Raw genomic sequence first — 135,383 nt, forward strand, 5'->3', positions numbered from 1 at the left:
GCTTGATGTCAAGGGGGTAATCAGAGATAATTATGACTAAAATTCAATACACTACTGTCCTAGAATATTTGTGTAGCAGTCTATTCACATTCACAAATGGCTATTTCAAACTCTCTAGCGTATCTCAAAGTAGCATTTATGTAAAAATATAACTTAAGGCATGAATCCCTTTAAGAAATAGATGAGCACAGTATCATTTTATGTTTAAAATATGGCAGCAAGTTTCTCAGAACCAGTTGTTAATAGAAAGGCTATTACCTGGTAAACAATGAGCATTCTTTACTCAGATGTAATAGTTCATAAAATTTTACAAATTCTACAAACTTGGAAATAAGAACCATTAACCAATTAATTCTTTTTTTTGTTGTTGCAGATATGAAAACTGAAGCTCTGCTAGGTAAATTGTGGAGAAAAGACTCGAGCCCCCCCCATGTCTGTCTGAATCTGTGACATTCTGCTGTCAGGAGACCTTGGTTAGAATCCTAGTTTGACATCAACTAATTGTAGAAGATTTTATGACACTTCTCTCAACCTTAATTTTCCTTATCGGGTAAAACAGAATTAAATTTATTATTTAAAATCCCCGAGCAGTACTAAGATTCTACAACTTTGACTTTCACTATTTGTCTACCTTCTAAAATTATAAATGTCACTAAAATCAAGTTATTTAGTTGCTCCTGATTCCTAACCTGCATGGAGCATTGTTCAATCATTTTTGTTATAACACTTAAGATCATAATGCAGCTTATATTTTACATAGTACAAAGTAGAAATTCTGGTGTTCTTATTTACTTAAAATAATTTGCCATTGCTTTCAAAATTGAAAGAAAAGTCCATTCAATTAGAAGTATTTCCCATTTTGAGTTTTCCTAGGTTATATGAGTTATTTAGAATTGTGTCTCTAATTTGCATACATACGGAGACTTTATTTCTTATTGTTTTTGACTTCTAATTTAATTGCATTGTAAACAGTGAGTACTTTATAAGAAATTTCTTTGGAATAATTGAGACCTGTTTGGTAGAGTTAGTAGAACTTTAATTCATTTGTTTTATCTTTGCTTAAGAAGACAGTATCAGTTGGATGCTGACCTATATTTCTAGATTCAATCAGGCTTATTAATAGTGTTGTCCAAATCATTTATATTTTTACTAATTTTACCTATTAGTAATAGGAGATTGTGTCTAAATCTCCCACTGTGTTATTGAATTTTGTCTCAATCTTTCTTTAGATATTGTGAGGATAATTCATTTGTGTACAAATTTGGAACACATATTCTGATGAGTTGAACCTTTTATCTTTATGCAGTGACTCTCTCCATCTCTAATGGCATCCTAACGATATTTTATTCTGTCTTAAAGTCAATTTTGTCTGCTATAGAAGCTCTCTTTGGTTAATATTTGCCTAATATCTATATATCAATATATGTATTTCTTTATATTCTTAAATGTGTTTCTTATAAAAGGCATGTACCTCCAGGTACATAGCTATTGCTGTTTTTCATATAGCCTACCAGAAGTATTTTACGTAAAATTTTACATATAACTAGATATAACGTCTAGTTTAGATATAACTTCTTAATTTTTGACTATATTTTTATAATTTTAATTTTCTTGTCTTGCTTTTCCCATTTACCTCTGTACCTTAGAGAGCTTTCTGTTGCTGTACAGAGAGCACCTCCTTGTTATTCACTATCTGCATCATATCCCTATTGAACCAGTGTCCTACTGATCTACACTTAGGTTATTACCAATATATTTCTTATAAGGACTAACCTTGAATTTCATTTCACACATGTGAAAATACTTCTATTGGATAGATTTACAGATGTGTAATTCTTGGCTCAAAGTGTCTATGTATTTGTAATTTTTGAAACATATTGCCAAATTACCCTACAAAAGATTGGACAAATTTAAACTCCCAAGAGCAATGTATGAGAATGTTCATGGACTCAAAGAGAGGGCATTATCACACCTTTAGATATTTAACAATCTGATTGCAAATGTAGTTTTAAATCACCTTTCCCTTACTATCATTAACATTAGGAATATTTTAATGAGTTTTAGGGACATCTGTAGTTCCTTTTCTGTTAACTGTTCATATTTTTTGCCTATTTTTCTATTGCAATGATGGTCTTTTTTTACCCCTAACAAGCATTTTATGTATTAGATCAGCCCTTGGTCTATGAATTGCAAACGATTTTTCTCAGCTTGTCATTTATTTTGAGTTTATTTTCATATTTTTTTCCGTTTTCACCATGTAGAAATTTATTATTTTATGTGGTTAAATATAACAAACTTTTCTATTACAATTAATAACCCATTCTGAGTTTATAAAAGAATCATCTCGGGGCTTCCCTGGTGGCGCAGTGGTTGAGAATCTGCCTGCCAGTGCAGGGGACACGGGTTCGAGCCCTGGTCTGGGAGGATCCCACGTGCCGCGGAGCAACTGGGCCCGTGAGCCACAATTACTGAGCCTGCGCGTCTGGAGCCTGTGCTCCGCAACAGGAGAGGCCGCGATAGTGAGAGGTCCGCGCACTGCGATGAGGAGTGGCCCCCGCTTGCCACAACTAGAGAAGGCCCTCGCACAGAAACGAAGACCCAACACAGCCACAAAATAAAAATTAAAAAATAATAATAAAAAAAGAATCATCTCTAGTTTTTTTCAAGTACTTTTATGATTTTAGTTTTTATATGTAAATCTTTTGATCTATTTTAATTTTTTGATGATGAGGTATAGTTCCAACTTCAGTATATTATTTTTAGAAGGCTATAAATTTGTTTCATTTATTCATTTATTAACTGTCCATAATTTCCACACTATTTTGAAATGCCATCTTTATCACATACTATTCCCATATGTATTTAGGTCTGTTTCTGGACTTTATATTCTATACCATGGGTTTATCGCTATTACAAACAGCAAGAACACATTGTTTCATTATTGAGGCATTTTAATACGTATTAATGTAGGTATTTCCATTTTCCAGGAGATTTTTCTCAGGAAGACCCAGAAAGTACTCCTGATGATCTGATTTGTCTCCCCAAAGCTGCTGCATGTGTCTTAGTAGGACATCTAGTAAGGTTCAGTCAGCATGATGTCATCAATACATTGGGCCAGCTAGTTGTCCTGTGGGATAGCAAGGTGAGGAAAGAAAATGAAAATACGTTCCACTGTCTTCCAGCTCCCTTTATTTGCATCAAGAAATCTGCTGTCATATCTTTTGTTGGTTATTTTAGTTTTCACTTTGATTTCCTTTTGAGTACTTAATCTTTAGTGTTCTACAGCTATTAATATAATGTTTCTTGGCAGACTTTTTGGGTTCATCCTGCTTCAGATACGTTGGAGTTTGTGGACCACGGTGATGCTGTAAAATATTGACATGGAACAGCTCAATCTTTCCAATTTCTTCTGTGTTCACAGTTTCAAGCTCTGGATTCAGCTCATTTTTTTCTTTTTTTCAGAGAGAGAGGAAATCTTCAGAATTTTTTAAAATTTTCTGAGAATCCAAAATGCAATTAAAAGTTTATTATATTCAGTATCTAGTTATGTTTTAGTGGGAGAGGCCTTCAAGGTGCTTCCCATTGAAAATATTTGGTCCAGATTATCTACCATAAATTCCATGTCTGAAATATCCACATTGTTAAAATAATGAGATGGTGTAAAATAATTTTAAAGATTATAAAAACACTTGGTATTTTAAAAATAGAAGCTCTCTAGCTATGTCAAAAAAGAGTTTATAGATATTAAAAGTGTTTTCTTCCTTTAGTCGCTATCCTGGAGTCTCATTCTGAGTCTTTCTGCCCAGCTTCCTCATGCTGGAAACATTCTGAAGGATTTACTTTTGCTTAATATTTATATATTCTAGATTTCATGCTCTTTTTCTGAAGGCAATATATATATATATATATATTGAGAGTGAATTATTTACCATCAGTCATGGGTAACCTTGATGTTGCTCTTTTAATCTTTTGAATCAAGAAATGATGTTCCTATAGGTATACAATGAAACATGGTTTTGAGAGTCTTTAAAAGAACAGTTTATTAATATCTTTTGAAAATCTAAGTGAAATGGTTTGTTTCCCACCATTAACAGTAATGTAATGAGATCTTTATTTCTGAAGTGGCCAATATCTACAGTAATAGAAGTTTTAGAAAAGACTCACTCTTCAATCCTCTTTGCCAATTTTCTCAAACATTATGAAAAAGACAGTGTATTGTGGTTTTCTTTTTGAGAGTAATAGAGACAACAATCTCTCTTGTTTCTAAAAAAAATAGGGGGGACTCATTTTTTATAAAATTTTGTAAAATGTATTATCAATAAATGATACACAATCTAGAATTCTTACTACACATTCTGTCTCAGGTGCTAGATGTTTCATGTATCACCTTTACCCACACATCATCTTCATGGAGAAAGCAGATGCAGATATTATTAATTCCCATTTTCCAGATGGCAAACACAGAGCACAGAGTGATCAACTGTTCTATTCAAGGAAGTTAGCTGCAAAGCCAGAGTAAAAACCTAAGAAGATTCTATTTTCACCCAAGGGTTTGTTTTCTAAAGTCCCTTAAAATAAAACAAAGCCTGAGAAGTCAAAGTAGTTTAAAGACTATGTTATATTTCCTGCCTCCAAGAAATTAAGGATCCATATCACAATCTATGTTTTATAAACTCATTGTCATAATTTCACGCTGTAATTTTTCTCGACCTTTGAAGGAGATTTTTGCCAGTTTCATACCAAGGGAATTGACCAGTGAAAATAAAAATATACACAACTGCTTTTTTACCACAAGGGTCTAGGAATGGCTGCAAACTCATACAGGGAGCTGTCATTCCACCAAGTCCTTCTTGTGTGCTTTCGCTCCCGTCTCTATTCTCCACTGGCCCAGACCCTGCTATTACTTGGGCTTCATATCACTGCCACACTGGACTGCTTGCCTTCAGCTGCCCCTTTGGCCCTGCCTCTGCCCCACTTCTCCAGCCTGCGGACGCCTGCTTCACTGCAGTCCACACTCTGCCACACTTCTCCATTCCTTCTCTACTCCAGAGGTTTTAGTCGTATCCTTACAAAACGATCCTACTCCAGAGGTTTTAGTCATATGCTTACAAAATTTCATGTGGTACACATTGTTATTTTTATTATTTCCATTTTATAGATGAGGAAACTGAAGCTTAGGGATATGAAGTTACTTGGTCAAAGCCACTCAGCTTGTAAATAACAGAGCCAGAATTTGAACCAGATTTGTTTGATTTCAAAGGCTCATTTCTCAACTGCAAGGCCATACACATAAATGTTGAGACTCCTCGCCTGTCCTCCGTGCATGGCATTGGAACACTGTCCTGAGAAGGACCACCAATGTCCCCTGTGGTGCTTCGCTGCCCAGCTCCTCTCATCCTGAGGCAGGGCTGGCTTTCCTCTGACTCTGTTAAACTATTACTTCTTCTAGGCTATGTTCCCCTAGAGTGCCAGTGTTTTCTCTTCCCAAGGATGGTTTGACCCTGGTGAATATATGCATGTGTGTGGGGTGCAGTTGTATATGTACCTCCCTGACTGTTATTTTGCCTGCTCTTTATAGGATGAAACTAGGCCAAGTCTTTTTCATGAACGTTTCTCTGAAAGACTTGATAGTCTTTGCAGAAGGTACATCCACAAAAGGTACTTAAAAGGCTCTATCTGGACAACATGGGGAATATAGCCAATATTTTATAATAACTGTAAATTGAGTATACACTTTAAAAATTGTGAATCACTATCTTGTACACCTGTAACTTATATAATATTGTACAGCAACTATACTTCAATAAAAAAATAAGAAATATTAAAAATTAAGTAAATAAAAAAATGTAAGAAGAGTCTATCTAGGACTTTCAAGTACTCAGTAAATCAAACACTGAAAGTGCCTCTGGCTTTCACATGACATTACCCATAGATTGGAAGCTTCTTTAGGACAGGATGCAAGTCTAATTGTTGCACGTTCGCCATGTATTCTATGCACCATAAAAAGCTTTTCTCTGCCATGTGCCTGCAGTGTAGATGTTTCAGCCATTTGTTTACTGTTCCCATGTTGACCTTTAACCCCCCCTTAGGTACCTGTCTCTTCTCTACTCCAGGCAGTTTCAGACATAACAAATTTAGGGCCCAGGGTCTGAGAAATCTGTACATCGTATTTGGTTTTTTCTTGAGTAAATGGTCACTAAATAAAATTAGGAGCTTTCACCAAAAAATCCAGATTTCAGACACGTCTTACAATGTCAGGAGGCCTGACAGCACTGGGCTGGACTGAGAAACAATCATCCCGGAGGGAGGACGTGAGCTTCCTCTGCCTCCACCCTCTCCCTGTGAAATCCCAATCGCTGAGGCCAAGAGGCACCGCCTGCAGCTGTCCCACGGCACTGTTTTTCTTATAGCAGAGTTAAAAGGCAAGTAAAACCATTCATACTGTGTTTCCTCTATCCTAAGTGGGGAAATGAAAGAGTCTGTTTCGAGAGAAAATTATGTGAACATATTTTGTTGCTCAAGTGAAGACTAGAACTATGAGTTTCATATAAAGAATGTTTGTGATAAAAGAAAAAAACCTGAGATACCATGAACAATAATCTTAAAAACTACAAAAACATATGGGAAAGATGCATGATTAAAAAAATGAAAAAAGGGCAATATTTAAAATATTTTGCTTTACAAAATGATCTTGCTATGAAATGCAGCTATGATTTAAGAGAGCTAGTTTGTTTTTCAATTTGAGATCACTGGTCTGGAAGGCTGGACTTTGCTAGCCTGCTTGGGAAATTTATTACTAATTACTTAATTTTATTATGATAATTATGTCTGTTATAGGAAAAAAATTCTTTTAGGAGATACAGTTTGTGATACAAAGATGTATAGGATAGAGACCCTGACTTCAAGGAAGTATCTAAATGTTGTCATTCATTATTTCAACATTTGCTGAGTTCCCTTGAGGGTCAAGCACTGTGCTGGACCGGTGATGCCAAGATGAATAATGGTCTCATCCTATTAGAAGTTTATAGTCAAATGGGAGACGCACATAACTGAGCAAGCGGGTACAATGCAGCGTGATCAGTGGGGTGAGGGAGTGGGTACAGGGCACAGTGGGAGCGTAATGTGGCAGACAGTGAAGAGGGGGCAGGGCGCATGAGGATGGTAGTGAGAAACAGAGCTGAGTAATCTGTAGGGAGATGCTTCTCCATGGAGTTTCATGTGTCTCTTGCAAGTAGAGGCACTGGGTATCTTTATTCTAGACCTCTTTTCCAGGATGTCTGTATAGTAAACAGCCTTGAAAGACAGAGACATCTCCCTCCAGAACCACAGGCAAGCACGCTTACAGTCCTGTATAATAAAGATAAGGTCTCCCTCTGAAGACTTCCCATTATAAAACATCGGGGTTCCTTAAGCTCAGGGTTCCTCTGCAGTAACGCATCCACCAAGTAGGCAGGTGTCAAATGGGCCCATCCACATTGTCCCCCACCCGCTAGGACTTGAGAACAAGGGGAACTAATGCAAATATGCCAATCTTCCTGCTGCTTGCTGTGCCATGAGCAATAACGTCCTGTCTATGCTTCTGCCTGCATCCATGAAACTAGCAAACTAACTTGTCAGCTTATAAGTACAGTAAAATCTCAGACGCTTCACATTTCTTGGTATAGCCTTCTGGCAGAATTTTGTACTCTACCTTGTTCATCTGAAAGCTCACGTTTTGTTGGCATCTATTTTGGAAGAGGGATGTGTTTGTTTAGTGGAATTAAACAAAATAGAATAGGGGAAAAACGCTTTGAGAAAATAGAGTCAAAGACCCTGCTTATCGCTGCTCACATTTTTGTGCAGGTGAAATGCAGATAAAGTAGACATCAACAATAATCTTTAGGGAGGTAGAAGTAGGGGAAGGGGATTCCCTAAAACAGCAGCATGTAGCCTGTGTGGAACATTGGAGATGTGATTATTACTACTCACCATCTAGGACCTGGGTCATTAAATATAAACTTCAAACTCCTATCACAATCTATGTATGTATGTATGTATCCAGTTGTATCAGTTGGTGAAGGTACATTAGCTGTCTGGTTCCCACAGTCTTTTCTCACCCTCCTCACATCTGCATTCGTCTTCCAGCCAGATTGAGCAGCAGCTCCTGTTCTGCTGTTTCCTCTAAATGGTTCTCTACAAGGTCGCTTACCCGTCATGCTTACCTTTGGGCCTGGATGTGCTCCTCGCCACATTATATGGTCACGTCCAGGTGTTTCCCAATCTGTTAGCTTCTTTAGGACCAGACATGTTAGCATCCTTGAAAATGTAAACGAACCAAAAATGGCCCCATCTCTTGAGAAGTTACATTCTGAAGCTGGTTTAGATTTGTTGCAACTCTGCTCTTTCCTCCTTAAAGTCCTAAGCCCTTAAATGTGTCTATTTCTGCCTCAAACTTTTCCTGTTCATAAAAGAATAGTTATTTTGATTGGATTTACATGTGTTCTTTCTGTCACACAGAGGCACATCACCTTCCCTGGGCTGTGATGTTGGATTCCTGGTCAGACGAGCACACACTTCTCCCTCTCCCTAGAGGTTCATCTCTGTAAGTAAATGACCAGGCAGTAGAATATTAGCATAGTTAGGCTAGCCATACACAACACACAAGTGTTTTAAAATAGGCAAACTAAAATAAATCAGGAGAAGGTTGTGATCAAGTTGATTAGGAAAAGGTCACTTCCCAACGAACAAGGGAGAATGTCAGAATCTCGCCGTGGGGCTTGGCATGGATGAGCACCACAGAACAGGTGACAGTGACAACTGAAACCTGGGGGTATATTCCACAACTTTCTTGTTTCTGCTCAAATATGCACCGCTCAGTCAACTGTCCATAAAACAGGCTGTGTTTTTTCTATTTGTGCTTTCTGGGGTGTGTGTGGATGTGGTAGTGGAAGCGGGGGAGTGGATTTGTTACGGAAAGGAGACCAGAGGGGTGAGAGGGTGACATTGATTGAATATGGCAAAAGCAAACAAAGTCCAAAGCGAAGAGTTTTGTTTAACTGAAGCTACCAGTGAAAGAGGGAAAGGCGATTTGTCCCTCAGACACCACGCTGAGTTTGGAAGCCCAGCCCAGGCAGGGTGATGTTGGATGTCAGCCCTTCCACAAGAGCCCCTTTTAAACTTCTTCTTCTCTCTATTTATGCAGGACCAGGTATTGTTCTACCGTGGCAAGGCTTTAAAACCCCCCTTGGCTGCAGGTCCTTTTCTATTTTTCTCCTCTCTGGTTGCTAAATTTATACCAAGCTCACAGGCACAGATTATCTTTGCCTAAAGGAAGGCGGCACTTGTGTGCTCTGTAAGATGACAGTTTATCAGCCCAGCTGAAATGCAGTCTTTTAGGATTTGTGCTGTTTCTCTCCAGCTCCGTGCTAATCCTCCTGTGATCATCTCTGTCAGATTTGTTGACTACAATCAGTGTGTCACCTGAGGTAGGCATATCTGAAGACAAATAACTAAGCCTGCATCTCACAGTGAGTTCTTTTGTTTGCAAAGGGCTAAACCTAATAAAGTTTTAAACTGTGAGTCCCCTTTTATTTAATAAAGACAAAAGCCTTCTATTGCCTTCCATCTATGTATTTGCCAATTCGTATGCATGATCAATTGATATACTCCATTAGTTTCATGAAAAAGAAAATGCAAGTCAAGGATTCCTGGTGATTTGTTTACTCTGTCAGTGATGCAGCCAGGATTAGACTCAAGTACTCAGTGAAATGTCTACAGGCAGAGAGGCTAAGCAATGAGATATCTCTTCCCCTCAGAGTTTACCCACAGGTATGTGTCTACACACACACACACACACACACACACACACACACACACACTTTTATTCCACTAATCTTTAATTTGTGACAGGAGTAATCTAGATGAAGAAGATTTTAGGCAGTAATGTAACAAATTTACATTTAATTACTTCTATGGGGAGCTGTTTGGAAGAAACACTTTGATAGATAAATGAAGGTAAAGAATGGGATTCTGAAGTCTGCTCAGGCTTCAGATGATGATTTATAAATGTTGTGCATTAAAAAAACAGAGGACTTTATACTGCTTGGAAACGGAAAAGAGAGGAAAGGGGGAAAAAGGGGGAGATTTTAGCCAGTGACATGTAGATGGTCACTGGAAGTGACTCTTTCCTCTGACTTTCAGCTGCTTGGTAATTTTAGCCAAACTCAAAATTCTCTGTGTGGAAAGAATTTGGTTAAAACCAGTGAGAGTTTAATTTTTTTTGTCCAGGCTGATCTGTAGTGAAGGTTGCTGCTCTTACTGAGCTTATATCCAAGAGGGGATAGAGACAAATTAACACATATGTAAAAAAATATAATTTAATAGAGAGATACGTGTTATAAAGAAAATAAACCATGATAACAAAAAACAGTTGACTGGGGTTGGCCTGGCTACAGATGATGAGGAAAGGGCTTAAAAATGAGGTGACATTTATGTTGAGAGTGCAGAGCAAAAGGATGCCCCTTTTTCTTCTGAAATAATTCATATTCAAATGTTTTGCTAGTTGATTGTAGGGAATACAAGATGAAAATAGCAGTTTTGATCTACAAGGAGCTTACTATCTGAGGATTCAACAAAAGTACAAGGCATTTAATAAAGTTCTATACATTCATTCAGAAACACCCTCTTGACTTACATCAGCTGGAATTAATCTCTCTGTGAAACAAGAGAATGACCAGCTAGCTCCACATCAAAGAGGTCTTCCTGGACAAGGAAGAGGACAGTCAAGTCTCTTGGTTGCAAACTTCAGAATCTAACTCAGGCTGATTTAATAAAAATGGGTAATTATAGAGTGAGCATAGAGAGGATCATAGAAGTGGTGGAAAAATGGAAGAACAGTCTTGGAAGACAGGAAACAAGATGGTGCCTAAAAGTATACAGCAGGAAAAATCTGACCACGATGCTACCGTGTCATCGTTTCTCTAAGCCCCAGTTGCTGCTGGGACCATTGCTTCCATGACGGAACCCAAGCCTGGCAGAACCACTCATAGACTGCACCACATTAAATGAATTCTGATTGTTCTGTGCTCTTGAATCATTCCCACAAGGTTCAAAATCCCAGGCAAATATATTCAATCTTCTGAGCCAATATACTATTCCCTTTCCAGGCTCAGGGAGCAGAGAAAGAGCAGATCTGACTGAATGGTGTTTAGGCTCTACATTAGACACTATGGAAGTGGGATTGTGACAGATCCCACTTTGGCTTCCACAATGAGAGATAAAGCTTTGCATTTTACTAAGATTCACACAATAGGGATTTCCCTGGAAAAGAAACAAGGATTAGATTCTGAGCAGGAAAAATGACAAATATCCAATATTCTTCACCATGTTTGTCTGCCTAACATCCATGTACACATTTATCCTCATACTAATATTCCAAAATAGAAAGCTCTTGCCTAATGTAACTAATAATTGTTTTGTCGAAAGCTGCACTCACTCTACTCCAAGACCAGAATCTCTTTCATCTCTTCCATGTAAATTAAACTCTTCCATCTTCAGATCTGTCACAATCCCACTTCCACAGTGACTAATGTAGCGCCTAAACACTACTCTCCCTGTACCCAAAGCATCATCACCACCTAGGAACTTGTTAGAAATGCAAATTATTTGGTCACACCCCATACGTATTAAATAAGAACCTCTGGGCATAGCGCTCAGCAATCTGAATTTTAACAAGCTCTCCAGGTGATTCTAAGAGCCATTTGTTCATAGAACTTTTTGCGATGATGGAATTATTCTAAATCTTCACCATCCAATACAGTAGCGAATACTTCTGTGTGGCTATTGAGCAAATGCTAGTACAGCTGAGGAGCCGAATTTTAAATTATATTAAATTTAATTTAAACTTAAATAGCCACAGATAGCTAGTGATTATCATATTGTACAGTGCAGGGTTATACTATTAGCCACTGCTGACATGCAGTAGTAGGAAAAAAGGAGAGACATGATGTAAGGAGTTAAAATATATATATTATACATGACATGAAAAGGAGAAAAATATTGATAGGAGGTTTAGTCGAATTTAAGAGGCACTTTAGCCTAGTAACTAATCTGTTACTTGTTACAAGCACGGGGATTGGTTATAAAAGTGTAGCTTGTATCAATATTGATAACTCCCACACATTTTATTGGGTTGGCCAAAAAGTTCGTTCGGGTTTTGCCTAAAACCCGAACGAACTTTTTGGCCAACCCAATATATTGCCTTTGTTTTCAGTCATTACCTCTACTCCTCAAAGCCCTTTAAGTGGTTTGATGACCCAAAGTTTTATTCTGGAGGGATCTTGGTCCTTGTTGGTCCTGGCAGTTTTGTGTAACTAGTAGTCTCCCATTAGCTTTTACGACTGGACATAATAGTAGAAGGAAGTACCTCAGGCGCTTCCTCAGTTCCATTAATCCTCCTTCCTCCCCTCTTGGTGAAATAGCTATCTTTGACTACCTTAATAGGTTAATTCTTAGCCTATCCAACATTATAACTTTATCTTTCACTATTTTCCCAGTAGTATGAACAAGTGGGAAGCAAACTGCCTGTGGTGGACTCTTTGATGCACCACACTGATCTCTCTATTCCCCTTCTGGAATGAAGGACCTAATCCTCTAAATGCTAAGAGGGCTGCTGGCAGACAGCCCTCAGCTGTCATCCCCCTTTGGGGTTGCCTCAGCTGAAGAGAGCCATTTCACTGAAGTTCACACCCTCTTTTGGGGTAACCCATTTCCAGTGACTGATAGACTCAGGAGTATAACGGCTTGGGTCTCTTACCCAATTCAGAAGAGTTCTAAAGGATCAACCCACGTTAGCTACCCATAGGGCCAGCTGAAATTCCTTGAGATCACAACACAGCTTGACTTCACCCTCTACCAAGTCCTGCTTCCACACCTCTTTCCTTCCACAGGTGCAGAACACTAGAGCACTCTGATAAATCTGTTTGCTAATCTACATCTCCGAGTCCACTTCCTGAAGAAAGCCCCTGCAAAACTGTCTCATTTCAATTCTGAGGAACAATTGTATCCACTGTGAGAAGCTATCCTTCCTCCGGCATTTAAAACCCCAAAACCCCAGACTTGCAAATTAAGGCTTACAGGAATGGGAAGCAAACATTTTGTGAGTAGATCTTTTTTTTGTCTGAATGCATGTGTTCTGACATGAAAGTAACTAGCCATGATTGTTTGCTGGTTCAGGTCACCTATCGTATCCTACAGTTCTGCCCCACAGTCTCTCCTGGCATTGCCGCCAACCTGGCAGGCACCATAACTAAGTTGTCAGTCATCCTTTCTCTCATTTTTCTAAGGCCAGCTGCTTCTGGGCACAGGATAAAACCATTGACTCTCTTTGGCATCATGTTGGGAAGCAGGACATTTCTTTCCACCAAGATTCACATCAAGAAGGAGTCCCCTCAAATAGGAAGGTGGTTTGAATACACACAACTAAACTGTTGACATATTGCTATGGTGACTTTAAACTGGATGGCAAGGAATTATGTAGGATGGGATATCTGGTTTTTCACAAAATTGAAGGCAAATGTTCATACTTTAAACATCATAAATACTGTCAATAATTAGACATGTCCATTAATATACAAATAAATATTTGATATTCCAGTTAATTATTCATATATATATATATATATATATATATATATATATATATATATATATATATATATATATATATTTGGCTGTGTTGGGTCTTCGTTTCTGTGCGAGGGCTTTCTCCAGTTGCGGCGAGCGGGTGCCATTCTTCATCGCGGTGCGTGGGCCTCTCACTATCGCGGTCTCTCTTGTTGCGGAGCACAGGCTCCAGACGCGCAGGCTCAGCAGTTGTGGCTCACGGGCCCAGCTGCTCCGCGTCATGTGGGATCCTCCCAGACCAGGGCTCGAACCCGTGTCCCCTGCATTGGCAGGCAGATTCTCAACCACTGCGCCACCAGGGAAGCCCTCATATATTTTTTTTAATGGAGCCTTGGGCATTAAATCTCTGATGAGTATAATTTGAATTGATTTACATGCCCTAAAGTAAAAGAAAATAATTTCGTTTGAAATATGAGATAAGTCTGACTTTTGTAACTGAGATGAATCTTCTCTCTATTCAGTCTGACAAATGAATTTTCTGTACATGTTACATTCCATAGGATATGAGTGACCATCTGGACTTTATCCAGTGTAAGATGTTCAGGGTCATTCAAAATTACTTTGTCAACTGAATTTTCAAAATGTGCATAAGAATGCAAATGTCAACTTACATTTGGCAGCTTAATAGAATCATTTGAACTATTTGAATAGTTGTGAAAATTTCATTTTGAAAATTTTGAAAGTTAGCAATAGTTGGGTAAAATAATTGCCAATATAGACAGAATGTAATTGGTTTGGCTTGTTGACTTGCCTTAAATATGAACTAAAAGTATTCTTAAAATTTTTTCATATATATGTGAATTTTATATATTTATACATATACAATCATAAAAGTAAATGAGGGGGGGCTTCCCTGGTGGCGCAGTGGTTGAGAATCTGCCTGCCAATGCAGGGGACACGGGTTCGAGCCCTGGTCTGGGAAGATCCCACATGCCACGGAGAAACTGGGCCCATGAGCCACAACTACTGAGCCTGCGCGTCTGGAGCCTGTGCTCCGCAACAAGAGAGGCCGCAACAGTGAGAGGCCCGCGCACCGCAATGAAGAGTGGCCCCCGCTCGCCGCAACTAGAGAAAGCCCTTGCACAAGAAACGAAGACCCAACACAGCCAAAAAAAAAAAAAAAAAAGTAAATGAGGGAAGTCTTCCCAGAGTACCTGATATTAAGCTTTGTTATGAAGGTAAGATTTCTCCCTATGGAGAACACCATATTAATCAGTTGAAACACTGTATTATTTATAGTGTATGGAGGTAAGAAAAAGCATCATGTATTATAAAACTACAAGAGATTTAGTGTGGCTGAAAAATGGCATATATATGAGAAAGACAAGAAATAGGGTTAGAAATAAGTGAGAATCAAGTCACAAATGGTATTGTATGTCATCCCAACAAGTTTGGATTGTATTCTGTACTTCAACACCATAAGCTCACAGACATTATTTCCAAGCTGGCACCATATCTAAATATTCAATCATCATTCCTCTAATTCTCCTAGGGCCAACTGCTTCTGGGTACAAGATAAAAATCTAGTATCTAGATTTAGCAAAAATAAGTAGGCATTTCACAGAAAAGTACACCATATGGAAATTATACATTGTGAAATAATTTTATATACATCTGTCCCTGGTTCCTGGCATGGAGCTCCTAAGACCCATGTAATTTCTTAAGTGATAAGAGCACTAGGAACATCTTTTGTTCTAACATTTGTTCCTTGACTCTAGTTCCTGACACAAGAACTCCTAAGTCCCTTGGAATTTCCTGGGTGATAGGAGTGTCTTCTGTTCTAAAAGACAACTCTTGGTGGGCTCCTAGAAGGGAAATGGTCACCAGAAAGACCAACCCATGATTAGAAGCTTGGAATTTTCAGCTCCACCACCATCCTCCAGAAAAGGAAGAGGGAATAAAAGATTGAGTTAATAATCAGTCATGCCTATGTGATGAAGCCTTTAAAGAATCCCCAAAATAGGAGGTTTGAAGAGCTTCAGAGTTTGTGAACACATCTTCATGCTGGGAGGGTGGTGCCCCTCAACTCCAAGGGACTAGAACCTCTTGCACTCAAGACCCGGACAGACCCCACCTTACGTATCTGGTTGTTCATCTGCATCCTTTAGCATATCCTTTATTATATAATAAACTGGTAAATGTGTTTCCTTAGTTCTGTGAGCTGTTCTAGCAAATAATTGAATCCAAAAAAGGGAGTCATGGGAACCTCTGAGTTGTAATCAAATAGGATAGAAGTTGTGGGTAACTTGGGGGACCCGTCACTTGTGAGTGATGTCTGAAGTGGGAGAGTCTTGGGAGACTGAGCCCTTAACCTATGGAGTCTGCTGCTAACTCCAGGCAGTTAGTTTCAGAATTGCTTGGTGTGAAAAATCCAAAACTTTGTGTCAAAAACGTTGTGAAGGGCTTCCCTGGTGGCGCAGTGGTTGAGAATCTGCCTGCCAATGCAGGGGACACGGGTTCGAGCCCTGGTCTGGGAAGATCCCACACGCCGCGGAGCGACTAGGCCCGTGAGCCATAACTACTGAGCCTGCGCGTCTGGAGCCTGTGCTCCGCAACAAGAGAGGCCGCGATAGTGAGAGGCCCGCGCACCGCAATGAAGAGTGGCCTCCGCTTGCCACAACTAGAGAAAGCCCTCGCACAGAAACGAAGACCCAACACAGCCAAAAATAAATAATAAATAAATAATAAATAAATTAAAAAAAAAAAAACGTTGTGAATACGGTAATACTGTGAGAGTAAAGGAAAACACAGTACATTTTTCCTATGGACATGTTGATGAAATATCACAAGCAGCGCACACCTATGTAACCATTACTCAGATTAAGAAATAGAATAGAATTTTTTTTTTTAATTAATAGCTACTTTATTTATTTATTTATTTATTTATTTTTAGCTGTGTTGGGTCTTTGTTTCGTGCGAGGGCTTTCTCTAGTTGCGGCAAGCGGGGGCCACTCTTCATCGTGGTGCGCGGGCCTCTCACTATCGCGGCCCCTGCCGTTGCGGGGCACAGGCTCCAGACGCGTAGGCTCAGCAGTTGTGGCTCACGGGCCCAGTTGCTCTGCGGCATGTGGGATCTTCCCAGACCAGGGCTCGAACCCGTGTCCCCTGCATTAGCAGGCAGATTCTCAACCACTGTGCCACCAGGGAAGCCCAGAACAATAGAACTTTAAGACATTTCAGAAATCCTCCTCTGCTTCCCCAAAGGTAACCATCCACTCAACTGATTTCTAACAGTATAGGCTAATTACACCTGTTTTTGAACTTTATAGAAATGGGGTCGGTTTGTGTCATTTCTTTTGTTCAACAGCATGTGTGTATGCTTGTGTGTGTGTGTGAGAGAGAGAGATCCAATCATGTTGTTGCGTAAAGAAGCATTTTGTCTATTTTCATCGCTGAATTGTATCCATTTTGTGATACATACCATAATTTATTTATTCGTTCTACTGTTGATAGACATCTGGGTTGCTCCCATTTTGCAGTGATGATGACTAGTGTTGCTATCAGCACTTTTGTACGTGACTTTTGTTGCACGTATGTACCCACGTCTATTGTATATATACCTAAGAGTGGAATTGCTGATTCATTGCAGAGGTATGCTTAGCTTTAGTAAAATTCTGTCAAACATTTTCCAAATTGATTATATCATTTTACATGTCTACCAATAGTGTATATAAATTCCAGTTGCCAACACTTAATATTATTAGATTTTTGGAATTTCAACTATTTTAGTGGGTGCGGATACGGAAACTTTAAAATGTTCCATTCAGTTCTACATTGAGCATCTAGTATGCGCTGGAATTTGGCTAGTCTTTCCTAAAATGCAAAAATGAATGAGACACAATCCACAGTACTCCAAGACATTCTTGCCATTCATTTGAAATAATCCCATAACTTAATTACTCCTTTTCCTCAAAATCAACTATGCTTATACAGGAAATTGTCTGAGAAAAACAATTCCAGGGCTCTTTAAAGCTTGTAGAAAGTTACTATAGAATACTATATCCATATACAGGTGAGAAATTTGTTCTAAAATTTTGGTATAATTAACTTAATTACCCTGAGGAGAAGCCTGCAAGTAGTTCACATGTTAAGAAGACTCACATTAGCAATGCACCTGTAAACTTCTGCAACCATAAAACATTAAAAATTTTAACCTATATCAATCAAGAAGGAATATCACTATATATAGAAGTAAACACACAAAAAAATGACATTATTACTTGTGAAAGCATCTCAGATTGGATGCTTATTGGAGTCTATATTGAAGTGAAATTGCAAAGTAATTGTAATGGAATATCTTTTAAGAGATAAAATAGATATCTAAATAATGACCTATTTCAATCCGCTTATCAATATGAATAACTTCTTCAATAAGAAAGGGAAGAAGTGAGCAATATTTTACAAAGTAGAGCATTTATACCCAACTTGGGGAATGAGGTGTTTTTCATTCTCAGGACTTAGCAAACATAATATTGGAAACACCTAAGAGCCTCCTTCTGAGGGAAGGACAAAGAAAGAAGATGAGAAGAAAGAAAAGTGAAGATAATTTTCAGATGGCCAAAGAGTCATTGGAATGACTCAAACCTGCCTCAGAAGTTAGTGGATGAAACAATAGTGGGAATGGACCTCAACTCCCAATCATTTCTATCTGTGCCCTGGGTCATATGTTGCTTCTCCATGGTGGACTTTTGGAACGCCTACTTAGGGGCACTTTTATATCCATGACTGAGGAGAGCACAGCCAGAGGTGGAATCCTTTAAAAATAGACCTACCAAAAAAAAAAAAAAAAAAAAAGACCTACCACCTGGCTGAATGTGTCCACCTTACGGTCGTTCACACAAGCTTTGATTGAGGGTGCACGTGTTGTGCAAGTGGACGGGTATATCATGGTGAAAGACAGACATAGACCTGGGTCTAATATGTCATCACTGAGCCCTGGACATTGCCTGCCTCTCAACTTCCTAAGTCAGCTCCTGAAAAGCCATCATTTCCCCAGAAATGTTCTCCTAACTCCTTATCAATAAGGTCTGAAATTCTACATGCATTATTTCCTTTATGGAAAATATTTTCTCCCTGTGGTCCTTTCAGAGTCTGCAATATGCTTGGAAGAGTAACTGTTTTCTCCTAGAACAAAAGGAATTGTCAGGGAGGAATAAAGAGAGATACATCTTTAAGGGGGAAAAGTCATGGAAAGGAAACATTTTTGAGATATCTGAGAAAAGGTTGCTTAATTTCACAATGTTGCTTATGACTGACATCACATAATTATTTCATGAGTATAGACCCCCTGCTGATGAAAAACAAAGAAAAAGAGGAGAAAAGAGCCAAGTACGTTAAATCTACCCTAGGCACATGGATTGACCTTAGGAATTAAATGGCTTTTTTAGAACCTGGGGCTGCTGGACAAGTGGTTATTTTCACGACTACTATATTTCAACAATTACATTCTTCCTCCCTGAATTTTGCTTTTATTTTCAAATAATACTCTCAGGAATCTGAAATGCATACTAAAATATACTAGGGTAACATGATTACTACATCTGGTGCTACAATTTGATTACCCTAGTTCTTCTCACAGAGAACGTAGTATTCTTGACAATGATCAAAATAATAGAAGAGGAAAATAGTACAAAAAATCACTACTTACAGATATAGTTTGTTCCCAAGGCATGTGTCTCAAATGGGTATGAATATACAGCTACACACTTGCCAAGATTGTTCTATTAGATGTGTTGTGTGGTGCAAATTAAGAAAGTGACATCTCTAATGAGATAAACTCTTGTGAAAATATTTCCTGACCTTAGAGTTTTCATAGGGAAGTTTTTGCTAGTCACACTTTCATTGATGGAGCTTATATGACTTAACCAGGTCAAATTTGATGATATTTATATCCTTAAAAGTTCAGAGTGATTGCTCTGTCATTGGCCTCGAGTTATTATTAGAGAATGATGGAAAATGCAGAGAAGACTTGATGTAATCATAAATTTTCAATGTCCCTCTTCTCTCTGTTGGGGTATGGAATTGAAAACCATTTTCCCTGCATAATTTAATTAACCTGTCACTTTATTTTGGAGACTTGCTAATTCATGATCCAAACGGACTGACTGATGGAGCATTACAAGGACAAAAGCTAGATGCTGAATAGAATTAAGCAGTATAAGCATAATATAAGCGTAAAATTATTTTTAAATTAACATCAATTATAAAATGAGTTTAAAAGATTATTTACTGCTTAAGCTGGAAAGTCTGTGGTTTATTGACATGAATTTTTAAAATCTGACTAGAGTTTCCTGATATTCCTTACTGAAGAGTTAAAATAATATTGAAAAATAGTAATAGCAATCCTTTAATTGTGCCAATTATTTAACACATATTATGTTAGTTTCTGTTTACATATATATTTTATAGTCTCACAAAAAGTTGCAAAATAAAAAATTATTATTAATGATTATCAAACCATGCTCAGGGAATGTTTTATTCCAACTTAGTTTATAAAACTTATTATGGTGCCAAAAGAAAATTAAAGAGTGTATGGAAAATGGGAGAACAGTCACATTTGCATTTGGGAGACTATTCTTCAAAAAAAATTTAAGTATTACGAATCAATTGGAAAAGGTCTTCCAACCATCCGTTTCCTAAACAATATCAAAGAGATATTCTTTTAGAACATCAGGAAGTTATCTTGGAAAATATAAAAACACATATCCTTTAGGAGTTGGGAGCATTTATAAATAAAAGAAGGAGACTGAGTGACACAGGAGTAGAAATGTTAGTTACAAGGGAAACAAAGCTATAACTTGGCCTTTGAACATTAGTCTTTTCCTTGTTTTGGGGGTTGGAGTGCATGTGCATACCTAGCACTTGCAGAGTAGGTAAATGAGGGTCTTAAGTGAAGAATATGAGTTGAGTGGGTCTTTTGCATACTCTAGAAAATTTTAGTTATTCTCTCATAATTTTGCAGGTCATTATGGGTGGAGCCAGGGAGTGAGCTACAGGTAGAAGGACCACACAGCTTGTGAGCAGTGTTGCTGGGATGGTTAACCTCTCTTCACTTGCAGCAGTTACTACCTTTAGACCTAGATAACAGGCCCCCCTACTCTTGCCTTCTTCCCACTCCCACAGTATAGAGGACACCCTCTTGGCCCTCTTCTGGTTGTGCCTCGGGTTCATGGTACTAACACAACACAGACACTGGGAGCCCAAGCCTCTCTCCTTATAGGTCATGCTTGGGTACCAGGGATCTCAGAATTCCCTGCCCAGTAGCCCCAAGTCTGCTTCCAGGACTCTATGAAACTCAGAGTCTGTTCCGCTGAGGATGGACCACACTACACATGTGATCACCTTTATGCCTAAGGGACAGTCAAGAGGAGGCTGTGTGCAGATGTGTGAACACGCATGTGTGCATGTGAGGCACCTCTTGATGTGGGATGAACCAAAGATGGGAAGAGAGGTACCCCAGCTAGGCACTAAGCACTGGGACATGCCTCTTCCTCAACTCTATGTTCCAGCACCGAATTCCAAGGAGCCCAAGCATTCTAATTAAGAGCCTATCCTTCCAGAGCATTAGGAAAGTATATTTGTCAAAGTAGGAGAATAGACCATATTTTATTTAAGAGATTATGAACTTTACTTACAACAGCTAAATATTTAAACAACTGCAGGTGGGTTTCCCTTGGTACTCCGCTCAGGCCCTGCTGATAACTAGAGCTGGACATGCCAAATATTTTAGATGAAACAATTTAAGTTTACATTTGCTAAGAGCATAGACTCTTTCATCCTTAACATCTAGCACAATGCTTCATGTATAGTAAGTACTCAATAAATATTTGTGGAACAAGGACTAAATTTGACTTGTTCTTGTAAGTGGTGAAAAATCACATTCTGGAGCAGAAGTTCCCGTAATGGGAGATTTAGAGCTAACAGTTTCTACAACAACAGAGAGTAGATTGCTTGTGTAAATCACTTAGCAGTATTTCTGTCACTTAGTAAATCCACAGTAAATGTTACTTACCATTATTAATTATACAGTCTATGGATTATGAATTCTAGAGATTTCATCATTTGAGACTCAGTAAGTACAGTCTGTGTAGTCACTTTATGTGAGCAATTTCTTAGCATCGTACAAGTTCCCATGAAAAGATTTCTTGCCACCTGAATAATTTAGCTTCTATCCCAGTGAGTGGTTCCAGCACTTGTCAAACTAGTTACTTGATTAACTCTACATCTATGACATCCTGGGAGTAGACATAAATTTTATTTGAACTATCTTTTAAATGGAAGAGTTTTGTTGCCTTCAAGTTCTAATCTGCCTGTTAGATTTTTGTGTTTCATATTTGATGTTATTTGCAGGATTCGTCAGCACATACTCAGTCTTTGATTCCCAAAACGCCTGTGTAGGGATCTTAAATACACTGCATGCTGGAACCAGCAAAGGCTCTGATTAAGTTACAAAAGGAAATACTATACTATATATAATTGGCCCTTGAATAAAATGGGTTTGAAGTGCCTGGGTTCTCTTATACCCAGATTTTTTTCAGTAGTAGATACTAGAGTACTACATGATCTGTGGTTGGTTGAACCCACAGACGCTGAGGAACCACGGAGGGCTGGCTATAAATTATACTCAAATTTTCAACTGTGCAGAGGGTTGACACCCTTAACTCTGATGTTGTTCAAGGGTCAATTGTATATTTGATAAATGAATGAGGGAATGAATCTCATTTGTTAAGAGAATCTATCCAAAGAGTGCAGCATTTATGCATTAGTTTGTCCAGATTTATCCTTAGTTTATCCCTAAGAAGTAGCTGAGCTATAATTATTTCAGGCCTCTACAAAAAACAAACAAAAACACCTTGACTGGGTTAGATTCATATATACCCTTTTCCTTGTAAAAAGTTCAATACCACATTTGCCTATTTGAACAATGTTTCTGTAATAAAACAAGGATTACAATGGCCTAAGTTTAATCAGAGAAACACTTGCCTTTCCAGAAAAACGTGTATGGCAGTGGTGGGGCAGAGTAGTTCATTGGAGTATTTGACTATGTAGCATGAAGTGAATCTCTTTTTCTTTAGGAGCTGACATACTTCAAGCCAATCCATTTCTAAAGAATAGTGATTAGCTCATTGTCGGGGACAGGTAAAGTTTACTGCTGCATTTTTCTTATGATGGCTCTCTTTCATTTTTATTTGTAATTCTGTTTCTTTTCTTGACTTTAGTTTTAATTGTATGCACTACTCAAAATTCTTTTGGGAATAGGCAGGATACAAGTACTATACTCCATAGTATAAACTCACAGAGAGCAGGGTTGTTGTACATTTTCAGTACTTGCCCCAATGCCTGCATCCAGTGTACTTGCTATATGTATATAGTCAATGAATGAATGAGAGTGGGCAGAACATTTGACTATTTCAGAGAGATCTAAAATTCTAATAAGAGATTGCAAAATTCACATAAGCTCTAATTTTACAGGCAGAAATTATATCTTGGGCAAGAGAAACCAAATTTCAGAGTCTCCTAAGCTCATGCTGTCTAATAGCATTCCTGACTGAATCAACCCTGCACAGTCTGTTGCCTGGGCACAGGCATAGGAGGTAGCCATAAAGAGGCCAATTTTCTGGAAGGTTATTTGTTCTGTATCCTCTCTGCCACTCCAAGAGAGTGAGATAGTCACCAAAGAGATATTTAAATATTTAAGAGAATCCAGTTTTGGTTTATCACGATAAAAATTTAAGCTAAGTGGGAAAAGCACATTTGTCATCATCTTTCCAGATGTTGTTCCCTTACATTCCTAGAAAAACACCCATTTTCTCCATATATGCTTTCCTGTGGTTCACACTGAAGAGTTGCATTCTTGCTGCTCCTCTGAGTAGCACTGCTCACTGAGTGTCACTTTGGCATCAGTAGACTGGAAGAGATGATCACGGGCAACTGTGCCATGGTTGACAAGGGCAATAAACCAGTCTGTTCATTAGTTACTGTAGCCCTGTGAGACTATGTTGATAAACCGATGGTCCTTCTAGAATTACAAATGCATGTGGGTAGAAGAAGGATGGGAATTGTAGCAATGTTGCTATAAATATATATTGGTATAATACTGTATTTTTAGCTTTCACATTATCTCATGTGGCCCTCACAATACCTCTGTAATTTAGAGAGAATAATTATCAGTCTACTCAATTCAGAGTTGAGAAAACTGATGCTCAGAAAGGTCGAGGAGCTGGTTCAAGCTCACACTATCGTTAAAACAAAAATGTGGCTCTGGGTCATGCTGTCTGTCTGGCTCTGTCCTATTGGACACAATTAAAATGCAAATTAGTCACAAAGGAAGAAGGAAAGAATGGTGCCTCCTTTTAGTTTGCTAAAAAGGGATGTTTTCCTGAAGATTCTGCAAGGATGAAAAAGGAGGGCCAATTTAACTAAAGTCCTTAGGAAAATAGTATAAAGAGTATCCAAGGCTTTCCCTAATTGCATACTGTTTCGATTTGAAAACAATCCAAAATGGATTCAGTACATGTACCATATTGAGCTAGCACTGCCGTAGATTAGATGAGTATTTTCATATTGAGAAAGCGACTTCAAATTAAGCCAGTAACAAAGGTAAAATTAATTTATTCTTTCTCTCCCAGAATGTGATGTTCTCATTTCAGTAATAAATAGCTATGATAAGCATATTTACTACATGTCAGTAATCGTCTAAGTAAGTTTATATATTTTAACTCACTGAATCTTCACAGTAGCCCTAGGAATTTAGTCCCATAATTACGCGCATTTTGCAGATGAAGAAATTGAAGCATATATTGGGTAATAAATTGCCTGAGATCAAACAGCTAGAAACTAGCAGAGGCAGAATTTGAACCTGTTCCACACCTTTATTTTGAACACTAGGCTCTAATGTCTCTGGTAGAAAATTTATAAGTGATAAAATTCCTTAGTGAAGAGCTTCCTCTCACAAAATTTACTGCCAAATATAAAATACAACATTTTATTTTGCATACTTCTTACTCCAGCAAAGCAAATACAATAGTGTGGTCATTGTGATTTCAGGATCAAATGAAATAGAGCAACACGAAAGGGTCCGTTTTCATTTGACCTCCCGGGCACTCCAGATGTTAACGCCTATTGTTCTCTCATATATTTTTCAATGGAAATCTCTAGGAGGAGATAAAACAATGATGAGACCATAGTGACCGCCTGTGGATCAGGTGAAGTCCGCCACAGTTTGCTAAAAACCTCTTGAAAATAGAGATTAAATTTCTTATATAAGTCACCACTTTCATTCAGAGACTGTCCCCTCAAAATTGTCTTTGTAAACACACAGAAGAGTATGATCTTAACTGTAAAAATAAAAGGTCTAAAAGGAAATATAAGAATACGAAATAGAAGTTACCTCTAAATTGTAGAGAGATAACGATGTTTTTATAGTTATGTTGTTTAAAAATTTTCTAGAGTATGTGTGTTGCTTTTAAAATTATATATAAATTAATATGTATTGCTTTAAAAATTATGGAAAATAAGAGGAAAGTTAATTACTAAGAGAGTTGATCTTAAATGTTCTCACCACAAAAATAAATGGTAATAATGTGAGTGACATGGGTGTTAGCTAATGCTATGGTGGTAATCATTTTGGAATATGTAAGCATCAAATCAATGCATTGTCCACCTAAACTTACACAATGGTGTCAATTATATCTTAATGAAGCTGGAAAATAAATAAGTAAAATTAATCAATATCCTGAAACTTGTCACCAAGTAGATAGTCTTAAAAATGTGTTTTCTTTAAACTACTATACTATCATTTGAGTTCAATTATGAATCAAGGACATATAGAGTTGACAATTTTAAACTTCTATAAAAGGAATAAGGAAACTTTTTCTGAAAAGGGCCAGATAATAAATATTTTAGGCTCTGTAGACCAACAATTTCTATCACAGCTACTCAACTCAGCCATTGTAGTATGAAAGTAGCCATAGACAATATGAGAAAAAATGAGCATAACTGTGTCCCAGAAAACTTTTTTTACAAAAACAGGAAGCAGGATGGATTTAGCCTGCAGGTTGTAGTTTGTTGACCCCTGTACAAAATATTATGTTCCAAGTATAGAGTTACAGAATATTCAAGCTAAAGGAAAGTAGACGATTGTCTAAGCAAAACTCCCTCAATTTGCATATGTTCCCTGAAGAGACAGAAGCAATATTTCTTTTTAAATATTTTTCTTGTAGGCACCATATTAGTTCTCACAGTTTGACAAACTCTGCCTTTTAATTACAGTGTTTATTTATTTATTTTTTTATAAATTTATTTATTTATTTTTGGCTGTGTTGGGTCTTCGTTGCTGTGCGTGGGCTTTCTCTAGTTGCGGCAAGCAGGGGCTACTCTTTGATGTGGTGCTCAGGCTTCTCATTGCAGTGGCTTCTCTTGTTGCAGAGCACGGGATCTTGGTGCATGGGCTTCCGTAGTTGTTGCACATGGGCTCAGTAGTTGTGGCACACGGGCTTAGTTGCTCCGCAGCATGTGGGATCTTCCCAGAGCAGGGCTCAAACCCATGTCCCCTGAATTGGCAGACGGATTCTTAACCACTGCGCCACCAGGGAAGTCAGAGACAGAAGCAACATTGCGAAGTGGTAATAAATAAAAAATTAAGTTTCAAGTAGACCTTGGTTTGGGTTTCAAATTACTGAACCTCTTTAAATTTTAATTTCTTCATCTGTAAAGTAGAGACAACACTTCATAGATTTATTACATACTTAGGTAACAATTTAAGTTCATTGCTTAGCTCAAAATCTGACATACAGAAAGTAGTCATTAAATGTTAGCTAGTAGTAATATCTGTGGTCACATGTTAGCTGGTGGCAAAGTGAAATATCCACTTCAGTGTTGCTGGAGCCTCCCAACATGACTTCAGCAGTAATTGTGAGTCTTAAATTCAGCACGGGGAAAACTGGTGAATAAAACAGACGAGGTCCCTGCTCTCATGGCTCTTACTTCATAGCAAGTAAGAGGGAGACAGAAAATACACGTGAACAATGAATAAATAAGATAACTTCAGATAGTGAAGAGTGCTAAGAAATACAATTTTAAAAGGCAATGAGATATATAGTTACTGTGTGGAGTAAGGATGGGAGTGAGGTTTGCTCTAGATTTGTGCTGACTAATAAGAGAGCCACAGCCATATGTAGCTATTTGAATTTAAAATGATTAAAATTAAATTTTAAAAATATCAGTTCCTCAGTCATACTATATACTTCAAGTGCTATAGCCACATAGAGCTAGTGCTGTTATATCAAATAGCACAGAACAACACTTCCATTATCACAGGAGGTTCAATTTGATAAGCTTAGCTCTAGATAGAGTGATGAGTGTGGACAGATAGAAAGAAGGAAGGAAGGAGGGAAGGAGAAAGAAAGGAAGGAAGGAAGAAAGGGAGAGAGAGAAAGAAAGAAGAAAGAAAGAAAGAAAGAAGAAAGAAAGAAAGAAAGAAAGAAAGAAAGAAAGAAAGAAAGAAAGAAAGAAAGAAAGAAAGAAAGAAAGAAAAGAAAGAAAGAAAAGAAAGAAAGAAAGGAAGGAAGGAAGGAAGGAAGAAGGAAAGAAAGAAAATAAAGCAAGCTAGAAAGCAAAAAAGAAAAAGAAAGAGAGAAAGAAAATAGGTAGATAGGGAGATGGAAATGATAGAGATAGAGAAAAACATAGAAATAGATACAGATAAAGATATAGACATAGATATAGCGAGTGGTGGCCTCTCTGAGGGGGTGATGTTTAATCTGGATAATGAGAAGACACTAACATGAAACATCTCAAAGCAGAGTGTTCCAGGGAGAGGGAAGAACAATGCAAAGGCTGAGACTGTGCTGGAAGGACATAGTGAGGGAGGGGACCCGTTGGGGAGATAGTCGGGGAGTGGGTCACACTAGTTCTTATAAGGAATTTGGATTTTAAGCTAATGGCAAAGGAAGTCATGAGGGCATTTTAAGTAAGGGAGATATAGATCCGATGTACATTTTTTAGAGATCAGTTTGATATCTATGAAGTTTGGCATCTATTAGTAAAATGGGAGTTTGGAGTTCGTAAAGGAAGGAGACTGCTGTCGGTGAGAGGTAGTGATGGCTTGCAGTGGAGGTGGAAAAGATGAGAAAACATCTAGATTATATTTTGAAGGTATTGTTGACTGAGTATGTTGTCGAACTGGATGAGTAAAGGGAGAAAAAAGAAATATAATGGATCATTTTAAGTTTATTTTTTGAAAATGGAAATGATTACCATGAAGAGAAGTCAGAGCAGAGTTGGGGGAAAAAATCAGGAGTTCGGCTTTAGGTCAGAAGTTGCCTAGTAGATACGTGCATTAGTTTCCCAAATTACCCAACTTGGTGGTTTAAAACAACAGAAACTTATTCTCTCACAGTTCTGGAGGCCAGAAGTCCAAATTCAGTTTTACTGGGCCAAATCCCTTGTGTCAGCAGGCCCACACTTTTTTTGGAGGCTCAGGTACAACTTCCTTGCCACTTCCTGCCTTTAGTGGCTGCTGGCATCACTTGGCTCCACGGTCACCGTGCCTTCTCCTCTCCTATGTGTTTTCTCTTCTATGTGTCATTTTTTTTTCTCACTCTTATAAGAATATGTATTATTACATTTAGGTTCTACCTGGATAATCCAGAATCATTTCCCCACCTCAAGATCCTTAACTTAATCACATCTGCAAAGGTTCTTTTTCTAAATAAGGTCACATTCACAGGTTCCAGGAATTAGGATATAGATATTTGGCGGGGCGGGTGGATTTTTCAGCCTATCACACCTGAGGCGAGATATTGAGCTGAATAAGTGCATCTTAACCTGAAAAGGTATCGGGAACTAAAGATACACACTCAGGAGTAAGTCATTGCGCAAAGGGCATGTGAAGCCGTAGGAGAGGTACAATCACTTAGGATGGAAAAGGAGGGCTGAGGACCAGCCCCTGGGACATTCCCAAACTTGGAAGCCTGACCCAGGAGGTGGTTCCTGCAGAAAGACAGAAGAAGGATATCAGTGAGATAGGGAGGAAAACAGGGAGATGTGGAGCCTCAGAGTCCGAGGTAGAAAAATATTTTAAGGGCTATGTCACCAAATGCATCAAAGGCAGATAAGAGGTCAATTAAGATGGCGTAGAGAATTAACCATTGTTTTTGTTAAAGAGGAGTTAGTAAGTGGAAGTAGCGAAGAGGAAATGGGAGTTCTATTTCTAGTTCTATTTCTAGTCTGGTGTTCTCTATACTCTGAAATCCTCAGTTTAAAAAAAGAACTTGGAAATGTTTGATGAAACATAGCAAACATCCTCTCAACTATATGGCAGAACTCACCAAAAATTAACAGAAATCTTCAGAGCTCCAAAGTAAAATGGAAACTGAAAAAATAGGGTGAAGCAGCTGCAGAAGTTCTGCTGATCTAGACTTATTTCTCCATCTGATATGCAGGTTTTAATGGACACAAGGTTTGGGTATTAGGTACACACCTAAACCGGCCTCAAATTGTGACTTACAAAAATAGTAGTTTTCCAGAAAGATTACAATAAAATTTATCAAACTTGATCTGGAATCTGGATTAAAAAAAATAATCTCCTGGACAATTTTAATCATAGTTCTGTTCACAAGGGTTGGGATTTGAATTTACAATATTTGTCCAGGGTAGTAAATGTTAAGCCAAGAATTTAATAAAAGTGGTCCTGGGCCACAACAACTGAGGATGCTGGAACAGGACAAAGAAAGTCTCCTCTGGACAATACCCATGTGCCATCATCCCAGACAGCATAGAATTTCTAAGCAAACAAGACCCTAAATATACAAGATTATAAACACAAGAGGAAACAAGACACCACAGCTGAGCTACAGAAGGAAAATCAAAGAACAGAGCTGGACTCCTAGGACTTGCAGATAATGAAAGCCGATTTCATATTTGATGTTTTATTTTAAAGAAATTATATTAAAAGGTTTAAAAAATAAAATGCAGAATCAAAACCATGAGAAAGAAACCCAGTGCTAACCAAAAACCCAGGCAGATTTGAAAAAAGACACTTAGAAATTAAGTATATAATAATAGAAATTTAAAACTCTGTTGATGAGGTAAAGAGAAGTTAAACCCAGTAGAAGGAAAAAACTAAGTAAATTAGAAAATAGAACTGAAGAAAGTCACTCCTAAAGAAACAGAGGGACAATAGAATGGAAACTATGAATGAAGTTAGGAGACATGGAAGATTAAATGATATATCAGTTATATGTTACTTTCTGTGTCTGGTTCCACCTGGACTTATACTCACGTACCTGTATTTAACTCATGTTGATTAGGCTTGGCTGGGACAGCTGGGATAGCTGGATATCTCTCTTCATAAGATCTTCACCCTCAGGGAGGCTAGATCAGCTTCCTCACATGGTAGTGGCAGTGTTTTAGGAGAGCCAGCTCTAAAGTGCAAGTGTGTTATCAAGCCTTCTCATGTCACATTTGCTAATATCTCACTAAGCAAAGGAAGTCGCACAGCCAAGCCCAGAGCCAATGTGGGAGGGACCATCCTGGGATACCAAGAAGCACCAGAGTAACATCTGTGACAAATGAGAAAGCCTAACATTTGTGTAACTGGAGCTCCAGAAAGAAAGGAAAGCAACAGTGATTAAGAAAAATGAGAAGAGGCAATATCCAAAGAGTTAGTGGCTAAGACTTTTCCAGAATTGATTTATAGATATATGCACATATATATTTCTGCATATATATTTTCAGACTTGGAATATTCAATTAATCCAAAGTGGGCTCCACCTTAACCTACAGTATAATATCTCAGAGAACCAAAGTGAATATCTTAAAAGCAGCCAGAGAAAAAAGACAGATTATCCCCAAAAGAATGACAATTAGACTAATAACAAACCTTTCAACTCTAATGATGGAAGTCAGAAAGCAAAACAATATTTTCAAAAGCTGAGTAAAAGTAACTGTCAACATAGAATTCTATATAGCCAGTAAACCATATTTTAGAATAAAACTAAAATAGAGACATTTTCAGAAAAACTGAAAACTTGTTTGCAAACAAGTGAACACCACTAAATGAAAATTTAAATAATGTATTTTAGTGAAAAGGAAGTGACTCCAAAGAAGTCTGAGATGCAGAAGTAAATGACAAGAAAAGAAACTGAGAAACAGAGGTGCATCTAAACTAACATCAGATGTATAAAACAATAATAATGATATCAATATACTATAATAATATTAATATAATATAATAATGTTACATTAATAATAACAATGCCTAATGTGGAGGGTACAAATAGTGAATCTAAAATACTGGGAAATATAACAGTAAGTTGAGACCTGATATATTAAAGAATATGGATGTTCTTATGTTGGTCAGATGTTGATATATTTTAGGATTTATTAGCTATGAGGATTAAAAGTTTAGAAATAACCACTAGTAAAACAGAAATAGAATCTGAGTATAGATAACATTTCAAATTAAAAAGGAAAAGATCAATTCAAAAGAAAGTGGGAGAAGAAAAAAAGAATCATAGAAGAGATACAAAATGTGTCTATGTCAGTAATTTAAAGAACTATGAAAGGAGTAAACTCCCATTTAAGTACAGTGATGAAGGGAGAAGAAGAAAGGGAGGGAGGAAAAAAGGAGGGAAAGAAGGCAGGCAGGCTCTACTTGCGTTATTTAGCATAGGCACTCCTAAAATATAAGGATGCAGAATAACTAAAAATGAAGGTATAAAAACTATAAACCAGAAAATATTAACAAAAATAAAGACGATACAGCAATATTAATATCAGACTGGATAGGCTTGTTGTTTAAAGGCCTTTATCCTTATATACAGAGAGGGAGCTGCCATAGTGATAAGTGACACAGTTCACAAAGGACACATTATGGGAGCTTCCGAGTTGGTGGACGTGTGGAGGTGCCAGGAGAGTGGGCACAGAGAGGGCCTGGAAGCTCTGCCCCTGTCCACGAACCTCGCCCCACGTAGCTCTCATCCACTTGAAAGCTTTCCATCGCTAATAGGAACAGATCTGAAGCGCCACAGCATTACGTACAAGGAAGTCTCTTCACAACCTTTCCAGCCTTTCAGCTTTTTATTCTGGATAAACATTATATAGCTAGAGATGAAAATGCAGGTATAGGGAATGATGTCAGAAAAACGATGATATAGGAATTTCTTGTGCCTGTCCCCTCCCAGAAACATAAATTTGAACATCTATCCATGTATGAAAATACCTTCACAAGAGCTGAGGATTCCAGGTGAGGAATCGCAGCACCTGGGTGAGGCACAAAAATAAGAAAAGACACATTGAGGAGGATAGAAAAGATAGACTCAGTTACCCCCTTCACCCCTCCCCCACGCAGCCCTCCCCGTGGGAGGAGACTGAAGGGGGATCCTGACTTCACCACAGACCCCAGTGCTGGCCCGCCCAGCACTCGGCTGATTCCCACAGCCCCAGGTGGCTCCTGCAGGGCCAGGTTCCCCATGGGCTCCCATAAACCCAGGCTCCTGGCCTGCCCTAGTACCAGATTGGCCCCCTTACAGACCCAACCTCCAGGCCGGTTCCCAAGGTCCCAGTTTATAGGCCGACTCCCATGGCTCAAGTGCCAGTCTAACTCTGGCATCAGGCCAGCTGGCCCCTGTGACCCAAGCCTCCAGGGAAACCAGGCTCCCAGTAGGTCACAGTACTGTTCCGGCTCCCTTAGACCCAGATGCTGGGCACACCCCAGTGGTCCTTAGCACCTGGCTGGCCCCCGTGAACCCTGGTGCCCCAGGCACCAGGCTGATCCCCATGTACCCAAGCACCAGCCCTGCCCATCTGCTGACCCAGGAAACAGGTCTGTCTGCCCAAGGACTCTAGAATCTGGATAGGCTGAATAGTGCAAAGGACTTGAATAGGGTCATACAAGTACATGACCAATGGGTACCTGAAAAGACACTCAACATCACTAATCATCAGGGAAATGCAAATCAAAACCACAATGAGATATCACCTCACACCTGTTAGAATGGCTATCATCAAAAAGACAAGAGATAGCAAGCATTGGTGAGGATGTGGAGAAAAAAAGAATCCTTGTGTGCTGTTGGTGGGGATGTAAACTGTTGCAGCCACTGTGAAATCTAAAAAGTCAAACTTATAGAGAGTAGGAATAGTGGTTGCCAGGGGCTGGGGAATGTGGGAAATGGGGAGGTGCTTGTTAAAGGGCATAAACTTTCAGCTATAAGGTGAATAAGTTGTGGAGATCTAATGTACAGTATGGTGGTTCTAATTAACAATACCGTATTATATACTGGAAAGTTGTGAAGAGAGTAATAGATCTTAATTCTTATCACTACACACACAAAAAAGATAATTATGTGAGGGAATACTGGTGTTAATAACTTTATCATGGCAATCATTTCCCAATATATATGTGCATCAAATCATCACACTGCACACCTTAAACTTACGTATGTTATATGCCAATAATATCTCAATAAAGCTTGAAAAAGGGGACATGATTTGAAATGTATAAGCATCAATTAACACAACTTCAAAATGTATATTATATTAATATTTATATAATTACAAGGAAAAATTAACAAATATTCCATAATTTGGGAAATTTTCATATTCTTCTCAGTAATGAACAAATCAAACAGACTTAGACTCAGTAATGCTATGTAAGATTTAATAAGTTTGTGCTATGGATATATAAAACACTGCACCCCCATTAGAGGATATGCATTCTTTGCAACCACATGTGGAACATTTAGAAAAAAAATGACTATAGAGTATACCATAAAATAAGTTTTAACAAATTTTGTATAATTAATATCACAGCATTCGTACACAATACAATTGAGGCAGACATCTGTTACAAAACTACTGAAACAATAAGTAGATCTGGAAATTAAAAACACACTTCTAAATGATTCATGGCTCAAAGAATCATAAGCGAAATGCTTAAAACTCATCAATGACAAAAATACAATCTAGCAAAACTTTTGAGTAACAGCTATGATAGTACTTAGAAGAATGTTTCAAAATGAATGAGGTATTACAACAGAGAAAAAGTAAATAATCACTAAGAACATAGAACGGATAAAGCCATAAAGGTGAGTGAAAGTAAATGAAATTGGAAACAGTCATAGAGAATATCAACAAAACCAAAAGCATGTTCTTTGGAAAAGTTGAAAAAATACTAAACCTTTGAGAAGGGTTAAGGTGAGAAAAAAAAGAGAGAAGCCATAAATACATGCATATTTGGAATAAAAAGAGCTATGTAACTACAGATAAATCAGAGACTGATAAGATAATAAAGAATGCTAAAACAACCTCAGGATAGTAATTTTGAAAACTAAGAGGAAGTACATTATTTTCTAGGAAAACATAACTTGTAAAAGCTAACTCCAAATAAAAATTGAAAATCTAAAAAGGCCTACAATATTAAATATTTTGAATAAGGAATTAAAAATCTACCTATAAAAACATACCATACTAAGACTTTTTATTGGCAATATCTAGCAAACATTCAAGTTATAGGGAATTCTAATCTGTACAAACTCTTCCAGGGAATGAAAAAGAAACACTCTTAACTCACTCTATCAGGATGGTAAGTCTAATTTCTCATACATATATGATAAAAGGACATATGTAAGGAAAAGGAAAAGCCATAGGTGATCTTATTTATGAACATGGATAAAAACATTTTAGCAAATAAGATATACTTTTTAAAAAAAGAATTCAATATATCTGTTATTGACTAGATGTTTGTGTCCTCTGCAAAATTCATATACTGAAACCTAATCCCCAATGTGATGGCATTTGGAGATGGGGCTTTGGGAGGTGATTAGGTTATAAGGGCAAAGCCCTCGTGAATGAGATTAGTGTCTGTAAAAGTGACTGCAGAGAGCTCCCTTGCCCCTTCCAACATATGAGGACAGAGTGAGAAGATGACCATCTAAGAACCAGAGTCCTCACCAGACACTGAATCTGCCAGCGCCTTGATCTTGGATTTCCAACTTCTAGAACTGTAAGAAATAAATGTCTATTGTTTACCAGCCACCCAGTCTATGGTATTCTGTGATAGCAGCCCAAATGCACTAAGGACAGTAGCCAAACTGGGTTTATTCTGAGAGTTCCACAATAGTTAAACAGAAGATTAAATAGTGTACCACAATATGGAAAAAAGAGAACCTATACGATCAGCATTATTTATAATACAAAAGAACGACCTTCATAATAACAACAGACAACGTAACGTCCATTAATAGAAGAATAAATGAATAAATTGTGGCATATTTATTCCGTAAGATAATGTGGAACAACAAATGAAAATGGCAGAATTGGATTCCATGTACCAACACAAGTGAATTTAGCAAACATAATTTTGAGCAACAAAGGCAATTGATAAAATATATCCAGTATAATACAATTCTTATAAAATCTAAAAACATGCTAGACAATTCTACATATCTTTAGGGATGCATACATATGCATTAAAAGTGAAAATATATTCATGAAATGATTTTTTTAAATTTAAATATTAAAAAACAGCATTATGGTTACTTCAGGGGTGATAGAGGTAGGAATGAGATCAAAGAAGAGTTTCATATTTTAAATAGGATAGAGGATAAATATTAAAATAATATAAAATAGAGACCAGATTTGAAGATTCCCCAGACAGACAAAACCAGTAAGCAAAACTGAATTTATTTCATGAACATAAGCAAAAATTATTTCTTGTACACACTCTGATAATCATAAATGAAACTTGTCACCCTTTTAAATAACATGAGATAATCAAGTTAAACCAATCCCCTGCCATCTGGAAATTCCCACTGTAATAACCAATCATTTTAAATGTTAAACAGCTTCCTCATTTTCACTTTATAAGCCATCCTGTAGCGTCATGCCTCTGAGCTTCCTCCCAGTTTCAGGTTTGAAATATCCCTGTTCATGAACAGTTTATTTCTCGCTCAATAAAATATTCATATCAAGTAAAGCTCTCTGAATTTTCTTTTAACATTAGCGTACACATTTTTTATGAGCGAGGAAAGGTAAGGAAGACTAAGGAGAATAAATTCGATAGTCAACAGACTGTATGTCCTAATAAGTTTGAAAGTTTGCTGGAGTGGAAATACTACAGCGAAATACTACAAAAAGGGAGCTAGAAGTATAAGAGATGGAAGTTAGAAGTCAGATGCCTAACACTGAGTTCAGAAATGCAAGATTTAGGGTGGTAACAAAATCTGTAATAGATCCACAGAGTAGATGATTGTGATGTGGAGAAAAAGATCATTGCCGTTGAGGAGGTCGCAAAGCTACCAGGTCATTGTGTAAGGGAATCCTCTCCCTGGAATTTGCAATTGACCAGAATGATAACAGAAGTCACAAAGGAGAAGAGGACAGTGGTCCAGTTTTAATGCATTCGTAGGTATTGTCTGTAAATCTGTGCTGACAGCAAAACGGAGAGGCAATATGGTAGGGTCTGATTTTCAAAAGACCTGTGGTTTTGGTTTAATTGTTTTTGTTTTGTCTTAATAAGCAAAGAAGATTAAAAAAAACTTTAAAAAGTAAATGAAGAGCGAGGAGGGCATAAACACCTGCTGGTCCAGGCACATGGCGTGAGGGCGTGTGGGGGAACTTTACTTGACGACACTCCACGGAAAACAATGTCCTCAGGGGAGCAGCTAATTTCAGTTCTAGTTAGATCAGGAAGGCAATGTCCAGAAAAGAGGCTGAGGCTTGTTAGCGGCAGTTGCTGTTGACTTACTCTGTTCACAGAAGGCGCAACAACCCAAGTGTGTGGCAAGGTGTGGGAAGTTGGGGTGGGATGGAAATCAAGTGGTTCGGTCATATACTCAGCAGTATTTAGACTGGGATGGTGGAGAATGATCTGAGAAATTTGGGCTTCTAACAATCACTGTGAAGCATGATGGCAATAGCCCTCGTCGTGTCTATAGAAGGGGAGGCAACTGGTTTAAGTTAAACACCCTGGTATGTAGAAGCAGAAGATAAGCTTTGTCAGCTTAGAATTCAAATTTCTCTGCTTTCCTCAGCTCTCCATCATCACCTCTCAACACGCAGCTCCACTCAGATCAACGCACTCTCCTCTCTGTACTCTGATTCAACTATTGCGTATCAACTATTGTGGTATCTCTTTTGTTTCCCCATGAAATTGTGATGGTCTTTTAGAGCTTGGTTTTTCTTTTGAATCCCTGACAGTACCTAGAAAAGTGCTGGATGCACAGTGGATGTTCAATAAATATTTGATTGATTGAGCTATAAACTTCATTTGTCTAGGTTATAACCAGCACTCTGGCACTGAAGGTATGGCTATAAATTGGAAAGCAAAGGATCTCAGCTTTTATTACAAACTTTTTCATGTTTAAAAGAAAACCTTGGCTTGTAAAGATTTTGCCATTACTCTTGCTTCCTTCCCACCTCTTCACATCTAAGATTTATAAAACAGAAGTAGTTGCTGTGGAGACAATTGCTGGGCACTAGAGGAGCATTCGAGAATAAAAGCAAGAACTGCTATAATATTCAACAGCAAGATTCTACATTAATCTTTTTGCTTTTAATAATAAAACTGAAAATAAAATACTGAAAAAAAAATGTCGGATACTGTGAACTCACTGTCTTTGTTACAGAGCTGATAATCATCTGATACACACCAGTAGACACTACCCTTTGTTAAGATACTGAAATAATTCTGCACTGGTTACAAAATAGCCATTGCGCCTGGAACCCCCCCCCCCCCAATAACCACCCGATGGCCCCAGCTACTCAGCCCCTGTCCCTATATCCTCCCAACCATCCATAATCCAGCAACTAAAGGTTAACATCCGGTCAAACGTGGGCTTAGCACTGTGGCCGTAGTGGACACACCAGCTGTTAAACATGGTGAATCTACCAGCTGTTGAATATAGTGAATATCATTTCTGACTGTATTTGTCAGAGGTTACATACAAACTAGGGTCTTATAGACATGATTTGTGTGGCTTTCCCAGGATTTTACATTCTTCTAAAATTGCCAATTAGCATTTAAAACTTTAGTGACTTCATGTAATAATCCAAATTTTTAGCTCCTCTTGAAAAATTGGAGATCCTGGCAACATTGGACTTTGATTCCAAAAAATTAACAGAGCAGAGGGCAATTGTCCCCTTTAAACACTGCATATGCTTTCTACTCACCAGGCTTCGCCACTTCTCACTGTTCACCCAATGGATTGTACCTTTTCATGTAAATAGTTCCCTCTATGGATGTTTAAGTGTCTGTGCCCTGCTCTACAATAACCCCAAATCAAATTCTGGGGAGCCGTGTTTGGTTCTAGACTTAGGGGTCATTGGGTGGGACACCAGCTCAGCGCAGGTCCACTCCTGCTTTGCCGCCTCCCTCTTCCAGGTGCCTTTTGTTTCTACCAGTTATAACAGCAATTCACCTCCCTTCTCTTCTAATTCATGATGGCATGTCCAGACTTTGCAGACAAGAAAACTTTGTCTATGGGCCTATTTTCCTGAACATTCACAGAAAAGATCTAGAATTGAGGAGAATCATGCACACTAGTCTTGATATTTACCACCAATAAAACATAGGAATGAAATTTTGTGATCTCTGCTATATATATATTTGCTCAGTAAGTGAAAAATTAAATGTACAGGAAAACTGCTACTGGCAATTATCCTGCTATTTCTGGGAAGAAAGAGCTCCAGCAGGTACAGGCCCAGGGTTCCTACCTGCTCACCTGCTATTTCCTCCCTTAATTGTGACTGCTTCTGCCAGTGTGTGAATTCACAGCTACAACTGACGATAAACAAGAGGGAATGTTCTAACACTACATTTAATCAGAATCCTTGCCTCGGTTTTCTATTCTGCACAACGTACCACCCAAAACTTAGTTTCTTAAAATAAACGCTGTTGATTTGTTCATGCTTCTGGGTTTCAGCAATGTGGGCTGGGCTGGCCAGGGTCACTCACGCCGTTTTGGTCACCCAGCAGCTCATCCCTGGTCTGAGATGGCCCCTACCATGTGTCTGGCAGGTGGGGCAGCTGGGTTCTCTTCCTCATGGTGGGCCAGGCTTCTTGACATGGTGCACTCAGAGCAGCATTCCAAGAGGGGTTGAGCAGAAGCTTCAGAGGTCTCACAAGGTCACTTCTGCCACATTCCATTGGCCAAAGCAAGTCATGAGGCCAGCCCAGACTCTAAGCGTCAGGAAATAGACTCCAGTTCCTCATGGGAAGAGCTGGAAAGTCATGGGGTGTGGATTCAGGAATGAGAGGAGGTAGTACCACCTTCTGTGCAAACAACCTACCGCATTCCTGAAGCTAGTAGGGGCAAAGGGTTGGGCTCCACTATAACAGAAAAGAGGAATTATGACCAAAAATTTATTATGACGCTTTCAAGTGTATTGTAATCATACAACATACATTGCAAAGTCTCTAGTGAGATGGAGAATGTAAAGAATTATGGCCCAGAAAACCCTTCAAATATATTGGAATCATAGAACATACATTGGAAAGTCTCTAGTGAAATGGAGAATGTAAAGATCAGGAAGGTTCTGAAGTTCAGAAGTTCTGCTTTGGAATTTATCAAAGAAGTTATGAAGGTGGGTGGAAAGTGGAAAGGGGGGGTGGAATAAAGGGCACATAGTGAGGGCAGGCGGATCTGGGAGGGAGAAGCCTGATGGGAAGACCTGCTTCCTGAAGCAGATGTCAACCAGCTGCCACAGCGAAACCCAAACTCAGTCCTCAGAGTCTGGGCTGTGTTTTCTGATCAGTCCATCCGCTCTCCTCTCACTCTCAAGTGCAGGATCTCATCATCTCAAACCTCATTACTGTGATATGATCCAAAGAACTCCTCCAGGTTTTCCTCTTTTGGTATGTCCTGTGTGTCACACCTGCTTGGCTTAATTATTTTTTTAAAAAATATTTTTATTTCTTTCTGAATAAGTAAGGTATGCTCATGTTACAAAATTCAAAAAGTACAACAGTTACACAAACAAAAACCAGAGACTGAGTGAAGTTAAGCAAATTGCCTCCTAAAAAGTGGCAGAGCCTGGATTTGAAGGCAGGCTGACACGTGCTTTTGACCATGGCACTGCTGAGTTGTAAAACTGGGGCTCTTCATCAGCCCTACTCACAGAGAAGTTAGAAATTACATTTTCCTCCTCAAAACTAATAAATTGACCTTGATTAGCAAGAGAGAAGTACATACTTGCACACTTCTTGGCTGAAAGAATAAAGAACCAGGACAGGCTTACAAGTAGTCAGCATTGACCCTGTCACAGAAATGCGAAGTTATGGGAAGCAGACACCAAGCACTACCAGGTGTATTAATTTTGGCAACACTTGTATACCATGTCATGCCAATAAAGACAATGGAACTGAAAGCTGGATGTGACCTGCTTCTATCAGCCTCCCCAGAGTCAGTATGGAAGATGGAGGAGGAGAGGGGGCCTTTGGGAGGTGGGTGATTAGCGTCAGGGAGGAAAGAAGGTCCTCTGGCTTCTCTCCCCATGTCTAACCTCCTTCCGTGAGAAGTCACCTTGGAGGAGAGACCTCTGCCATTTGTGCTTCCTCATCTCAATTGAGAAAAGAGACATAGGAAGAAGCATGATCATTTAGGTTCTAGAACACAAACTAATGGTCTTTGGGTGATGCATCCAGATATATTTATGCTACAGATGGTGCATGGGTGTGTGCGTTTGTGTGTAATCATTCAGTATTTGCAAGAGTGCGGACATTGGCCAAAGAATATTTACTGATAGCGCTTTGCACATGGTACACCTGCGAAGGCCCACTGAGTTTTGAACACTGGTGTTACAGCAGCATGAGAAGAGGCAAAGTCACCCTACCCGCTGGACTGTGCATGGGTCCATCCCACAGTCAGACAGATTTATCCGAAGCTGGACTTGCTATCATTCTTACTCTGCTAAACCTCTGGTAACTCCTTTCTATTTATTACACAAATCGTCTTGCTAAAAGGCCTTTTTATATTTCTGGTCTTTTGGACCTACTCTGTAGTAAGAGATATTTGTACCCGAAGGATACATTTTATCCACTTGGGGCAGTTTCTGACACTAGCTTTTAATCAGCCACCTAAGCCACTCAGACTAGTGAAAGGTAGATGGGTCTTCCTGCGGCTTAATGGACGAAATTTTCCTCTACCCACTATGCCCGTGCTGGCCTGGACTTCCGAATTTGTAAATTAAACTATTTTCCCCAATATAACATTAATTCTCAAAGCTGAAGTTTGAGCCCAATTCCTCTTGTCAGAAGACAATCCTTTTTTATTTTCTCTCTTCCCTTGAATTTATACATTTAGGGGAGGTTAATAGGTCAGAAGAAGAAAAGTGAGAATGTTTTTTCTATACGTTACGCAAAATTTCTATGAGTCAACCACAAAACAATCTTACCTGAACACCCTGAGTTCTTCCCCATTAAGGTGGCTAAAAGGAAGGATATAAAGGTCTATGAGATTGCTTCTTACACGTAAGAGGCTGCCTGGATTCTCAAAAATACCAGACCATGCATCTTCATAAATCATTATTCTACTTCATATGTTATAATTTTCTAGAGAAGATGTATGCACAATATTTATAAAATTTAATTTGAATGTATTCAGTGTTATGTAAATTAACTATATTTAAAATAATAAAAATTATATCTGTTGTTTGATGTATTGTGCCTGAGAGGTAAAATTCTACACTGGCTTCCTTATCTGTGTGTGTATGTGCACGTATGTATGTGTGTGTGTGAGTGTGTGGAAGTGCAAGGGAATAAGAATGAGGGTGAAGGGTTCAGTTTCCTGTGTGCATTCTGGAGACAGAAATATACCTTCTGTGCCTTTAGCAATTACAGGCTAACCTTGGAATTCCAGAACGTGACTGCCAGGGTTCCTGCTCCAGTAACAGGACCACCAAGGCAAAGGCAGGCAGGGGCCAGAGCCAGGCTCCTCATAATCATGGGCTCAAATCAAATCCCTACAGCGGAATATAAATCATACCTTTCTTTATTCTACGCTGTGACATAACAGTGGCCTCTGCCTTATAACACGTTTGGCTCATAGTGACTCAACAGTAAGCAAGTTTCTCAAATAAAATCTCATTTGAATGAGGGTAGGGATGAGAAAGACACCTCCTTCCAGACCCTCGCATTCCTCTTTCCCACCCCCCGTCTGAGGCAGGTGATAGAGAAGAAGGCATTCCTGAGGGGCCATTCTCAGTCTGCAGCACCGCAGACAGTGGACCCGTTTATAACCAAATCACTGAACTCACTGGAGACCACGTGCAGCCTCCTCCAGACTGGCCAGACAGTAAAGGCGAGACAGCACTACTAACCCCTTCTCTGTTCACTCCAGTAAGGACTCTGTGACGACTTTAAAGAAGGGCTTGGTGTCTGCCAGGGGAGGGACGGGAGTGCGTACAAGGGGACTGCTCTGAACAGGTCGTTAGTCGGGATCAGTACCTGCCACTCAAATCCACCTGATAACTCCTACCTGATTTTATATATACGTAAATATATATAAGTATACATATTTATATATAAAATCTCTGGCATCTTCACCTCCTGTATCAGGCCTGAAAACACGGAAGTCTTCAGACAAGCAGAAGAATGAAGCCGTGCTGAAACTCTGGAAGCAGCAGCAGTCCCGTCTGTCTTCACGACTTCAGCATGCAAAATCGCCTCTCACAAATCATCCATTCACTGCTCCTTTCTGGAACAGTAGCCTGGAATCATTGTCAAAAGTCAATCTCCACTTGACTTGAAGGATATAGTTTAAAGATTTGTTTTGGGAATCAAGATTCCCAGTACACATTTAAAATAAGACTTGTTATTTACGCAGCACATTTTTCAAATGGGGCTTCTAGTTTGTTTGGTTTTTTTTTAAATAGGAATGCTAAACTGAACACATGCTGCTGTCACTTCTGTGGTTGGTTTATTATGGGGAAAGTTGGTTGCTTGACCCAGTCAACAGTGCTGTGATATCCATCAAGAGAACTTTACGGGTTATCTACTATATGTAGGGTAGTAAAAGGGTTGAATTTGTATCCAAGCTTCACTTGTACTTCGAGTAAAAACAGAGCACTTGAAAATGAAACTGTCTCGAAAAATCTGGATGATATTATCTTTGCATATACGCACTATATGCCAGAAAATGCTATTAAAACCTGTTGTCATAAGTAAAGGAGTGAAGAAAGAAAATTAGTGTAAAATGCATGTAATACCACTGTCACTGAAATAAGTCTTTGCTTTAAAAAAGAAATGATATGAAATAAGTGCTAGATTAAGAGTCAGTGCTGAGTACAACCCCCTGCATAGCCATCAAGACTCTGGATAACCTGGGCAAATTCCTCTTCATCTCTGAGTTTTAGTTTCCTCATCTGTAAAGCCACGCAGCTGGAAAAGGATGATTTATTATGTCTATTTCACTATTGAAATTCTATGATTTTCTGAATCTATCTGAGTCACTCTTCCGTAACACTGAATTTCTTCTAACAGAAAACAGAAATAAGCATCAAAATAGCAAAACACACATTTTGCCTTTCATCATGAATACACATTTCCAAACTCTCAAATCTGCAGTGTACCAAATTATATTTCATAATTACCATGCAATATCTACTGGTATTATCTCCAAATGCTGTATTTTGTCAAGAGTCAGTATCTAAAACAATTAAAAATTTGGAATATTGAATTCTTTACAGAGCTCATTCATCAACCACTAATGGTTATTCATTTTTGTTTTGCTGTGATTAACGTACCTCTTGTTTTATTATCGTAATGGTTCTAGTGCCCTCATTGTTCCCTAGCCGAATAATCTTCCAGGAACATTCAGGGAAACATCTAAGAAAGTGGTATTTTTATAATATCTGGCTGAGATACAGTTAATAATTACTTTTTGGAATATGAAGTCACAGATGTCAATCAGCTATTTTTCATTTCCACAAAGGACAAAGAAAAGACTAAAGCAAGAAGAAGAAAGTCTGTGATTACCCAAAGAAGTTCTGATCATTGCTACTTTCTAGAATTTGATACCAAGAAATATTAGTCAACCTATTGTTCTGGATACATTTGAGAATATGGCTGATATATTTGGGGTGGCTGAATTGAAGGGCTTCATGAAAATGACACAGAGAATTACATTTCCTCCCAGTCCCTTTCAAGAAATAGTAGGGAGGACACCCATCCCTCACCTGTTCTGTTTTAGGTCTTCCAGTATCACTACTCCCTATTCCAAAAGATCTTGGTATATTTAACAAGCAACCAAGAAAGCCTTTCTATTTACTTCTACAAAAGTTGGGACTCTATTCCTGAGCTTGTGTCCTAAGTAAGAGTGTGAAAATAGTTTCTACAAAGCTGTATCTAAGCTCAGCCCTGTGAATCATGTAAATAAATATGCCCCAAGGTAACCTGGACAGACCTATCTCCGCCTCAGCATTTCTGTGGAAAAGGTTTCTGAAGCATTTTGGTGGTTCCTTTGGGGTTTCATAAGCACAAGAGGATGGTGGCATTGTTATCCATGGTCAGAGTCATTAATATTAATATAAAACACCTCACAGTAGGATGTTGATAATGGGAGAAACCATGTTAAGTATGGGAACAGAGAGTTTATGGAAGTCTCTGTGCCTTCTACTCAGTTTTACTGTGAAGCTAAAACTGTCCTAAAAAAACAAAGTCTATTAAAAAAAAATCCATGACCATACAATAGAAAAAAGGATAGGATGTCAAAAGACAGTTCACATGCAAAAATGAAAATAGCTATTAAATGTAAGAAAAGATATTTAATCTTAACTCATAATAAGAGAAAATAAATTATAACATAAAGATAACACATTTTGTGTATAATACTGGCAAAGATTAAAAGGTCTTATTAATATATCTTATTGAAAAGATGTGGAAAAACAGGCCCTTTCACACATTTCTGAGGGCATTGCTATACCCTCCATATAGGGCAACTTGACAATATCTCACAAAATTGTAAATGCACATATTCTTTTCACCCAGCAATTTCACCTCCAGGAATTCATCATTCTGATATAATCCCATATGTGGGAAATTTTATATGTACAATGTTATTCATTTTTGAATATTCATATCCATGACATTTTTTGTAATAGCAAAAGATTGAAAATTAGTATTCATTACATTTTGTAGTAGTAAAAGATTGGAAGCATCTTTGGTGTCTATCAATAAGAGACTAGTTAACTAAATCACAGCTCAGTCACAACGCTGGGGTTGTGGAGGGATGTTACTGCCATATTCTTTTGGTTTTCAACAGAAAGAGTTTTTCCTAAACATTCTTAATTTCTTGCCCCACTGTTTCCTGAAGTAAGTTGCCTAATTAGTGAGTTTGAGTGAGAAACTGCCAGTGTACCTGATCCATTTGTCCATCTTTCCTTTTGGGATCTGCCTGCTCCATATTTACATCTATTTCATCAGGTCATGAGCCTTTCAGGGAAGCCATCCATGTAGGGAGGCCCGCGGCTCTCTGAGCTACCTGTCACTAAGTTGGTAAGTCTGTCTGATTTGAGGGTTCAGTTTAGGAAATCATTGTCATTGTACATCTGAGCTGCATTCTCCAGTATCAGCTTTACCAGTAATATATACGTCTTTTAATCTTTATTTGCTTTGCACTGTGTTCTCTCTCAGTGAATTCAAAACTCAGGTGGGAAAAGCACGGGTGTCATATACTGTGCCTCTCCTATCCAACACACACATTGGAATCCTATCCACTCACAGAAATGAGAAATCTTAGCTGGTACAGAGAGCAGACGATCTCCAAGTTAAATTGATGGCAGAAAAGAGCAAGGTGCGGAACAGCCTGTGTAGAACACTACCATTTGGGTAAAAAGAGGTGGAGGAAAGAACATATGTTCATTTGTATCTGCCTAACATATCTCTAAAAGGATAACACTCGAAACTGACAGCATTGGTTGCCTCTACAAAGGGGAAGACTGTGGCTGGGATCAGAGATGGGAGATTTTTCAGTGTCCACCTTTGTACCTTCTGGATTTTGAACACATGGGGATGTTCAAGCACGTGAGTTCATTTCCTCTGCAGTACATATTTCTAAAATTATCTCCTTCTCTTCCCTCTCTTTCTTGCTCCCCAAAGTCTATTCCACTAGCGCTGGTGTTCATAAAACAATATAACTGTGTAACATGAGAGGGGACAAGATTAACATATGACAGTTTTGGGGATTTCCTCTCCCCTGACACCTAAGAAGTCCTCTCTCTGATCTTGGCCCTCCTCCTCCATGAAGGGCTCTTTCCACGGGGTGACTGGGGCTTTGATGATGCAAAATCAGGAGACAGGGATGCAGATGGTAACAAGTTCAACAGGAAGGAGGCTGCAGGGGAAGTTCAGGTGGTTTGACGGAGATTGGCACAAGATTAACTCAGATGTACATGGAAAGTAGGTGTAAGTATGAGAGAAGTAAGGACTTTTAGGAAGTATTTCTGAGAACTTGCATAAATTTCATGGTTCTGAGACAGGAGTGTGTGGGTCACAGTTTCAGTGGAGTTCACAAGTATCATGACTTGTAGCTGAAAACCATCATGAGTGTGTCTTGCTGCTTTGGATGGCCCCCAATATCAGCATTCAATAGACACATAAAACAAATTACAAGGATTAAAACCTTCCCATTGATAGACTTCTACTGATTCATTTATTACAGAGAAGCATGGTGTATCATCTAGGCCATTAATGAATCATCAAACCAGATTTCTGTTTTCTGTTTTCTTTTCTTCCTAAAAATATAATAGGGGTACTGATAGCTTGTGTGTCCTGGGAGCTCCCAGTGAACAGTTTTGTTCACTACTGGGTATCAGATACAAGCACTGGGGGCAGTCACGCTGGATGCAGAACTAACCTAACCAGCACCTCTGTGCCACAAAGTCCTGCTGGAGGAGACAGAGGCAAAGGCAGAGCCCCTCTGGTGGAGGGAAGAGCTCACCCCAGAATGCTTTCCCAAATCTACTGACCCTACAATTCTCATGTCTCCCACCCCCGACTATTGTTCCTTCCTCCAGCTGATCTCCAAAATGCTTGGTTTGGCTATTCATATAAGACAAATTTTCACTGATAAGACTGACTTCCATTTATATGTAAAATACAAAACCACCATTTTATGCAGATCATTAAAGAAGTATCAGATTGTCTTCATTATAAATTTTTTTTCGTCCCAACATGAAATTCTGTTCACATATTTTCAGTTTTCACAGTTTGTTGCTCACATAGCTCATTACTTCGAAATACACACACTCAGGGAACCTTAGGCTTAAGCAAGATTTAGTAACATTGCCCCTCTCTGTTGAGATCTGCTGGGGAGTTTGTTAGAGTCCTTGAGTTCTGGAATTATCATTTGTTTCTATGATGATGGGAATGATGCTAAATAATCACTAGTAAGAACTTGTTCTCTCGTCAGAGAGGTTTGGGGTATGGGGAGAAAGCAGCTTAGAAATTTGATTTAAAACTCCAGGAAAAAAAATTTCCACAACGATAAATGTCGACTGTCATTCAGACACCTAAGCAGAAGCAGAATTCCCTCCAGAATGGAAACTCTTCTGAAATACATAGCAAAAAGAGTTCTTTTCTTAGACTTTTTATAATTATCTATGAAAGCAGGAAGAGCAAAGACAGCTAAAAAATGAGATGTTTTGGATGCCTTTCAAAGCTCTGATTTTATTTTCAGCTGCATCTGCCCCTCCACCCCCATCATGAAAGTCAAACCATCCTAGCCAGATATTGTTTTCATTTGGGAATGCTGCTTCCAGTAGGAAGGTAACATTGAATTTATATTATGTATGGACTTTCAAAACCTTGTAGCAGTTTTCCTGCATTTCTAAATCCACGAGTATTTCTTCTCAGTGGAATCATTAATTCCTTGAATCACTTGTGGATTAACAAAGTCTATTCGTTCACTTACACAGAACTGTGTTTCATTTAGTAAAACATCACCAGCGAACAATCCCCTATTTCCCTAAACTTTGGTGAATCAGAGTGAATGACGAACACCTCTCCCCTTTTTTCAAGGCAAGCCCCCAACATCAGGCTACACATTGGATGATGCACATCAGTGGTACCTCCTCTGATGCAACGGAGAGTAGGGAGCCTTTTCTTGGAGAGATCCCTGCAACCAGAGTCACTGCCCATGGAGGAACTAAAACCCAGAAAAACAAGAATAACATTCTAGTCTTGTGGCCAGAAAGGCAATTTGGGCAAGGAATTCTGCAGCTCTGAATTTGTTCTTTCTTTCTGGGGATGATTCCTGCCTTTCTACTGAGATTTTAAAGGCATCTTGATTGATTATCACAGCACTCACTTTTCAGATATGACTTCAATGTGAAACCCTGCTAAGCCTAGCATTTACAGGACTAGGCAACAAGTAGTTTGATTGCAAGTATGACATAGAAAAGGGGAGGGAGTAAGTGCTAGTGTTAGATATTATAAAGAAGTGATAGTCATAATCTCTTTTGTTCTATTTTCTATTGTGATGAAAAATAAGACCAACTAAAATCATGACTCATCTTCTCAATTTATCCATCTGATTATAGAATGTTCAGTGGTTCTCTCATATTTCCCGTCATTATGAATTTTGTTTTGCTCTTGGGATTTGGCCATTACATTGGGTGGAAAGGCCACAGGCACCTTCTCTTGACACTCAAGCATATGGTTAAGAGTTTCATGATGCTCAAGTGCTATGTTGTTGCTATAAAATGGCATGCGTGAATAATCAGGCAACGATATTCTAAATTTAAAGGATAAATAACTTGCTATGTCTTGGTTACAAGACTGCAACCATAATCAGTCTTTGTTCAATTGGGCTGCAAATGACTAATGATTAGAAGAAGGTTGTATTACTCTAAGTGCAGGTCACTTCTTAAACTTAAGGCCTCGAGTAATAGAAAACTGCCTTGCCACAGTACTTTAAAGAACAAGATTACAGTCCTACTAATTAAGGTAGAAATACTCTGTGATTTGTCAATTCAGCAAAATTTGGCATCCATACATAAAGGGAATCCACACAGTGTCTTGAGCTGGTCTCCCTCTACTTGAGTGAGTATATTAGGGCACCATTATGTGCCACCTGAGAATCTGGAAATAAATTTGTCCCTGATAATTTAACAAGTAATATCCACATATGGTGTTGACTACCTGCGGGAGTAAATTCTAAGAGATTACCAGCAGGTGATTGCAAAACCTCAATAAATGTGATCAGGTAGCAATTTCAGATTATTAATCAGACTCTTTCAAGATGGCAAGAAGCAAAGACATACTCAGGTTACTGCAAATAATGGACAACTATTGTAAAGAATAACAAGGAAAGAAAAGAGACAAGAAACATTCTCAGGAGCCTCATAACCAGGGATTGTAGCCCCTGAAAGGCTGCTCTGGAGTCAACAGGAGCCAAGAAAATCTCTCTCATCAGAACTGGGCATCATAAATAGAGCTGCAGTGAACATTGTAGTACATGTCTCTTTTTGAATTATGGTTTTCTCAGGGTATATGCCCAGTAGTGGGATTGCTGGGTTATATGGTAGTTCCTTTTTTAGTTTTTTAAGGAACCTCCATACTGTTCTCCACAGTGGCTGTATCAATTTACATTCTCACCAACAGTACAAGAGGGTTCCCGTTTCTCCACACCCTCTCCAGCATTTTTTTTTTAAAACATCTTTATTGGAGTATAATTGCTTTACAATGGTGTGTTAGTTTCTGCTTTATAACAAAGTGAATCAGTTATACATATACATATGTTCCCATATCTGTTTGTAGATTTTTTGGTGATGGCCATTCTGACCAGTGTGAGGTGATACCTCATTGTGGTTTTGATTTGCATTTCTCTAATGATTAGTGAAGCTGAGCATCCTTTGATGTGTTTGTTGGCAATCTGTATATCTTCTTTGGAGAAATGTCTATTTATACAAAGGAATATTACTCAGCCATAAGAAGAAACGAAATTGAGTTATTTGTAGTGAGGTCGGTGGACCTAGAGTCTGTCATACAGAGTGAAGTAAGTCAGAAAGAGAAAAACAAATACTGTATGCTAACACATATATATGGAATCTAAAAAAAAAAAAAAGTGGTCCTGATGAACCTAGGGGCAGGACAGGAATAAAGATGCAGACGTAGAGAACGAACTTGAGGACACAGGGGTGGGGAAGGGTAAGCTGGGACGAAGTGAGAGACATATATACACTACCAAATGTAAAATAGATAGCTAGTGGGAAGCAGCCGCATAGCACAGGGAGATCAGCTTGGTGCTTTGTGTCCACCTAGAGGGGTGGGATGGGGAGGGTGGGAGGGAGACACAAGAGGGAGGAGATATGGGGATATATGTATATGTATAGCTGATTCACTTTGTTATACAGTGGAAACTAACACAACATTGTAAAGCAATTATACTCCAGTAAAGATGTTAAAAAAAAAAAAAAAAGAACTTGGCAACCATTGCTCCATCTCCATGTTTTGCCATTGCGATGAACCTACAATTCCTCACTTCTGCTGCTTCTGACCCTACCACTACTGGCTCAGTGCATGCTCCCTACTGGGGTGGTTTCTTCTTATTTAAGGCTTTACTGCCCCACAGCTTTCTGCCCCTCGTGATTCCTTTTGCTTCTTTTAAAGTATGTTTTGCTTCTACTGACCTAACTGCCAGACTCCTTCTCTGCGAGTCTCCTGCAGGTGTGCCACAGGAGAGATCTAAATAGGCTGGCCAAGTCATCAGTGCACAGCATCCTCTTGAACAGGAGTTTCATATCAAGCCCTTTTCAGGCCTCTGGCAAGCACAGAAACCTCTGCCCTAGGGTCACAGGCCCATTCAGCCTTGTCCTAATCAGCTGTGGCCAAGGGAGCAGGAACGTGCAGTACAGAGATGACCTACTAAAAAAATATGACTACTATGTGTAAGGAACACCTCAGAAGGGTGTGGCAGGCATTCTGAGGATACTAGAGGACCTCCTTTCGTGACTGATCTGGTACAACAGGAAATCAGGGCAGGATTGTGACTTAGGAATTGGAACCCTAGTTTATTGTATTGTGCTGTATGAATAGAGGCATTTCTAGATGGTAAACAATGAAATTCCAAAAAGCAATAGTAGCCCAGTCACTGCCCAACAGAGAACAAGCTGAAGGGTCAGTCCATCTGAAAACTGCATTTATTGTAGAGATGTGTTACTTCCCTGGAAGCCAGATATTAACCCTCCTTCTTCTGAGCTCACACATGCCAAACAGCCTTCACATAAAGTCAACTTTATGTAATTTGACTACAGGGCAAGTATGTATGGCTCTGTCAACATGACTATATGTATATATACAAACAAAATAAATATACAAACAAATATATTTGTATAATACAAACAGTCTCTGACTTAGGATGGTTCAACTCATGATTTTTTTACTTTATGATGGCATGAAAACAATACACATTCAGTAGAACCCATATTTTGAATTTTGAGTTTTGATCTTTTCCCGGGGTATGCATTAAAATACCCTTGTGATGCTGGGCAGGGCAGAGAGGGGCAGCTTCCATCAGCCACGAGATCGTGAGGGTAAACAACTGATACCCTTACAACCATTCTATACCTGTACAATCATTCTGTTTTTCACTTTCAGTACTGTATTCAAAATTACATGAGATATTCAACACTTTATTATAAAATAGGCTTTGTGTTAGATGATTTGCCCAACTGTGGGCTAATGTAAGTGTTCTGAGCATGTTTAAGATAGGCTAGGCTAAGCTGTGATTTTCAGGAGATTAGGTGTATGAAATGCATTTTTGACTCACTGTATTTTCGACTTACAATGTCAGGACATAACCCCATTGTGAGCGGAGAAAAAACTGTATATCTGTGTATGTTTCTAGACAATGTACATAGATTCGGATAGATTTATATATGATATATAGTAATACATAATACATATCATATGTATTCTATCATATCATATGTATTCTATTATACATGAATGACATATGTAATATGTAATATATATTTCTAGATAAAAAAATACAGGTAGATTTCAATAATATATATTATATATTTCTATAATAGATCATATAAGATATATATGTATATCATATATATATATTTCTACAATATTTGCTAATGTAAATTTATCCCTCAGAGATAGAAGAACTCATAAAAATTAAGATTCTGGGCCTCAAAAGTTGAGGATCAGCACCTGACATGATAAATGTCTCCAAGGTAAATTACTAGCTGAATTTCAACAAGCCTTCCCCATATTCTACGCCTCTGCCTCACCATGAACAATAAACCTTCTATTTGAAACTTCAATACAAAATACTGCATTCTCAAGGGAATCCTTTATGTATTCACTTAATAATTGATAAGAATCATTTTAATTTAGCCAAACTGCTGGCTATTACATTGCACACTGGGTTCACAAAATAAGGTTTTCCAAACTGAGTCATGGAAGATGGTTAAAAGGAAGAAAAAAAAATGTTTCCAAGATATCCTTAAGAACAACCTGAAATTGAGATAAATATACTATTATTTGAGGATTATAGGCTCAAACTTGGCTACTCAACATCATCAGTTCTCCACCTTCATTTCCGCTTCCCTCCTGTTCTCGGGTGCAGTACACTTCCATGACTGACAACTCTCATACACAGAGCGAGTTTCAGCAAGGTGGCACGCAGAGAGCAAAGGACCACTCTTCCACTCTTCTACCTTATTAAGAATTTCAAGGTACTGATCCCTCTGCAGTCTAGGTAAATGGCGTCTGGAGTTGCACAGTGTACAACCTGCATGACTGTGTGCTTCGGTTGCAAATGATAACATGACCTTCTAATGTATTTGATTTGTATACAGTCTAGGTTCAAACTACTGCTGTCTATTTCACTTTGTCTTTTGAATTCTTAGAAAGTATGAAAGAACTATAATCACAGACAATTAGGGGACAAAAGACTCCAGTGTACACACATTTACTAAAAGCAATCAGTGATGAAGTGTTTAATGTTCAGGCTCAGTAAAAACCACAGCGCTGGGGGAGTTGTTTACATCCTTCTTTAAGGTTCTGAAAGAAATAAACTGCATCAGGAGGAAACAGTGCTTTATGTCTGGGGCCAAGGCTTGAGACATGAAGGTTAAACACAAGAAATTGCCTGGGTTGAGTTTAACTGTGGTCGATAAATCCAGAAATCACACTGTACTTTCATTCTCTGGAGATTAGCTTCTGTAAGGTTCCGGTGTGTGTGTGTGTGTGTGTGTGTGTGTGTGTGAGTGTGTGTGTGTGTGTGAGAGAGAGAGAGAGAGAGAGAGAGGCAGAGGCTACATATATGCAAGAATGTCTCAATTCCTTCAATCAGAAAAATCATTTTGAATAGAAATTGTTTGATTGTTGGGGAGGTTATGAGCTCCTTTCAGCTTAAAAGTAGCAATTCTTCGCCCCATTAATTCTTTATTCAAAGTCTGTCATTATTTAAACACCACTGTTTGTCTCCTTCTCAGCGTTGCTGATTTGAAAAGAATCCTGCCACATTCATTAACCATTAAAGCAGGCAGGGCTACTGCTGCATTATCTCATTAAATGACTGGTTGCTTTTTAAATGCCTTATAAAAAAAAAAAAAAGCACAAGATCCACTTCCTGTCATGAAATAACCACATTGATTAAAAAACAAATCCAGCAAGACGGTCTCAAAGCTTGCTTTTGTCAAATAGGCAATGACTGTGAAAACTGTTAAGATTGCTGTAAAATAGCTTTAAGATGAAATCCCACCAACAACTATTATTGTGAGGTAGGAACAGTACTAAAATAAACAGTATGATGAGGAGAATCTGGCAAGGCAGAATGGTCTGAGCCATATGTTAAAAATGCTTCGAAGCATTTAAGGTGAGTGTGAATTAGAGAACTGAGGAACTTAATACCAACAAATTGGGCATGTCTCTTACTGACCTTGATCTGTCCCCCTTCCTCTAATGTCTTTCCTTCAGGCCAGTCTCCACACTGCCCCCAAAACATTCTTTCTTAGATATTAGTTAATTAAAACTGCTAGATGTTTCCCTCCTACTTACAGATCAAGTCCAAGCTTTTGGCATTGTGTGCAGTGCCCTCTGTGTTCCGATGTCTTTATCTCTCCAGACGATGACCCTCTCCTACCCACCCGGAAGACCCACACCCTGAAAATTCTCTCTCCATCTCTGTGTTGTACTCTAAAGCACAGGTGGTCCTTTCTGCCTGGTATGCACTTCCTTCTTGGTCCTTCAAAATCAAGTTCAGAGATAATCTCCACGGGATTCCTCCTCAGACTCCTTTCCCTCCTGTGAATGTTTTCTTGCACCTATCATCCTGGCAGGATGGGAAACTGGCGGAGTCATCTGCTGGAAGTGGGTATTTGGGACTGGGGTAATTGCCTTTAAGTTGTGGTTGCTTAGCAAACACACTGACTTACTTAGAACTTAGGTTGGATTTTCATTTGGGGGATTTAGGGATGCTGATGGAGATTATGTGGTAGAGGCACTGAAGCCCTCTTAGCCAGTCTTGGCAGCCACGAGATACACAGTGTTTGTTTACATCTTCCATCCATGCCTGTATTCGAGCCCTTTTGGGGCAGAAGCTTTTTCATTTCTGCATCCCTCTGACTCACAGGATCAGACATTCTGAAGTACTCAAGAAATGCTTGCTGAATTGAACGTTTCAGTCAATCAGAATACGCATATTTTGAATATTTAAGTCCTAATGAACAAAAACAACTTTCCTGAGAAAATGCAGTAGTTCACTAGGAAATGAACCAGTCCTTAGGATTCATAAGGAACCTGACACAAATTTCATTTAATCCTCACAAATAACTCTGTGAACATAAACCATGGCATAACAGAAGGCGGCATCAGACAAACAGGAGAGGTTATTAGTTTCTGCCTTACCTCCTCTCCCTGAGTCTGGCTTCATTTCTCATTCCTCTCATGCCATGCTGTCACCAGGCAAATGCTGTGTCACAACCAAGACAAGCTCTATGGCTGGCAGTCAAAAAATCTCACAAAGTGACTTTTACTACAGTAAATTTGCCATGGACAAAGGCTTAGCCCTGAGTCCTGAAGGTTCAGAAATTCAGTTACAAAGACTTTGTCAGGATCTTAATATCTCCCCTCAAGGAAGTTTTCCCTGAATTAAAAAACATGGAGTCTTTCTAAATGGTCCCACAGGATTCTGCACTTACCTCTGTCCAAGCTCTTAACTCTCTATATTGTTAACATTGATGTCTGTCTTATCAGATTACTGACTTCTTGAAGACAAGATTGGTCCTATTTATCTATATCTCCTCTATAAGTAGGATGTCAGTACAGGTTTGATAAATAATGAATGAATGCATGTATTCCGTTTTTGGAGATGTTTAATCTTTTGAACAAATGCTGTAAGATTCTGAAATCTAAAACTATATTGTCAATTTCATAGTTTCACATCTGGAAATATAGCTGTCAAGCTATAGCAACTTCACTTTTTTAGTCACAAGGTACGTGGTGTCTGATGTGCCCATCTTTAAGGTGACTTTGTCACAGCCGCATTTAGCCCTGTGACTCTTCGGTTCTGTGCTTTCAGAGCAGACCAAACTTCTGTTCTCCTGGACACATTCTTTTCTAGGTACACATATAACTCCAGTCATATTTCTGTTGATTCTTAATAGCTCAGGAGTCATCCTAGCTCCTCAAGATGGTCTTGCACATATCTTCCTGATCCATTGCATGCTGATTTATAATTTAACTCTCAAGAGGGAATTCTCAAGGAGCAAACTGGCTTTAATTACTCGTTGTCACCACATATAGTAGTTACTGTTATTTCCCCTATTTTAATATTAAATAAATAAAACAATACCTAGAAAGATCAAATTAATTGAACAAGATCATACAACTCCTAAGGGACAAAATTTGGACTAAAATTGATATTTTTTGCTTCCTAGTCCATGCTGCTTCTCTCATTAAAAAAAAAAAAAATTGTTGTTGAGGTATAATGCACATAGAGAAAGCTGTTCAACTCAGTGAATTTCTGTAAATTGAACAAAATCATATAAGCACCAACCAGACCAAGCATCATCATATTCCAAGTAGCCCAGAGGTTCCATTCTCTTCTAGTCACTACACCACCCATGCAATGGGCATCCACTATCCCAAGTTCTAAGATCGTAGATTGATTTTCTCTAATTTTACACTTTACATAAGTGGGATTATATGATATGCATATTTTGCACCCGTCTTCTTTTACTGAACATTATGTTTATGACATTTACCCATAGTCATAGTTGTTCATTCTCATGGCTGTATAGTATTCAATTTTATGAAAAGATCACTATTTATCCACCTGCTCATGATGGGTATTGGGGTTGTTTTAAGTTTGGGACTGTTATGAATAGGGCTGCTGAGTGTTCCTTCCCTCCAAATTCTGACCACACACATCAAATAATTGTAGAGATGGAAGCACAAATTCACGGCAGAATGAATCAAGCCTTTTACTCTGAAAATGCTGGTTTTATCCTAAAATGTCAAGGGTGGCATAATATTCATAAAATGATTAATTAGCAACAGTAAGAGATTAAAGGGGAAAAAGCATGCAATCATCTAAAGAGATACAAAAGTTTTTCAATAAAATTTACTGTTGAGTCCCAATAAAAACTTCTAGCAAACTAAGAGCAAAAGGAAAGTTTCTTAATATGTTAAGGGGCTAGAAAAAAATGGAAAATCCTTCTCTGCAACAAGACAAGGGTGCTACAACAAGACAAGGGTGCTGTCTCTCACTACTATTCATTATGCTGAAGGTACCAGTAAGCACAATAAGATGTGAAAAACAAAAGTTGTAAGGATAACAAAGGAAAAAAGTTTTATTCACAGGTGATATGATAAAAGCATGGAAAATCAAAAATTATACACATAAAGGGCTTCCCTGGTGGCACAGTGGTTAAGAATCTGCCTGTCAATGCGGGGGACACAGGTTCGATCCCTGGTGCAGGAAGATCCCACATGCCACAGAGCAACTAAGCCCATGCACCACAACCACTGAGCCTGTGCTCTAGAGCCCACGAGCCACAACTACTGAAGCCAGGGAGCCACAACTACTGAAGCCCACACACCTAGAGCCCGTGCTCTGCAACAAGAGAAGCCACTGCAATGAGAAGCCTGCACACAGCAACAAAGACCCAATGCGGCCAAAAATAAATAAATAAATTTATTTTAAAAAAAATTATACACATAAAATATTAGAAATGATAAGAATCTAGCAAGTTTCCTGAGTGTAAAAATACATTTTTAAAAGATCATTGCATTTCATTATATGAGCAAAACCAGGTAGAATATATAATTTAGTTAAAAAGATAGAATTTAAATAACATTTAAAAAATAAATTATCTTAAAATGTAAGAAAATTTAAGAAAAGAACTCCTCAAAATCATTAAGATGACATGAAAAGATTGACAAAAGACTTAAAGAGACATTTCATTGAGGAAGGCTCTGTAGCATAGAGACAAATATATGAAAAGATGCTCAATCTCATTAGTAGGCAGGGAAATGCAGGGAAATTAACCACAGTACATTCTCTTCCTACCAGATTTGCAAAAATTAAGTGTCATCAAGGATATGGAAGAACCAGTACACTTATGCACAGCTGGTAGTGTATAAGCACTTCAAAAAACAATTTATCATTATCTGATAAAGTTGATTTCATTCCGTGAATGCAACTCAGCTATTCTACTGGTGGAATACCTAGGAATTACCCTAGAGAAACACTTTGAAATATACAAACGTCTATCCACAGTAGAATGGAAAAAAATACAGAATAATCATATGATAGATTACTATCTATCAGGGGATTTGAATGCATTTCAGCAGCCTGTAAAAACATAGATAAATATCAAGAACAATATTGAACAAAATAAAGCAAAGTTGAAGATGAATATACATCGTGCAATTCCGTTCATATAAAGTTTAAAAACAGGAACAACTAAACACTATATTATTTAGGCACAGACACATATTTGGTAAGTCTATAAGGTAAAGCAAACAAAAAAATCAGAATAATCATTACCAATTAGAAAGGAAAGAATGGAATATGATTTTAGAAGGGTACAGAGAGAACCTGAAAGGTAACGGCAACAATCTTTACTTTCTTCATCTACATGGTGAATACCAGGCAGGCAGATATTCAGCTGGTACAAACTGGTAAAGCTGGAGTGATACGTCCTTACTGGTTGTAAAGAGCTGTTTCCAGAGACCTCCGAGTCTCCCCACTCCAAGCACTTGCGTTGCCCCAACCTTGAGATATGAATTCATTTACATATAATTTAATTACTGATATTTGGGGTTTAGAGCAACGAAACTATTACTATTTGTTTTCTACATGTCTCACCTATTTTTATATTGCTTTGTTCCTCTTTTCCTGACTTGGTTTGGTATTTTTTATTATTCTATTTTATACTTTCTTTTATCCTTTAGGTATACAATTCTTGTCTTTTTTTATTAGTGGTTACTCTAGAGATAAAAACTTGCATAATTAACTCACTACAGTCTCCCTTATGTTAATACTTTATGACCCTTGAAACGATGCTAAGAACCTTACAGCAGTTTAACTCTATTTACTTCACTCCCAACTTTGTATTATTGCTGTTGTATATTTTGCTTCTCCATAGATTGTAAACTCCACAAGGCATTGTTATCATGTTGTTTTAAAGTTAGTATTTTTAAATTACCCACATTTTTACCCATTCTGCTGTTCTTCATGCCTCCTATAGTCTTGTGTGTCCATCTGAGATCCCTTTTCCTTTAGCCTGAAAAAATTCCTTTAGCCTGAAAAAATTCCTTTAGTGTTTCTTGTAGTGCAGATCTTCTGGTAATAAACTATCTGAGATTTTGCCTGCTGAAAAGTATTTCTTTTACCTTCATTTTTAAAGGTGATTTTCATTTGTCATAGAATTCTCAGAAGTTTTTTCTTTCAGTATCTATGATGTCATTCCATTTCCTACTGCTTTCCGTATCATCTGCTCAATTGTCAGTGATAAGACCTATTGTTGATCCTCTGAACTTAAAGTGTCCTTTTTTAAATTCCTTTTAATATTTTATCAGTTATTATATTTTTCAGTTATATGATTTATTTGATTTTTTTTATAGACTTCAACTCTCTGGTGAAATTCTCCCAACTTCAATAATTTTTTTCTCTCAACTGCAATCTTTTTCTGCAACATACTACTTGCAGTTTATGTGCTATAATAGCCTCTGATTAAAACACTTAAGTGTATGGTTTTTGAGAAAGTAGCAATCTTTTATAAATTATAGAGGTAAAATTTCTCATGGTTTCTTTCCCACTCACTCTAAATCAAAACTTAAAGAATCTAAGAATTCTTTAAGTTCTGAATTACCTGGAGGAGGGGGAGGTTTCTTCACATAAAGAAAACCAGTTATACTTTAATTGCTTAGACGGGTGTTATTATTTTATATCATATGTGTCTGGCAGACACAACCAATTCCCTTTCCAACTCCTTTCCTGACTTCTTTAACTTCAAATTTATCTTCCCATCTCACTGCTGAGAGTATAACTGAATGGCAAACTATAGAGTTAAACACATTATGATTGATCAAAACACAGCAAAGGCAACTTGATGCTCTGCAAAAGGTGTGTTCCCCACTTGAATGTGAAAAGTGTTGTAGATCAAATGCTTCATACGGGCATGTGTCACTGGTCTGGCAAGCTGGTTGATTCCCTGAAAGCAAGGGCAGGGCCTTAAATTCTCTTCAATTCTCTTGACACTTCCCAATACAGCTCTTTGTATACATAATAGATGTTCAGATTTTGGATGTCTGTTGTAACTATCCAAAATTTGATAACAACATGCAGAAGAAATTCTATGTCACTTCAGAACTTAAGATTTAAAAAAAAAAACACCTCTAATTATCTACTAATTAAATTAGTAATAAAATCCCAGAAATGAGATTGTACCACAAGTGCTTTTAAAGAAGAGATATTTCCAATAGCATCAGGTAAAGCTGTTGAAAGTGAGTAAGCAGCCTCTTACTATACCACGCTGGCCACAGCTCCCTTCTATAAGAAAACTCCAAGAGAATGTGGTTTGGACAAACCACTTACTGAATATATCAATAGTTTTAAGGGCAGTCTGCACAAAAGAGTTGAAGTTTTCAAAAAACATTGCATTGTAGTACTTGGTGGGGGAAGGAACACATATAAGATAATTAAAATTAGCTCATGTCATAGGCAAATTCTGAAATTGCAGAGACTTAGTACAGTAAGAATTTTTTTCCAAATTAAAACCAGTTGTAGGCCTGATGACCCATCCCATTATGAGGCTATGCTATCCAGAACACAGGACCTCAAGGTCACCAGGGCACAGTAGACAGGGCTAGAGGAACCAGGAAATATTTGTAAGAACTGGAATCACTTTGCACATTTTCCATTGGCCAGAACCCAGTCACAAAGCACAGGCAACTACAAATGAAGCCCAGAAATGCAGAGGACAAATGCGTATTTGGTGACTTAACAGTCTCTGCTACGGAAATGATGTCAAAATGAATCTTTGGCCTGGATTTTTAACTCTTCTATTATTAGATGGTTATAGAAACAGACATCTGACAGTGATGATAACAGGGGTTATTGTGATTTTATAAAGCAAACATTTTCCTTTATTCACCTAATAAGCATTTATTACTGAATTACTATAGGCATACAACCCTGTGTAATACAATGAAGTAGAAATAAAGATAAATCAGTCTTAAACATTTTTCCTCAGGGTGTATGGGGTCTAAGAGCAAAGATAAAGACATGGTGCAGAATGTTCACTAAACTTTCATTTCTTTCATCTCCACAAACTGCTGGGTTTTTGCCTTTGTTAACAAAAGTAACAAAAACACTTAAACATTATTTCAAGTGCTTCATTTTCTATTTAATGTAGGAATTATATTCTTATCTACTTCTATAGGCTAAAGATTCAGCTGTCAAAGTAATATAAAAAACATGAATATAGAAAGCTGTCCTATTTTTGTTTTAATGTGATGGGAAGAGCAGTCAATGCCTCAGGGCATTTTCCTCCTGCCACTGACTGACCCTGAGACCTTCGGGAAGTCAGTTCAACCCTAAGGTCTTTGGTTTCCCCTCATTCGGACATGTTCCCGAAGGCCTCTCCCCAGTGTAGATTCCAAGTTTTGGGTTTCTTTTCAGGTTTGTCTTCATTGTTTCTCCCTGTCTTTATGTTAAAATACCTTCTTCCAATTCTGCCCAGGAAGGCATCCTGGTGCCCCAAATGAGTCTGACACCCCAAACAGAGGCCCAGTCTCTGGAATCTGGACTTTCCCAAATCTCTTCTTGCTCTGCTTTCATGTATTCCTGTCCTGTGGCCCCTTCTCTTCAATCCTTATTTCTTACTTCCAAGGACTTAGCTACTCAGATAAACTAACATGTACCCATGTGTTCATGAACCCGTTGCTTCATTCCCAGCTCAACTAACACAAATTCAGGACTAGTTTTCTGGAGGAAATTTCTTCCCACAAAGAGCGCTGCTAAGAGGGCGAACATGAGGTTCCTTGGGTGGTGGGAGAAGAAGAGAAGCCCTGAATCTCTGGCCAATCAATTGTCTGTTCCTATGACAGAAAATAGACATGTCACTAGATGATTTTGCTGTAGATAATTTCAAGAGAGAACACTTGCTACAATATCCCCGCCTTTCAATAGCACCTCTCCATTTAGCCAAATTTCATAACCTCCTGAGCTTACATTGCTTATGTAATAGTGCATAATAAAACGGTGTTGAAATTTTATCAAACACTTTTTCACATGTAACAAATCATATGGTCCCCTCCTTTCTTTCATAACCATACTGAATTATGTCAACTGACTTTTGAATGTTAAGCCAAACTTGCATTCTGGGAATAAACCCAACTTTTTATGATATGTTACCATTTTTACATATTCCTAAATTTGATTTGCTAATATTCTGTTTAGGATTTTTGCATTTGTAATTTTCCTTTTTTGCAATGTCTCTGTAAGTTTTGCTATCAAGGTTATGCTGTACTCATAAGTAGAATTGGGAAATATTTCTTCCTTTTTTACTTCTCTAGAAGACTTCATGCATATTTAGTGTTATTTCTTACTGAAAATTTTGTAGAATTCATTACTAAAGCCATCTAAGCCTGGAGCTTTTTTTATTGAATGCTTTTAAATTATATATTTATTTTTATTATATATTTGAATATTAAGATTTTATATTTCCTTGTATCAGTGTTTTTTTGCTGTATTTTTGCAAGGAATTTTTCCATTTCACTTAAGTTTTCAAATTGATTAGTATAAAATTTGTTATTATATAATTTAATTATTTTAATGGATAAAATATCTATAATGTTTCCTTTTTCATCCATGGTGTTTGTAATTCACAACCATCTCTCTTTTTCTCTTGATCCATCTTCCTAGGAGTTTTTCATTTTTATTCAACTTTCCAAAGAAGTAATTTTGGGCTATGTTGATTTTCTCGATTGCATGTTTTTTTCTATTTTATTCCTTGAGTTTACTTTGTTATTATTTTTCTAACATATTTATATGGATACTCAGGTCATTGATTTTCAGCCTTTCTTGTTTCTAACACATGCATTTGGAGACAGAAATTTCTCTCTAAGCGTGGTTTTAGTGGCATCACAGGTGAATGATACTATCATTTAATGAAATATATGTTCTAATCCCCCCTGTAATTTCTTCTTTGATCCATGGTGTGCAGAAAAGAGTTAACAAAGCAAGCCTGACTGCCATCCTTTGAAAGGTTTGTAAACAAAGTTGGCCCTTGGCTGGCATCTGGGAACTTAGATCTGGGGAGTTTCCACCATTCCCAGAACTGTTAAGAGTCACTCACTAAGCCTAAACTACACAAACAACATGGTTGATGTTGATCACCTGCTGTCCTCCTGGGAGTCTGGCCTTTTGGTACCTACCAGGCAGAGGCTGGTCTGACCACACCCCAGTACAATCCCTGGGCACTGAGTCTCTATGAGAGTCCCTGGTTGGCAGTAGTTCACATATGTTGTCACAACTTGTTGGGGAAATTAAGTTCATCCTGTGTTACTCCACTGAGAGAGGGTTCTGGCAGCTTGTACCTGATTGATTTCCCCCAGATTTTGCCCCATGTACCTTCTCCTTTGCTGATTTGGTTCTGTATGCTTTCATTGTAATAAATCATAGCTTTTAGTATGACTATACGCCGAGTCCTGTGGGTCCTCATAGTAAATACTGAAGCGGAGAATGGCCCTGGGGGCTTTCAACACACATGGGTTCAAACATGTGGGGATTTTCTCCCTTTTATGTGCATCTGTTTCACTTAATTGCACTGTTGTCAGAGAACATATGACGAATGATTCTAATCTTCTGAAATTTGTTGAAACTGGCTGTATGAAGAGTCAATATGAATAAATTTTCCATATGTAGCTGTAAGGAATATTTATTTTGAAGTTGTGGTCAGTGTTTATTATGTCTACTAAGTTTGTTAATTTTAGTTTTCAAATATTTTAAATATTTGCTTTTTTTCTGCATGTTCTATCAGTTACTTAAAGAAATGCATTAAAATGACCTACCGCAACTGTAAATTTGTGTATTTTTCTTTCTAGTTGTATCCATTTTTGCTTTGTATATTTTGAGGCTATATTATTACTTGCGTCAAATTTAGAATTGATAACATCTTCCAGATAGATTGACCCTTTTTCTATAAAGAAACTTGTTATCACTAATAATATTTCTTGTCCTAAAATCTTTGATTGATGATAGCAGTGAAACATTATTTTCATGTGTGTGTGTGTGTTGCTTAGGTTTGTAGGGTATATATCTTGTCTATTCGGTGACATTGTATCTTTCTGTATCTTTATATGTAAGAACATCTTTTGTAAAAAGCATATACTTAGGTTTTGTCTTTTTTATCCAGTCTGACAATTACATTCAGTATAATTGCTAATATTTTTAAACTTAAGCCTACTATCTTGCTCTTTGTATTCTACTTGTCCCACTTCTTTTGGGGAAATAACTAAAGCCCATTATATAAAAATATGGATATTCAAAACTACACTGCCTGAAGATTAGTTGGACCCTCAAGGGATGATCTGACAAACTTTTTCTTAAATATTTTAGCCTTGCAGTTCATGTGGTCTCTGGTACAAGTAGTTAACTGCTAGTGTGGCCCAAAACATGTAAATAAATAGCCATGGCTGTCTTCCAATAAATTGTTTTTACAAAAACAGGCAACAAATTCATAGCCAATCTTTCCATCTCTTGTTCTAGAATCAATTACTTTTTTCTTTATTGGAGTCCCATGCAGTTCTTCCATTCCTTCAAATAATTTTGCTTTTTATTCTCTCTTTATTTCTGTTTTAATATGTTTTACTGACTTGCTTTCTAATTCACTGATCTCTTCTGTGTGTCTAATCTGCAGTTAAACCATCCATTGTATTCTTAATTTCAACTATTATATTTTTTACTTATACATTTTTCCATTTGATGTTTGTATAGATTCCAATTCTCTGGTAAATTTACCCATCCTCTCATCTTTTTCCTTTGACATATTAATCATATTTGTGTTAAAGTCTATAGCTATTAACATCAATATCTGAATGTCCTATTGTTCTATTTTATTATCTTTTTCTCTGGGTGTTCAGTCATTTATTAACATCTTCTAGTCTGCCTGGTAAAGTAATAATTGTGTATGAAAACTTATACAGATAATTTGAGGCTCTAGCCAATGCTTTTTCCAGATAGAATTAACTTTTGCTTTCTTGCAAACATTCAGAATAGGGTACGTCATCTAAATCCAGGCTGGGATACAGTTATTTTGAAGGTGTGTCAATCTTTTCTGTATACTGGTTATTTTCTTCTTTAATCTTAATCCTAGAGTACAGATCCTATGGGCACCTAACTGGAAGTCTAGAGGCCCCTTCCCTTTATAGATTTTGATTCCAAGTTTAGTGTCCCCACCTTTGTGAGACTGTTGGAAACTGAGCTCAGTCTCCCAACCTCTTAGGCAAATCTTTCTGCTCTGATCTGTAGCATTTAGTTCTGCACTGTTTATGAATTGGTAACTACCTCAAAGGGAAAAGCAGTACATGATTGGGCTCACCTCATATGTTGTTCCTTTTTCCAAGATCTTCTCTCAAGTCTTGACTCTGGTCATAGTTTTGCTTTAGAGTCTTAAGTGAGACCATTTAAAGCTTAGCTCAGGATCCCAGCCCTTACCTTCCACAGATTCTTAGCTTCTTAGACTTTTGTTAAAACACCTCAACTGGTCATTGGATTATTTTTTTCCTGAACTTGTATAAATATGTTTATCTAAGCTTTAGTTCACATGTCTGTCTAGGCTAAGCATTCCCTTTCTCAGATACTAAAACTCTAAGATGGTAAGAGTACTTTCTTCTGGGTCTTGACTTTCCTTGAAAGCACCAAACAGACATCCTTGTTGGTTAGAACTAAGTACAAAAGAGGGAATTCCCTGGTGGTCCAGTGGTTAAGACTCGGGCTCTCACTGCTGTGGACCCGGGTTCGATCCCTGTTCAGGAAACTAAGACCCCACAAGCCATGCAGTGCGCCCCCCCCCCCCACCAAAAAAAGAATTAAGTACAAAATAGTAGTTCTGGTTGTTTCCTCTTCTTGAGGAGGGAGTAAACTATCAATAAATTAAGTCAAGAATTTATCAGATGTGCTGCCTTTAGCAAAAAGAGATTTTCAGCAGATGTACAGCTTGTTGAATTACACACAATACTTACTAAATCTTGCCTTTCTGATAGTTTTGTGATTTGTATTAGATCAGCCAGCCAATTTATTCCAAAAGGTGGACCAAATGCTGGTACATAACTGCTTTCTCCAGACCAGGGGCGTGTGTACCTGCAGGAGCTAACCGCAAGGAACAAAGGGATCAAACTGCTGTGGAGCTGTTGCATCAGGAATTGGCGAGCTAACTTCAAGACACATTCAGATGGAACTTGAATGTTATTGGTGTTGGAAGTTAGTGTAGAATTTTCAAATGGATATTTCAGTTTTAGCTTGACCTCCAGGGGCCAGATCTCCCTCTAAAGTGGCTGCAAGCTGTGCTGCTTTCCATTCACCTCAGGATACAATTGAACAAGCCATCCTGGAGTTGGCCAAATCCTACTCTCGGGCTCCCTACAGACTGACTCTCTTTTTTTTTTTTGCTCTTAAGCAGGCCAAGAACCAGGCTGGAATTCGATAACAAAGATGATTGAATTTTCTGATTTAGTCAACGTATTTTACATAAGATTCTATGTGGCAGTGATAGCTGGCCCCCAACATTTGTGTTCTTCTTCTACAGCACAGTTCTACCTGCGAAGAGGCTGCCCCATCAGTGATCCCATTTCCCAGCACTACCACTTCCTTCTAAGTGGTGCCATGGCACTAGTTCTCACCAATAGAATATAAGCAAGTGGTGAGTGTCGCTTCTAACCTGAGGCGGCTAGGAAGTGGATATGCATGTTCTACTCTTTTCTCCCATCTGTTGGCTGAATTTTGTTACCCAAAAAGACCTCAGAAGGCACTTCTTGAAGGTCGTAAAATCTCCTCAGTCTGGGTTTCTAAATAGGTACAAAAAAAGAATATGTTCATTCTCTACCAAGCAGGAATACACACACGAGACTTTCATAGAGCAAGAAGAAGATATCTATTGTGTTACATTGATGAGAGTTTTGTCTTATGGATATGTTAGTTCCAATAGTTAGCATTATCCTAACCCATAGTGCCTTTATGGACACCTACACACACACACACAAACACACATATACACATGCACAGACAGATAAGCATTCTTAGGCAATTTACTTCCATAGTCTCATAGACTAGCTGTCTCAATCAGCATTCAACTGGAGAAGCACACACTTCTATAGGAGGTATATACATATACACACACACATAGGTGTGGGGTGTGTGTGTGTGTAAAGGTATTGTTACAGGGATTTGACTTTACACAGTTGCGGGAGTTAAGCAGTCTCAGTGAAGCTATTGTCTCTGCATCTGATCCAGGAGCCTGAAGTCCACAGACAGGAAGACTTGCCTTGTCTGAAGGCAAGATGCTGTAGAGTGAGGGAAGGCAGGGACAATTTGGAACCCACAAGGACAGACTGGAATCAACGTCAGTTCTTAATTTCTCAATGCTTCCAGACTTGAATATGTGAGTATTCTATGGGTCACACCATCATCCTTCATCAGGGAGCTAAACACAATGTGACATACAAGTGGGAGAAACTCAAGGAGGATCTGAGGGCAGGTGAGCTTTCAAGCCTGGATGCTTTCCAATGCCAAGGAGGTGAGCCAGCAGGTAAGCAACAATGAGCTACAAAAATATCTGACAACGTCGCTTCAACCTTTGGACATTAAAAGACAAGATGGTTGCTGCTTCACTTCCACTCTCCAAATCTCATGTAAAAAAATGTCTCTTATGGATCATTCTAAAAGAAAACATTTAGAAAAAGAATCTCTTGTGAACACAGTTGAGCCTAGCGAAGTTGACACATTACAGAGCCCCCATCCAGTCCGCTGATTAAATTTCCAGCCAACTGTTGTTGCTTAAAGGATTACCACTCACTTATTCAACAAATGTGCAGTGAATGCCATATATTTCCCAGTATTTGGGAAGTACTGAAGATAAAGATACGAGTAAGATATATTCCCAAACTTTAGCAAGTCATCATCCAGTGGAAGAAACAAAACTATAAACAAATTATGATGCCATCATTGCAATGATATCACTATTCATAGGGCATTGGAGAAACACAGAGGAGAAGCTGTGTAGCGTATTGACAGTAACGAGCATATCAGACCACCTTGTTCACACCTACATTTACAAATATCCTGGGAAACATCACACTGCCCCAATACCAGCAACTTCCAATCTGCTTTTCTGCAGTCAGCAACATCCTCTACTGTCTTCCAAAGGTGTTAGATTGAGAGCCATAAGCGTAGAAAAAACAGTGAACCTCATCTTAACTTTAGAAACCAGAGATGAGGCTAAAAGTAATTACTAGAAGAAAATGACATCAACTGCTTTACTTTAAATTGAAAGCAGTATATAGGAGAGGCTAACAAGAGTGAACAAAGATCTATAGACTTTGTGTAGAGTCATTTTTCATATATATTCACTTCAGCAGTAGTATGACTTAGTAATATAACAAGCATAGAACTGACAAGAAATGGGGATTCCTTTTTCCTTCCAACACTGAGGAATAAGTTCTATGTAGGTCCATCATCAAGGCATGGAACATACAAAGTGCTTTTCAGATTGTTGAAGGCATTTTACCAGCATTCCCTAATTAGCCAACAAACATTAACAAAATTAAAAATCAATTATAATGGCCCTCAGTTCCCAAGTGGGAAAACTGAGGTCAAAGACAGATTTATTCAAGGTTAGGAAGGATTTATGACAAAGTGAGGAACAGAGGCTGTATCTCTGACCATTTTTCGGTGTCCACACCGCTGGCCTCAATCACCCTGCAATAAACTGAAATGAATTGTAGGTTCAAATATTCCTCCTGCCACACTTGAATTTACTTGCTATTCTCTTCCTCTCTTCCTCTCTCCTCGACAACCTGGGGGTATGACGAGTTGTATTTATTCCGACTGGTTTAAACAATCTGAAATATTACTTCCTGAGGAAAGTGACCCAGGTCAGAGTGCTGTAATTTTGCGGGTCCCAAAGTAAACTAAGGCTAAAGTGATCCAGACTCTTGGAATTTGAAACTTCAATTTGCTGCAGTTTTGGAGAGATTTTGACTACGACACTAGAAATCACTTTTTTAAAATCAAAAACACTGAACATAAGTGGTGAAATTTTATTTTTTTGCTAAGTGCTTAATAGTGTACACATAGGTAGAGTGATATAATTTATCATCCAAACTGGGGTATTTTGAAAATGAAAGGAGGCCTATTATTTATTATGCCTAGAAAGTAAATGGAAACAAGGTTTCCTGGACAAACTGAGACAAACCTGATCAACCTACATTGCAACATGCTTTTTTATTCATGGATGTGTAGAAACATTTGTACCCTTGGTGAATATCCATATCGTGCATAATTAATTTATCTTGGTACACTGGCTAGCTCGTTGCCCCTCACCCTGAGTATCTAAATTTAGATAGCATATTAGCTTCCTAGAACTACTGTAACAAAGTACCGCAAACTGAGTGGTTTAGAAAACAGAAATTTATTCCTTCACAGTTCTGGAGGCAAGAAATCTGAAATCAAGGTATTAGCAGAAACATTCTGTCTCTGAAGGGTCTATGGGAGAATCTGTTCCATGCTTTTCTCTTAGCTTCTGGTGTTGCTGGCAATTTCGGATATTCCTTGGGTGGTAGAACATCACTTCAATCCTGCCTCCATCATCACACGGCGCCCTCCCTGTGTCTGAGTCTGGGTCTCTTTTCCTTTTTTCATAAGGACACTAGTCATACTGGATTAGGGTCCACCCTAATGACCTTATCTTAACTTGATTACATCTGCAAAGACTATTTCCAAATAAGGTCACATTCACAGATCCCTGGGGTTAGGATTTCAATGTATCTTTTTAGGGAACACAACCTCTAACAGATAGCAATGGTATCAAAGAGCATATATTTAGAATGAAAAAGTAGCAATGGCCTTGTTGCCTCTAGAGCATACTTTTCAATCCTTACTATAATTGTCGTTTCTTGAACCAATGGACCTGTAGCGAGGCCGGGGACAGGTTCCTGAAAGAGGGCACTGGAGAACTGCCAAGCACAGAGGAGGTTATTTCAATGCAAGGTTCAAATCTATCCGGAGCAAATAGTCTTTAGGAATATAATGTACCTTCTTTATGGCATATCCCTTTATTGAAGCATTTCCCCCCTTGAGATAAAGCCCATGAATTCAGGCAACACAAACTGTTGATTATTTTTTAGTTACTATGTTAGGTAAAAAATTACCACATCTGTTTTAAAATAGCTCTTGGAAAGGCTAGTGATTCAACGCTGGTGACTGTGAGCTCCAGTGATGCAAGAGGAACACGTGGCTGGGCGCTCACCTTCACAGCACACAGCTAAATATATCTGCTGATGCAGTCAATAAATTATTCATGCTACTTCTGCCTAAAAGCAACACTGCCATTCAATGCCTATGAGATCCACTTCCTCCTTACTATATTCTTTTTTCCTCAAACACCTGGGAGAAATCATTACCATGTCTTCCTGAGGTATTGTTAGCAGCTCCATGCCGTCACTTCTCAGGTTACATTACCCAGAAATAAGTTAATTATTAGCTGGAGTGATATAAAATCAGAGACGAATTGTTATCTAGAAAAGCAAAAGTAAACAAGGGAGAAAATATTCATGCCTTCAAGCTTTGGTTTATGTTTATAGAGTATTTCACATTTTATTGTTCAACCTTATTCCACTAAAGATGCTTTAGGTTTTTATTCCTATAACTCACGGAATAATGCATTTTGAGACTCTTTGTTTATTCACTAACAGTGACATTCAGACCCCTTTCTCTCAAATGCCAGAATCAAAATATCAGAGTATGAAATCACTGCAGACTTATCATACTTTATTGGGAGAAGCCAGTTATTGTTATAAGTTTCATGGTATATCACTATTATTCCATAGACTTTTTCAGACCTCATTAAAGTGAATCCTCTTTCTTTTGTCCAGAAAACATGCAGGCATTTCTAAATGCCTGGTTTACTTAATGTACATGAATATTGCATACTGTATGGTAAAGTTTCAATTATGCATGCCTTCAACATTAATAGTCACTTTGTGTTCTGTGCGTTGGGGAGATTATATTTTATCTTGTATTTTCATGTGTCTCTGCGTAGACATCCAAGAGCTAGATTAAGAATGTTTTCAATTAAGGAGTAGAGGGGGACATTTTAATCATGTTGAGTTTGAAAAAGAGGGAATAGAGGGGAATTTAATCAATAATAGAGACAATGATACAGTTTCTGGTACTGCCATGACAGGTAAAGATGACAGCACTGACCTTATTCTAGAATGAAATGCCCAACAGACCTCAATCTTTAGACACCATCAAATGTCATATACTGGTACTTAACCCATATTACAACTCCTTTACTCCTAAATATCTTGGGAATTGTGGTAAAGCATATTTCTTTTTACATTTTGAGTCACTTTCCTCTCACAACCTTTTTGTTTTAATATAGACTAATGTGCGAAGAACTGGCTAATTGGTCAGCGTGTCTAGTTAATGCCGTATCGGTGCTTTTCCTTTCTATTGATTTATATTCATATATTTATTCCCCCCAAAGTCTCTTTAACTCCTAGAAACCTTTATGCCAGATAAAATCACCTTAGGAGTACTCTTTGAGAACACCTGTATTGTTCATTTGCCAGTGTAGCAAGTCAGTAATGACCTCGGAAATTTGTTCCAAATGAAGTCACTGAAAAGTAACCTTTTGTGCATTCTGCCAATTCTCTTTAACACTTTATTATGCCCTCTACTAAGGGCTCAATCCCTTGAGCTCTTATTGTATTGACATCTACTGATAGAGAAGATGAGGGAAGGAATGGGAGGTCTGCATCAGATTACAAAATCATGGGACTTGGTAAGATGGTGTGATGGATTGAATGTGTCCTCCCGAATTCATATGTTGAAACACTACCCCCAATGTATTTTTCCACCCTCCTTAACCTTATGGAAGAGATTTCATTTGGACATGCTTCATAATGCTACACAGATAACCTTAAGCTTTGTCATCTCTTTATTTTGGTTAAAGTTCTCCTTGCCTGAACCAGAGGACAATTTTTTTTTTTTAAAGCTCAGCTTTTTTTTTTTTTTAAGATTTATTTTTGATGTGGACCATTTTTAAAGTCTGTATTGAATTTGTCACAACATCGCTTCTGCTTTATGTTTTGGTTTTTTGGCCACGAGGCACGTGGGATCCTAGCTCTCCAACCAGGGATCAAACCTGCACCTCCCATGCTGGAAGGCGAAGTCCCAACCACTGGACCGCCAGGGAAGTCCCCCTGAACCAGAGGACGATTGCTCCATAAGCTGGTGACCCATAAGAGGCTAGATCTCTGTGGAACCTTGTTAGGATACCTATCGTGTGAGTAATAATAATAATAATAATAATAATAATAAATATTAGCAGCCAACATTTATTTTTCCAGGCATTATCCTAAGTAGGTTACACTTATTCTCTCACCTGATCCTTATAACCCCCTGAGTCAGGTATTATAATCGCCCTATTTTAGAGATGAGTAAACTGAGCCATAAGAGGTTAAAACCTAATAAGCAGCAAAACCAGAATTTGAATGTAGACAGTCTGATTCTAGAACATGTTATCTTAAAGCTATTCTGAACTGAGATAATATTAACAGGGGGGCAAAGAAGAGAAGAGAGGCAGTGAATACAGAAGTACTAGTCCATCTGGTGATGAGGGCCTCAGAGTGTGATGGCTGAACCACTAGGACCACGTAACAGTGCTTGAAGCTGGTGTCTACAGCTGACACATTTGTCTAACCCATTTCCAGCCACCACAAGTATCACAAGTATTTACTCCACAGTCATTAATATGTCTACCTTACTTTAACTCAAAGGTACACAAAGCAAGAACAGTTGCCAAGGATGGGAAATTTGGAGAATTGCAAAAATACAGATAAAAAGCTAGGAGAGGCGGTAAAAAGAATTAATGTTGGTCCCAACCCAAATTTAGGCTAGAAAATGGTTCTACAGTATAAGAAATAATTGGACTTTCTTTAGTATAAAACCCACAGAGTAGTGGCTCCATCCAAGGTGGAGCTAACATCTCCCAAGGCAGGTGAAGGTTCCTTCATGTCTAGGGCTTCACATCATGGCCTTTGGGAACTTAAAGAACACCTTGCCAATTGTGCAGAAACCAAAGCTATTGCCAAGAAACATAATTTGGTCCAACAGTAACCCTTGACAGTGGTGTCATCATTTGGAAGTCACTGAGAACCAGCATAGCCCAAACACTTTGCCCCCACTCTGAGAGCTACTCACACCACAGAACTCCCCATCAATAAAAAACAGGAGTATAAGAGACTACGCTGTCCCAGCTTACCTTTCCCCCCTCCCCATGACATATGCACACTACCAAATGTAAAATAGATAGCTAGTGGGAAGGAGCTGCATAGTGCAGGGAGATCAGCTCGGTGCTTTGTGACCACCTAGAGGGGTGGGATAGGGAGGGTGGGAGGGAGGGAGACGCAAGAGGGAGGGGATATGGGGATATATGCATACATATAGCTGATTCACTTTGTTATACAGCAGAAACTAACACACCATTGTAAAGCAATTATACTCCAATAAAGATGTTAAAAAAAAAGAGAAAGAAACTATGCTGGGAATGACAAAGGTGTGACTTTCACAAAGGAAAAAGAGTCAAAGCCAACAAGTGTCAAAACATAAAATGCATTTAAGAGAAAAATGAGTCTTCTCTTGAACATTGCTGGAGTGAAAGGCAAGAGATGACAGTGAGGATGATGTTGACGTCACTTGCCATTTGTTGGATATTTAGTGTACTAAACACTACAATAGATGCTGATACCCTATTGTTAGGGATTATTATCCTCATTTTTAAGATAAGAAAATTAGATTTTAGAGAAGCAAAGCAATTTGCCTAAAGTTCCACAGCCACTCTTTCAGTAGCAAGATTTAAACCTATTTTTCTGTTACAACAAGAATTGTACTCTTTGCTGCTAAACTCCACTACCTTTGAGTAGAAAATAAGGATCTAATTCCATGTTTCAGATGATTGTAGACAGAATTCGTCCACAATGCTGCATTTCCTGCTTGACTAGAATGATTTCAGAATGCACTAAGGAGCTATCACAGAGAACCCCAGGGCCGTGGTCCTCCTGTAGATGGTCCGGAGTCTAACGGTCTCCCATCCCCCACTCATGAGGCTCCATAGCGGTCTGGTCACGCTCTATATTTACCACCCTCCTGGCCAAAGGGATCTGGAAAACATTTACCCAAATTTACTGAAAATCCTTTTTAGTGTATCTTTCCTCAGGGATTAATGAAGTCCCTACTGAGCTCAGACTAAAGAATGAAGACAAGGAGCCCAGCACCTGAGAAATTTAAACATTTATTAGGACTGGGACAACCATTTTAAGTAAATCGAATTTGAATTTTAGTCACTTTATAAAATAAGCAGCAAATCGATGATCAGCTTTCTCTCCTAAAATGTCTTGCAGGCTATTGAAACTAGTCCTTTTATAAATTATGAAGTGGTCGCCTGAGCGATTTTGGAAAGTGGATTCCCAGGAGCTCTGTGCACAAATGCTGTTGTTGGCCGGCAGGTTGTTAGCAGAATCTCCAGGTACTGCCTCAGACAAAGTCCTGACGATTGACACACATTTAAAATTACTCCTTTCCCACTTTATTTGTACTTCCTTTATTTCTCTCTTCTCGTTTGTGATAATAAAACCTAGACTTTAGCCTAGGAATCTAAGAACCTGAAATTATGCGTGTATCAGGCTTCTAGAATGCCTTGTTTGTACACAGATTTGTTGATAAGGAATCTCAGAGAGTACATTATTTCTAAATATAGGCAATGTGAGGAATAACTACCTCACCTCGGCTAGGTACATGTCAGACCTGTGCACTTTACACCTGCAAACCAGAGGAGTGATACAGAAACAAAAACTGTGGTGGGTACAGAGAGGACTGCCCAGATGCCCTATCATGACAGAACTTGCCACACAGAACCGCTTAGGAGTGTGGTCAGTAAACAGCTGCCAGGCGTCGGCTTCTTCACAGTTGCCTCCTACTGTGTACAGAGCCACGGCACCCAACGCCACGAGCTTTCTGAGGCAGCCCACGGCTGGTGATTGACAGGTGAGGGTCTCACAAAACAAGTCTGTCACACAATTATTCACTTGAAAACTCATCAAGGCCAACATCTCAGTTGAACTACTTCCTCTGCCAAACCCTGTTCCCTGTTTACTTTCATAGGTCTTGAACCCCAGTAAATGCATTTGAGCCAAATTCCATCTCAGCTGATGTGGCAAACACCCAACAGTTTTTGAGCACTTATGTGCCAGGAAATCCTCTAAGATTTATATGCATTATCTTGTTTTCTTCTGCCAACAATCTTACAAGTTAGATATTATTACTCCATTTGCAGGTGAAGAAACAAACTTGGCAGGTACAGATTGAGGATTTACGCCTGAGCTGCCCAACTCCAAAGCTGGGTATTTAGCCACATTTTATTACCTATATTTGGGGCATATTTCGTGTTTTCTGGTAACTTGGTATACAGGGTATAACTAGAGGGCTGAGAATACGAAGGGAAATGATGAGGAAGAAGGTTTGAAATTCAAAAAAGAAATTAATCTGGGGGGTAAAGATTAAATCAGCAAAAGGATCAGAATGAAAAAGTAATCTACTGGAGATCCGTAGAGGGAGAGCAGAGTTGTTGTTAGGACTTCTGAGTGGAAAAAGTCAGAGGAGACAGCCGCCAGCTCAGTCTCAAGAGCCTACTTGGGAGAGAAGGTTCACGAGGTGCTGCTGGAGAATCTAACCGACTTGGAGTTGAAATTAGATGGAACTAAGAACTGAAAGCTTCCTGAACATGGAACTCTACTTATCCTATGCAGAGTCAAGTTGCCTCCCTGTGTCCACTTTGTTAGTCCCAGGATTTCCCCATACTTTTTGGTTGTCAGCGGGATGAGTTGGCATTCTACTGAGAATCAGAGAAAGGAACTCAGCTTTTGCTGCTGAAATGCTACAGCAGGTTAATTAAAATATGCAGTCTAGGCTCAAGGAAACCAAAATGGAACTCAGAGAGCAGTCTCAACTGAAGCCAGGTTACCACCTGGGAACAGAAGGACAGAGATCCTTAGAGACAGAAATTGAAATCAGGAATAGAATCAGATGAAAGAAAACAGAGACAGAGCACAGAAGACAGGGTTAGGTCAGAGAGCCTATCAGCCAGAGCAGTAGTTCTGCAACCCTAACTGCACATTAGGGTCACTTGGAGAGCTTTTAAGTAAAAACATGGATGCCTGGGCCCCACCTCCGATCAAGATAGGACATGGCATCAGTATTTTTCAGGTGATCCTGCTGCATAGTGAGTATTATGATCTAATGAGCTGGAGCCATGACATGTCAAAAAATAACCAGGGTTCACACTTAGGCTAAAAGAAAATTGCCAGGAGAGGCAAATCCCAAGTTGTACCTAATCAAGGTGGAGTCTCAGCTTAACTTTGATTCTATGAATCACCCAATCAGCCTGCTTCATGACAAAGAGCATGAAAATAGAAAATGGAGTATGCAAGCATTCTCCTCGTTATAGCCCCGAGGCAACTAAGCAGAAGAAAATCACCGCCCCTGGATCCTTTTGTTGATAATGAGGAAAGTAGTGATCCTTGAACATAGGGTACAAGAATTTTATCATAATCGCCATACTCACATATTTCAAAAACAATTTGATAGATCACATAAATTCATACAACTAATTTTTAATAGAAAAATCAGAGAGGTATAGGAAAGCAAAACTAATTCAGAATAAAGTTACCAAATAAAGACATATAAAATAAGTTCCTGTATAATAACTAGCAATTCTGGCCCCAAACTACTGTCCTTTGCCCATCCAACAACTTGCTTCTTCCTTAACACCAAATTTTGGGTTTGGTAGCAGACAGAGTTCTCTGATCTCTGAAAAGTTAGGTCCTTCCCCAGCTTTCCTTAGAGGAGGTAAGCTGGATTGACTCTGAAATTTTTTTTTTTCTAGCTAAGGAGACAGAGCCTGTTGAAAGGAGTGAATTTTGCCTGTTTCTCCCTTCCGCTAGAGCAGTGGTTCTCAAGCTTTGGTCAATATTAGAATCACCTGAGGAACTTAGTGACCACATAAAAGGCCTAGGCTCTATTCTTAAAGGAGCCTGGGCCTCTGTCTGCTTTATCAGCCCTTTAGATGATTCCAGTGCACAACAACGTTTGAGAACTACAGCTAGAGATGTAGTTCATCCAGTGTCTGAAGGAAATTCAGAGACACTGGTTCCCAGATGAGATCCTGAGCCAATCCCAGCAGTTACTTATTTTCAGGCTTCTTGCTATGTAAAAAGAAAAAGAAAAACCTACTTAAGCTATTGTAAGTAATTGTGGCTAAAAACATTCTAAGTTGATACACAGCCAAAGCAAAAAAGGAATCACAACCAATTATAATATCTCCGATGCCCATAGAATCAAAATGTTCCAGTTGCTCAGAAAAAATTGAACTTAGGCCCTGAAGCCAAAGAAAAATTACTCCCCTAGGTCTGCATAAAGGAGACACTGCTTGCTGTGGTAAATAATACCTTCAGCAACATTCCTACTAGAGATAAAAAGAGAACATTTTATACAATCTCTCCCTGGTGTCTCATTACAAAATACCAAATCATATTCCAGTAAAACTGATTTTGGAATAAGATATAGATTGCAGGGGATCTGAATTAATCCAAAGTGAAATTTAAAATATTTCGATGATTAACTGTTGCATAATATGAAAAGGTAAAAATCAAGAAGCGAACCTAAGAATTGGTTGGTTTATTAGCATGGGCCTATGATTTGGTTTGACAATCTTTTCTGACTTCTGATACAAACACAAGCTTCTAATTTATTCACCAATACCCAATATTTACCAAATAGAACATAATAGCTCTACCTTCCTCAGCTTTATCATTAAAGCACAAATTAATTTCAACTCAGCTTGTTCCAGTTGTATTTTATTTTTTCTTTACATTTCTAGGTATGTTCTCAAGCTAAATACTTACCTATCCCAGCAGCCTCTAAAAAGTGTTCAAATACTGCTGCCTTTAAAGAAAAGCAATAGTTGCCTTAGAAGACCACGGTCAGAACTACTCACGGAAAGTCAAAGGAGAACAGGCATAAATGGAGAATGCTGAGCCCGGCAATGCAAGTGCAGGTCAGGGAGGACTTCCCCAGTGCTATCCCAGCAGTACTTCCCAGCCTGGACCTGGTCATTAGGTCTCAGTAGCAAAACTATTGCCTTATGTAGTAATAGAAATTACAGCCTCATGCTGACATGACTTAATTATAATTCACAACAAACCCACAGTTCTGCAAGCCAATAATATCTCCTTCTGCCTAGACTGGAGACAACCAAACCCTGAGTGCATTTCCATGAGATTCAGGGGAACGGCCACTTTAATTATCTTCCTCTTTGCCTCTGATTTTCTCTGGGTCAGTACCTATACTTTCCTCCTTTAGTCCTGTCTCAGAGGAGGAATAATTTTGTCTTTTTGTAAAATAATTGTTCCACTTGTTATCTTGATGCCTTTCATCCTTCCGTCCTCTGGGACTTCACTCCATCAATCATCCTTGTTCCTTCATCTTCAATCCTTCACTTTCCTCTTGTTTCTTCCCTTCTGATTACAAACATGTTTCTATATCTCCTACCCTAAAATAAATCCCTCCCTTGATCCTGCTTCTGCATTAAACTACTATCTAATCTCTTCCCTTTAAGAGGGAACTTCTAAAATTAAGAGGCTATGCTCAGAGACTTCACTTATAACACCGCACACTTCAGTTTATTTTCCAGCGCTTTGAAAATAAGATCTTCCCCTAACACTCTACTACATCTTGTTTTTCAGAATGACTCCAATAAGCTAATTACCCAAGTCAATTGATTTTTTACATTCTTATTTTTCTCTCTATACCATCTGACATGACTGATCACTCTCTGCTTTTGAAATTTTCTTCACCCTTGGTGTCAATAACGACACTCTACTTTTCTTGTTCTTACTGTATAACTTCTACTTTCCTGACACATTTTAACAGTTTTCTTCTCAGGGAAACATACCACTTTCCCATCTACTAATATGCACACACACACACACACACACACACACACACACACTCATATACACATGTGCACAAAGGCTGCCGGGGAAGAATGATGCCACAGCCACTCTCATCCTCAACCAAAAATGACTAGTCACCAGTGTCAGGCTAAGTTAGGGGAGTAGAGTGGGGTAAGCAGGACTTGGAGATTTAGCTCCCCTTAGAATATAGATTCTATATTGAGGCAACCTCAATACCCTAATTCTGTTCCTGGGCCCTTTTCCATCTCATTGTGATGATTACATTAATCATAACTTCTACCTAAATGACATCCACATTTATTCACGTTCAGCCCCAATCCTTCTGTTCCAGTTCAGGTCAGAATATCTAATTGCCTGCTATTATTATGACTATCCTGACAATCCCTGAAATGCTTCGCATTCAAAGCTAAGCCAAAACACCCAGCACCTAGCACAATACCTTGTTAAATGATAGAACAAATGTCTGTTTAATTGTTTTTCTGTATTTTAGAAAGTTTAGGGGGCTTCCCTGGTGGCGCAGTGGTTGAGAATCTGCCTGCCAACGCAGGGGACACGGCTTCGAGCCCTGGGAAGGCTCGAACATGCTGCGGAGCAACTGGGCCCGTGAGCCACAACTACTGAGCCTGCGCGTCTGGAGCCTGTGCTCCGCAACAAGAGAGGCCACGATAGTGAGAGGCCCGCGCACCGCGATGAAGAGTGGCCCCCGCTTGCCGCAACTAGAGAAAGCCCTCGCACAGAAACAAAGACCCAACACAGTCAAAAATAAAAAATAAATAAATAAATAGAAAGTTTAAACAATTATATACTATTTTAATAAAACTAATTTTTAAAGCATATTGCACATGAAAGTTATGTCCAGTGACCAGTGCAATTTTTAAAGCCATGAGGAGGTTTTACCATTGAGATACCTTGAGTGACAAAGGCTTAGTGTATTCATGGTTCTTTCCATTATTTTTCAAATACATAATTTTCAGACCCTTTAACAGCAGGGTTAAAGGTTAGAGCTTGTTCCTCTGTGGTCAAAGTCTGTCTTATTAATATTCTTTTTAAAAATATGACTTCTGGAATTGTCAAAATGGATTCAAGACTATTGTATAACCATGTAAGTTTTGTAGACACAGCTAAACCTAATAACCACTTCGGCTTGCTATGGGCCTGCTTGCTTCAATTTTAAGTAGTAACTAGGTAGCATGGACTTTGTGTGTGTAAGTATATGGATGAAAGAGAAAGTGATGGTAAACAAGGGTTGGGATTTGCTTCTTGTATGTAGCTTATCCCACAGTGCCCTTCCATCAGCAAACATAACATTTAAAAATGGATACATTGTTTTGTGAAAAGAGATCTGGAAGTAGAAATAAGTCTTTCTTTTAGCTGTACGGATGTTCCACTATGATCCAATGATTAGACAACAGATGGACAAACACATAAACACTAAATAAGAAATACATGCCAAATTCATGTCCCAGGATTTATTCGTGAGCTTATGAAAACTTGAAGACTTATGTGCAGCTATGCATATTTATGAAGCTGAAAAAAATGGTATATTATTATTTCCTAACCTACAGGGCTCTTGATTTTATGTGTGCGTAAAATGACTATAATTTTGAGATGAAACATTTTTCACCTGCATCTGTCTTCTTATATGATGTGTGAAAAAGAAGGGCCCCAATATCATATCGATTCATCTAGAGTCATAAAGTTAAAATTGAATTCAAGACCTAGTCTGACTATTAGATACAGTCAATTCTTTGCTGTTTGCTTTATTAAAGAGTTTAATGACTTTGAGTGGTCCGTTAAGTTCCCACTAAAGGCAGTCAAAGCCAGCATTAGCCACATAAAGAGCCGAGTCCAAGTTTATGCCGCAAAAATTGGGTCTTGTATTTTTCGTTACTCCGTGGGGTGAGATAAAAGTGGAACTGATTTCTCATGCTGAACATCCGAAAAAAAAAGCAAGAGTAATTAACATTTTTGAGTGTTCCTATGTGCCAGGCATGGTTAAAAGCAACTTACCTGTATATTAATTCATTTTAATCTCATCATTAACTGGGTAATGCTATTGTTCCATTATACGAATAGTAAACATGAGCAGAGGAGCGATTTCATTGCTAGTAAATAATGGAGTCAGATTTCAAATTAGGCAAAAAATTTCTAGAGTCAACATTTCACTTTTCTGTTATGTTAGCTGTTTCCCAAATAAATCCAAGTAACATTTTAATCGAGTGGTAATGCTATGCATATTTCATTCTCCCATTATTCACTCAATTATCTACATAACTCTGTTGAAAACTTCAACAACTGGGCATTCGCTATCTGAAAGTTGAAAGTACAAGATGCCAATATTTTGGGTTTGCCTCAGACTCCTCTGCCTTATAAAACTTTTCAAGGAAAATGCCTCAGAGTTTTTGGGAGCTGCCTCAACCATCTCAATCTGTAGATCTGAAACTCTGTAGCACGACTCAGTCATCCCAGCCACAGTTTATCCATGGGATAGGTACATGACTTAGACTGAGCCAAATGACCCCTGCCTTGGGAATCTGGGGAGGGTCCCTGGGTGCCTCAGTTACGACACATAAAACATGAACACTTTTTGAAAGGAACACTCCCCTATGTGGACTTGGGAGCAGTACAAGGTAAGAAAAAAGTACATTCATGGGGAAAAGCCAAGACAAAAGACACAAAATGAAGGTTTCCCAAGTTTCCCACAAGAGCTCCAATCCTGTGGCCCATTTCTAAAGCCTCGTGGACTTCATGCCTTCCAGTTCCATCACATTCTTGGGTTTCCATATAAACTTTGGGATATCTTTCTGGTATCCTTTCTCTTTTGGCTTTAGCTGGTTCTAATTATGTTCCATTACTTGCAACCAAAAGAATTCTAACTAGTTTACAGAGAGACACCATTACATTTAGAAAAGTTATACATATTTTATATATATTTATTATATTTAATGAAATACATTTAGAAAGCACTTTTTAAATTTTTGCTGAAACATTTGTCAAATATTTTCACCAGCTACCTCAATCTGAAGGTTAACCCTTTGATGGGAAAGATGAGAAAGGATAGTTGAATTTTGCTAGGCAAGACTCATCAATAAAACTGAGTCATTTACAGCTCTGCTTCCTCAAGGGCATATAGTTTTCTTCATGTTTATTATGTAGGGTCATGAAATAAAGCCTCCAGCATGTCAAAAGAATGCTAAATGCACCATATTTCTTTTGACCTCTATTTCAAGGTCCTGAGTCAAAATGTTACCTGACTTGGGCATCTTTCCAGCCAGGATGTGGGCCTCTCAAGAGCCAGAGGCTCTGGGACATTGGATATGAGCCAGGTGTTCATGTGGGCAGAGTAGCGGAACTTGAAGAATAATGAAAGGCCCTGCCCACCTCCAAATATTTTCTTCAGATGCCTTTCCCAGTGAGAGTGCTTTAGTGAGGAAAAGGAAAAGAATAAAACCTCAAAACCATTCCACCACTGTTGAATTATTTTGGTCAAATGCCAAGGCCAGGAGTAGAGATAGTCATAGAATGAAAGTGCTGTCAATCAAATGAGCAGTGACCAAGATGGTCCATTGACCGGGTAGTAAAAAATTAAATCAGAGCCAGCTCTGTGGCATTAGTACAGCCTGTATTTTATTTAACTGAACAATTCTCAAGTTAGGCAGTACAGGAATTATTATTATTATTATTATCAGGAATCAGGTGGCTGGGATGTAATACTGGTGTTTCATTTAGTGAGAGTATTTACTCTGTAATAGTTAATGAATGCTCAGTATTTGAGAGAGAAAAAGAATAGGAAAAAATTATCACAGGTAACCTGAGTTAATGTTCAAAAGAAATCACTGCAGTCATAGTTTGGCTGAACAGTAAATGGTTCTCTCAAATATTTGAGAAAAGTCATTTGCTGCTTAATTTAATAGGTCCTTCTTATTTTGCTCAGGGGTCCTGGTAGTCATGTCCATACTTGGCTGTAGATACAGATTCAGCATATGTAGTCAAAATGACGGCATAAGGGGCAGAGGAATAAAAGTAGCCAGAGCCTGGAGGCAAAGGACAAATTCCTGGAGCTGAGGAGTAGTTAAGTATTTGCCAAAACAGAGTCACCTAGGTCGAGAGAGCTGTAGGTCAGCGTACCCAGCAGATTCTCTAAAAGCCCAGGAAAGTACTCCCAAGAGAATCAGCTGTCCACTGGCCCCAAGAGCCCCAGGTCTGTCTAAACCAAGTTCAAGCAAGACTTTTTCTATGTACTTACCACTTCTTTCTCCTCAGTTCCTAACAGAGAAGCAACAGAAACTGGGTGGCAGGCCAGGGGAAGGAGGACAAGAGCAAAATAAAAAAATAGAAAAGATATCATTAGAACTACATTTTCCACTGAAGCTTTCAGCCTAAAGCAAGGGCTGGGGAGAACGTGACATCATGTCAAGTTAAGAATTGTTGATTACAATCTGAGACAAGCCATCTAGTTTCTGAATGAGAATACACTCATTTGCAACTTAAAGTGACCCAGGACTCAGTTACCTAAAAAAGAACAGAAAAGCCAAGGAGTCTTTGAGAAATTTTAGGCAGGGACCAATAACAAATACATTTTATGAGGTGGCAATGGGAGACAAAAAGAAAAAGTTCACTTTAGTTATATCCTGAGTTTATCTTGTTCATTAATTTGGTAGAATAACTAAGCCATTATTATTTTTCAGGCAGTGTGCTAAGTGCTTTTCATGTATTATCTCATTTCATTTTAATTCTCACATCAAATATACAAATTAGATATAATTATCTCTATTATGAGGAAAATGAAGCTTAGAGAAATTCAGTATTTTGCCCAAGGTCACACATGTAGTAAATGGAAGAGCTAGGATAATAAATAGGTCTGTCTGATTAATAAGTTCATGTTCTTAACTACTGTGCTTTCAACCACTACCATGTACTATTGGCAAAAAGAAATCACTCATAATTCAGTAAAAAGGTTTGAGGGAAAGATCTTTTATGAAACAGCAAGTAAAACATCCCAGTTTTATAAGTTAAAAAGTATTCTTTACATGTGTTTTTGTGTGTGTATGACCGTGTGAAATATTTTTAAAGTCTGGATAAATACTATGATTTTTCTTTAGTTTGTTGGGGGATTTTCCTTCTATTTGTTTACCTTTGTTTCTAAATTTTTTTTTACTACTATTGCTTTTGTAAAAGGAAAAATAATCACTTTTTTTTATTAATTAAAGTATGTCTCTTCTCTGTCTTGTGTTTTATTTCCTTGAGTTTAATTGTGTGACTGGTGTTTATTTTTTAAATTTTATTGGAGTATAGTTGATTTACAATGTTGTGTCAGTTTCAGGTGTACAACAAAGTGAATCTGTTATGCATATACATATATCCACTCTTTTTTAGATTCTTTTCCCATATAGGCTATTACAGACTATTGAGTAGAGTTCCCTGTGCTATACAGTAGGTTCTTATTAGTTATCTATTTTATATATAGTAGTGTGTAAATGTCAATCCCAGTCTTCCAATTTATCCCTCCCCCCCACTCACCCCCTGGTAACCGTAAGTTTGTTTTCTACATCTGTAACTCTATTTCTATTTTGTAGATAAGTTTATTCGTACCCTTTCTTTAGATTCCACATATAAGTGATATCATATATTTGTCTTTCTCTGTCTGACTTACTTCACTCTGACTGCTGTTTCTTTAAATTGATTTCAATATTTCTATCACTAAGTTTGTTTTAAATTGGTCAATTCTGCCCTCCCGAGTGGCTCAGCTTCTCCTGGTCCCTGTGTTGATTGACAGTGCCTGAAGCTCCCTAAAAGTGCTTCACGGTTAGGGAGACAGCTCGCTTCCTCCTTCAGTCAAAGATGACTGATCATTTCAGAGCTTATTGCACAAAATCTACATAGTAATTATTTTTTATCGAAATATAACTATAAAAAATACAGTGAAACTGTAAGGCACCATTTATATAACATTCAGAAAAGGAAAAATGAGAGGAATAGAAAACAGATCAGTGGTTTCCAGAGTCTGGGGGAAGAAGGAGGGGTTGACTACACATAGGCAGAGGGTAATTTGGAGGGGGTAATAAAATTGTTCTATAAAGTGGTTACACAACTGTATATACCTGTCAAAACCTGTAGAACTGTACACTAAAAATTGTGAGTTTTCAGTAGGTATATTCTATCTTAATTTTTAAAAGTGAGAAGAAATACAACATAAATCCTGATGTTCCATTGTTGATTTTGCCTTTTAGTCATATGAGAAAAATAATATTCAATGAAAGAGCTTATTGCTCAAACTCCCTTCTTTTTGCCAACACCACTATGCTTAGTTTTTCTTCTCCTCTGGGTCTCTCTTCTCTTCTCATGGTTAACAAGTTCACTAAAGAAAACCCTTACAGCTACACATCATAAAGGTATTGTCTCCTTCCCTAGCCTCCATATATCCTAGATCAAAGATTAATTTATTTTAATTCTATGTTTTAAATAATTAACTCAATCTTTAAATTCCATTATGAGGAAAAGGCTTTTTCTTTAAGAACAAATGCTTAAGATCATTATTTTATTCATTCTGGAAAACATCTAGAGCAGTGGCTTTTGATTATGGCTGCACAATGGAATCACTCAGGGAGCTTTGTAAAAATCACTGGACCTGGGATCCTACCTCCAGGGATTCAGACATATTGCTGGGATACAGATTGAACACAAGGATTTTAAAATCTTCCCAGATTATTCTAACGTGCAGCCAAAGTTCAGAGCCACAATCTATAAAGTTTTCAAAATAGACTTTTTTTCTTATAGAAACTTCTTCTTTCATAGCTATTCCTAAAGAAGGAAATGCTTATTTTTAGTAAAAAAAGTGTGTATATATATATACAGAAAGCCATCACACTGTGATTTCCTCACCTGATGAACTGATTTGAGATTGTGTTAATGACTAATGATGATTCATTACATTTCCTTTCCAGATGACAACTGTAGCTGCACAAAGGTCACAGTAGCACCTCACCTTGGCATTCTGGTTGGTCAATGGAGGCGACAGGGGTGGGGCAGTAGGAGAATCATATCACCTAGTTTCTCAAATTGTACTTGGTTGGCAGCTATCTGCCCAACCTGGGCATAAGAAGTAACATTACGCCACATGAAGATAATTACAACATTGATCATAAAAGGAAAAAACAGAATCAATTCACAGGTGGGAATAAAAATGAAATGTGAACAGCCAAGTCAGCTCAGATTCACAAGAAAAGGGGAAAAGATAGATGATTTCATATGTTTTGTTGATGGCGTCCAGTCCAGAATCATGGCTGGCTTTCCCTGACCAAACCTCCTGAGGGTACAGCAGGCACCCAATCAAAATAGACAAAGATTCTTCTGGAGAAGTAAAGCTGGTAAGAACATGTATACTTTTGATACTTACTGATTGTAGGACCCTACTAGAGATGGTAAAATTCTGTGCTGGACATCAAAAGGCCTATGTAATCCTTCCACTCCAGCTTTCTGGGTGAATTCAATGAGTAGACCATCTTTACCCTCAGTTTTCACATCTATTAAATGACTGTAAGAAGTACAACCTATGTAGGTGAAAGTAGTGATTAGACAATAGAACGTTATATAAGTACCATAAGTCAAGGCATTGTCACCTAAATAATAACCTCTTATTTCAATTCACAGAGAGGCTAATAAAGCCTAGGGTCTTCTACATGACTGTATTACCTTCCTGTCTCCTTGCCCTGAAGCCCTCTTTTTCATCACTGGAGCTACTTAGCTTGGTTGATTCTTATCAGACAAGGCTTAAGGAGACTTGGACCAGTGATCCACTATAGAATTAGACTTATTTTAGGTTCTGCACACTGCCCCCAGAACCTCAGCTCTCTAACTGAGCTCTGGCCTTTTCTTCCCATTCCTTAGTCCTTGTTCTCATGTTTTGAACTCTCACCTGGTTCCTTTCAAATGTCTCTACTATCTTGCTCTGTCCAGTTCTCCTGGGTTCTAAAGTCTTAGCCCTGAAAATGTGTGACCAGATTGCCTTGATTTTTGTCTGTCCTACAACTGGAGGCTCCCAGGCTTCCAAGCCAAGCCTTCCTTCACTCTGGGCTGATCTACTTAAGATTTCCCATCTTACCACCTAGACACTAAGGACAGCTATAGCTCATTAAGATTTTCTGTCAGCCAAGACCTATGCTAAGCACTTTTGAAGGGAGATATTATCATTGGATAGAAGGAAACTGAGGCTTGGAGACCAGTGTTTGTATATCACAATGGCTTGTTGGATGAATATAACTCAAAGGAGCCCAAGGGTTTTATGATATTCCTAACTTACTCCAGTATAACGTCAAATAAAGCATTAAATATGGAATCCAGAATTTAGGTCCCTCCATCAAAGTGAAATCAGCTCTTTCTATTAGTCACACAAAATTATTAGGCAGAATTAAAGAAAACTTCGGGTTATCACAGGATAGTCATCCAACGTCTCTGAATTATTACTGAAGAAGAAATAGTCAAACAAAGCTCAAGAGCTCCTGAAACTAACCTCAATATTTTTTAAAGTGTCTTTATGGAAGACTTTGATGGTATTTAATTATTTTCCATCTTAAAATGGTCTTTCATTTTGACTGAGCTACGGTTGTATTTAGAATGAATGAATTAGCCTTAGTCATTCCTGTGATCCCATGACCCATTCAATTATTCATTTATTTAGTATATATTTATGGAGAGCCTACAATGTGCCATGAATGGTGTTAGGGCTGGATACGCAATAGTGAAGAAAACAGACATGGCTATAACCCTCTTGACACTTAAATCTAGTAGAGGAGGGAGATAATAAATAAAATAATTTTAGATAATGAAAAATCACTATTAAATAAACAAGGTTCTTTAACAGAGAGAATGTATTGGAAGTGTTGCTACACTAGATATGATTAACAAGGGAGGCATCTCCAAGGAAGAGGCATTTAAACTGAGACCAGAAAAATGGGAATACCCAGTCATGACACGTGAAATGTAGGGGGTGGAGGAAGAGTGAGCCCAGCCTGAAGCTCAACAAGTGTAAAAATAATACAGCAGCAAAAAGATTGGTGTGTTTCAGCAACAGTCAGTGCTATGTTTAGAACAGAACAAACAAGTGGGAATTTGGCCCGAGATGAGGCTGGGAAAGTGGAAAGTTCCAGCACCTGTGGAACCTTGTAGGTCATGGAGAGGAGCTGGGGTTTCATTTTAAGCCTGTTGGGAATCTGAAGATATATTTGTGATGGCTAATTTTATGTGTCAGCGTAACTGGGACATGGAGTGCCCAGATATTTGGTTAAACATTATTCTGAGCATTTCTGTGTGAGTGTTTTTGGATGATGTTAATATTTAAATCAGTACACTGAATAAAGTAGATAGCTCTCCTCAATGTGGGTGGGCCTCATCCGATCAGTTGAAGGCCTGAAAAGAACTAAAAGGCTGACACTTCCCAATATAAGAGAGGATTCTTCCTGCCTGATTGCCTTTGAACTGGGGCATCAGCTTTTTTCCCCTGAAACATCAGCTCTTCCTGGGGCTCAAGCCCACTGGCCTCTGATGGGAGCTTCATCATCTGCTCTCCTGGGTCTCCAGCTTGCTGACTCATCCTGCAGATCTTGGGACTTGCCAGCTTCCATAATCATGTGAGACAATGCCTTATAGTAAATCTCTTTTACACACACACATACACAGACACACACATAGTTGGTTCTGTTTTCCTGGAGAAACATCTCAGTGTTCCTGGAGAACCGTGACCAGTACAGCACTAAAGGTTTTTTTTAAAGCAAATGATTGATATAATCCAATTTTATTTCAAGAACATCTCTGATTAAAGCATGGAGAATAGTGGATTCAAGGGAGGTTGCAGTCAGTATATTACTGCTTCTAAATATTCTTTGGCCCTCCCTGTGAAAGGATATACCACCTGCCCCTTTGGAATCAGCCTTGGCCCTGTTACTTGTTTTGGCCAATAAAGTATGAGAACAACTTATGCCACATCAGAGCAGAAGTTCTAAGAGCCACTGTGAAATTTTGTCATTATTCTTTTTCCCTCAGCCAGGAGGGCAGCATGTCCCAAATAAGGGCTTCTCCTTCAGCCTAGATCCTTGAGTAAAGAAGACCCATGAAGCAGAGGCACAATCAATACATAATGTGAGCCAAAGACAAACACCAGTGTAGGCCACTGAGATTTGAGGATTGCTTGTTACCACAGCATTAGGTGGAGTAAGCTGACTGATATAGAGAAGTCACAAGACTGCTGCATTTGTCCAGGGAAGGGAAGCTTGTGACTTAAAAAGAATAGGAGCAATAAAGATAAAGAGGAGTAGAGAGGCTTGAGATACTTCGCATATTGTGATGGTTAATTTTATGTGTCAAATGACTTGGCTGTGGTGGCCAGTTGTTTGGTCCAATACTTGTCTAGTTGTTGCTGTGAAGGTATTGATATCTGTGGATGAGATTAACATCTATAGTCAGTTGACTTTAAGTAAAGCAGATAAACCTCCAAAGTGTGGGTGAGCCTCATGCAGCTGAAGGTCTGAAGAGCAAATATCTGAGTTTCCCAGAGAAGAAGGAATTCTGCTTTGAGACTTTGAAGTAGAAATTCTGCCTGAGTTTTCAGCCTGCTGATTTAGCCTATGGATTTTGGACTTGCCAGGCTCCATAGTCATGTAAGCCAATTCCTTAAAATAAATCTTAATCTCTGTTTCTTTTTATATATATATATAATATATTCTCTATGACTCCATATATATAAATATATATTCCATCTCTTTCCATATATACATATATTTTATATATTATATAATCTCTTTCCACATACAGAGAAAATGTTATTACAATAATATATTTATTATATATTTAAAATATTATAATAATATATTATTAAATAATAATATACTTCTTGCCTGTGCACCTTGGTGGATGTCTATGAATGGTGGTTGTGTTGGGTAGAAAAAAATGAACCGCTAATCCAAAAAACTCTCGAACATTTTTGTTGCTTAAACTCTTAAACAATGGTTAAGAAAAGTTCGGACAGCTATTGGAATGTCATTGATAAAAATTTAAAAGGCGACAAAGTATTATTGGTTTATCTGGGCTTTACGGAGAATAAAAAAATCTATACTGGAACTATGAGCAGCCATCAAGAAAGCCTAGTAAAATAAAATACTCCCTGAAACGGGATACTGATTGTCCACATTACTTAGTAATGCACAAGGAGAGCTATTCACTAGCATCCTAGCCACCTTAAAATGCTACTTTGAAAATCATCAAGGTGGAAGCAAGCTCCCAAGATGTACTGAGTTTCAAAAATCTCATGCAAAACAGTTACGTCCTTCCTTCTTGAGCTCCCCCTCCCCTCACACCATCAGCCAGGCGGGGCCACAGACAGAGAAAGCCAAGACCTGTAATGATGACTTACAGCCAGTGGTGGCTGCAGGAATAAAACATTAAGAATTCCTCCCAGCTCTCCCACTGGGGTGATCCTTCATTACAAACAGAGAGGGTATAAACCGGCAGCATCTGTGCCACCAGCGTGCACACCACCACAGGTCTGGTCAGGAGGCCAGACTAAGAGAGCACCTGGAGGTTCCTAACAGAAAATGATGGGGCTCAAGAATTGCATCTACCCATGCACTCCTAGCTGGGAATCTCATTTCTTCTACAACGGAAGACAGAAATTCACATGTACCATCAAGTTGGGCAGTTAGTTCATTACAGTCTAATGATCACAGGCAAAGGGACCAACACAAATTTTTTCTTGAAAGGTCTACCTGTGTTTACAACTGTAAATAAGTATGATAATGATAATTAGAGTCTAATTTTCAACTTCACTCCAGGGTCTCCTACTAATTTCTCCTTTTTGCTTATTGCCTTAAATCTTTTTAAAAGGTGAAGTCCCTTTAGCATCCACCTGAATACTTTTTTTAATTGAGCTTCAGTTATGTGTTCTTGTTTTGACTCTTCAGCAGCTACTGGAAACCTTCTCAGTAGAAGAGTGCTAAGTTCCTTTTCTTAGAAGTGTACTTGCTTCTGCCAGTGAAAAATGTTATTTATGATTTTAATGAGCAGAGATTTTCATTTTTGACTTCTTTAAAAGATGGAATGTCCAAGGATACAAGGCTTGTTGAAAAAAAAGATAATGTTTATAGTGGGAACTAGCTGTAGGTTACCGTGGCCTCTCCTTGATCCCCAACTTTCCTCTTTTTTCCCCCATTTTAATTTTGCAGGCACTTTTTTCCCTTCCCCTTGACCTTCATAGTTGGTCCCATAGGACCAGAACTGTGTGCTGACCAATCTCAAAATACTAAAGTCTAAACAGAACGATGGCAAGGACAAATCCAAACAGCACCAATTTATCTTTTCCTTCCCCACAGCTTTAAGATTCAATGGAGAACATATATTTAAACCAGCACTTAAACTCCCTACCATCATCCTAACTGCTGAAAATAACTATGGAAGTTCAAAAGCAGAAGCTGTGAATCACTAAGAAAGGACCACATCAGGGACTTTATATTGTGAGGATACAACTTTCCTTGCCTCTGCTGCACCCAGATCCTTCCAGCAATCTCTCTTAGATTCTTGCAAGACTGGACTCAGGCAAATTGCCAGTCAAAGGGACACATTTAAGCTATGCTCATGCTACTCCACAAAAATCTTCCAGTGTTTTTAGTAACTTAAATAAAGTAGAAAAGCAGGATCCTCAAAACTCTCTTTTCTCCAGTGCTTCACTCCCTCCCATGTACCACAGGCACCAGACCCCCAATGCTTACTAAGCTAAGAAGCCCCTTTCCCCTCAGGTGCAGCAACCCCACTGAGCAAGAAGAGGCATAGGTGGAAAAAGAAGGCAACTCCTTTATTCTTCTCCACTGCTCTCACGACCTCCTGTCACCCAGCTGAAGAGTATTCTTTTGTTTTCCCTGATCGTTCCCCCACTGAAGGGGTCATGTATTAGGGAAAGTTGTTTTCCAACAGTCCCTATGCCTAACATCATAGGATTAAAGCCCAGCCAAGTAGTTTGGGGTGGGGCAGTTTATATTCCCATCACGTGACAATCATCCATCTATATTGCCACAGAGAAGGTGCTGGCAGGAATAGGTCCTTTCTTTATCTTGCCTCTTTGTCTTGATGTAGCCATGAATTTTGAGAATAAATTTTAAGCAGGAAGCTCAGCCTTCATGAACTTAGAGGTTTCAATCCATTTCCTCTGTTCTAGGGGAAATATTAAATTGATACTATTCTAACCCAGGGCAAGCAGGAAAAGAAAATGAGGGTGGGAAGAAAATTATTGAGCATAGATTTACTTTCAATTTTGCCATTCACCTTCCAATATGGTATCTCATTAATCGAAAAACTATCCTGTAAAGCAGGTATTATTCTTCCCATTTTTAAAAAATTTGAGTAAATAAGCTAAATGGTTAAGTAACTGCCTAAATTTAACTCAGAGCCATGTAAATTAGAGAATTTACTCACAAATATCCATTTTTTCCTAATCAAACACACTATCTTTCAAAAACAAGACAAAACAAAGAAGGGTGGGAAATTCACAAAAGAAGGGGAAATTAACAGAATCACTTTATTGGTAAGTAGGCAACTCTGCAAGTGCTTTCCTTGGCTCTGGCAACGTCCAGATCACAGCCACTGACAAAATCCCTCCAATTTGATATAATCTCTTTAGCTTAAAAATGATTCCTGTTAAAGAAATAACACAGAAAACAGTACATTTTAAACAATGCTTTATCATTTATACTTTTAGTGAAGGAGCTCTCAATCCTTTGGGAAAGCAGAGCCACTTTGAATTTCCCCCAGAGCACTGAAAACCCTGAGCATTTGGAACTCCTCTGCCGGAACTGTGTTCAGGGCCAGCTTATCAACCACATAAGGATAACTGTTTCATTGCACATATTCACATTTTTTTAACCCAGCTTGTTTATCTGCTTTTTTTTTGTTGGGCTCTAAATAACTTTTAGTTATCTCCAAAATGAAATTCAGTATTAAAGGATAAAGATTGGCTACTGCCGAAGACAGTCCAAAAAAATGTATGTTGGATTCTGAAAAGAATTCCAAGGACATTTTGAGCAAAAGCAGAAAAACAAGGGTAAATATATGAGTTCCAAGGAGTTAATTTTTGTTGGGGCTCAAACTCCTCTGAATGCAAAACTTAGGGTATGTTTGTCATCATTTTCATTACCTTCAGAGTAGCATTTCCACTTATAGCATAAAAATTAAAAAATTTAAACCCCTCCTATTTCCTAGATTTAGGAATCCAGGCAGAGCATTTGACATGAACCTGTATGATTCACAGAGGTTCTTAGAGCCTTGCTTTTTGGCAGTATGATTTTCTGTTGGTGTGAAACTGTTGTAAGATAAAGGGATATATATACTCAGAGGAATCTTGAAGGAGTAGGAGGGAGCACTGCATAATGTGTAAAAAGTCCAAGCATAAAGCACTCAGATGCTGCTAGAATCCCCACTTCCTGAGATCTTCTCAAAAGCATGAGAACTTGACTCATCAGTTGCAACGGACATTGGCAACAAATAAAAACTGGAGCTAGAATGTTCAGCCAAGTAGTATAGGACTAAGAAAGAAAAAAAGATAGAAAGAACAAAAAGATAGAAAGAAAAAAAGAAAGATTGTCCAGATGTGGCACATGTTGGAAAACCTGTTCATGATGTTAAGGACAAAACACAGAAGCACAAGATTGAGGCCTCTTTGCCAGGATTGATAAGGAAGGAAGGAAGGAAGGGAGGGAGGGAGGGAGGGAAAGAAAGAGAGAAAGGAAGAAAGAGAAAGAAAAATAGAGCTTATTGTCTGACATGAGAACTTTGTGGAAACTGACAGGCAAACAATCTCTTGGGCCAATAATAATCTGAACATTAGGAGCATGTGTGCTCAGAACTATTGAAGCAAGTCTCTACTGGGAGACAATTCTCAATAGGCCTCTCATGTTTCTGCTGAAGGCACTGACAGCCTTTTCTTCTGGACTATCTTTCCAAGGGTCTTTGCTAAGCAAACAACTCTGGAAGATAGAAGGAATGTCTCCCTCTGGGGCAGGGGCAGATTTTTTAAGTTTTTTTTTTTTTTGTCTATGACAATAAAGATAATCTCTCTCTCTGGGACAAATGTTGAACATTATTTGCTGACAGTCCCTTTAAAAGAATGTTTCCTCAGCTTTGATTCATTACCTGGCACACAAGACCCCTGCGTGTGTAACATCTACCTGGGCTGTCCTGTAATGTCCCACTTGGGACTAGGGGGCAAGGGAAATAAATGTGAACATGACACCTATAAGGCCTGCTGTGCCAAAAGTTAAAGTCCTCTGTCTCAGACGCAAGCATCTTGTGTCTTCTGCTAGCATCGTCCATGAAACTGTGTCAGGCTACCTTTTTTTATTGCAAGAAGGGTAATACTTCGGACCTTTCACAGTTCTTGGTATTCTGCAAATTCCAGAGAGAGAATCACATATGATGCTTTTTATAACACCTCTCAAAGCAACAACTTTTTATCTTCTAGGAGACAATTAAAGTGACATAGATGTCAATGAGAAAAAGACAGGTACAAGTATGAGGAGACAAAAAAAAAAAAAACCCACTATCAAGCACAGGATGAACAATATTTTAAGTGACTTATAAATAAAGATAATAGATAGATATAGATAGATGGATAGATATATAGAGAGATAGGTATAGAGATAGATGACAGATAGATAGATAGATAGATAGATAGGTACAGAGGTAGATGATAGATAGATACATAGATAGATAGACAGATAATAGATAGATAGATGATAGATGACAGAGACAGACAAAGACAGGGACACAGAGACGGAGAATAAAGTGCATATTTGGGGGTGTGAGTGTACATGTGTATCTGTGTTTTCATGTGTGTATATGGATACTTGGCATTAATATGCAAGTTAAGAACACATGCACATAAGAATAAAATATGTTTTCAGATTTTGCAGTTCAGAATTTGTATTTTAAAAAATATTTCTCAGACAAGATTTTGAGCCCCCCCATCAATGAGATGAGTAGAGGATGAAGTCAGTTGGTTTTCTCTTTATTTTTCTCTTTGATTTCTATCTTTGGTGAACCTTCAGGAGAAATGATGCTGTATGAAAATTAGGTCTAAAATTGGATCATTCATTTCAATTCTATTGCTTGTTCCCTGAAAGAAAAGTGGAAGAGCAATAAACGATCTCTCACCTCAATGTTATCAATTTGTATTCACTGTGCTTTATATCTCCCATTCAGACATGGCTGTGTCCTGACCTTCCTTTTAATTTAGTTCCAGCGTATCTTTAGCATTTCATCTCATGGTCAGTCTCAAAAACTTCTGGAGCATTTCGCAGCTTCCTGAGGTTACATTTCGAAAAGATCTCGACCTGTTACCTTATTTTTTACAATCGTCACTTAAACACAATGAACTCTTTTGTTTCAGAGACCTCAGATAGCCTTGGACTTTGTTACTTCAGGCAAGTTGGTATATCTGCACTAATCTGGGCAAAAAAAATAACTTGAGGCAAAATGTAGGTTTTATCTAACCCCTGGAAGCCATTTCAGCAGCACGCACTAAGTAACAAAACCTTTAATCTCCCCTAAACCACTGAGAACGTGAAAAAGACTTCACTTCATTGGAGCAGCTGACATGAGGTCAGAGCCTCAGAGGTGAGCCTCCCAAGTTATAGCCCCCCAAAACCTCCACAATCTATGTCATGCTCACTTGGGTTTCTGATACAACTCCTTTTGCTCGCCGTTATTCATTTCTTTCCTATGAACACTAAGTCTCACAACGAGTGAGGGGATTGGGAATCTCTTTATCCTCAAGGCAGTGAGACTCATCCAGTGAGGACCTAATAGCTCCCATCACTTCCTGTCTCACTCTTCCTGCTTTAGGAACACCAAGCTATTTACATTTATTGTTATACCTCCCCTTCCTGACTATAATTTATGTGCACAATAGAGGTTTAATTTCTAAATTATTTTTTAACCTTGCTTCCAAAGGGATACTTCATCTCATTCTTAATGTGAGGTCTCTTCAAAGAAGGTTTTTGTCTCTCACTTTTGACCTCATTACTTTTGCTGTAACAGTAGTTCTGTTTTCCAGAAGAATATATATTTCTATGAAAGTTAATGAAAGAAGAACTCTTTTTGCTGACTTGCTTAAAAAGAAATGAAGTTAAAATAAAAGCTGTGCACAACAAAGGCTCTCAGGTGGGAGGGTTTATTACCCCTGCTGGTCCTGACTCTCTCCCAAGAGCTCGTTATTTCTGCTTCTTAGAGTTGTCAGCTTTGGATGCAAAACAAAACCACAGAGTATCTTTTCCAGACCTCGTTAAGGTCTAGCCAACTGTCACCAGCATCATATCTCCATTTAGAAAGTTTCTAGTCCTCTGTAGCCTTTCTTTGCTTTTAACCCAAACTTTTCCCACTTTGGAATCCCTACTTCTTTTCCCAAGTCCTCTGTGTTTGTTTCTGTTCACAGAACATTTGTGGAGCAGTTACACCTAAAGATCCCCGATTTTCCTAAAAGATAAAAACTTTCCTTGATCCAGCTGCCAGCTCTGTCACCTTCCTGAGCCCCTCTTAGATGACTTGTCCCTATGTGAATTTCTTGGGATCTTGTCATTGCAATTTTATGTAGCAGAACTATTTTAAACATACATTAAGAGCATGCTTTTGATTCACCACCAAACTGTTTTCTTTAGTTATTCAACAAACATATCGAGTGTCTATTATGTGCTGGATAAGTTGCTAGGCACCAGGAACATGAGATTCATTAGATATGGTTCCTGCTTTCTTTGAGGTTACAACCTCTCAGAAATATTAACAGGTGTTTTCTTTTGTTGTACATAATCGATCACTAACACTCCAGCTTGGAAATATCAAAGGTATTCATCTCTTTGAATCCCTTCTCAATGCTGTATCATAACTTTCACTGGGTAATTTACATAAATAAGCAACTCTCCATGGGTAAAACTTTTTTTAAAAGCCTAGATAGAAGGACACAGCCTTTTTACATAGATTTTTACACTATAAACTATTTAAGGAAGAATTATCTTAAAGTGAAAATGAAAAAGCTCTGAACCAACATTGAGAATATCTGGGCTCTGTCACAAAAAAGCTAGATGGCTACAGAAAAGCCACTTAACCTTTTGAATTTCAGTGTCTGCATGTGTTAAATGATGGGTAGGAGTAAATGTTCCCTTAGCTCTCAGATCTAAAATTCAATGAATCTAAATGTAAAAGTATTTCAGTTATGAAACACTGTTCTAAACACATTTCTCATGGAAATTCAGTGAAATGTTAAAATTCAGCCAGCAGACATAGGAGAATTCACTGGATAAACAGATGAGAAGTTGCACTGAAATTCCCTACCATGAGCAGTCTAGGAGGATGGTCAGGCCTGCCCAGGGGTATGAGAGATATTCGGCTCTCAGCCTGCTCCACAGCTCAACTTCCTCTCTCAGCAAAGTCAGGTCCAGTGCCATCAAAAGATTTTGGGTTGGTTATAACTTTTCTTCTGTATCTGGTGATGATCTTTCCAAATTTATCAGCACAATTAGATTGAAAAAAAAAGCTATTTGTTATTGGATATGCAGGATGATCAGGTCGTGGTAATCAGATCAAGACAGAGAGAAATCCATATAATAATTATGTATATGTGTTGAAAATGGACCTTTTCTGTACTGTAGGGACCTGCCATTTCCAGTACTGTGGTCTGAAGAGAACCAGAAAATTAAAGGTAGTATTGCCTTTCCCAAGGACAACAAAATAGTGGCAACAGCAGACATTTGCTTCATGCAATTTTAAAGATATATGGAGTTAAAGAAAAAAATGTTCATAAAATTTTTATGCAAAATAGTCTCAGAGATGAATACCCACTACTCACTTAATGATTAATTGAAACTCATTTATTGGTTCTGAGGGAAAAATGTGATTTTTTTTTTCCCTTTAAATAATCATTTTTGTTTCTGCTATGGTTTTTGTTAGAGATGTATTTTTAAGACTAGCTCTTCTTAGCCTTTGGTACTGTGTCTGCATACTATGAAACTGTTATTTGGCTTTTTCCTTATTGTATAATGGATGTCATAAACTGATATAAGCCCTAGTCTCTACTGGCTTAAGGGACATAAAGTCAATGATGGATCTCCAGTTTTCTGTTTTCATTGACAACAAAAGGCGTTCTAAATCAATAAGTTTACCTTCATTAGACCTTGGTCAAATGTGAAATTACATAGCAAATTATCCATAGACATATAAATACTATTATAAAACAATGTCAGTGCAAGAATTACATTCATTCTCTACATTTCCCACGTTATATTTTGGAAACATACACTATTCATCATTAGAGAAACATGATTTAGCCCACAGCAACCCAAAACCTGTGCTACCAGAAGGAGATTTCCAATGGCTTTACTATAGATGTACATATAAACACTACTTGTATTTAATATGTGTGTTATCACCCTTTATTGTTGATCAGCCTCTCAGGGGCTGATCATAATACTTTAAAATGTCTAGAGATGTACAGATTCTATACAATTTGAACAGTAACAGCAATTTTCCTTGATGCTATATAAACTAAGTTAAAGAGTATATTGGATAGAAACAAATTATTTTGTTTTCTTTTTAGTGTTCAAATTTAAAGAGTAGTATCATATATACGTGTAACTGAATCACTTTACTGTACACTTGAAACTAACATAACATAAATTAACTACACTTCAATTAAAAAAAAAAAGAATTGTAAAAAAAAAAAAGTAGTATCAGGCCATAGTTATTAGGTGTCTAGAAACTTAGTGTGCCATAGTAAAGTAACCTTAAAAGGTGATAAATATTTACTGGTGTGTGGGTTAATGGATATGTTTTCATGTTTCCAAATTTTATGTGTTATGCAAACTAATTACAATATTAATTTAGAGTCACTAAAAGTTATCTCATAATTTTGTTATCTATGATTTTTTTTTTCCAAAGCTATCATTTTTCACTCCAAATCTCACCTTCTCATAAACATTCTACCAGAAATTGCTCTGTGCTCACATAACTTATTTTATGGATTGAGGCCGTAAGTATTAACAAATTAACTGCAAGAGAATGTGGCAGTTTAAAATTGTATCTATCCTCTTCAGAGCTTGCTGAGTCAGAGTCTATCAAGTGATAAAGATCAGTTCGGTAGATATAAACTAAATTGTAATTCTCAGATTAAGGGAGAAGCATGTATGAATGTGCAATATATGCTTGAAGCCAGTGGCTTCTGACACTTATACTTTTCATTCCCACACATCTCCTCCATCAAAAATGGGGGTATCACTAGCATGTACCTCTCTTTTATAAGCCAACCAAAATGGGAACTCATTTGAAACTTTGAGTGATTTTCTGATAGTGCTGACAAAGTGTCAAAGCAGAAAGCATATCTTGTGGTATCAAGTATGCTATAACATAATATGTCCTATAACATCATATATGTATATTGTAACATATAATATGTCAATAACATCTTTTCCAAGAATGTTATTGAATTATTCTGGAGCACACTGGCAGGATAAACCTGGAAGAAGAGTCCATCTTTCTCCATTAGAAAGGAAGATCACTGGAGTAACTTGTTGGGGGGCTTTGTCAGAAATTTGACTAGATGGTCCTGTTTGAAGACATTCTCTTACTAATCTTTGTCCTTCCATAACTTCAGAAATGCACTGTAATTTCCCCCCTCAGCAAGGCTGGTGAATTTAAGATTTTTTGATTTGGTTACATGTGTCAAATGAAATAATACATTTTATTAAAATACAAACAAACACAAGATGTTAATCTAAATTTACTAAATCATTTGATTGAAAGAAAAATTTTATTTAAATGGAGAAGCCAGAATACCTGAGTTGTTATAAGTTACCTATGAATTACATAAACTCTATAGATGGAGAAAATTCAAGAAATTATAGGAGTATTATTATTAAACTGAAAAATGGAATTATAGGGGATTAAAGCATTAGATAAAGAGAATCCACAAATGGCACTCTGCATATATTTTAGTGATTCTTCCCCAAGTACCCAATTTCAAATAATTTGACCTATATCAGTAATCTACTTAAATTAAGCTTACCACTGAAAAGTATCATACCAATTATAAAAGTTGTCTGGGGATTTCTATATATAAAGTATATTAAAATGTGAGCAACATAAATTCAAGCATAATGCTGAAATGACATGTTTTAAAACAGTTTCAATCATTTTTATCCATTCTTCTTTGTGCTTAAAACTTTGATGGGCATTACATTTGTTTTCACATTTCTCAGGAACTATGCCTGACATGTACATTTTCCAAAGTGAGTTCTTCATAAACATAGCTGTACTGAAGTTATTTTCCATTGGAGCAATGAGCAACAAGGGAAGTAAGAAGGCAAGTGGGAATGAACTTCTGCTTCACTCTCAAGGGAGATATCTACATATAAATCTATAACATACAATTTTGTCCTTTGTTGAGGGATTCAGACTTATCTTTGGAATTAATATTCATTCTGATTATAAAGATAAGGATGGTAGAGAATTAGTTCTGAAAAAATTGTGAACTTGATTATGCTTTTTTTTTTGTAGGACTCACACTTCTTGTTATTGCATTTATACAATATCTATCCTTTCAAAAAAATAAAAGACTTCAGATCACACCCATTTGGGGTAAATTAAACTAGGAATTTTGAACTTATATAATCAATAGGGCAGACTAGAGCTTTTGAATAAAACCTTGTACTTGAAGGATTTTCAACCCAATTGTAGTTGGTGCCTACAGACATGTCTTTTAGATTCTCTGTTAAGCAAGAATAAGTGCAAAATTATGAATGACAGAAACTTAGAGTAAGTGGGTTCCTAGGCAGGGGACAAATTTCTCTGATTGAGAGAGATAGTTGAGATGTCCAGAACCAAAGGAAAGAATTGAAATGTTCTATAAAAAAGGAACTCCTTGGGTTTTAATTCAAACATGCAACAGGTCTGTTCAGGTGGGTGCACAGTCACTTTTCTATGGAGTTGATCAGCATCTTAAGCCCTTAGTGGTTGAAGTGTTCATTTCACTCAGAGTGATTTTCTGTCATGGGCATCTCTCCAATGGGACAATGAAAAGTTTGTGGAAAACAGACTTCTCTTTTAAAAAATTGCTTCTTGTGTCTATTTTGCAATTCAAGTGATATGGAAATTAATACCGGTGTCGAGGGTTTTCATCAGGCTTGAGTGGATACAGGACAGAGTGTCTTCCTACAGCACTGCTTTCTTGGAAACTGCAGTGTTAAGATAAATGTAGAATGTTGTATTGGCTTCGTCGTGTTTACGCCTGATCTGTAGAACTACACTTGGGCTGTGGAGCTGAAAGCAGGCCTTGGACCTATGTGACTAGAAGGGTACAAAAGAGTTGTGGGAAATTTGGCTCCTGTCTGCGGCAGCTGCATTGGCCCTGAAGGGGAAGGAGGCAAGAGGAGCTTGAGTAGCTGCTGGGTCCCCATGAGGTAATGCTGAAGCACCTGCCCTGTAACCTTCTATAAAGCTAAGAAAACGTGGCCCCAAAGCTTATTTGCACCTTGGGAGTCTCATGGCCAATTTGGACCTCCAGCTATGACTATGTTGCTACAATGTCATACGAGGATTTCCTTCCCGTTTTCATCACCCCTTCCACTCTGCTTCCCAATCCTGCAGATGTGGGCAATACCAACATATAACACAAAATAAGAATGTGACTCAATGAATATTTATTGAGCACCTGCTATTTGGGAGGAGGAATGGGATTTTCAACAAAATCTCTGGAGAAAGTTATTTTTCTTCATCAAAAGATGCATACACAGCTGCATTCTCACAGACATACACACAGCCTGCATGTCATCTCTCTGCACCCAGGCATAGTAACATATGGGAGGGAAAGTCATCTATTACTACAGGCTGTGATAATCACTGAGAAAATTTACTGCAGAAAATTAGTCAACAGTATTTCAGCAGGAGGTCCAGAAATGATCTATCAAAGATTCAGAGACTTGAGGCAACCTTTCACCTCATTTATTCAAATGCTCTGGGCAAATAAAATTATGATAAAGCACCTAGGAAGCTGTGTGTCCTGTGCATTGTGACAAGCTTACTGTTAATTGATTGTGTGGGTCCAGCTCCCACGCCAAGAGAAATAGATTACTATTAATTTTAGTTGATATTTCATATAAGGGCATGTATTTTATTTTTATTTATTTTTATGAAACTGAAATTCAGTTCTGTAAATCCTCAGGAGGAAACGGAGGGAATCACGATTTGGCTCCATCCTGTGGCCTTTAAAAGCAAGCGACAAAGTAGCCAGCCAATCAACAACACTGGAGAAACGATTGGTCAAGCATTTGTAAAGCGTGGATGTTAATACTACACCACTTAAGCAAGCCAAGCTAACTTGGCATGGGGAGCATGTTATACAAATAAGAACACAAACAAATTTCCAAATGTGTTCCTCAAGCTTAGTCACTTTCAATGAACCCCCCCTTCAGCATCTTAACCCTTCTTGGTCCTAGTAAAACTTGAATACATTTTAGGAGATGTGACAGCCATATGAGCAAAGGGTTTAAAAACCTTCCTACTTGGGATTTGATTTTAATGCATTGATAAAGTTGTAATTTGGACAACATAAGTACATCAGCATTAGTAATTAACCAACTGTTGGATTCACCAAATATGTGTTGAAGGTCCTTTGTTAACCTCTGTGCTAGGCTCCGTGCAAACAACTCTAAATAAGAAAGAGACTCATCCTCAAGAAATTCAAGTCTACTGGAGGATGCCAGATGGCTAAAGAGCTAACAGCAGTAAAATGTGGTGGGGGCAACAACAAAAGTGTGCATAGGCTATTTGGCAGTTGCTAAAACATATGCTAAGCCAGCCTGGTCAGACCAGGTTTCCTAAGCATGGTGACTAGACCGCAGTGTTACTGAACTGCTGAGAATCAGCAAGGAAAGTGAATTTGGAGGTCTTCTAGTTCTAGTACCATGAGTCTCAGTGTCAAACTAGGAGTGGGCAGGAACTGTATGAGGAGGCATGTGTACTTTTAGAAAGTATATAATGGGCTTTCTTAGGCTAGAGAACAGGGGTGGAATTGTACTAGAACTAGAAAAGCAAAGTACTCCTGATCAGAAGGCATGCTATCTTTGAAGCCACTTGTGAGCTAAGAAGCTGAGAAATACTGATCTAGTTGGTTGGTTTGGAGGAGAATTAAGGCCTTGTCAGAAGGCATTGTCAGTGAAAATTTATTAAGATCCTACTATGCACAAAGTGGTGTTTTAAGATTGAAATTAAAATATGTGGTAAAATCTATTCTGTCCAAGGTCAGGGAAAGAAAAAAGAAAGAGTCTTCCTTTTTAAAGGAGGTTAGTGTGGGTGATAATATGAGAAATTAGACAGAGGGAAAGGAAGTTAGGACAGAAAAGTTGATCGGGTCATTTTGTGCAAAGGAGGGAGTCAAAGAAGAGGGAATGTGAAACGATGTCTAAACTGCACCACAGAGAATGTGTGCTCCAGCCATGTGTTTTTGTGCAAGATGGGCTTGGGGACAAACACTGCAAAACTCAACAGACATAAACAGCTGAGACCCAAACAAGAGAAGTGTTTGTGTTCACATCCTCTACCCAGTCAAGGCCTTCCACCCACCAATTGATTTTTTTGTGTCATCAGCTACCTTTGCATATTTTAAGTTTACTTTCAATTGAAGAGTTTTCACCTCATTTAGCATTTATTCCAATAAGAAATTTTGACCTAGCTTCTTGAAAAAAAGGCAAACACTTTAACATCATGAAACACATCACATTTACCTTGTAAATGTTTTGTAATAAATGAGAAACTGTACTGCAGTTAGTCCAGTATTACCCATGCAAGAGGAAACCTCTGAGCAATTACCTTTTTTCCATGGCAACAGCATATCTGCCCATCCTTCAGTGTGATACTGGAAAGCCACCAAATTGGGTCTGTTCAGTAAAACTAAGGAAAGCTCACTGAATTAGAGCAGGGGGAAGGGGGGTTGTAAATTTGATACTAACTGGGTTAACAAACAAACAAATTACTATTGATATTATTCATCAAGTGGTTCATTTAAGCAGCTCAAAATAATCTGCAAGGAAATTTCCAACTGCAATGTTAGAAAACGGAAATAAAAAGCAAATTTGTTTAAAAAAAAAGAAGAGGAAAATGACAGCTAGACTTTCTAGTACACTTGCCCACACCTAATCCCTTAGGAGGAGGCCTCTGAAGAATTCCAGGACGTTGAGTGCAGAATGGAAAGAAATTTTCATAGACAGTCACCCCAGGACATCTGCCTGGACCTCATTCCACCCAGAGTCTGCCTGGGCCAGAGAGTAAACCTTTTATTTTTAAGCATATTCTGGAAAAAGAGGCCAGCAAGTGTGCCTTTGACATTCATGAGAAACCATACTATTATTCTGGTTGTTACAACCCACGGAACTGCAAGAAAAAAACAAATCAGAAAAATTGTATCGGACACTGAGTTATAACGCAAATACAAAAACAGAGGAAGCTCCTTCAGAACAAGACTCTCCAGTCGACGGCAGCTACCTTTTCTGAGGGGGTTTTATTTTTATTTATTTATTTATTTTAAAATTTTATTTATTTTATTTGTTTTTGGCTGTTTGGGGTCTTCGTTGCTGCGCGCGGGCTCTCTGTAGTTGCAGCGAGCGGGGGCTACTCTTCGTTGCGGTTCATGGGCTTCTCATTGCAGTGGCTTCTCTTGTTGCGGAGCACAGGCTCTAGGCACGCGGGCTTCAGGAGTTGTGGCTCGCGGGCTCTAGAGCGCAGGCTCAGTAGTTGTGGCGCACGGGCTTAGTTGCTCCGCGGCATGTAGGATCTTCCCGGGCCAGGAATCGAACCCGTGTCCTCTGCATTGGCAGGCGGATTCTTAACCACTGCTCCACCAGGGAAGCCCGTGAGGGGGTTTTAAATAAAGACTTAAGGTTGGAAATTAAAGACATGCTCCTCAGGGGAAAATGAACATTATAACAATGTTGTATCCCTGTTATCACGCTTGATTACAGGTTCTCGAGGGAGCTGCTTCCCGGACAGTTTTAGAAATAAGATGTAATTTAGAGACATTTTCTTGGTGGGGATGATAAGGGAGGCTCTAAGTGGGAGGCGGGAAGAGAACGTGGACGAGGTACAGGGAGGATGGTAGCAGAACTGTAACCTGATATGCCACACAGTTTGATCAATATGACACGTAATTACATCTAATTACAGACATCTCTTGGAACTTGGACCACAGAGTTGCAGATAAATTTAAGTACCTTGGAGAAATACCCTGGCTAATATACCAAAGGACTTTCTTCTGTTTAGATGAACAAACCTATTAATGCAGAATCTCTAAATCAAATGATTATACATCTGGGAACTTTGCTTATGGTAAGGAATAAAGAAATATTTTTCTGGGAGACTAAGGGCATAGACAAACCAAAAAGTGGAACATAAGAATGTTCAAGGGTTTATTCTATTTTATAAATAACTCTGCCTTTAAAATGTTTACCTTTTAAAACATTGAAAGAAAAGTTAAACATGAAGGTAGAAAAAAACTGATAAGGAAAGAGATAAACATACTTTAAAAATTATCTTAAAAATAGGATTTTGAAATAACAACTCTGCTGATCTCTTTTCTACATAGGGACTTGGGAACACATTATTTGTATTTTAGGAATTATATGTTTGCATTGCCGTATCAAAATTCCTCAAGACTGTCAGCAAAAGTATCCCGGAAGGTAATGTTCAAAGAAAATGTTTTGAAAATACCATTTTTCTTTTACTTTTAAAAGCATATATATTGTCATGTTTGGTAATTGAAAATTTTATTGCTTAATTTAATGATACAAGATTTAATTTAATATGTACAATTTAATGTGTACAAAAACCAAATATATTAGATAGCCTATGTTAATTAAATATTTAATGTGTTAAATATTTAATACAGAAAAATACAATTTAAGATCTTTGCCTCAACTCACTACGTTAAAATCACCCACAGATATAGCTGGACCAAACATCAATATTCACTCTGTCCAGAATTAAGATACTCAGTCCAGATATTTTACCAATATCTAGTACCAGCCTAAGACATAATATGAGCAATAGTAAACAGTAAATAAATGTTTGTTGAATGCATTAGTTAATGGGGAGTCCAAATAATCAGTTTTAATTCACCACTGCGTTCACGACATAGTTTGGGCTTATAGGCATAACCACAGGTATCTCTAAATTATCCATCATTATTTAAAGTACTCTTTCTCCATCTTATAATGGCATTTTCTCCTCTTCACTCCAAGTTCCTTCTGCAGGTTTCCTTAACTTCCTTGTAATCATGGAATCCATCTTCATTGTCCTTTTTGTTACCTGCAACCTCCATGGTTTTGCCAGTCAAGATAATTTTACAAACACAACAGACTTGCTGGACGTCACCTTTGTATCCATTGCTACTCGTCACTATGAGGTTTGAGCATGGTCTCTACCCTAATCTATTGGGAGAGGTAAGACATAACACACATAAAGAACAAACCTACAGTGAATTATTAGATTAGGAAACATAGGTGGTACAGAAACAAAATTCTTTGGTGGCTTAAAAAGAGCAATGGAGGGCTTCCCTGATGGCGCAGTGGTTGAGAATCTGCCTGCTAATGCAGGGGACACGGGTTCGAGCCCTGGTCTGGGAAGATCCCACATGCTGCGGAGCAACTAGGCCCGTGAGCCACAACTACTGAGCCTGCACGTCTGGAGCCTGTGCTCCGCAACAAGAGAGGCCACGATAGTGAGAGGCCCGCGCACCGCGATGAAGAGTGGCCCCTGCTTGCCGCACCTAGAGAAAGCCCTCGCCCAGAAACGAAGACCCAACACAGCCAAAAATAAATAAATAAATTAAAAAAAAAAAAAAAGAGCACTGGAATAGAATGGTAGAAATTCAATAGATGGAAAGATACAGGAAAACTAACTTGAGTAGCTGGTTTTCATCAGGCCCCATGCGAGGGGATTTTACATATAGTATTTCATTTATTTCTCACATTGAAACGTTGAGATGTACCTTTTCATAATTTTATAAGATATGAAGTGCAGCAGGGTTTCAAACCTTGCCCAGGATTATATTGCTTGTAGGTCTCTGAGCAGACATTCTAATTCAAGTTGATACTATTTCCATTCCTGGCAGGAGGAACATGAGTTTGCACTAAGGCACCAAGGTAACATTATGCACAAGTGTGTTGGACAGATAACGATGGCAGCCATCATCTAGAGCAGAGCATCTAGTGGGGAAGGCACAAGCTTGGAAGTAGGTCTGGAGACACTCAGACTCCTATCTCTAGCATTTCTTTTTGTTTTTGTTTTCCTTAGGATTTCCATTAGATAACTGTTGAAGTAATTAAAGAATTAATGAATGAATGTCTTTTTTTTCAATTCTTACATCACCCATCTGTTCTTGCATGTTGTCTACTTTATCCATTAGAGTCCTTAGTATCAATATATTAATCATAGCTGTTTTAAATTCTTGGTCTGCTAATTCCAACATCCCTGCCATATCTGGTTCTGATGCTTGCTCTTTCTTCAAATAGGGTTCATGGCGGAAGTTGGTTGTGGTTTTTTTGTTTGTTTTTTGCCTTTTTTGTAAATTTTTCTTGATAGCCAGACATGATGTACTGAGTAAAAGCAACTGCTATAAATAGACCTTTAGTAATATAGTAGTGAGTGTGGAGGGAGAGGAAGCATTCTATAGTCCTATGATTAGGTCTTAGTCTTCTAGTGAGCCTGTGCCTCTGAACTGTGAACTTCACAAGTGCTTCTGTTTTTTTTCCTCTCCCCGTAAGTGGGACAGGATGATGAAAACTGGCTGGAGGGTTTCCTTTCCCCAGGTCAGTTAGACTCTGTTCATACCCCAGCAGGTTAGGATCTGGTTACACTCAAACTCTTCAACACAGCCTACGAGGCCCTGTGTGACCAGGCCTGGCCTGTCTGTCCTCATCTGGGCTTCTCACTTCTTTGCTCACCTCCCACTCCAGCCACACTGGTCTTCTTTCAGTGCCCCAGGAAGCAAGGAAGCAAGCTCTTCCTAGCCACCAGGCCAGAAGGCTTTTGTCCCCATTTGCTGCCTGGTTGGCCCTTATATCCCATTTGGTCTCAACTAAAATACTGCCTCCTCAGGGAGGTTCTTCCCTCACTACTAGAAAGTAACCCCCCACCCCATTCTCTCCAACCCTAATATTCAGTTTCAGTGATGTGTGCTCTTCCTTTCAATGCGTTTATCATAATCCTAAGTTTTATATTTATTTGATTGTCTCCTTGTTTACTATCACTACCTTGCCTGTGCCGGAGCACCTTAAAGACATTAACCATGTCAGTTGCGTTCATCTCAGTTTAACTACAGCCAAGGGCTATGCCTGGAATATAAAAGTCAGGCAACTGATAACTGCTGAATTAATTAAAGACTGAACAAATGAATGACCTTTTTTTTCAATTTTAGTCTTAGCATGGATCAATAAAATAACATCTACCACTATTGTTTAATATCTGCTGTTAAATAAATGGTGACTTTTGACAAGTCTATTTAAGGTGACATGTGTTCACTGCCAGAGGGCAACAATAAATGGCTGTTGATAAAACAATAACTGTAATGTGGTGAGAAATCATAACATAAGGAAACAAAGTATTTTGAAAGTTAGATGTTGCTGAAATCCTTATTAGCTGAGCAAGTACAGTAGTCCCGGCTTAACCATGGTTTCATTTTCCAATGTTTCAGTTACCTGCAGTCAACTGTGGTCTGCAAATATTAAATGGAAAGTTTCAGAAATAAACAATTCATAAGTTTTAAATTGAGCACCATTCTGAGTAGCGTGATAAAATCCGGCGCCATCCTGCACCATCCAGCCTGGGAGGTGAACCATCCCTTTGTCCAGCTTATCCCTCCAGTTAGTCACTTAGCAGCAGCCCAGTTATCCGATCCACTGTGCTGGTATCTCAGTGCCTGTGTTCAAGTAACCCTTATACTTAATAATGGCCCCAAAGTGCAAAAGCGATGATGCTGGCAATAAAGTGCTTCATTTTTTTTTTTTATTTACTTATTTATTTATTTTTGGCTGTGTTGGGTCTTCGTTTCTGTGCGAGGGCTTTCTCTAGTTGCGGCAAGTGGGGGCCACTCTTCATCGCAGTGCGCGGGCCTCTCACTATCGCGGCCTCTCTTGTTGCGGAGCACAGGCTCCAGATGCGCAGGCTCAGTAATTGTGGCTCACGGGCCTAGTTGCTCCGTGGCATGTGGGATCTTCCCAGACCAGGGCTCGAACCCGTGTCCCCTGCGTTGGCAGGCAGACTCTCAACCACTGCGCCACCAGGGAAGCCCTAAAGTGCTTCATTTAAGTGAAAAGGTGAAAGTTCTCCGAAGTAAGAGAGTGGCATGGACATACATACACTACCAAATGTAAAACAGATAGCTAGTGGGAAGCAGCCGCATAGCACAGGAAGATCAGCTCGGTGCTTTGTGACCACCTAGAAGGGTGGGATAGGGAGGGTGGGAGGGAGACACAAGAGGGAGGGGATATGGGGATATATGTATACATATAGCAGATTCACTTTGTTATACAGCAGCAACTAACACAACATTGTAAAGCAGTTATACTCCAATAAAGATGTAAAACATAAGTAAAATAAAATTAGTGAGGGAAAAAAATAAGGAAAGAAAAAAATCATATGCTGAGGTTGCTAAGATTTATGGTAAGAACAGATCTTCTATCCATGAAATTGTGAAGAAGGAAAAGAAATCTGTACTAGTTTTGCTGTCGCACCTCACACTGCAAAAGTTATGGTCACGGTTCATGATAATCGCTTAGTTAAAATGGAAAAGGCATTACATTTTTACAATAAGATATTTTGAGACAGAGGACCACATTCACGTAACTTTTATTACATGATATTTTATTATTAGTTATTGTTGTTAATCTCCTACTGTGCCTAATTTATAAATTAAACTTTATCATAGGTATGTATATATAGGAAAAACATGGTATGTATGTATAGGAAAAACATAGTGTTATAGGGTTTGGTACTATCCATGGTTTCAGGCATCCACTGGGGGTCTTGGAACACACCCCCTCGGATCAGGGGAGTCAACAAAGTTATCATCTGCATTTACAGGCATCACCAACCCTAAGTCTTGGAGTTTTTCAATAGACAAAAAAATGTTTCTGTGTCCCCTGCAGGATTTGACACTAATAGAGGGTCTTACTTTTGTCTTCATTTGGGGCTTTTGTTCAGCCCCAGACTCAGGTTAAACCTTGCAGATCTTTCACATCTGCACTTCGTTAGCACCTATGCTCCTTGCAGACCTAGCGTCAGGGACACCTCCATCGCTAACAACAACCCCCAACTGTGTGTGTCTAGGAAAGGGGCTCTCAGGAGAACGCTACGTACATCCACAGCAGCTGTAGTTGGATAGTGGGGCTAACAAGCAATTTTTAGATGTTCCTTGCATTTTGTTTTCCAATTGGAAAATAAAGTAAAATAGCTTTGTAATTAAAAAATAGTAATAAAGCCAGCATGACCCTTGAGCTCATTTATTGAGAAAATGAGCCACCATAAGGTCAATTTCCTCACTGTTAAAGCTAATAATAGTGGTGGTGAAAAGAACAGACTTCACACAGTGCTCTCCTGATGATGTTTAAACAACAGTAATAGTAGAAATAATAGAGCTGATTGTCAGTATTATATTAAAACATTTAGTGAGCAATTACTATGTCAGGCACTATGCCAAGTGCTTTACGAAATATTATCTCATTTAATCCTCACAAAAATCATATAAGATACTCACTATTATTAGCCCCATTCTACATTCAGGAGAATAAGGAAGAGAAGTGAAAAGATTATACTGGCCCAGTGTTCAGTTCAACTCTGAGATATCCATTTCATGTTTTATTTTAAACCATTCTTTCATATTTGTTCAACTACATGATTAAGTGTAAACTATGTGCCAAGGCCTGTCCTAGTCATTAGAAATACACAGGTATGTAGAGAAGTTTCTGCCCTCAAGTACTCAAATCTAGTGGGAGAGATGGCTGTGTAAACAGACAACCGTAATAAAGTGTGCTAAGAGGTAAGTTCAGGGTTCCAGGAGGATACAGGAATGGAGTGCCTAAACTAGACATGGGTAGAAAGGATGTATCAGAGAGAGTGTCTTGGAGATGGTGACACTTGATCTGAATTTTAAAAAACAGGAAGCACTTGACTTTTCCTGGGTGGCTCGCTAATTGGGAAATGATGGGTGAGAAAGCATTTAATATCAGCGAGTCTGAACAAAACGCCTGAGACAAGAGACATCACGGCATAGAAGAGGAGTGCTGTGAGGAAAGGGGTGATAAGACATGAGATGGAGAGACAGCGAGGATTAAAAGATAAATAAAATGTCATGCTTATATTGTAGAAACATGACTTCAGCATGTACTGAATAATTTGAGAAAGAAAGACTGGAAAGTCTAGAAATCTTGTTGGGAAACTGCTGAAATATAATAGGCAAGTGAGAAAAAGGGCCTTACTTAACTGGGGGTGGTGGTGGCAGAGATGCCGGGAAAAGGGAACATTTATGATTTGGGAAATGTTTAGGAAATAAAACTTGCAACATTGATTTGCAATGAAGAAGAGGTACAGAAAAAATTTAAAAATAACTCTCAGAATATTAGCATGAAATATTAGGGGAATGGATCCTTGTTCCCTGTGGAGACAGAAAAAGCAAGAGTAGAAGCAGATCTGGGAAGAACTGAATGCAGTTTCAGGCCAAATGGAAGTGACGGTGGGACCCTGGCGTGAAATATTCAATGTGTTGCTATCCTTAAGATTTTGGAGCTTGTAGAGAGATTTGAGCTGGACAGAGATTTGAGGGTCTTCAGCATATTAGCAGTAGGTGAAAACCAAACGTTTGGGGAGATATCTCTGGGCGAGTAAGAAAGAGAGAACCTTGCACATAAAATATAGGGTTGGACTTTTGAAGGGTAGAAATAGCAGGATTACAAGGGCAGTGGGCAATGACAGAGCCTGGGGAAAGGGCCATTTTAGGGACAGGTCAAGGCAGAGGAGCACACCAAACCCATACAGGTCAGGATTGATACTGGAAGTTCACAGAAAACTAAAAGAGGGGGGTCATATGGAAGCCAAGATGAAAGAGATTTAATTAGGTAGGGATCAGCAACAACAGAGGCAGATGAATGGCCCAATTAGATAAAATTATAAAAAACACACCATCTCATTTGGAAATTGTGTCATCGTTGGCAACTCGGTGAAATTAGTAGATTGGTGGGGACAGAAGGCAAGTTGCAATTGTTAGCTGAGTGAACGGAAGGGAAAGAAGTGAAATCATCAGATGGAGTTACTTTCTAAAAATTTGATAAGAAATGGACAAAAAGATTGGCAAATTGCTAGATGGGGTTCAAAGTCAAGAGTTTTGGAAGGAGATTGTGGTTTTGGTTGGGAAAAGATTACCTGGATCTGAGCAGGTTTATGGTTTAATGCATAGAATCAAGTTGAAAGGAAATGAGGAGGAATAACTGGAGTAGTGAAGCATCAGAAGGAGACGGTCGTGGGTGGAGTTAAGGATGCAGAGGAATGGGTTGACCTTGAAAAGGAAGAGGAGTATCTAATCCACTAAGACTGTTGGAAATGAGGGAAGAATGAACGGGTGTAGATAGATTTGTTAATAAAATCAGACAGTTGAATAATATACGTTATGCCCAATGACTTCAATTTTCTCAGGAAGGTAGAAAGAAAGGTCATCTACTAAATGGCTCATAAACATATCAGGGAATAACAGCCCAGTGGGAGCTCTGATAAAAGTAAAATAAAAACATACAAACAAACAAACAAAACGAGTTGCTAGTGCCAGGACTTCTTTTCCAAAGGATGTGGATTTTCAAAGAAAGTTTAACAGAATCTGAGGGTTGATATGCCATACAGAATCTTATATTGATATCATGAGTGTGTAGCACCATCAGAATTTGGGCATGAATGCCTATAAATGACCATTCCAAACAAATTCAGGTAAGAGAAAGGAAAGCATCATGTGACATTTAATTCAACATCAAAGCACTTACGTCCATCCCTTATGTCAAACATTAGTAGATGAGATACATATCAAAGTCACAGAGATTTCCATATATACATGTATGAAAGGAACTTTGTTCACCACAATTCCTCTTAGTAGAAGTACTGCAGAGAAATAAGAACTGAAGAAGGAGAAATAAAAGATCAATGGGCAGGTTTAATGATCCACTCAAGTTGAGGGACCACAAATTTGGAGGGGTATTCCTTGGCATGGTTAGGTGTGCTGTTTTGTTTTCCAGAAAAACTGAGGAATTCTGCTATAAAGAATGAGGAAGGTGGATTTACAGCATTTAACATAGGATTGGAATTTCGGAGGACAGAGACAGCAGAAGGATTGAGTGCCAATAAATTGAGAATGGAAGTACGAAAAGAACTGAGATGATGGCGTTTGGGTCTGGCCTGAACAGACCTTAAACACATTCCAGAGGAACAGGTGGAATGAGAGAAAGTGGCAGCACCAGCAGCTTGGAGGTCTGTAAGATACCGAAGACAGCTCCGGTGGAGAGGAGGCTAGAAAGGTGGTATATTGGACAGGAAGAATGTCTAATGAGGCAGTTTCCCAGTGACGGTATGGTCCAGGTTGAGAGTAGCTGATTGGAGAAGAGGTAAAGATCACCTGGGGCAAGTGGACCGGGAATTGTATTGCTGCATCATTGGATGTTTTGTCTACCTGGGTGTTGAAAACATCTAGAACTAATGTTCAAAAGGTGGGGAGGAGATGCAGACTATGAACTGGGCCCCAAAGGTTTTTTTTATTCTTGATGGAGAGGAAGACTGATGTTGAGGGTAGCCTGTGATGGGGTGAGGATGGGGGAGAGAGCCATACACTCAAACAGCACGAGCCCCGCAGGTGCTATAAGCTCCAGCTCCAGTCACCTCTGACCTGACCCCTACCACTCCTTCCTGGGGTCACACTTTTCCAGCCATACGGGTCTCATTCTGGGTCCATAAGCTCCCCAGGCAAGCTTTACCTCATAGCCTTGGCACTGCCCCTTCCCTCTGCCTGGGAATCTCTTCCCCTGGCGCTGCAAGTTTCCCTCAGGTCTTTGCTCAGATGTCACCCTCTCAATAAAGTCTACCTGGACCACCCACATGTAGAATAACAATCTTTCATCTATCTTTCTTCCCTGCTTTCTTTTTACCCATAGCACTTACCATCTTCTTAATCTTATTTCTTAACTGTTTCCATCCACTAGAATAGAAGCCCCTTGAGGACAGGAATTTTTTTTAATTGTTTTTTAAACTATTTTCTAAATTGCTGTCTCCCCAGTGCCTAGAACGGTGACTGGTAATAGTAAATACTCAATAAATATTTGTCAAATGGATGATATTAGTTTTTACATACGGTAAATAAGTAGTAGTCTCAAATCAGATTATTTTCCTGGATGTGTGCACTCAGACATAAATTGCTTTGAATGTCTCACGGAGAAGTGTCTTCTGTTTTGCCAGCTGTTTAATGAGCATTTTCCAGGTGCTAAGCACTCTGCTGGCGCAGCGGATGGAAAGATGTTCATAAAAGGTTCCTGCTCTCAAGGATTTCATCATCTGGTGGGGATACGAAGATAGCAAAACACCTCACGGCAACTCAAGGCACAAGAAAGTAAGGACAACCAAAGTGCTGCAGGAATCCAGAAAAATCAACGGTTCTTGCTGTTGGTTTCCAAAGTGGTAAGTAAAGAAACAGTTGGCAGCAAGGTGAGTGTGATCCCAGTGGGAACCGAGAGGAGATCACCAGCAGCAACGTGAAAGTTGACAATGGGGACCAACATGCTCTGTTCTGAGCACACTACACGTGTCCTCCCATGTTAAACTCTCGATAACTGTGCAAGGCAGGTTCTATCATTACTTGTTTCACAGATGAGGAAACTGAGACCCAGAGAAGTAAGATGTAATTTACTCAGGGTCACCAAGTTCATGGCAGAGCTGGCTTTTGAACCCAGGCAGTGTACCTCCAGAGCTCCTGGAGTGTTTTTGGTTGTTGTTGTTATAGTAATACTTATTCTTTAAATTAATTAATTTATTTTTATTGAGGTGTAGTTGATGTACAATATTGTATAAGTTTTAGGTGTACAACATAGTGATTCACAATTTTTAAAGGTATGTTCCATTTATTAGAGCTCCTGTTCTTAATAGCTGCATGTTACTATCTTTCTTGTTTATCATCTGAAGAGGGACCTTGGGTAGCTGAGCATGGCGGCAGCTGGAACAGGGCTGGAACAGGGTTTGCGTGGAGGTGGGTGGTGAGAGATGAGTCTGGATGGAATAGTGCAGAGCAAGGCTGTAGAGGACCCCGAACACTTTGCTGTCAGGTTAGGACGTCACTCTGTCCCGCTGAGAGCTATTTTAGGGTTTGGGGAAAGGACATAACCTGTCTTGTGTTGCAAAATGAGAGCTAACAGTAGCGTGAAAGAGAAGAAGGGAGATGGTGAGCATGTAAATTTGGCCAAAGGAAATGGAAAAGAGGAACAGAGTCGGGAGACATTTCAGAGGTGTAACCAGTAGAACTAGATGATGCCCTGAGAGTTTGAGGCCTGAGTGGTCTGTAAATAGAGAGACAGCACGTAGGAGATAAACACAGAGAATTATTAGAACTACACCCATTTTTATATTCACTAGTGTCAAACAATCCTTATTATCCAGCCATAAGGATAAACATTCTAAGTTTAAATAGTTTCCTGAGCAAATATGGAAACTATTCCTCCTTCCACTCTAACAGAGATTTTACCACCTACAGGTGAATTGAATGTATCAAGTTAATTAAACTGTCTGTAGTAAAAGGTGTCCATGTGTTTCCCTGAAACATCTTTAATGGGGTTTGGAGTTTTTATGAGAATCTTTACCTGAGTATAGGATTATAAATTAACTTTTCTATCAACTTTTCCCCTTACATTTGTCCCTCAGAGGGGGGAAAAATGACCTTCCAAATAAATTATTTTTAATTTCAACTTATATTAAAACATTTACTATTCTGAATAGGGCTCACTTTTCCTTGAACTCAAATAATCTCAACTTCAGTAACAGAGAGCAAGCGTCTGTCTATACTTATCAGTAAAGGTCAGCAGGGTTCTGACATGGGGGAGCGTGGTGAAGACCGCCCTGCAAGGCAAGCCAGGTTCTCACATGCTTGTGTAGCAAGAAAACCTCAAAGACATCACCACACTCCCCTGAGCCTGCTTCCTTGATACTCTGCAATATTCATTCCTGTTTTCATTCTATCATGCGTATATTCAACAAACATGCATCCGGGATCCACCTTGTGAGAGTCCTGGAGAGAGAGGGAGAGAGCTAGACTAGCCACTTCCTGCCCTCAGGGAGTTTTCAAGTATGGCAAACTAAACACTTGTGATTTGAAAGATTAATATAATATTAAAATCCACAATGATATCTCAAGGAAATGATCTATATTTTGGAGCCAAAGTGACCAATCCAGTTAAACACATTCAATACTTTTGATATTTGTTCCCTGGATAAGAATTTGACTTTCTAGGCTTTGTAAAAATGACTAGACTCAAAAAAACTAAGGAGAAAATGAAACGGGCTAGATCAAGAGTGCCCTTCTGCCGTCAGTATCATTGTACCACGTTTGTACAAAGAGGTCTGACTCCCAGGAGCGCCAACGGAGTGTTACCACGAGACTCCCAGGTCTCCTGCCCTGGCTTCTACACTTAAACAGTGAACTATTTGTCTTCAGGCGTAATATGGGGCAGCCTCTAGGACTTCAGAAATATTTGTGCTTCTCAGCCCTTATGCCCTCTATTACCCACTGTCTGCAGACACAGAGAAGGCCAGGCCTCCTGTGGGGCGGCCGGCATGTGTTCGAGGAAACAGTGCAGGAAGGTGGCATGGGGGCAGCTCTTGACAGCCTGTCTCGCGTGCATTTTATCTCCACTGGCCACGCACCATTTCTAGAAAAAGTGTGTCGGGGGTCCTGCTGCCAAGCACAGGGGTGGCCGTGGGAAGCCTCGTTGCTCGTGACGGGGAAGTGCTCACTGTGCCCTCTGGGCCGGCAGGACCACAGCCGTCAGCACCGCTCAGACGGAAAAGCCTCCCGCTCGGAGCTTCAGGCATCCTAGTAGAACATCGTTCCTGCGGGATCACACACAAACCAGCTCTGCCGTGCTCTGTTTTGCTCACCCAGAAAGAACCAGCATTTTCTCAGCCCTCTTCAGAGCATGAAGGACAGCAGAGAAGCCAAGCGTTCTGGGCTCCTGATTCATTGGAAGCTGAGACCTACCTCTTATTAGCTGCTAGCCCACGGCCTGGATAATGGTAGATGCCCCCCAAAAGATGTGTTGAATTAATTAATTACGGATTTAATAATCTAATGAGTTTATGGTCCTATGGCTGGCATGGTATCCGGCACATGGCAAATATCAATAAATATTTGATGAGTGAATGAACCAAATGCACAGTCTGCAACTCAGGTAAGCTCCGGCTCCAGTACCAGATCCAAGGCCATGACGTTATGAGGCTGACGAAGCTGTTCCAGCCTCTCGCATCCTCACTTTCTGCTCCTGTGTACTCCTTCTAGGGCCTCCCTGGCTCACTCCAGACAACCTGTCTGCGTGCAGTGTGGTCCCGGGACCAGCAACATCAGTATCACCTGGGAATATACTAGAAATGCACGTTCTCAGGCCCCACCCAAACCTACTAAACCAGAAGCTCTGGGCGTGCGGTGTTATCACAAGTCCTCCACGGGATTCCATTGCATACTGAAGTTTGAGAACTACTGCTTAGGTTTTTGGTTTTGTTTATTTCTTAAAAAAAAATACCCACATGAGGCTCACCCAGGAGTGTTTGCTGGACAGGTGGTTTGGCCTCTCCCCCAGATCCTAAGAATTTGAATCTCTAGGGCTGCAGCCGGGGGATCTGCATTTTGAACAAACGATTTTTTTTACACAGTAGAACCACTTCCCCAAAGCTTTGCTTTCTTCTCTTCATCTATTAGTTAATCAGTTTCAGCAAAATTTTCTAGTCAATTAGATTTATTATATTATCTCAGTAAGGTGATAACCAGAGATATTTTAGTATTTAACAGGGAACTAAAGGTCCCTCTGTCCTAAAAGAATAATGTGCCACTAACAATGGAAATTCAGATCCTGTTATAGGCAGTAAAGGATGCTCTGGGTAGGGTGGGAATTTTCCCCTCAAATTAAAAGGCATCATTGGATTCCTATCTGACACAACGAGAGGGGCAAGGGACACATTGGATTATATATTGGCTGTTATGTCTTTAGAATTCAGCTATTAAAAAAAAAGATGTGGCTCACAGGCAAAGTTCAACCTGCAAATGTGTGGGATATTTTTAGCCATTAAAATGTGCTTTATACATAGAAAACTACTATATAAAAATCTATATTGCCAGCATGTCTTGAAACACTGAAACGCTGATACACTGGACATGTATTCCTGCATGGTAGCAACTGACTAGATGTGAGGAGAAGCTGCGCCTTCCAGGTCAGCAGTTACCACTGCCTAGCGCTCCCCATCATCTTACTCTGACCAACTTCACTGTCTTACACTGAATTCCTGTTCCCTGTGGGCATGTGAGTTTGTAACTTCTGCTTTACATGGATTCACCACCATCACCTCAGAGGGAAGCCTTTGGGGAAGCAGAGGGATCCTATTAGGGCCAAGAGAAGGAACACACCGATATCCCAATCAGTCCAATTCTCTCTACATCCCTTAAAACGATGAAGGTGCTGTTGCTATCATCTGACCCCTGTTGGTCAGGTGTGTGTTCATGTAGCTCTTTGTAACCATTCGAGTTTGAACGTGTGTTCTTGTCTGCTCAGCCAGGGCAGGAGGATTTGCTAGACTTCCATTCCATGAAGGGTCTTTGACATATTGACTTTCTTTCTAGAATTCTACTTAGCATTTTAAGGCATTTTGTCAAGTTGTAATATTTTTTTCCAAAAAAATTAAATAAGTATTTTATTAGAAACATTTTTCATGTGTTAAAATTGAATCACAACATTCACTTCATCTGGTATTCATTCGATTATGAGAATGGCCATTTTTAACCAAGCATATAATAAGACAATACAAATGATAGCTGGTCCACTTAATAGCATTTCCCCACATACCTATCAGAAATATTATACTGCTTACACTATTATTGTATTGTGCATAATGCATTAATAACTAACCTTATAAATTTACGTTATCTATTCCCACTGCAAATAATTTCCCCCACCAAATATTTCTGGAAGTCCCTAAGCACATGAATTAAATAAGTAAATGTAGCATCTGCCATTTCCCCCTCTTTTCCTGCTCTGGTGTCTATTTATTGCTTTACATTTATTTCATTAGAAATCCTGGAGTGAGAGGATTTAAATTTATGAGCTCTAATAGCCACTCTGAAGTAGAAGTTAAGGAATAAGTCTTGCTCATGATAGAGTAGGTCGGTTGAAAGATATCATAGCCCTTTCCCACTGCTGACTTTCACAATTCTGTGCTAAGGTAACCATTATTTCCCCAGTGCTCCTATGATGGATCTCCTTTTGCTAAAACAGAAGAAGGTTGTAAAGCAAGAAGAGTACAGAGACCTGAAACCATCCCCATCCAGGCAGGTCGCCATCCACTTTTAACAGGACCTAACTATTCCACTGTCTTCATCACCAGAACTTTACCATTCCAGGAAACCCCTGCCCAGGAACATAAAAGTTGCAGATAACATCATTGTTTACTTTGGAAACTTCTCCAAAATCCCATTTCACCTAATGTCAGACTGTCCGGCTTTTCAAGAGGTAGCATCAAATGACTGTTTACTCTCCAAGGCTCTTGGAAGCCTCTCCATAAAACCCTTGCCTTGCTGTACCCACCAATTTTATTTTATTTTAATTTTTAACTTTACTTAGGTACAACTGACAAATAAAATAGTAAGCTACTTAGTGTACAATGTGATGACCTGATACGCATATACGTTTTGAAATGATTCCTGCATCGAGTTGATTAACACATCCATCACCTCACATACTGACCCGCCACTTTTTTTGGTGAGAATATTTAAGTTCTAGTCTCTTAGTAAATTTCAGCTATAGAATACAGTGTTATCAACTACAGTCACCATGCTGTAAGTTAGATCCTCAGACCTTATTCATCCTATAACTGAAAGTTTGTATCCTTGTATCAACCGTTCCTATCTTTCCCTCTCCCTAGTTCCACCCCGGCAATTAATTTTCTGCTCTGTTTCTATCAGTTCAGCTTTTCAAAAAAATTCCATACATCTGATTCCATGCAGTATTTGTCTTTCTCTGTCTGGCTTGTTTCACTTAGTATAATGCCCTCAAGTTTCATCCCTATTGTCACAAATGGCAAGATTGTCTTCTTTTTAAGGGCTGAATAATAATCCATTATATATATATATATATATATATATATATATATATATATACACACACACACACACACACACATATATAATAATCCATTTTATACACCCACACACGCACGCACACACACACACACACACCACATTTTCTTGATCCATTCATCCATTGACAGACAATTAGATTGTTTCCATACCTTGGATATCTGTACTTTCATGTTCATTACAGCATTATTCATCATCATGTCATGGTTCTTACCCAATCTGAACCCTTATACCAGATGCCAAAGCCTCAAAAATATCCTGAGTTTTGCCCTCCCTTCTCCTTGACTTCGTGAACAGTAAACTTAGATTTGCCTGATCCTCCAGGCTTTTCAGCGGCATTTTAAGAGAGCCAGCATTCAACACTCCAAAAGACCAGACTCAACAACCACTCAGTTGGCATGTTTACCAACAATCTGTTTTCCAAACACCCTTTACAAAAGTTTCTGACTCTATTTTAATGTATTAGGTTCTGCCTAGCTGAGACAGGAAATTGATCAGTGCTGGATTCCAGCTCTGGAGCCTCCTGTGCCTGCTCAGCTCCTGGTGAGCTCCATCTCCTGCTCTCATCTGCATGTGAGACAGCAGTTTATTTTCCTCGGCTTTGACCTTCTGCTGGAAAAGAGAATTCGCTTAGTTCTGGAGTAAGCCTAATTGTGCCCTCATCACACAAATACTTTATCCACACATTACTCACTGTTTTTATTTCCAGAATATAATTGCAAATACAAAGGAACACATCTCTGGGCCCTTGACAGAATCCAATGCTGTGATGTGCTGAGCCAGCTTAGTACATTTACCCCAAAGCCAGTTCCCTTCACAGGGAGCAATCCCTTTATCCTTATGCAAATGTTAAGTGCTTTAAATACATTAAAGATGATTGTAAAAATCATAACTCATTAATTCAAAGTGTTTTTTCAACAAGTACAGTATACATAGCAGAGTATATGTTCAGCCCTGGGTGTACAGTGGGGAAGAGAACCAATGCAGTGTCTCCATCATGGAGATTAGTCTAATTTTGAGCAGTCATGAAACAAATATTTGCAAAATAATTACCTACACTGCAATTGTACAAAGTTCTATGAGGGAACTAAAGAGGGCTGCAAAAGTACATGTCAGGGGAACCTAGACAAATCTGGGAACTTGTCCTAAGAAAGTGATCTTTAAACTGAGACTTAAAACTATGTGATCTAATCTGCCTTCACTGGGAGATCTTGAATATTATGACACTAATTATAAGAACAAATCTTAAAAAGATGAATATTATTTTTTGCTTGATTAAGATATATTTTATGGTAAAATTTTACAGGATATCTAAGAAAAAAGAAAAGATTTGGCACATTGTAAGTTCACAGGGGAGTTCTTGACACAGGTTTCCCTAGTTGAATGTGCCCAGTTATTACTGATGGGTGTCTTTTGGTTTTTGTTTGCTGTTTGTCAATATAGATATTCCCTTGCACATGAAAGACATATTGTGATAATCCTCAAATTTCAGGTCAAAATTTTGTTCCATCTTCCCATCTTCTCGTGTATATAAAGTTAAATTAGGAACTAAAAACTCGGTTAGTAATTTCTTCTAATTTTCATTATTTGAAAAATATTTGATTCAATTTTATTTGTAATATTTTTACCCTTCGTATACTATTTTTTCTCCTGCTTATATGGGACTGAAAATGTCACAAAACAACAGAGCTATAGAAAGTCCTGGAGAGGTTAGACGGATTGTATTATATCTGTTTAGAAAGCACAAATGAGAACTTCATGAATATAAATTAGTGTTTTATTTTTTCTAGTGTCACATACGATAAATCAGTTCTCTGGAAAGTGACAGTGATATGAACAGTAAAACATCTTCTCATCTCTATGCAAAATAGAGGACTTAAGATAAATAAAAGGAGAATCTGGGAATGCAAGGAAAAGCATTCTTGTCTTAAAGAGATAAAAATGAGAGATGGGTAACAGAGAAGGGGGAGGGTTTCATAACCGGGTGATTCCCACCTCACCATGGAAATCAGGCAACAATCCTATTCAAGCCAGGCTTAAAGATTTCACAAATATTTTGAAAACCAGTATATTAAAATAGTGTATTTTCACAGTCAATCCTATAATTTCCACCTACATCCAGAAAGCAATATGATAAGAAGGAAGAAGAGAAGGAAGGAAAGAAGGAAGAAAGGAAGGGAGGGAGGGAGGAAGGAGAAAGTGGACTTGTCTCATTTGCTACATAGACACACAGACTCGGTGTTTTGTTTTAATAAAGCAAATTGCCCCAAATTAACATTTTAGAGGAGCTAATTCATATCTAATGAAAATGAAGATTTTATTTACAAGTATCCTAAAGAAATTGGGGAAATAACAGAAAAGCCGTTATGTAAATATATAGACATGCAACATCATACACGCTGGAGATTACTGGTTCTTTGAGGGAGAATTCAGAAAGAAAAAAGACTGAGGGTTTTGTGCTTATATAAGTGTGTTTTCAATTGCATTAAGGTACTGGAGTCTTAATGTTATTAAATTATTTCTCAGCTCATCCATTTCCTTTTTCCTGTCGGCTCTGTACGTCTACAGCTCTAGAGCCATCCCATGAGATAGGAAGGTAAATTACACTAATTCCAGATTGAGCTATCTTTAATTAAAATTTTTCTGTGCAAGGATTTCCTGATGACCACAGAAACATATGGAACTCAGAAGCCCTAACATCTTAAAGTTGAATCAAATTGATTAAATTCTCCATAAAGTTGTTCATCTTTGTGCAGCATAAGAAAATACTGTCCCCCAGGCCTTATGATGGAAGCACTTCCTAGAGTCAATAACATGTCTCTCTGCTTAGCCACTCTCTTTTTCTTTGCTTTCTTTGGATTTCCAGTTCAGGAGCAAGATAACCTCCCAATCAGATACAGTACCTCAACTTTAACATCTTCTAGTTTTAATGTCTGAATAACATTTTGCACGCGAATACTAATAAGGTAATTTATCTGAAGAAAACACTAAATTGGACTCAGAAATTAAAAGAGACAATTTCAAAATGCCAAGATAATTCCTTAATCTATCTCTTAAGCTGCAATAGCTTAAAATGAGAGTCAAGCAATTTGATCAAGTGGCTGAGATACTCAACAGGAAAGGCTGAGATACTCAGCTTCTCCAGGATCTCATCAGGCTTCTGGAAAACTTAGCTGAGTATGCTTCAAAATTTTTCACCCTTTGTCAAATTTTCCATAGCTCTTAAAGTATGCTTGGAGCTAGAAAGATGGGCATATCAATCTCCTACACTACATAAATGATAATGAACCTCAGCCATATTGCCCTGGAGCTATTTGGTTAGACTCTGATATCCAAGTTCATCACCATTTTTTTTTTTTTTTTTTTGCTTTTCTTCTTAAGATCCTATAAAGTTTTTACCATAACAAATGAATTCAATTCGATCATTTGTTCCTGAATGTTTAACTGTGGCTCTGCCACAGAATATAAAGGAATAGAGTTGATCTGTGCTGTCCAATCCAGTAATCACTAACCACATATTGCTATTTAAATTTAAATGCACATTAATTAAAATTAAATACAATTAGATACTTGGCTCTTCAGCCCATACCTACATTTCAAGTACTCCATAATCATATGTGGCTAGTAGCTATTGAATTGGCCAGTACAGAAATAGAAGTCCCATCTTCACAGAAAGTTATATTGGACAGTGCTGAACTAAACGATTAAGGAAATTAATTAATGCTTTAATTCAACTGGGTTAAGATTTTTTCAGCATGTTTTTTCACTTCTCAACTCCTTCCGAATATAGACATGCCTCTCACAAGCCTATAGTTAGGCTAGTATCCAACTTGATAGGTTAATTCAGGATCCATAGAAGAATTTATCAGGCTGCATGAGCAGGTACAGAAAGAGGGTGCCATGCCAACAAGAGCCATTTGAACTGGGCTGTCTGTCTGGAGGATGCAGGACTTCAGGAGGTCAATGAAATTCTTTTTTGTGGAGCTGAAGTCATGGAGCAAATCAGAGGACAGAGCATTAGAGCAGGATGCAGATGAGAAGGAAAGCTAAAGCCCAAATGCAGTTGCTGGCAAAGGAGCACAGAAGGGCAAGGGGTTCCCAAGTGGGAGTCAAAGCTCGATGTCAGAGGGAGGTAGGTCCTGTTTAAACAGAGTGGCAGGTTGTGGCGTCCAGACCATATCAGAGGGCTCACCTCCCTTTGAAATAGCCACTAGGATTGCCAGGTGTGCCACTTTTTGGTTCAAAGGGTTGTGCTCATGCAAACCTGGGAATAGCCTACACTTAGTGTATATATATATATATATATATACACACACATATATATCCCACTCTTCATGAAGAGAAGGGCTCTCTTTCACTTTATCTCTCCTTTAGCTTCTTCCCACTCTCTCCTCACAGACTCTGCTTCTAATCACTAGTTGTGATATTCAGTGTTTCAATTTGTACCTGAGAAAAGCATCAGGGGGAACAAAAAGTGTGTGTGTACGTGTGTGTGTGTGTGTGTGTGTGTGTGTGTGTGTGTGTATAGATTCAAAGTTACCCAGGTTACTGAAGAGTGAGCCTGAACCCACACCACTGATGAGTGTAGTACTCCACACAGAGAAGAAAAAAACCCCAAATTATCCAGTGCTAGAAGGGTTAAGATTTTGGAGATGTTGGGATGGGATGAACGTATTTTGCTTGTGGGAAGGACATGAATTTGGGGGGACCAGAGGTTGGACTGTTATGGATTGAATTGTGTCTCCCCAAAAGATGTGTTGTGTTCTAATACCTGGTACCTGTAAATCTGATCTAGTTTGGAAATAGGGTCTTTGCAGATATAATCAAGTTAATGCGAATTCATACTGGATTATGGTGGGTCCTAATTCAAATACCAATGTTCCTATAAGATAAGGGAAATCTGAACACAGATACACCCACAGGAGAACACCATGTGATGACTGAGGCAGAGATTGGAGTGATGCGTCTACGAGCCAAAAAATGCCAAGGGCTGTCAGCAACACCAGAAGCTAAGAAAAGACAAAGAATGGTCCTTCCCTAGAGGCTTCAGAGAGCATGGTTCTGCCAGTACAGTAAGTCCCCGACATACGAACCTTCAAGGTGCAAACTTACAAAGATGCGAACGTGCGTTCACACATCCAATCATGTAAGTTAGTTCACGTATCTGGCGTACATTGTCACGTGTGTGCATCCTCTACACGTGGTTGTGCTTTTGTGTACTTTTACTGTACAGTACTGTATAGAGTACAGTAGTACAGTATCTTTATTTCAAGCCCAGGATGTCCAGAAGCAAGCGTAAAAGCAGCAGTGATGTAGTTGGTACTGCTAAGAAGCTCCAAGTGATAACGATGGAAACAATAGTGAAAATAATTGAGAGTGGAGCGAGGCGAAAAGATGGTAGACATCACTTGTTCTTATAACATGAATCGTTCAAGCATAGCACAATTCTAAAGAACAAGGATGAGATCGTGGAACATGTGAAGTCTGCTGTGCCGATGATGTCGACAATAATATCGAAGAAGCGTGGAAAAGTGATGGAGGAGATGGAGAAACTTCTCAGCGTGTGGATGCAGGATCAGCGTCGAGTCCCGCTCAGCTTAATGCTAATTCAAGAGAAAGCTAAAAGCCTTTATGAAGAGTAGAAGAAGAAACACAGCGAAGAATCAGAGGGCGCATCTTTTAACGCCAGCCATGGCTGGTTTCATCGGTTCAAGGTTAGAGCCAACCTTCACAACGTAAAAGTAAGTGGTGAAACAGCAAGTGAAAACACGGTAGCTGCCTGGGAATTCCCTGAAACACTTCGAGAAATTATTGATGAAGGCACGTATTTACCAGAGCAGATTTTTAATGTGGATGAGACAGGACTGTACTGGAAGAGGATGCCAGACCAAAGTTACATCAGTGGGAGGAAAAATTGATGACAGGCTATAAAGTAGCAAAGGATAGGCTAACTCTGTTGTTTGGTGGCAATGCTTCCAGTGATATGAAGCTGAAGCCTCTCTTAGTTTATCATTCAGAGAACCCAAGAGCCCTTAAAAACATAGCCAAGGGCTCTCTTCCTGTTGTATGGAAGAGTAACCCCAAAGCCTGGGTTACACAGGACATTTTCCAGGACTGGTTTTTCCACCACTTTATTCCGGAGGTAGAGAAATACTGCTTGGAGAAGGATGTCCCATTCAACATTCTTTTGCTGCTCAACAAAGCTCCAGGCCACCCCCAATTCATGAATGACTTTCATCCCAACGTCAAAATAGTGCATCTGCCACCAAATACTACATCGCTCATCCAACCTATAGACCAGGGAGTTGTAGCAACTTTCAAGAAATATTATTTATATCACACTTTTCATCAGGCAGTAAAGGCGACTAATGAATCAGGAACAACTCTGTGACAATTTTGGAAGGACTATAACATCTAAAAGGCCATAAAAATCATTGACTTTGCTTGGCGTGAGGTTACAGCTGTCACCATGAATGGGGTTTGGAAGAACCTTTGCCCACAGTTTGTTCATGATTTTTGTGGATTTGAGAAGGTGATGAGGAGTCTAAAGAGGTCTTCAGCACCTTAGTGACCCTCAGTGAGAAGCTGGAGCTAGATCTGCAAAGAGACAACTTCATTGAACTCCTTGTTGTACAACACAAGGAGCTTACTAATGAAGACCTGATGGAATTGGAGGCCCAGAGAAAGGACGAAGAGAGACGAGAGGAAGATGAAGTAACTGAAAAATGAAAGAGATTCACAATGCAGGAAATGGCAAGGGGATTTTCTTTATTTGAGGAGGCACTGTTAGTTTTTGAGGCACAAGACCCGAACGTAGAACGTAAACGAAGGTTGCAGCAGCCGTTCAGAATGCAATTCAGTGCTACCATGTCATCTATGATGAGAAAAAAAGAGCTACTACCCAGACATCACTGGATCCTTTTTTCAAGAGGGTAAATAGAATTGAATCCAGCAAGGAACCAGAACCTGTGCCATCAACGTCAGGTATGAGTGAAATTGCAGCTTGCCCTCCGTCTCCTACTGCTGACGATTCTTCAGCCCTAGCAGCTCCCACTCCCCTCCCTCCTCCAGTCAGTAACTCTTCTTGCCTGTTCACCCGATGCCAGCCCCACATGCCAGCTGTTGCACTGCACTACTGTACTTTTCAAGGTACTGTACTGTAAGATTCAAAATGTTTTATTTTTTGTATTTGTTTGCTTTTTATGTATTATTTGTGTGAAAAGTCTTATAAACCTATTATAGTACAGTACTATATAGCCAATTATGTTAGTTGGGCACCTAGGCTAACTTTGTTGAACTTACGAACAAAATTGGACTTAACAAATGCGCTCTCAGAACGGAACTCATTCGTATGCAGGGGACTTACTGTACCTTGATTTCACATTTCTAGTCTCTAGAACTGTGAGATGGTAAATTTATGTTATTCTAAGCTACGGTTTGTGGTCATTTGTTGCAGCAGCCCTAAGATACTAACACACCCAAGCACATGCTATACCTCATTCCTATTTTCGGATGTACCTCAGCAGAGAATGCACCTGAAGAGAGACCAGGGATTGCAGCATTCTACTGAGTTACCAGGTCAATGTTGAGATACCTGCTCTGTTCAAGGCACATTGCCCTTCAGTAAACAAGGTATATATTAGGATGGCAGGTCCAGCTGAGTTTTAGTGACCCTATATGGCAGCAATATAGCAAAAAAAAAAAGAACAGTAACTGGCCTGACTCTTGGACTAAATAGACTAAAAAGCATTCCTGAGATTTTTGCAGTCATCATAAGAGAGAGATTCCAGACAGAGAAAAAAGATACTCTTGCAACAGGTGGAATAAGGGTTTAGCATCATCTAGTTTGAATATGAAAAAGAATATGACCTATTTGATATCTCAGGCCAATAATGCAGATATATTGATTGCAACAAAAAAATTCCTTCCTACCTGACATGCTGCACATTTGGGTCTTAAGAAATCCATCCCAAGGACAGCAGGAAGAGAATGTACTCTTTACTTTCCTTTAGGACCAAAAGGAGTAAGAACAAAAAATTCATATAAAGATGCTGTTGTAACCTAGCCTAACTCTCATATTTCACTTTTTCAACGTCACATTTTTATGGAGATGCATATTATTTAATTTTTAATTTATTCAAATCATTTCACAAGCTATATCAAAACTCTAGTTCTCTGGTAGCTACAATCTGGACCTTGATGCCTGCTCTAGTTCTGCTACTCAGGCTCTGGGTCACTGGAACGCAGGCCCTTGGTATAAATGAGCACCGTGAGTCTGGAAATACTCCTGGGGATTCAGAAAGGAATTTTATTCTATGGGCATCAGTCTACACCTCCCCATCTACCCACTTCATATACAGAACCAAACTCAATGGTCCTTCTACTGAGATACTTTGTTTTCTCTGACTATCTAGCTCTCTGCAAGATTAGAGACCAGCCCTGAGGGTTCATCTCGCTGGCTTGAGGAGCTGAGGCCTTTAGGTCTTTCTCCCTCCTGCCCATCTCTATCAGAACTCTTCTCACAGCTCTCAGTATCAGCTTGTACCATCCTTACTTATTAAGAACCCGGCAGGCTCCATGTGACCCTGAGAAGACCTCTTCCCCAAAGGATTGGGGACTGTGCAACACCTATGGTCATGATGCCTGGGCAGGGATTCCAGATTGTCACACACTCATTGACTTAGGCTCCCGGTCTTCCCTCTTGGGAACGGAGGAAGCAAGTAGCCTTGCTCTCTATTAGTCGGGTTTCTCCTATCCTGCCCCAACCCACAATTTGGTCCTGTTGTGCTCAGTACTCCCCTAGAGAATAGTTCATAATGCAGCACAGCTGGGGCCCCATCATTAGCATAAATAGCAGGGGATCTATTTTATACATGGAAACTATTGTTTATATTAAGCTATGCATTTTGAAGCTATTTTATTACTACAGGTATTTCTTTATTGTTTTAGGAACTGAAGTGGGAAAGGCATGCATGATTAAGCATTGTAATCTTCCAATAGAATAATGTACCACCAAGTAATTAATAGCTTCTTCTATTTAATGTGCTGGAATCTCTAAAAAAAACTAGAGCCACAATTTTTTGGCCGGTGAATGTACCATTCAAACTACAGTGATGACAAAAAAGGATTGCTTGTGCCCTGGTTCATTGGCAGCAGCAAATTATTGGGACATGCTTGAGCAGTTTTTAGTTTTATATTTATTTTTTCTTTTGTGATGTTGTATTAACTCTCTCTATACAAGTCTCCCAACTTCAGGGAGTACTAGTGTAAAACTAGATGCAAATTATTTGAGACATTTGAAATTACCAAAAAGATCTCTGGGTATGTACCAGAAGAGAACTTCTACAAAAATTCAGTCTTATGCTTAAACTTTGAAGTACAATACACTTTACTTCTGTTCTAACCTACTAGCCAGTTTACTTACTCCTTACCTTTTTTTCCCTAGTTTCCAATACCCAGATACTAATTAAGTTATAAAATATTTCTGTTGTTAATGTGGTCAAATAGGTAACTTTTATTCTAACAAATACACGTGGCCACCATCACAATAGGGCATATCAAAATTGAACTTATCTGTTGCACAGAGACAGACTATTTATGGCAGAGTCACACCAGAAATTTTGGTTAAACTTAACCACTGTTTTCTGCACAACAAAATCATAAGTAACACTTCTGAATTCCTATCACCTGTGCTTCCATTTAGACTGACAACAACAATTAATTTGTTCAAAAGTTATTGTCAAAACACTTCCTGGAAGCAATGGCCAGGGAATAGGGAATCACCAGTTTTATGTAAGGACCATCTTCAGAATCACGGGAGAAAGTTAAAAGGTTATTCTCAGAAACTGAATCCAACAAAGAACAAGATGAAAGATATGCTATAAATTTCTTCTTAAAAAAATCTTATTTTAATAGGTATTTTATTAAAAGTATTGCTTATGAGAGCAGGATGTCATCTAAAATCTACATGCTAGGACTTTCATCTAAAATGCAATGGATATAAGGAAAACTAAACTTGACTAGTATTTGAAAGTTGACTGTCATTAGGTAACATTAGACTAGAAAAGTCTTTCGCTAGAATGATGAAAAGAAGGGAAATGGCTTTTTACAAAATTAGTAAATATTTGCTTAGCATCATTCAATAAAGACTATGAATCATTTAAATACCAGTAACATGGTGCCCAGTACATAAGGTCAAATTTGTTTTACTATCTTTACCGGTCACATAAGAATTCCTCTTAGGGAGGAAATGAGCCTCAAAACACTACCTTATATTCCATTAAGAGAGATGAGAACTTAGCAGAGGGCATAAATCTCAGCAAAGGACATTATAATTGATGTGGCAGAGAGCTATTTTGCCTGAGAAAAGAGTAATTTGTGGGGTTTGTGCCCAAAAGGAAATGGCAAAGACAAATAAAGAGGAATGAGAAGGAAACAGGAAGAGAGGAGTAATGAAATCTCCAGAGATGGGGTAAGCATACATTATCCTTATATTCCCCAATGCTATTATGTGAACCTCTTCTCTCATTCATTTCCAAAAACCACTAGTAAAATCTACCAGGGTCGTGATCACGCTCACTGTGTTTGAGAGTACGTGTGTGTGCACGTGCACCCCTGCACAACTTGAAGAGAATGAATTTCATATCTTGGCTGTCACGATGCATAACCAAGGTTACTGATGCAAAGGAAAGAGACAGAGAAACAGAGAGAGGGAGAAGGAGGGAGTGAGGAAGGGAAGGAGGGAAGAAAGAAAAAAAGAAAGAAAGAAAGGAAGGAAGGAAGGAAGGAAGGAAGGAAGAGGGAGAGAGAGAGAGGGAGGGAGGGAGGGAGGGGAGGGAGAGGAGGGAGGGAGGAGACATGGAGGGAGGGAGGGAGGAAGGAAGGAAGGAAGAGAGGAAAGAAGGAGGAAGTATTCCCTTGAAAGTAGAGAAAGGAATTCAGGAAAATCTTGGCATGCAACTTCCACAGGCCGAGAAATTGGGGAGGGTTCTGGAATAATGTTATTTAGATCTCAACATACAGGTGGCTCCAGCTGATTCCTTACTGGCACTAGGAAGAGATGTTCTTTGTGAGGTTGAGGTACTTTCTAAAACTCCTCTAGGGCCTTATTACTATTCAATCTTTTTATTCTGATAGACCCTGCCCTGCCTCCCTGAGTTGATCGTTGGCAACTGTGCAAAGTTAGTCATACCAATAGCAGGAAGGATAACAACCGTGTTTCCATTACACAGCAGGAATTGGGATGCAATGTTAGGACTTGGATGGGATGCACCAGGGACTCTCCTCCCCTAATAAGGGATGGCTCAGTGCACAGAATTCCACCTGAAAGTGCCCTGGCCATCCTGTATCATGTTGCCACTCTTCTTCTTTAGTGGGGTCAGACCCTGAAACCAATGCCATTTGATCAGAGCCATGATTTAGTATCTTGACAATTCCATGCTCCAGGGTTTTCTACAATGGAGAGGTCCTTCAAAACTGTTTTGGTCCAACCTCCAGATTAAGACTCTTGGTAATGCACCAACCTAACCCACACCTGGACAGCTTTCTTTGGCGGGGGGGGACCCTGTGTGTTGGATCATCCAGCTGTGATTGCTGGGGTCAGCCTTAGCAGCCTGCTGTGTTTCTCCCCACCAGTGCCCTTTGCCTTTGAGCTGAGTATTCCAGAGCCAAACTAACCATATGATGTAACATCTTTTCTATTATATTTCTGGGAGGAAACTGCAACTCAGAGCTGTTAAGATGTTGCTCAAGGTCATATAACTAAACTAGATTCTCAGAAACAGTTTTGTCTAAATCTAGACCATCTGTTCTCTCCACGTTACCACCCAGCCTCCCATTATTTATATTCTGAATCACTCCAAAAATGATTTACAGCTTTAAAATTAATAACTGAATTCTGGTTTATAAATCAGCCTCCTGTGCATTTGGGTAGCATGAATAAATTCCAGTGAAATTTAACCTAATGATAAACTGGTCCTCAGTGTTGTAGATCCAGAAACTGGACCGACGGTGAGTTCACCAAAGTGAAGACACCCCATAAAACGACCTGAAACAAATGCTCTGATCTTTTGCAAGTATTAGAACTACAACGGGAATAGTTTGGCTTCCATGAGTCTCCATGTAACCATATACACTCTGGATAATGCCACTTAAGAGACTATTATACACTGAGACTAGAGATCATTTGCAATTATCCTCACCTCTCAATAAGTCGCCTTAACAGCAAATTGAGTTCAACGATTAAACCTTATCTGTAAGCTCAGAATAGCTGCACTGGGGACTAGAATGAGTCAGTGCTTCCAATACATTCTCGCCTTATCTTGCCACATTGCAGCACCACCCAGCTGCTGGCACAGAGATCCCTCCATAATTCTCAGCTCTTTCAGCTGGATCTTAATTTTGGAAGCACGGTGGGTATTTGATGTGCTTCACTAACACATTTGGACCCACTTCTTTTCAAAGTGATTCTTACTGGATCTCCTTTAAATAGAACTTTGAAGTTTTCTTCCTTCTTAGTGGGCCCATCTCATTGGCTATCTACCTAAAGAGTTATCGCCAACAGTCTAATATTACAAATGCTTTTAACATTATGTTAACTCATTTACTATCCAAGCCTCAAAAGCCAATTTTTCAACCTCTAAAAAGAAACGAAGTTTTTCTCAGAATGGCAGGGCATTTCTTTACTTGGTCTGTTCTTTAGCACCACATTGGTTAGGAACAAAATTTCTGTGTTCACAGCTGAGTACAAATGCCAGCAACAGCCCCAGTTATGTGGTCTCGGGCATGTGCCTTAATCTGTCTAAACCTCAGTTTCTGTTTCTGTCAAATAAGACTATCTACCTTTATATACATTGAAAAATGTATATAAGGCATTTAGAATAGACTACAGTACCTAACTATGTGCTCAGAAAATATTAGCTATTGTTATTCATTAAAGTATTGTCATAAATTAAAAATAAATGAATATCCTTAAAAAATGCAAGTTATCGCTTGGAGGTGGGGTAGAGGAAAGCATTTGTGTATCCAAGGTATTTATATGTGTCCGTGGATTGGGCTTCCATTTAGCTTTAACAGGTCTTCTTTCAACTTTTCTCCTGTATGATTAATGTATTTAGCAGAGGACTGACAGAGTAGTCTCTCTAAAACCCATCACTAATCTGGTTACATTCTGTTCAGAAGAATTCAGGGGAGCCTCATCATCAAATAATTCAAACACACTACAATCTCTTTGTCTTGACACCCCTCACGCCTATTCAAAGCGCCTTGAAATGTTAACTATGAAGAATCTAGCAGAGGGCTTGGGACATAATTAGCACACATTAAGTCTTGCTTTGTCTTCCTTTCCTTGAATATTATTGCCCAACTCAGCTACAACTCCCTCTGCACTTCTGTGGGTAGGGACCGCTCAATGTCTCCTGAACATAACTAATATTCCCAACTGCCTCCAAGCCTCATCCTATCGGCCAACCTTCCTTTTCCTTCAAGCTCAGCTCAAATGTTAACCCATCTATAATTCTCTGCCTAGTATTCCCATCTGAGGAAGCTCTGTGATTTTTCTAAACAACTCCCTACTCTTGTACAGTTTACTACACACTTCTGGAATTCTCCAAAAGTTTCATACTGCTTTGGAAATGCTAAGGAGTCCTATTTTAGCCAAAGGTAGTGCTACATGGGAAATGGCCTATTAGGAACCCAACACCCCTCCAAACTTAGGAATTGACTGAGGCTTGAACATGTGAAAAAGACTTTGAAGTCTAGCAGACCTGGGTTTGACTCTTATCTCTGGGATTTAACAATTACTTGGCCACGGGCAATTACTTTACCTTTATGGGAACTGTTTTCCTCTAATAGGACTACTAATACCCACTTCTGAGGTTTTGTTCTGCAGATTTGAGGTAATATATGAAAACCCAGAGCCCAGCCAAAAAGGATCTGCTAAGTAAACAGCAAATATAATTATTATTTAGTCAACTGGCAAAACTACTGGCTCTAGTGGTCAATTAGTCAAGCCTGGATCATACCGAAGCCTCACAGGAGTTCACTGAGTTTTTCTAGGGTATAGGTGAGCTGTGTCAGTCAAAGAGTTCAGTTCAGCTATGGCTCAGTGCAAACCCAAGTGATACCTTGCTTTGAGAGGTCGAGTCAGATTCCTCCTGAAGAATATGAATCATTTTCATGAGTATATTAAACCACAAAGGAAGTTATTCTGACTCAGTGTTACATCCATGTTTCCCTTTGAGAAAGCAGACACTGGAAAACACACTGATCCTACATCTTTTAGTGTAGGTATCAGTATTACATCTCCATGTGTAACTAAGAAATATGAGGCCCAGGCATAGATGTGTGCTTGTCCAATATTTCAAACTTATCTAATAATAGAACTAGGTCTGAAACTAGGTTTTCTGACTCCTGAATCAGCATTCCCTATATGAGGTACATGAAAGGGCCTAGCATATCACTAGCATACTCAATAAGTATTCATTTTATTTTCCTTTGTTCTTCTTTTCACCTATTCCAAGTTAAACCTCTATTAATTACAACTGCTCCAAGCTTGTTTCGGTTGGGAAGTTGCTTTTGTTTTTGAACAGGAAGAGAAAGAGGAGTCTAAAATGATGGCAATAAAATCCTTTTTCCCATGGTGAAGTTGTACATTGTTCAGGCAATGGAATCAATTTGGCTAAAGAATTCAAACTTTAAAGGAAAATCTCTTCATCTCTTCACAGTGGGTAAGAAACAAGCATTTCTTTTCTCAGTATGAAGAAAATTGAAGTGCAGATAGATGAAAGTTATGTCTAAAAGATATCAAAACCTTTTTCATTTTGCATCTGGATGTTTTTGACATTATATAGAGTCAAAGCAAATTTCTGCAAGTCTTAGAAAATCAGAGTAGAGGAATAAAGAATAAAATCGAAATTTTCTAGGCCTCTCTTTTATCATCACTTTATACTTTTGGCAGCAATGCTTCTGTATTCCTCATTGTTTCTAAATATATCTATATTTTTTCTCAAAATCACATTTGCTTTTGAAAATGTTTATCATGCTTAAGGTAAATGAATTACTTCACAACCCATTGACTGACAAATTAATTCTTTTTGGAGACAAAGTAAGCAATCATGTTAGATTAAAATTCCTCATTGATGAACATTCCAGGATGCCATTTACCAAGTATTCATATGTTTGTTAAAAAAAAACGTAATATTTGATAAATTGGTGTTTATTCAATTTTTTATGAATTAGCATTTTGAGTAGGCATAACTCAGACATATATTTAAAAGCCTTCAGGAGGGGTAACCTGATCTATGTGTTTCTTGGGAAAAAGAAAACCTTTTTCTTTAATGTTTTATAGGTCAAGATAAAGAGTATCTGAAGGAATTCAATACTAGACACAGAGGGGCCGCAGCCATTCCACCACTCAGGAAAACATTCTCTCACTTTTTCTTCAAAATTTACACCAAAGGAAAGCAG

The 135,383-nt window shown here is 38.7% G+C and overlaps 1 long non-coding RNA gene across 1 annotated transcript; it reads right to left on the reverse strand.

The window, feature by feature from the left end:
* Positions 1-622: 622 nt before the first annotated feature.
* LOC309666930 lies at positions 623-79,005 on the reverse strand. The gene is made up of 3 exons (XR_014267358.1): positions 77,464-79,005; positions 8,475-8,579; positions 623-3,127 (listed from the first exon to the last, which is right to left on the reverse strand). It is a non-coding gene; the product is annotated as an uncharacterized lncRNA (long non-coding RNA).
* Between the last annotated feature and the right edge of the window lie 56,378 nt (positions 79,006-135,383).

Source organism: Balaenoptera physalus (genome assembly GCF_965194825.1).
Source record: "Balaenoptera physalus genome assembly, chromosome: 9".
NCBI lineage: Eukaryota > Metazoa > Chordata > Mammalia > Artiodactyla > Balaenopteridae > Balaenoptera > Balaenoptera physalus.